The sequence below is a fragment of the Crinia signifera genome, chromosome 6 (genome assembly GCF_055691185.1).
Source record: "Crinia signifera chromosome 6, ASM5569118v1, whole genome shotgun sequence".
Taxonomy (NCBI): Eukaryota; Metazoa; Chordata; class Amphibia; order Anura; family Myobatrachidae; genus Crinia; species Crinia signifera.
Window position 1 is genome coordinate 189,934,493 of NC_139222.1, and position 125,993 is coordinate 190,060,485.

At 43.0% G+C, this 125,993-nt stretch overlaps 3 protein-coding genes across 8 annotated transcripts; 2 read left to right on the plus strand and 1 right to left on the minus strand.

Annotated features, from left to right (window-relative positions):
* Window positions 1–7,256: 7,256 nt before the first annotated feature.
* NUDT13 (nudix hydrolase 13) lies at window positions 7,257–52,038 on the plus strand. Its single transcript, XM_083148454.1, has 9 exons — window positions 7,257–7,339; window positions 22,052–22,176; window positions 31,527–31,666; window positions 33,149–33,256; window positions 38,085–38,191; window positions 43,825–43,950; window positions 45,314–45,425; window positions 48,619–48,767; window positions 50,594–52,038. The coding sequence occupies exons 2-9, from the start codon at window positions 22,103–22,105 to the stop codon at window positions 50,804–50,806; spliced, it is 1,029 nt and encodes a 342-aa protein (XP_083004580.1). The 5' UTR covers window positions 7,257–7,339; window positions 22,052–22,102; the 3' UTR covers window positions 50,807–52,038.
* Window positions 52,039–59,298: 7,260 nt separating this feature from the next.
* On the minus strand, window positions 59,299–75,130 carry ECD (ecdysoneless cell cycle regulator). Of its 3 annotated transcripts, none has more exons than XM_083148457.1 (14): window positions 74,961–75,130; window positions 74,069–74,282; window positions 72,344–72,461; window positions 70,852–70,939; window positions 68,140–68,315; window positions 67,437–67,629; window positions 67,196–67,324; window positions 66,752–66,877; window positions 64,586–64,671; window positions 64,227–64,333; window positions 62,717–62,903; window positions 61,256–61,323; window positions 60,098–60,300; window positions 59,299–60,002 (listed from the first exon to the last, which is right to left on the minus strand). In XM_083148457.1, the coding sequence occupies exons 1-14, from the start codon at window positions 74,964–74,966 to the stop codon at window positions 59,751–59,753; spliced, it is 1,953 nt and encodes a 650-aa protein (XP_083004583.1). In that variant the 5' UTR covers window positions 74,967–75,130; the 3' UTR covers window positions 59,299–59,750. The 3 variants fall into 3 exon arrangements, with proteins under 3 accessions (XP_083004583.1, XP_083004582.1, XP_083004581.1); XM_083148456.1 differs by having other exon boundaries at window positions 59,299–59,999; window positions 74,910–74,977; XM_083148455.1 differs by having other exon boundaries at window positions 74,910–74,977.
* Window positions 74,994–118,459, plus strand: FAM149B1 (family with sequence similarity 149 member B1). Of its 4 annotated transcripts, none has more exons than XR_014444567.1 (15): window positions 74,994–75,114; window positions 78,914–78,998; window positions 79,528–79,635; window positions 81,995–82,118; window positions 89,494–89,636; window positions 91,466–91,585; window positions 92,944–93,108; window positions 94,086–94,273; window positions 96,979–97,112; window positions 110,325–110,425; window positions 111,027–111,242; window positions 112,395–112,515; window positions 113,712–113,820; window positions 113,988–114,056; window positions 115,100–115,169. XR_014444567.1 is itself a non-coding variant. In XM_083148458.1 (15 exons), the coding sequence occupies exons 2-15, from the start codon at window positions 78,952–78,954 to the stop codon at window positions 117,574–117,576; spliced, it is 1,734 nt and encodes a 577-aa protein (XP_083004584.1). In that variant the 5' UTR covers window positions 74,994–75,114; window positions 78,914–78,951; the 3' UTR covers window positions 117,577–118,459. The 4 variants fall into 4 exon arrangements, 2 of the variants coding, with proteins under 2 accessions (XP_083004584.1, XP_083004586.1); XR_014444566.1 differs by having other exon boundaries at window positions 113,984–114,056; window positions 115,100–115,164; XM_083148458.1 differs by lacking the exon at window positions 113,712–113,820 and adding an exon at window positions 117,503–118,459 and having other exon boundaries at window positions 113,984–114,056; window positions 115,100–115,219.
* The last annotated feature ends 7,534 nt before the right edge of the window (window positions 118,460–125,993 follow it).

Here is a 125,993-nt window from a genome sequence, read left to right on the forward strand (position 1 = left end):
AATTTTTTTAATTTATACAGAAAATCTACCTAAAAGTTACGTTAAGAATGGGGTAATTTCCAATCCTTCGTTAAGCCCTTGTGGCACAAGGGTACCCATATTGACAATCCAAAATGACTCCCGTTTTGATAACAGATTATCTCTGTTTCCTCTCCGAACATCCAGCTTAACATGTTCTAGACCAAAAAACGTCATGTTCTTTGGATCACTGTTTTGGCATGTTTTAAAGTGGCGGGGGACGCTGTGGTTTTCTACGCAGTTTTTGATATTTCTATAATGTTCGAGTATCCTCACCTTAAGGCAGCGTTTTGTCTTTCCTATATAGGATTTACCACAGCTACATCGTAGGCAGTACACTACATAGGTGGTATTACAGTTGATAAAACTTTTTATTGTTTTATCATTTCCATTGGCATCCGTGTAAGATTTTAATGCATTTATTCCATGTGGACACATTTTACATCTTCCACATGAAAAGAAGCCTACAGGTTTAGGTAAAAAATGTTCTCCTCCTTCTTTTACGGTTGCTATGGGTAACAGACTTGGAGACAGTCTCATTTTCAGTGTATTAGATCTTCTAAAAACCAGCTCTGGGTGGGTGGGGATATGTTCTTTAAGTATTGGGTCTAAAGTGACTATGTGCCAATATTTATCTAAAGCCTGTTTGATTTTTTTATTCTGTGTGTTGTACTGTGTTATAAACGGACAAAATGGTGTTCCAGTTGTTTTCTTCTGACTTTCTGTTTTGTATTGAATTAGCTCTTTTCTTTCTAAATTCCTAGCTTTCTTAACAGCGTCATTTATCACATGTGTCGGGTATCCTTTCTCTCTAAACCGTTGTATATAAATGAGAGATTGTTCATCAAACTTGTGAATGCTACTGCAATTACGCCTTAATCTGTACAATTGTGAATATGGCAAATTCAGTTTCCAGCGATCGAAGTGACAGCTTCTAAAATCTAAATAATTGTTGCTGTCAACAGGTTTAAAAAAGGTGCTGGTCTCAATTTGAGTATTGGATGGCTCAGATTTTGCCATGAGGGTCAGGTCCAAAAACTCGATCTGAGTAGGATGGTAATTGGACGTAAAACTCAAATTAAATTCAACATTGTATATAGATGCAACAAATTGTTTGGTCTGGAAGGGTACAGAAGACCTGTTCAAAATCTGAGCCATCCAATACTCAAATTGAGACCAGCACCTTTTTTAAACCTGTTGACAGCAACAATTATTTAGATTTTTCTTTGCAGTGTGAACGAGGTATTAGGAACTGACTAACTGGTGCATTATGACCTTCCACTTTATCACTTCATCAGGCTCAATACATCTACCCTTATGTTAGTAAAAATTATTTTGATAAATATGTCTGCTAGATGATGTCCCCAGCACTGCCTGGGTTTTTTTCTGATTCTCTCTTATCCTTCCTCTCTCTCTCTTTACCACTCCCTGCTTTTTCTACTCTCTCTTTTATTCCATATTTTTCTTCGACTCTCTATTTCTCCTTTTGCGTCCTAGTCTTTGTTTATCTCCCACTACACTACACTACACTTTTATCCCCAATATCTTCACCCCTCTTCTGTTTTGTTCTTTTTTCCCCTGTCTTGTTAGCCCATTCATCAATACGTTTTAGCTATTTAATACTAGTTGCATATGATAAATGGTGTTCCCCCCAAAAAAATCATGAGTTTTAAAAATGACAGTTGGGAGCTAATTGTCTGGAGCATTGTTTGTCATATTTGATGAGTTTTAATAGCTAAAATGTGTTTCTAAATGGGCTCCACTGTCTCCTACCCCTTTGTACCTGAATCTGATTATCTCCTGATTCCCTGTTTATTACAGTATCTATTCTTTTTTTTGTTATTTTATATACAGTATAACCTACAGCACCTCCTCCTCCACAGGTTCCTTTTGAGTTCTTCTGGTTGTTGTCAGACAATGGCTTTGGCATGCCCGTGTCCTCTGCAGACTAAATGTACATGAGTTCCAGGGCCATGTGTTTAAACTTTATAGAGGGCTAGTGTGATTATTTTGTATTTGTTTAAGGGGGGGAAGGCGTTGCAAGGTATTCAGTTTTCTTTTTTTAGACTGAGCGGTAGGCACTTAGGTCCAATATGTACAGTATGTGCACAGCAATCTAATGATAGTTTATCAGCAATTTATTTTACACAGATATGCAAAATATTGCCTTTTTTACAAAATATCTCGGTACTTGTGTGGTTTCACGGCGCCAGCATGGTGCCGTGCGTCTGAGTCCCCTTGCGGGGCTCGCTTCGCTCGCCCACGCTGCGGGCTCACCACGCTTTTTAAAATCAACTCCATGCCAACATGGATAGTGGGGGTATGAACTATCCATGTTGGCATGGAGTTAAGTTACTTTTTTGGACATATTTCGTGGCAAGCGTACACCCGGAAGTAGCACGGCGTCATGCTGGCCCGGTGAAACTACACAAGTACCAATATCTCTTTTTATGAGCATCACATCTTGTATCCCTATGTAGAGAAAAAAACAGATTTAATAACTGCGCTTCATTGAGGAAGAAATTGGTTCACAACACAATAATTTTACACTTTTTAATATATAAATCAAATATAATAATTACCATAAACACAATTCATGTGTACACAAATTTCAAAAAATGGTGCTAAAATACCATTAATTGGCAAGCAATTGTTAATAATGGAATCTTCCACTTTGATTGTGGGCACGGTTTGTTTGAATAATGCACCCCACTTTTCTTGTTAATTGTGGATCCTATCGGTACTTGACTCCACGGACAGTGTTATTGGGGGGAGAGAGAGAAGGGGCAGTCAATGTCACTCACATATGTGGGATTGTATCCAGTTGATCCAAGCTGTACTTGGGGTGGTCCCCGTGAGAGAATGTGCTGTCTGTTGTTCTCCTTTAAATGTCCTCAGTTGGTATCCTGGTCCGATTCTGAGTCCCCAGTGGATGGGTTGCAACCCAATATTGTACTCACATTGTACTCACACAGTCCACAATGAAGTATAAAGTGGGGGTGCTGCGGGCTGACGCGTTTTGCTGGTTGGCATGTACAGATAACTTTCAGGCATGTACTCATTCTCGCAATGTGTGTGGCTCCAGATTAAGCCAAATAATAAGTGTTTTTATTACCATAAGGTAAATCGCACCAGCTGGACAATTGAATGTTCTAATTGTGACATTGGGGGGCAGTGACATGATAATGCGATAAACTTGCTCCCAGACTGCCCACTACACTGCCTTCTCCAGGACACCTAAGTCCCCACATTTCTTCAAAGTGTGTGAAAGGTATTGTAATGTAACATCCTTCCAGTGACTTTTAAGATAAAAACAGAGTCTGATCGGTAGATGTATGAAGCAGTGATAAGGGAGGAAAAGTGATAAAAGACTAGCTGTACTAAGCCTTGAAAAGTGATAAAATAGGGAATGATAATCCACCAACCAATCAGCTCCTACCTGTCTTAAGGGCCCTACATACGCAGAGATTTGTGCCAGAGATTCATAACGGGAGATTCAGCACGAGAGATTTCCCTTAATCTGAATTTTTCAGATAATGAGCCACACACACACAGATGTGTGCCAGAGATTCATAGGGGGGAATTTACTAAAGGAAATTTGTAAAAAAATAGGTGTATTTGTATCCAGAAATACAATTATTTTTGACATTTACTATCCCGAAAATACGGCAATTCGTAGTCGTATTGATGTGCTATCGATACGAATACGAATTGCCATATTTTCGGGATAGTAAATGTCAAAAATAAGTGTATTTCTGGATACAAATACACCTATTTTTTACAAATTTCCTTTAGTAAATTTCCCCCATAATGGCAGATTCAGCATGAGAGATTTCAAATCTCTCACAGAAACTTCAGGGGAATAAAAAAAAGTATTCAAATGTAAATAAGGGGTTGGAATAAAGCCTGGGGGAGTGTCACCTGTCAAACTCTCTGACCTGCAGACCCATTCAAGTCTACATCAGGAAATCTCAGATCATAGTATTCCAGCTTTTACTGCAAGCAGACCTGTTTCCCAACAGCCACTGGCCATCAATGATTTTAATATTCCCCATCTGGGGAGGGGGGCATACCACTGTGCCACCAATTAATTTAGTATTCCCCATCTGGGGAGGGGGGCCATATCCACTGGCCAGCAATGTTTATTTATAAGCTGTGCCACCAGGTTTTTTTTCTATATATGGGAGGGGGGGGGGGGTTGTTTTTACATATGAACATTAGGGAGGGCAGGGGGGGATGTGCATTGTGCCACCGTGCCATTATGCAATAAGGCCTGCATCCCCCATTCACATGCAAATAAAAACATTGATGGCACAGTGTAATCGCATCCCCCTGCCCCCCTAATGTTCATATGTAATAACCCCCCCCCCCCTACCATATATAGATAAAAAAAAGCTGGCGGCACAGCTTATAAATAAACATTGCTGGCCAGTGGATATAGCCCCCCTCCCCAGATGGGGAATATTTATCTCATTGGTGGCACAGTGTAATCCCATCCCCCTGCCCCCATAATGTTCATATGTAATAACCCCCCCCCTACCATATATAGTTAAAAAAAAGCTGGTGTGGGGAATATTAAATTCATTGGTGGTCAGTGGCTATGCACCCCCCCCCCTAGCTGGGTATACATTGGTGGCGCAGTGTGGAAAAAAAATACTTACCAACTCCGGAGTCCAGCGTCGCTTCCTCTCTGTCCCGCAGCGTCCACAGTCGGCCGGCTAATCCCGAGGTGTCCGGCGCTCTGCGTCATCAGGGGATGCGGCGGTGTCCGGCGTCATGGGGGGGCGCCGGTCTCCTGCTGCTCCAGCGGCGGCCGTTGCGTCATCAGGGGATGCGGCGGTGTCCGGCGTCATGGGGGGGCGCCGGTCTCCTGCTGTTCCAGCGGCGGCCGTTGCGTCATCAGGGGCGGCGACCGGCATGTCACTGTCATGTCAAGGGGGGGCGGCGTTGTGGGACATCAGGGCGGCGTTCAGCGTCGCTCAGAAGGCCCTGCTCACATCCGAGGCCACATATGAGCAGGAGCTTCTGAGCGACTGCTCTAGATTGACAGGCAGGTCCGTTCTGAATCCTGGCCAGATTCAGAACGGCGGGGGCGCGCCTGTAAATCGCTGTGTGGGCTATACACACAGCGATTTACATGCATTTTCAGGGATTTTCTGAGTGATTTGTTAAAATCGCTCAGAAAATGCCTGAAGATTGTGCTGTGTGTGGGGCCCATTATTTCAAACACAGTCTTTGACATGGCAGGTAGGAGCTGATTGGCTGGTGGTTTATCACTCTCCATTTTATCAGTTTTCAAGATCACTGTCCAATCAGCTCCTAATTGTCCCTTTTTAAACCCAACCTGTATCTTTACAGTCAGGAGCTGATTGGCTGGTGACAAAGTACCACACACTTTGGGGCAGATGTATTAAGCCTTAACAAGAAATAAATGCAAGGGTGATAAGGAGAGATAAATGTCCAGCCAATCAGCTCCTTACTGACTTTTTTCAAACACAGGCTGTAACATGGCAGCTAGCAGGTGATTGGCTGGACGGTTATCTCTCCTTATCACCCATGGATTTATCTCTTGTTAAAGCTTAATACATCTGCCCCTTTATCACTTCTCCTCCCCTATCACTGCTTCATGAATCTACCCCTAAAAGTCATGTTGTTTTTAGTGTCAAATAAATGTGTTGTAAAAAACCCATGAAAATCGATAAATCCCACAATGTGGCAATGTGGATTGAAACAATGGGGGAAATTTACTAATGGGATTTCTATTTAGGTGGAGGAGGGTTAGGTTTAGGCAACAGCAGGGGACTTAGGGTTAGGTTGTGGGGTAGGGAGTTTAGGGAGAGGCTGCAGGGAGGGAGGGTTAGGCTGTGGGTTGGGGAGTTTAGGGAGAGTCTGCAGGAGGGAGGGTAAGGCTGTGGGATAAGGGGTTAGGTTTAAGGGGTTAGGTTTAAGTGGAGTGTTATGAGGGTTAAGGTTAGGCTGTGTGAAGAGAAGGTTAAGGAGGGCAGGGGGAAGGTAAGTGTATTTACCTGACCGCTGTCAGCAGTGGTGTAACTAGAATTTTGTGTCCCCTTCCAAAAAAAAGTGTCTACCCTCCCTCATTCATTAACAATAAAAAATTGTTGTACATGCTCATTGCCAGGGATTTCTTGCGCATTGCCAGGGGTTCTATGCTCTTTTACAGGGGGTTACATACAGTACTTGGTTCAGGGTGTCACATAATTGGTCTGTGGTCTGATGGTGGATGTTGGGTGATCACGAAGAAACTGAAAAAGATCAAAATAACACTTGAAACATATATAAGGGTACTAGTTGGTATATGTGTGTCCAACAAATTCTTTAAATTAACCTGGATTGCAGCTTCAGGGGACTAACCTACAAACCAATTACTGGAACAAGCTTTTTATCTATAATTGTATAGCTTTACTAATAAATTTATTTAAAATGCCTAAGTGGTCTCTGTACAGCGCCTCCACAATATACACTTAAACACTTGTTTTACAGGTCACAATTGTTTTTTTTTCCATTTTCAAGCATTTGGGAGTAAATGGATGATTGTCTTTTTTGTTCCCACCAGACAGATTGGACCATACTTGCTACTCTACCGGAATGGTCCAGGAGGCTCCCGAAAATTGGGTCCCCCTCCTGGCCCCCCGGGGAAGGTGGGCAAGTCTCGTACATCACCCCCACACCCTCTCTTGTCCACGGCAAGGGGGTGGGGCTAAAATGACATGAATAGCATGATTTCACATCATTTAAACCCCTCCTCCAATCCACAGACCTGCAATTTGCAGTGTTTGAATGGCATCAATTGGACAGATAAATCTGTAGGTGCCGTGCCTCCCAGGTTAAGTTTGAGAACCCCCACTGCCATACAATATTAAATCTATCAATTCAAGTTGATAAACTAAATATTTAAAACGATATTTAAAAAGATTGATACGGTAAAATAATAGGAGCAGCATTGTTTAGTAGTATTGTTTATGTAGTTATTGCCGAGTTCAGCACCGGCTGTTTAACAGTGTAGCTTAACAAATGTATCAACTATAATGGAAATACAGACCACTACTGCCTGTGCCAAGTGGCTGGCATATTGATCTAACATGCTTTATAGTTAGTGAATTACCATTTGAAGAACACACATGCATCACATGCACATTGTATAACACACAGCATACAAATGGCCGATAGAACCGAACAGCCCTGTGGGAAATGTAGTGTTTCCACGCACCCATCGCCTGCACAGAGAACGCAGCAGGACTTCATCCCCCATACTCCCTCCGCAATATGTGTGCCGGCTGAAGGTTGTTACTGGGAGACGGAAGTAAGTTAAATAAAGTAACATTCACATTAATGCGAATAGAAAGTTTGCTGTAAAGTGTATACATATTTGTGGATGGTTTAATGCACTCGTAGTATATTTTTACCACTGCACATTATGCTGTCACATATTAATACACGTATTTGCTGACAATTTATTTTGCATAGTTTGCCGTGCCATGTTACTACTAAGGGGCAGATTTATTAAGCTCACACCTCGCAACATGACCCTCTCCAGGAGGGACACATTGCTCTGTTTCTGGACTTCCCTCATAATGTATGATTGCCATCACCTGTTTCACACAGGTTAATTGATAACACAGGTAATGGCAATCATTAAGGGAGACGTCCAGAAACAGAGCAATGTGTCCCTCCTGGAGAGGCAGAGGCAGAACTCTTGGAGGCAATGGAGTCATCTGCCGCCGGGCTCCTGCTCTCAAGGGGGCACCTCTCAACCACAGCCAGTTGAAATCCATTAATTGAAAGCCATCAAATACACTTCTGTGGCTGAGTTCTCAAATATCTCTGTATATATATATATATATATATATATATATATATATATATATATATATATATATACACAGTATATAAAATATATTTCATAACAGACTATATATATTTTGAATAATGTTTTTGGGGGGGGGCACCAATATATTCATCTTGCCTCCGGGCAGCTGGGACGAACTTCCGCCACTGTGGAGAGGGTCATGTTGGGAGTAGGGATGACCATCGACTATCGATGATCCCAAAACATCGATGGTCGGGACCCAGTGCTCGATGTTTTGGGCATCGTTAGGCGAGGGTCGAATAGTTTGATGCCACCGATGGATGGCATCCGATGGTGATTTTAAATCCCCCCCCCCCTGCTGGCCAGCTGCCCGGCTATACTACCCTCTCCGAGTCCTAGACTGTGACTAACTCTTTCTGAATTGATGAATGATGTCATCAATGCATCATGTTATGTGGTGCAGCGGCACTGGGAGTCGGGACTGTCTTGAATTTGTTTGTGTGCGTGCGCCCACTGGTGGTGGCCGGCCTGGTCTCTTAGTGCAGCCCAATTGAAGTGAGCAGCCATTGCACCACTCCCCCGGAAACAAGACAAGTTGAGAGTGAGACGGACTCCGGAGCAGGAGCCGGCTGGTCGATGGTTCCCACCATCGTCTACTTGCGCATGCGCAGAGGAAGAACGGGCCCGGGGTGGCCACCACCGGGAGGTGCGCGCATGCGCGATAGAATTATACCCGATGCGCTGGATAATAAGGTTTCGCATGCGCGCGCCACGCAGAAGAAACCTTATTATCCAGCGTGTCATGTATGGTTCTATCGTGCATGCGTGCACCTCCCGGAGGCAGCAGCCGCCCTGTTCTTCCTCTGCCCATGCGCAAGTAGACGATGGGGGCCAGGCGTCGATGGCCATCCCTTGAATGGTTTATAGCCATCGATGGTTCCGGGTGTCCGTGGCAATCCCAAGTTGGGAGGTATGAGCTAGGTGAAGTGATAAAGTGTCTAGTTTTTATCACCGGCCAATCAGCTCCTAACTGTGAAGTTACAGGCTTGGTTTGAAAAATGACAGGTAGGAGCTGATTGGTCGGTGATAAAATCCAGACACTTTGGGGGAAATTTACTAAAGGAAATGTGTAAAAAATAGGTGTAAAAATAGGTGTATTTGTATCCAGAAATACACTTATTTTTGACATTTTCTATCCTGAAAATACGGCAATTCGTATTGATGTGCTATCAATACGAATTGCCGTATTTTCGGGATAGAAAATGTCAAAAATAAGTGTATTTCTGGATACAAATACACCTATTTTTACACCTATTTTTTACACATTTCCTTTAGTAAATTTCCCCCTTTATCACTTTACCGAGCTTAACAAATCTACCCCTGAGATGGTTCATTTGTAATAATTTAGACAAACTAGTGTGTGAGCAGTGCGAGCACATATGAGTACATAGGGTAATGGTCATTGTGATCTTTTCCTGTACCTTTTTGTAATGAATGATAAATATAGTGGACTAGGTGATTCATCGCGCCCTACGGGCGCTCTTCACACCGTCGTAGGGGGCTGTGCCCCATTAAAATGACACTGACGGAATCTGCTGCGCTATATAAGACACTGTCACGGAATCTGCTGCGCTATATAAGTCACTGTAACGTAATCTGCTGCGCTATATAAGACACTGTAACGGAATCTGCTGCGCTATATAAGACACTGTAACGGAATCTGCTGCGCTATATAAGACACTGACGGAATCTGCTGCGCTATATAAGACACTGTGACGGAATCTGCTGCGCTATATAAGACACTGTAACGGAATCTGCTGCGCTATATAAGACACTGACGGAATCTGCTGCGCTATAAAAGACACTGTCACGGAATCTGCTGCACTATATAAGACACTGTAACGTAATCTGATGCGCTATATAAGACACTGTAACGGAATCTGCTGCGCTATATAAGACACTGTAACGGAATCTGCTGCGCTTTATAAGACACTGACGGAATCTGCTGCGCTATATAAGACACTGTCACGGAATCTGCTGCGCTATATAAGACACTGTCACGGAATCTGCTGCGCTATATAAGACACTGTAACGGAATCTGCTGTGCTATATAAGACACTGTAACAGAATCTGCTGAGCTATATAACACTCTGTAACAGAATCTGCTGCGCTATATAAGACACTGTAACGGAATCTGCTGCGCTATATAAGACACTGTAACGGAATCTGCTGCGCTACATAAGACACTGTAACGGAATCTGCTGAGCTATATAACACTCTGTAACATAATCTGCTGCGCTATATAAGACACTGTAACGGAATCTGCTGCGCTATATAAGACGCTGTAACGGAATCTGCTGCGCTATATAAGACGCTGTAACGGAATCTGCTGCGCTATATAAGACGCTGTAACTGAATCTGCTGCACTATATAAGACACTAACGGAATCTGCTGCGCTATATAAAACAGTGTAACGGAATCTGCTGCGCTATATAAGACAGTGTAACGGAATCTGCTGCGCTATATAAGACACTAACGGAATCTGCTACGCTATATAAGACGCTGTAACGGAATCTGCTGCGCTATATAAGACACTGACGGAATCTGCTGCGCTATATAAGACACTGTAACAGAATCTGCTGCGCTATATAAGACACTGTAACGGAATCTGCTGCGCTATATAAGACACTGTAACGGAATCTGCTGCGCTATATAAGACACTAACGGAATCTGCTGCGCTATATAAGACGCTGTAACGGAATCTGCTGCGCTATATAAGACGCTGTAACGGAATCTGCTACGCTATATAAGACACTGTAACGGAATCTGCTGCGCTGTATAAGACACTGTAACGGAATCTGCTGCGCTATATAAGACATTGTAACGTAACGGAATCTGCTGCGCTGTATAAGACACTGTAACGGAATCTGCTGCGCTATATAAGACGCTGTAACGGAATCTGCTGCGCTATATAAGACGCTGTAACGGAATCTGCTGCGCTATATAAGACGCTGTAACTGAATCTGCTGCGCTATATAAGACACTAACGGAATCTGCTGCGCTATATAAAACAGTGTAACGGAATCTGCTGCGCTATATAAGACAGTGTAACGGAATCTGCTGCGCTATATAAGACACTAACGGAATCTGCTACGCTATATAAGACGCTGTAACGGAATCTGCTGCGCTATATAAGACACTGACGGAATCTGCTGCACTATATAAGACACTGTAACGGAATCTGCTGCGCTATATAAGACACTGTAACGGAATCTGCTGCGCTATATAAGACACTGTAACGGAATCTGCTGCGCTATATAAGACACTAACGGAATCTGCTGCGCTATATAAGACGCTGTAACGGAATCTGCTGCGCTATATAAGACGCTGTAACGGAATCTGCTACGCTATATAAGACACTGTAACGGAATCTGCTGCGCTGTATAAGACACTGTAACGGAATCTGCTGCGCTATATAAGACATTGTAACGGAATCTGCTGCGCTGTATAAGACACTGTAACGGAATCTGCTGCGCTATATAAGACACTAACGGAATCTGCTGAGCTATATAAGACGCTGTAACGGAATCTGCTGCGCTATATAAGATGCTGTAAATAAATACAGCATCCCCGCCCCTCCCCCGGCCCCACCAATCCCCCAAACCCCAAGTTTATAACATCATTAATTAGCTATATAAAAATAAATCCACCTTCACCTTGTAGATAAGGATCAATGATTGCAGCAGGTCCAGGGCAGCACGAGCAGCAGCAGAACACCTTCTCCTCCAGGCTACAGCCAGCGCTTGGGATGGCCGATAACGCTGTTGTAGCCAGGGAGGAGGGTAGCATGGGCAGGTGGGTGACTGTAAGAGGAGTTATGCTGCGCTGCGCTGCCCGGAAGCCGGCCCGAGCAGCAGCAGCAGCAACAGAGAGCAGTGAATTAGCCGCCCGGCCTCATCGTCCGGTCCGTGACGTTTGGACCTGGTGAGCAGGGCAAGAGGCAGGCGGCGGGCAGGGCAGCCGCCGGTGCACGCTGCCTGTTAAGTTGTATTCTTAAGATCTAGTGCACCCTGCATCAAATGCTTTAAATGCCTCCAGGCTCCGGCTGTCAGCAAGGGGGATTCAAGCAGCTCCACGCTATTCCATCCCCCTACCGAGTGAGACAATCCTGAGGGTGAGAGGAGTCACATCCTCGGGGTTGTCTCACTCGGCAGGGGGATGGCATAGCGCAAAGCTCCGGTCCACTGCTGCTTGAAACCCCCTTGCTGACAGCCGGAGCCTGGAGGTAATTAACGCATTTACCACTACACTGCGGTGGGGGGGGGGGTGTTGTTATCGGGGCAGGTGGCTTTGGCGGCGGCAGGACGCTTGTTAGGCTGAGCTGAGTGTCCTGACTCCTGAGGCTGCGTAGGCCAGACATTAAGGTGCCCGTGCGCAAGACATAAAAGCTGGCTGCAGTGCTTAATGCAGCCTAAGCCAGCCTGCCTGCTTTTGGGGAACTGCAATTGTGGCCAGACATGATGGGTGGAAGGAGGCGGAACTGAGTTCCAGCTTCAATAAGAACTTCCGCCCCGTTCCGGCCCACTTTAACCCCTGGTTCTCTTCTTCTGTTATATATTTGGCTACGATCTTGCAGGCTGGGTGGTGTGTGACCCCGCCCAGCATTACAGCCGCAGATGATTGACAGATGTAGCCAAATATATAAGAGATTATATCCATATCATAGTTGTGCTGGCAGCAGCTGTCTCCTTACCTCCCCTCCCCAGTTGAATTCTGCATTCAGAAATAATGATCTTTGAAGGAATCAATCATACAGATAAAGCTGTTATCATAAGTAAATCAGGGGCAGATTTATTAAGCTCGGTGAAGTGATAATGTTGTTGGTACTTTATCACCGGTCAATCAGCTCCTAACTGTGAAATTACAGGCTTGGGGGCAGATGTATTAAGAGAGATAAACGTCCAGCCAATCACTTGCCAACTGCCATGTTACAGGCTGTGTTTGAAAAAAGTCAGTAAGGAGCTGATTGGCTGGACATTTATCTCTCCTTATTACACTTGCATTTATCTCTTGTTAAGGCTTAATACATCTGCCCCACAGTTTGAAAAATGACAGGTAGGAGCTGATTGGCCGATGATAAAGACCAGACACTTTATCACTTTACCAAGCTTAATAAATCTACCCCCAAGTTTATAAAAAGCAATGGAGACCCAAGGTTTCAATAAGACCTCTTGGCGCCAGTGTATTAAGGCTAGTGGTGCATGTTACCCTATGCCGAATGTTGTAGTTTGCCACTGTAAGGATGGCAGACAGTATCACCAATAATGAGGGATCTACAGGTAACGCTGTTTAAACATGTAAAGTTACCAGGGTGCGTACCTAGAAATTGTTCACTGCCTGCAGTTTGTAGTTTAGACACCTCAGTTTTGACAACAATGTTGCGTATACTCCTGCCACGAGTATAGCACATAGCGGGTTATTCTAGTCCATTCTTTCTGACAAAATCCTTCTTAGATGGACAAAACCATGTGCACTGCGGGTGGGGCAGATGTAACTTGTGCAGAGAGAATTAGATTTGGGTGGGGTTTTTCTCCAAATTGAGATCTATATTGAAGTGTAAAATCATGCAGTCAGTATTTTCCCTGCACAGAAACAAAATAACTCACCCAAATCTAATTCTCTCTGCACATGTTGCATCTGCCCCCCTGCAGTGCACATGGTTTTCTCCATCTAAGAAGGATTTTGTCAGAAAGAATTAACTAGAATAAACCCCATAATGATGTCAGCATCAGTCAATTTAAGGAAAACATCAGGCCACTGCTTTTTCACAGTTCCCACTGACTTTTTATTTTCGAAGCTAGGAGAAATCATTCAATGGTCGGCAACTGCGGAATGATTTCTCCTGCAGCAGAGAAATGCGAGGGGATGTGTCTTCGTTACACACATTTTAACGTGGGGATTATTCGGCGGAGCAGCACCTCTGGTGCTCAGTAGCCTGCGAGCTTCACAGCTTACCGAGCAAACCAGAACCACCCCCTATGTGTCCGTATGTCCGCATGTGTGTCAGTGTCATCATCTATTATTAAAGTTAAAATTGTAAAAGATGGTGCTTTTTGTGTGTGTGTGTGGGGGGGGGGGGGGGGGGGGGAGGGGGGTATATTTTTACTCCTGGGCCCACAATTTGCTAGTTCTGCCTCTGGACAGGGACATAGCGAAACATCACTCATCTAAGTCAGTAGCCCATTTATTTTAATGATTTGTCCACATGCGGTGAACCCCATTGAATGAATGGGAAATAGCATGTTCTACATACATCTGTAGTTTGAGATTAAAATGAGTAGAAATTGGTATGTATTCAATGCTGTTTGCGAGTGGTAACAGCGAGCAGGGCTTCCTGCTCGCTGTCACCACTCACCCTGACAGTATTCAACACTGCCTCCGCATCCGCCAATTCCCCCTCGCTCCGTTTTTTGAGCGAGGGGGAATTGGCGGATGCGGCTCCAGAAGCAGCGAGACCCGCGGCTAAAAACTGCGAGTTTTCTGCAGCAGCCGTGGGTCTCGCTGCTTTGGGGAATTCTCGCCGTCCTGTGACTGCGAGGATTTCCCCACAACGTTGAATAGTGCGAGCGGCCGGCGCGGGGGTTAAACAGTGAGGATCGCTGCTTTTCAGCAATCCTCGCTGTTTAACCCCCTCGCCGGCCGCTCGCTGCGGCATTGAATACATGCCATTGAGTTATGTGGAAACCAAAATACCACTTTCCTGTCACTTTTCCTATGGTAAGTTGATGTACATATAAATGAGGTCCCTGAGTTCACAGACCTGCTTGGAATACTTATGTTAACGAAGTTTTAGCTTTGCATTGGTATGTGATTGCAGATGTAAAGTACAGAACTGCTTGTTTGTGCAGGTGGGCAGAGGCTGTAATAGCAGAAATGTTGTTTGCACATTCCCGCCAAGGAGACTACTGTGCTATGTTGTACTTGTAAAGTAGCATGTATTGGTGTCGACATATATACATATTGGACCTGATTCTGGTTGTTCATTTGCAATAGCAAACTCCTTCTTTACTGCACAAAACCATGTGCAGTGCAGGTGGGGCTGATGTAACTGGTTCCGGTTGATAGGTCTACAGTGTCTAGATAGACAGTCAGTAGGTTTACCCGCAAAGGTCGACATGCAATAGGTCGACAGGGTCAAAATGTCGACATAAAAAAGCTAGACACATGAAAAGGTAGACATTACTTTTTATCGTGATTTTTTTTCTTTTTTTTAAATCGGCTTGTTTTTATTTCAACATCCATGTCGACAAAGAGGTAGAATATAATAGTGTCAAAATCGCTGGCGACCATATTGCCAGTGATGGGAGTGTGCCCCGCCGGGTGCGCACTCCTGTTTTCAGCCCCGTTCTAATTACTGGTCGCAGGAGCTTGCTATATTGCAGTGTAAAAATAAAGCAGTCAGTATTTTCCCTGCACAGAAACAAAATAACTCACCCAAAGCTAAATCTCTCTGCATATGTTACATCTGCCCCCCTGCAGTGCACATGGTTTTGTCCAGCTAAGAAGGAATTTGCCTCTAAGAGTGAACTAGAATAAGGCCCTTTGTTCCCAACACTCCACAGAGACAGCACTGACTAAAGTAGTACATTTATTTGGTCACTGCTAAGTCCAAACGTCATTACTCATTTCTTATTCTTCTAGCTCTCTCTGCTGCTTTTGACACTTTTGAACATTCTCTAGTCATACAAACACTACAATCACTAGTTCTTCAAAACACTGACCTCCCTTGGGCCCTTATTCTGATTGAGTCAGACGGCTGCGTGTTCGGTCGGACGCCGATGTATTTTGTTTGTGCATGTGCAGAGGCCTTTCTGCGCATGTGCGAATGCGTTGCACGTCCGAACATGGCATGAATTCCTTGCAGAAATTGGTCGGACCCATCCGAGCAGGGGGTGGAGAGGGGCGTGAAGGGCTGTTTGGGCTCATTACAATATGCGTACGCCCCGTGTTTCATGGGCATTCCCTTGAAAACATTGGGCGTACATATGGTAATGCGGCCGTGACGCACGTGTGGGGGGCGGACAGCTGACATAGCCGGATGTCAGCTGCCCGCCCATATCCCTGCTTTCACATGGAAAAATGTCCGAGTGGTCTAGACGGGATGCAGTTACAATCCCGGCGGTCGGGATCCCGGCGTTCAGAATCCCGACCGCCGAAATGCCGACACATTCTCCCTCCGTGGGTGTCCACGACACCCCTGGAGGGAGAATAAATTAGTGTGCCGAGCGTAGCGAGGCACCGGGCCCGCTGCGTGGCGAGCGCAGCGAGCCCGCAAGGGGGGGCGATCCACGTCCCCCCCTTGTCGGCATTTCGGCTGTCGGGATTCCAGCGTCGGGATTCTGAACGCCGGGATCCCGACCGCCGGGATTCAATACTGAATCCGTCTAGACCATTGGAGAATGGGGGAGGTGTTCACATGAAACGTCAACTCGCAGTCCATTTGGACGGTGTGATCAATCCGTACGGTAGGCTGGGCTAAGAACACTCGGTGGCCGTCCGAAATACGCATCCATTCGAGTCAGCTAGAATAAGGGCCTTGGTTCCTATCTTATCGCTCCTTCAGTTTTCACTTCTCTGAACCTACCTCCTCTTCGCTGCTTCTTTCAGTTGGAATACTGCAGAGCTTGGTCTTGGGTCCTCTGCTTTTCTCAATCTATACTCTTTGTAGACGAATTAATTAGCTCTTTTGGATTTCAGTATCATCTGTATGCAGATAGATGATTCTCAAATCTACCTGTCCTTTCCAGATTTGTCACCTTCTGTATTGGTCCGTGTCACTGAATGCCTTTCTGCCATCTCATCTAGGATGTCAACTCGCCACTTTAAACTTAAATTAGTCAATGAGTTAGTTATATTTCCACCAGTCAACAGAAGTTACCAAAATGATATCTCTATCACTGTTGAGAACTCAGCAATCAATCCTACCCCACAAACTCGCTGCCTAGGTGTTATACTCGACTTAGAACTGTGCTTTGCTCCCTACATTCAATCTGTCTTAAATTATGTTACATGCATCTAAAAAACATTCAAGATACTTCCAAAAAACTTTAATTCATGATCTCTTTATCTCCCGCATTGATTATTGCAATCGTCTTCTTACTGGTCTTACCAAGAAGAGACTCTCACCACTACAATCCATTCTGAATGCAATTACGAGGCAAATCTTTCTTGCTAGACGTTCACCGGCTGCAGATCCACTCTGTCAGTCCTTCCATTGGTTACCTGTATTCTACAGTATTCAATATAAAATACTTTTACTTGCACATAAGGTCCTTAACTAAACTACCCTAATGCACATCTCTTCACTTAATTCAACATATCTCCCAACCTGACCTCCCCGCTCTTCTCAAGATCTACGTCTCTCATCCACACTAATTACTCACTCCCATGAATGATTACAGGACTTTCTGTTAGCTGCACCCACTCTGTGGAATGCCCTACCACGCGCAATAAGACTCTCCTCTAACTTTTTTTTTTGAAGAAAGTAAGAAAATCTGGGGAACGGCACTCAAAAACAGCAGCCTTTTGTGAACACTACGGTATCAATCCCTAGGATCCCTAAAGAAAATATTGATAGAGGTGGGTGCAGAAAAGTGATGCTATAAAATAATCCTATGAGAAAATTCAGGGATGTTCTTTCATTTCACTCCATCTGCATGCTTACGGGTCGCAGTTCGCATGTGTGAGACCATCCTGCGGCAATTAAAGCCTACTACTTATTTTTTTAATGGCTGGCCGTTCGCAAGTTGATTGACAGGAAGCTGCCATTTCTGGGCAGCAACCTATTGTTTTCTGGGAGTGTCAAGGAAAATGCAGGCGTGCCCAAGCGTTTTCAAGGGGGAGGGTGTGCCTGATTCATTTGCAGCCTATTTTGGGAAGGGGAGAAAAATTTCTAGCTATGCAACTGCATTAACAGGATTACACTCAGGTGGCGTAACAATTACTATTCGCGCATTGATCGCAGGGCACTGCTAATTTGCTGCTGTGTGATCAGGTCTGAATCAGGTCCCTTCCCTTTACCTCCTGCTGGAACATTCAATCTTACAGATGTGTACACGTACCACTATGTGCTGTTTAACACGTAAGAAAGCTATATGTATGTGGCACAATTCTACATCACCTGTAATTGAATAAACCTCTATGTAGCTAGATTTGGCTGTAAGCAATTCAGTGGAGATCGCAGCTGTTCTGTTTTCAAAATAGCATGTGAGAAGTTTGTCTCGTTACACTGATCTGCATGAAAATAAATCGTGCTGCAAACAATGTTTATTTTGTTATAAGGAGAGGGTTTATGTTTTTCTACATGGAAAAAGTAAAATTGTTTCTGGCTTGGTAAAAAGAATGATTATTCAGATATTGGCTTAAATGGATAGTCACTTCCAGATGGGAACAGCTGCTTCCATTTGCGTAATGAATAATCTTCTAAATCAATTATTACATGGCTGGGAAGGAAAATGAAAGATTCACAATTGACTAGTGAGGTTTATATCTTGGCTATACACTGACTTAAATCATGCTGATAAATCTAATCTACTAGGCCACATGCAGGGTGATCTGCATATACAGGTTGAGTATCCCTTATCTGGATATCCCAAAACCGAAATCTTCCAAAAACCATAGGTTTTGTTTTTTCTTGTCCCCTGGTGTCCATGGTGGTGATGAAGTTTTTGTCCATTTCCAGATTTTAAGAGCAAATTACAGAATTACAAATGACAATTGCTCCCAACCAGTACCAGATTTTTAATATATAGTTGGATGGTTGGATTTAAGACATGCTGGCCACACATCAGACCAACTTTCCTCCAACCATCCAACTAGTTGATCGGATGGAATAAAAACCTGGTACTAGATAGGAGCAAATGTAATTTGTAATTAAGTCATTTGTTTCCCAAATCTGAAAATGGACAACAACTGTCACTCAGACAATGGACTGTAGTTGGACCTATTTGATTTAAACAATTGTACTGAATGTTTTTGTCCATTCTCCTGTGTTTGTGAGCAAATTGCTTATTGGCATTTGCCCCCACACCAGATTTTCAGTCCAACAAACCAACTATTTGGATGGTTGGAGGAAAGTTGGTCTGATGTGTGGCCAGCATTAGTCTAGTGTCAATCCAGTCCACTGGAGATCTGACTCCCTAAATTGTAACCGAATGGTTTTCCAGACTAGAGTTCTATATGCCCATGGATGATCTTAAATTGTCTGAATCTACTAAATAAAGAAATGCTAAATATAGAGAACTCAATACTTTTTGGCGACCTTGGCTCCTATTTAAAGAATATCCCTCCTATTCAGGGAACACTACATTTATGCTGCTTTCACATTGCCTAAACGGTATTTAAAATGGATCTGAGCCACTAAACCCCTTTCACATTGCAGGTGAAAACCGTTTTAAATAGCATGTAATACCATTCACACACTCAACCCGTTTAACCCCCAGGGAACACGTATCAAGCCATAGAAATAACGGCTCTGAAATGGGTAGGACACTGCTTTTTAACCTTTTAACAAATACCGGTATTTGTTAAACGGTTAAAGCACCCTGGAGCTTTCACACTGCAGATCTACCCGTTTTAAAAGGCTAAAAAAAAGTAAATTTACCATTTAAGAGCTGCAGTGTGACACCCACAGTATTATTGAGCTTAGACGCCGAGAAGGCCTTCGACTAAATCCTATGGGAATATCTCTTCAGAATCTTAGAATATAGAGGTTTTCGACTTTCATTTATACACGTAATCAAATATTTATATCACAACCCTTCTACGAAGTTGTTAGTTAACGGTCTTCTCTGCAAATCCGTAATAATGCAGCGGGGAACAAGACAGGGCTGCCCATTATCACCTTTGTTATTCAAACTAGCGTTGGACCCTTTACTACGCCACCTACAACAATGGACGTTCCGACAGGGAGCCAAAATTGGATCTCGAGAGCTGAAATTGCAAGCTTTTGCGGATGACTTGTTGATATTTGTCGCTAATCCAGAAACTAGCCTAAAACCTCTGTTCGACATTCTTCACCAATATGGTTTGCTTTCGGGATTTAGGAATAATCTCTCAAAGTCAAAAGCTTTAGTGTTAGGTAGCCACCCCTATAAACCAGATGCCTCTCTTGGAGGACTAAAATGGGCCTCTTCCCAAATACAGTACTTAGGAATTACACTGACCAAAAATATTCATAATCTTTACTACACAAACATAACTTCACTTATTACAAAAATTGGGGTGGAGCTGGAGGGTTGGCAACATTTACAACTATCATACTTTCCAAAACTCCTTTATCTTGTCCAAGTTCTCCCACTTACTTTCACCCTATCTGATGAGAAAAAAATTACAGATCTTTTCAGAAATTTCATATGGTCAAAAAAAAGACCAAGGATCAGCTTTAAAATATTACAGAGAACCAGAACAGAGGGAGGGATCAACTTTCCTAACATTAAACTATCTTATTATGCAGCTATATGCAGATACATTAAAGATTGGATCCATCACAAAGACCAATATGCCAATGAACCCAACTCTCAACTTAACATGTCTTTTACATCTACCCAAGTGTGAGCTGCCTACACAGGTATTGGAAAATCCTCTCCTTATGTCAACATGGTCCACATGGCACACAATACGCAACAAAGCTAAACTACATACCCTATATTCTTTACACCTCCCTTTTTTGGACAATGACCGTTTTCAACATGGCGAGGCAGCACAACCATTTCAGGCATGGAGCTCCCAGAGATTACACTCCATTAGACAACTCGCAAACCAAGAAACAAAAAAAAAACACTTACTTATGTAGATGCAAAATCCCACTATAACTTCTTACCACCATGTAATCCTAGCTTTTCTCCAAGCCCAACGCTACACCAATAAGGTGACAACATATCTAAGTGCAGCTGATTGGGATAACCAACTTGATAAAGCTCTTTGGAATGTAGGTTACTCCAGAAGAGCTAGAAGTTACTTTTAGCAAGTATTAAGAGAGCCTTATTATACTGGTCAATTCCAAACGGGTATCACAAAGGGGAGGTCACGCTTCCCCAGCCTAGACGAAAAAACTATTTTAAAAACCCTATTGTATTCCACCAAAACAATATCAGCCACGTCCTATAAAGACATGTTTTTTTTTTTTACATTTTACAGGGGATATTTATCTCCCCATCACTGCAGTTTAATGGGTCTCAGTAATTCCTCGACGTGCGTGCCCTAAATGTAACCATTCTGATGCAGACTTATACCACTGCCTATGGGATTGTACAGCTATTCAACGATTCTGGATGACAGAAAATTTGCAGTGGATCATTTGGTAAATTACTTACTATTAATACCAGAGTGGGCTATTTTGGGGAATATGCCAGCTACTCCAAAAATCTCAGTTGGCTGTAAGAGGTTGTTGTTGTACCTTTCTTCGGTAGCGAGGAAGTGCATATTACAGCAGTGGATATCTGCCACACACCCTTCATTTCTTATGTTTAAAGAAAAATTATATCAAATATTTAAACTCGAATGGACTGAAACAAGTCTCCCCCCCCCCAGCCTCATGGACTCCCAGCTTTGTTGACTCTCTCCCTCCCCCCCCCCCCCCCAGACGCTGCCTGTGCTGTCCGCACTGCCCGCACTGGCTCTCCCTACAGGAGAATGGCCTGGTGAGGCCTTCAAGATGGCGTCGCAAATAGCTGCCTAGGAACTGTGCACTTAGCAATATGTATCCGTGTATCCCGTGTGATAACTGTACTATCCCTACTATAATCTGTGCTGTCTTTGCTCATGCTGTCACCTGCCCGCTGCTGCAATGACCAGTGGCGCCGTGGATGGCTCCTAGGCTCTGTGCAGCTTGGCGGGTATGTGTTCCCTGTGTGATAAGTGTACTGTCTCTGCATGTATTATTACCTATCCGGCTGCTGCAATGACCTGTGGTGCGGCTGCCTAGGCGATGTGCAGTTCGTCAAACATCACACCTGTAGTCTATGTTTTAAAAAAATACTAAGAAAATATTTGACTTCAATAAAAATAATGGAAGTGTCTAACTCCATTTATTAAAGTGTGACAAGTCAAAGTATGTACCGTAATCAGGAAAAAAATTGGGCAGATCCTATACAAGTAATTATTGGTTAAATATTATTTTCATGGTATATTTTTTATTCTTTTTAGGCATATTTCATGTTGTAATAGTAGGAGGAGGAGGAGGAGGAGGAGGAGAAGATGTTTAGTGCTGCTATAAGGCATCCTGCCAGACTTTATATCAGGCTGTGCTCATCCTATGTTACACAAACACGGTAAGAGCCTGTGTATAGATTTATATGCACTGGTTTCTCTCATTTCTTTTTAGCATGTTCTTACAAATACATTCTGAGAACCTAATTCAAAAATATTAACCTTTTTCTTTTCTCCTTTAACCTTTATTTTTGGATGTGTGTGCCACACACACTTTGGTACTTGTGTATTATCACTGCGCCCACTTAACATACGTATGGCACCGTAGTGAAATCGCATTGCATCGCATCTTATGTTCACTTATAAAGGCATGCGATGCGATTTCAGTACTTAATAGGGTTTCTGTAGTGTTTTATGTGTAACTCTGGTTTCAGAATTAACGTAGTCAGTCAGAGATACGTTATTTGTGTAGTCAGTTTTCCCACTCCTGCTCCCTGTCAGAATCACTTTGAGGTAAATCTGTGAGAGGATAGCAGCATCACTCAGAGCTCCAGGAGAAAATTATTAAATGATGGCTGAATCATCTGTGCCTAATATGTTCACCCTCCCTAACACAGAGGAGGAGGCTGTCCGCAGGGCCGGAGCTACCCACTCAGCAGCTCCTGCAAAGCAGGGAGGCGCCATGCTGAAAAGGCGCCGTCTCCCTCCCTGCTCTGCTAAAGCTGCCTCAGCCCTCACTGTCACTGCCTACTGCACGCCGCCCGCATCGCCTGCCTGACACCGAGGGTGGGGGGCAGCAGTATAAAGAGCTGCTCCCTGCACCGCGAGTGCACACAGCCTGCATGCCGCCCGCAGTGCCTGTCTGACAGAGGGCGGCAGTATGGATAGGCTGAGCAGCTCCCTGCACCGCGCACACACTGTCCTCCTCCTGCAACCTGACCCTTCTTCCTCACGGACACTTGCGCTGAGGCATGTAGCGCTGTTTGTCAATGCCTGGATGACATGTCATGTCCGGATCCGCCCCCTACCCATTGCTCCCTGCACCTGTCAGCTGTCAATCAAATGACGAACAGGCAGCAGTGCCGCCTCCCCTTCCTTCTCTCTTCTCAGTGTGATGTGCCAGTGCCACTGCCAGTCCTCAATACTCAGCCCTTATCTCCTCCTTCTCTCCCCTCCTTTCCCCCTCAGTCATGAGAGGGGTGTAATGGTGTCCTCAGCGTCCTGCCTACGCAGATAGAAGAGGAGGGACTGCACAAGAGTTAAACAGCAAAAGAACAGTGAGTCTTTTCTTAAACATGTTTATAACACATTTTTTAATAATTGAAGTTTTTTTATATTAATTTAGACACTTTTTGCAATAGCAGCGTGCGATGCGCGTTCCTACATACTTTTTGTGCTGCTTTTGGATCGCATTGCACACACATTGCATGTATTCCGTACGATGTGATCTATCCCATAATGTATGCGATTCTCGCAGAGTGTATGGGTAACTTTACTTCCTGCAACATTTTACGGACACAGCACTGAGATGGTGTATGCACCATTTCAGTGGTACATGCACCCGAGATCCTCCATAAGATCGCATGTTGCATACGCTCCCACAATCGGGCTGCAGCTTGTTGCAATGGCAATGTGAAAGGGCGCAAAATTTATGGTTTGCAGGAGGGCGACAGACACCCTAGCACCGGCCCTGGCTGTCCGGTTCATCAGGAGCATCATCTTCTGCCGCAGACGCGGAATTGCAAAAACAGGCACCCCATGCATTTGGCACTGAAAGAATGTATGTGGCAGTGCCATATTAAAGCGTGCAGAAATAAGGTGAGCCTAAGAGAGGGGACCTATTTTCTGGCTGCCGTCTCCCATTTCTCACTGTGTTGAGATTCATCTATTCTTGGGCACAAGAGCTCACATATATACATTTTTGTGAACGTGAGCTGCACATGTCAAATAAGACAGTTGTGCAGTACAATGGATGGATGCCTGTACCGCAGACCTCATGGCCCAGCCGCAGCGCCGCATTGGTGGACCTGGACAAATCGTCGAGATCCTTTACGTGAAAAGGAAATAGGTACTTATATGTTGGGCGCCTACTAAGCTATTTGCTTAGTTTTACGCGTCCCCTCGCGGGGATTGCTACGCTCTCGAACCTTCGGGCTCGGTGGCTCGCTGCGCTCGTCACACTATATGAAGTCAACTGCATGCCGACATGGATAGTGGGGGTATGAGCGTACTTACTATAGTGGGCGCCCAACTAACATATAAGTACCAGGAAATATAATGTTGGGCATGTTTTGCCCCAGCAATGGGTTTTTGGAGGGATCTCCAGAGAAACTGGCCTCTGTTTCCTTGTCCAAGTGCCAACATGTGATGCCAGTACGCTGATGTCTGTCATTAACGACAATATAGAGCCGGGCACAACAATATACTCAGATCTTGTTGGCGAAGATACAGCTCTCAACAATTGGAGCAGGCAGGGTATACGCACGCCCGCGTAAATCATAGATACCACTTCATAGACCCCGATACAGGTGTCCACACTCAGACAATCGAACGACTTTGGGGCGCCTGCAAATGGCGGAACAAGCGACAAAGGGGGACTGCACGCCACCATTTGCAGTCTTACTTCGAGGAGTTCCTGTGGCGGAAGTGTTTGGCAGGAGAGAAGCCATTTGAACGTATCCTGCATGCACTGACTGCTGTAATTGGAAGATTGACAGTTTTTTTCCATTAATGTCTTCAATTTACAAGTTTATAATTGTTATTGTTCTTATTCTTAATTAATTTTTAATCATTGTAATTTGTTTTGGGTATTGTCATGATTTCTTTCATTATGCTCATTCTTCAATTTTTAATCACTAAATTTTACCAGTTAATCGTTAAAACTTGTTGTCATTACTGTGTCAGATTAATGATATTGAAGGTATGAATGTGTCCCAAAAACACCCCCAGTATCCACACCACCCCGAAGCGTGGTGATCTGCGACAAAGCGCGTCCTCCGACCTTTTCATACCCCCACTATCCACGTCAGCGTGGAGTTGATCTTATATAGTGTGGCGAGCCACCGAGCCCGAAGCGTGGTGAGCGGACGCGCATTACTTTACATGTATTCTGCGTCCCCTCGCGGGGCTCCCCACGATTCGGGCTCGGTGACTCGCTACGCTCACCACACTATATGAAAATCAACTCCACGCCGACGTGGATAGTGGGGGTATGAAAAGGTCGGAGGACACGTTCCGCCGCCCCTCGTGGGGCTCACCATGCTTCGGGGTGGCGTGGATAGTGGGGATGATGCAATGGCACAGTAAGCACCCATCGCATCTCATCGCATTTGGTGCCATATCGCCTATGCGATATTTTATTGTATAAGCACTCCTGTGCAGTTAACATGGATATTGCATCGCACACATCAAACAGCACTATAAACAGTACGCGATGCAATGCGATTTTTCTACGCAGAATAGCCCACTAAGCAATTTGCTTAGTGGGCGCCGTGATAATACACAAGTACCCACACTTTTTAGTTCTATGTTATTGTTAAAAAGGCATGTATTGTCTGGTCATTGTGAGTAGCAAAAATATATGTAATATATACAGTATTACCCGTTTTAGGAAAGGGGATGATATCCCTCAAAAACTCAAGCGGTGTACACACAGTTTGATTCAGTGTCATTTTCACTTCGATTTAGACTATGTAGCCCAGTAGCCAGTGTTAAGTACATTAGATCCCGATGCGTGGCATCACGGCATTGGCATCGAACGCAGAAATAGGCTTGGCAGGAAAGCAGCATGCCATCCTCTTGATGCCAACCCTCCCTTTTTGCCTCCTAGCTGATGCCAGGAGGGATCGAATCTGTATCAACAGCAGCCGGGCCAGGCCATGTATACACGGCATTAGACAGTCTGTTAGCTTTAACTCCTATATGTTGTAAGAAGGGATATACAGACCGGTTTCAGAACAGATTTTGGTAAACGTATAAAAAACATAGACTTAATTGATTTGTGGATTCACATTACACAAGTAAAATAGCAGTATCAATATAAACAGACATAAATAAACAATCCAGCTTGCCTGTAACAGACAGCATGGATGTGGGATACAAGGTCAACATTCCTCCTGTCAATATCCATAATGTCGGTAAGGTCAAAATATGGACATGCTTAGCAACACTCATCATGTGGACACTACTAAAATGGCGACATGATAGCATGCCAACAAAACCACGTTATCTAGCAGAGAGTTCTGGCCCTCGCAACGGTGTTGTCTTCAGCGGCAGTGTCCTGGTATGGAGCAGATACGATCAGCATTCTGGTGCGTATTCTCTCCTTATGTCTATTCTCTGTCTACCCCTAATCTCCCCCTAGTGCCTTATCATCTCATCCCGTAGCCTAACTGTAATGTCTACATTCATTCTGAGGATGTCAGGATTTCACATGTTGACATTCTGCCTGTGACATTTCAACAATGTCAACATTGTGATTGCTGACATCGTAAATGACTGCATCCTGATGGGATAATTAAAACTCCACTCTATGTTTTAAGCTCACCCTGAAGATAAACCAGAGTGGTTGATTAGGAACGAGCAGGGTGAATTCCCAATGCCACCCTGTGCTTGGGAATTGCAGTACACAGAACACTGTATGGCCATGCTGGAAATGACTCAAAGCTAATTGTATAGCCCTCAGACTTGGCCCAGTTTGTTAATGTTATCTTCTAGATCAGAGGTGGGCAATATTTCAGCTGGGGGGCCACTTAACACTTCCAGTAAATATTTGAGGGCCGCATTCTGGAAAAGAGGGTGTGGCCACTCAAAAGGCTGTGCGTCCTTGAGTGTAGTGTACCACACCATATATCCCCTATACACATTATGCAACATAATAGTAGACACTTGCCTCTTACATATTATGCCATACAGAATGATCCAAAATTCACGCTATGCCCCACAGAATGATCTGAAATTCACGTTATGCCACCCGGATTGAGACAAAAATCACATTATGCCACACGAAATTAGCCAAAAATCACATTAAGCCACACAGTATGCTGTGGGAGGGGGGGTCTCTTTACAAGTGCAAAGGCCCCCATCCACTAGTGCGATTTGGACAGTTTTGATCTGATTATGAGGCAATGAGAGAGGAATCTAATTAAAACAGCCCAAATCAAATGCATTTAACTCCTGCTCTGATGCGTGGTCCTGTGCACATTGGAGCCGGAGATTGTCAGTGTTGCACCAAGGATCCATCAGATCCTGCAGTCAGGAAAAGGGTCGCATACAATATATCATATGCTATCCTGCTGCCCGGGAGCTGTTGGGTCATGTCGACCTTTTGGTTGTCGCCATTCCCAATGTCGACCTAATGCATGTGTCGACCTTATGACCCTGCTGACCTTTTGTCTGTGTCGACCTAAGGCCTGTCGACCTTCATTTGGTTGACCCAATGACCCACACCCTGATGCATACCCAGCCTTCGGGAATTGTAACAGATTGGTTATTTAACATATCTGGTACAGAAGAAAAACAAATGCTTAGCAGTTGAACATGGATCATAAAACATTTTTTGGTACTTGTTTCCTAGCACGGCCACACCGATTTACATCGGGGTGGTCGTGTCGGAAAAATCGGGTCGATCGCATCGCATGCGATTTGGTCGCATGCGATGCGATCGACGCGACCGACCCGATTTTCGACTCGATTTTTTGATTGAATGAAATGTAAATCGGGTCCCTGGGACCCGATTTTACATTGGATTTAATGTAAAATATTCCCTACACCCCCAAATTTAACGACGTAAACCCCACCCCACGATAGACGCCAACCCGAAGCGTGGCGAGCGCAGCGAGCCCGCGAGGGGCGGCGGTGCGCGTCCTCCGACCTTTTCATTCCCCTACTATCCACGTCGGCGTGGAGTTGAGAATAGAATAGTGTGGCGAGCGCAGCGAGCCACCGAGCCCGAAGCGTGGCGAGCGGACGCGTATACCTGTGAAGTTATACGCGTCCCCTCGCGGGGCACGCTGCGCTCGCCACGCTTCGGGGTCGGTGGCTCGCTGCGCTCGCCACACTATTCTATTCTCAACTCCACGCCGACGTGGATAGTAGGGGAATGAAAAGGTCGGAGGACGCGCACCGCCGCCCCTCGCGGGCTCGCTGTGCTCGCCACGCTTCGGGTTGGCGTCTATCGTGGGGTGACGACGGGGACATCTATAATGTGAAATGGGTCATATTGGCCCATTTCACATTTTTCACATTTTTTTAAAGGTGAGATGGACTTAATCAAATCCATCTCATCTTGTGCCATTATAATGGCACAAGACCAACGCGATCCTCACGATTTCAATGTTAAAAAATATTTTAACATTGAAGCCTATGGGGAAATCGGGGGCATCGCGTCGGTCGCGTCGGGACCAATGTTAATGGTCCCGACCGACGCGATGCCCCCGATATTGTACCTTTGCCGGCAAAATGGACCTGATTTCAAAGGAAATCGGGTCCATCGTGTGGATCGTGTACCTTAACTTAAAGGTACACGATCCACAAGATTGTGGCCGTGCTAGGAAACAAGTACCCATTTTTTAATTATCATTTTGTTGTGGTTTATGCATCTTTCAATAGTTTTGACCATAGTTTGCATTTGAATTCCAGTGTTTTATTTGATTCCATGAGGGAACACCCATTCACCATTTGATACTCTCAGGAATTCACAGTGCAATTTGCTCTGGGCAAGATCATATGCTGATGTTTCCAGCAGTAATGTGGCTTAGAAATCTGGTGACATGCAGCTATTTAGCTATTTCTGACCATTCACTGCATACCTCTTTGTACTGTAAAGCATAATTGCAGTGTGTATGGGCGTGGCATAACATCACAATATGCAAATGACCACTGTATTTCCTGTTCTCCGGTATACTGATCTATGTCATTATTTCAACATTTATAGCACTTTTTTTTTTCTAGAACATCTGCATAACATACAGAGACCAAAACTAGTGTTTAAGTGGTTTTATTATAAAAAAAAAAGATGGATATACTGGTGTTTCCTCCTTTCAGTCCAAAATATATTTATAGCAGTCTACAGTAATGTGGTTATACAAAATATAAAAATAAGGTATTGTAAGCTAGAATTCCACTCAACAAGATTGGCGCATACGTACATGTGCGATGTATTACGGCTTGTATGTCGGATGAGAGTATGAAAGTCTCTGTCTCTGGTTTACAGTTCATGTAAGTGAAAGCACATAATGTTGAGAAGTATTAGAAATTATTTATGTGTTGTTATTTATACTTATGCGCAGTGAATTCCCTTATGTTAATTGTTTCAATTTGTTATTACATTTATTAATTTTATTGCGCTCTCTGAGATTTGTATCTCTATTTTGTTGCTGTATCTTTTAAATCATTTTCCAGATTACACTTGGGAGCTGCATATTATACTGTATTACATTTATTGATATATTGATATCTTTTTAAGTGGTCTCATTTAATATGTAATGTGCCCAATTTATTTAAATTAAGTATTCTAAAATATGATCTAGAAACACAAGTTTATTATTTCTTAGCAAACGACTGGCAAAGTAGAAGTATTTGAGCAACGTGTAAGATGTAGGGCTTGTAGTGCCAGACCAGTGCCTCGCCAGCTGCTCTCCGTTAGTTTTGCAGCCTTCCATTGGAAAGGACAGAGGAAAGAAAATTCAGAAGCTAAGAGCAGTGTTTTCTGGAAGGTATTACACAGAGGTTATTGTAGGTAATTTCAGCTAGCTGTATAGTTTGCTTTAGGGGTGTAACATGTTGGTACTGTATAAATAGAGTGTAAATAATGGAACAATAGTACTGATCATTAGATGGAATGTCACAGGGGTAAAGGGGTCTAATATCAGTCATTTTGTTAACCTACCTTGTTACACTGACATCCACTGCTGAACCTTTATTATTTTATCAATTCAATTCAATAAGAAGTGTCACTGATATAATGATGGGCGGACAGTCTTCTTAATGTAGTACCTCTTTATTAATTTTGTACAGTTTTCCATTTGTATTGTACAACTTCTTTTTTTGTGAAAAATTCTTTAATAAAGTCTTTAAAAAAAAAAAGAAGTTTCACTGATGGAAATACTGGCTTTAGCTATGTTAATAACTACACATATGACAAACCACGTGTTGTGAGCTAAGATATAGGTTGGGAAAGAACATATTAAAAATAAAACATATTTATACAGACCATTCTAATGCTGATATCACATGTTCTAGGTTAAGGCTTAGTAAACATAATCCACCATCAATTGTATTGTTTCTATTCCTAAACCATTCGTCAAACCATGTGACAGATGTACACAACTCCAAGGCAAAGCATCATGATGATATTAAAGACCTTCGTCCAATTGTCTCTCTATTTAAGTAATGTTTGTAAAAGCATTATAAGAAACAAATAATCCCGTACCTAAGTCATAACCGAGAAGAACATGTTGTACCTGCTTGTGAACTGAGGCTGACCTTGCTGTTAGTGTACTTACATGAGATATATCTAGCATGCAGGCGATAGGGATGCTGGCATCTGAAATCCCGGCAAGCACTTTGGGGGTTGGTTTAGGCATCAGAAGTATACTTACCCAGCCTCTATTCATTTCATGTTATATCAGGTGAGGGCATGCTAACTAAGTTATATTTTAATAATCATTTTAGTAATAGTTTAATTAATGATACAAATGTAATTATTAAAAAAAGCCACGATATAGCTGCAATCATCATCAAGTTGATGATGAATTTAAGATATATGTTGCTGAAAAGGAAAATACATGTGCTTGTAATTAATCATAGCCACTAAAGCAATTAAGAAATCCTGACTACACTGACCATAGAAAGCACAAGTTAAGGCCCCCATACATTAGCCGGCCGGCTAATCAGCGGCCGGCTAATCAGCGGCCGCTGATTGGCTGAGAGTGCGCTATCTCAGCCACTCAGAAGGCGGATAGTCATTTGACATGTTATTTTAAAGATGTAATAGCCGCCGCTGCCTGCCCGCTGAGTGACAGCATGAGGATTATCACCGCTGCCCGCCCCACTGTCACCGGCATCCCACGCTGCACCCAGAGACACTGCTGCAAGCAAGCTGCACAGCGAGAGCACGGTGATTATCACCGCCGCCCGCCCCACTGTCACCGGCATCCCCCGCTGGGCACTCATTCCCCCCCCCCCCAGCCCACTGCAGGAGGTCGGACGTGATCGTACCTGCTGAACGTCCGACCTCCTGATCCGGTCCGATGCGCACGGGACCGCGCATCGGATCACATGTCAAACACATGCGATTTTGGGACGATTTCACGCGATAAATCGGCCCAAGTGCCGAAATCGCATGGAATCGGCCCAAAATCGCAAAGTGTATGGGGGCCTTTACTGTAGGAAAGCATGTGTGAATAACCCCTTCTTTATAGCAATGAAATAAAATGAATGGTTAACATCTAATGGCAATATATATTCTCAGATTTCTGTTTGAGCTGAAGGAAAATGATGATGTTTGTCGCCAGGCTCTGAGTTCAGGATCTTTTTATCTATTCTACAATCTTTCACCGCTTGTTCGGAAATCTGGCAACCGCTACTACGCACCCACAGCTAGCTGCACAGGTAACTAATGTCTTGTACTTCTTTGTAATGTGTGAAAAAAAACTTTCATCCAAAGGCTAAATAAATTAAATTATGGGATAAATAAGCCAATATGCCACTAATTAAGTCTACGTGGACAGCATAACATTTTAAGAAATCTCAAAGGTACTAAATCACTTAGGGCCTGATTCAGACCTATTCACAAGCCTGCGTACACTCGCAGCTTAGCGAACACCATCACCAGTGTCGCCTGTAAGAGTACACATCCCCTCGCATGCAGTCAAAAGAGAGAGAATGAATGATTTCGCTCCCCTTCAGTAATAAGTCAGTCAGAACTGTTTTTTATTACCGAAAAGGGGGCGGGAGCGCTCAGCCGACTGCCCTGAGCAGGCATCGGCCCACCTACGTTTTCAGGGGAACGCCCAGCGTTTTTTTCTGTAGATGCCCATAAAATGCTAGGCGTTCCCCCTGATGCCGCCCCCCTCCCTCCCCTGCCTGTGCGAGCGCCTCGGCAAGTGTGATACTCCCCACCATTGGACCGAGCCCCTTTCTGAACAAGCCTAAATCAGGTTGATAATGCAAAATTACATTTACAGACTTTCCTGGCGGCCATTGCCAGGGCACACGTGTACTGAAGGCAGGTGGTTGGCATGACCAGGAACAGAGGCACAGAGTCTAACACACTGGGGGTGCTACAAGCAGATGAACGACTTTCCCGGCGATAGTGCTCGAGTACGCATCTCCGTTCACCAATGGGCCGTACACACTGGGCGGCTTTGAGCTGAAACCCGCTCAAAAAAACAAATTTGAGCAGCTTTCAGCTCAAACTTGCCCAGTGGGTATAGGCCTTTACCATGACTTGACAGCTAATAGCATTCCTCCCAACATGACCATCTCCATGAGGGACACAATGCTCTGCTCTTTGACTTGCCTCCTAACCACTTCGGTGGTATGCCCAGAATCTTCCAGGCTGAGCTGTGCTTCAGGAGCGGGTTCTTCCATAAAAATTCTGGGCATGCCACTATTGAGCAGGTGTGCGCCAGTGGTGTCTCTAGCAATGCTGCACTGGTGCCAACATTCGGCAGCTCCTGCGCTCCCACCACTATGCATTGCGGGCATAGTTCGGGCCATTTTAGAGTGTGCCTGAACACATGAATGCCCGAACACCCGAGCCACCCCCTAGTGGCCCCAAACTATCCGGAGAGGGCCGCACACAGCCAATGCCAGAAGCAGCAGTTCCAGAAAAATCATTTAATGGTGAGCGGTTGGGAATGGATTTGCAGCTATTCACAGGGCTGCAATATTTTCGCAAGCTTTTCGCAGGCTCCTGCAGGGCAGGATTTCACTCTGGTACGGCGCCAATTGTCTGATTACAGGGTTCTACAAATTAGCAGCCCTGTGTTCAGGTTTTCATAACACCCTTTATATAAATAAATTGTTTTTCTATCTTTGAATAAATCATTTAAAAAGTATTTAAAAATGCAATCATTTTATGAATTATAGATTTATTGAAAGTCCTCAGTCAATATGGAAATGACAAGTTTAATCTGGAAGACTCTGTACTTGTTGGCTGCTCAAATTCATGCACTGCAGAGTTTGCACTGGATCTTGGTGAGTGTATTTTATATTTTGTATCTATAAATCAAGAGGACTGGCACAGTCATTTAACATAATTGCAGGTCGGGGGGCCCTCACAGAAAGGGAAATGCAGAACATCGGATGGTGCGGCACTCCACGAATAGACCAGACAGAACAAAAGCTTGTTTAGCCATATTCTCTCTCTCTCTCTATCTCTCTCTCTCTCTTTCTTGTGTATGTGTGTCACCGAAGCACTGCCATCTGTTGGCTGCAAGTGAAACTACATCTAGATTTTGCTTTGAGCAGGCTTACACTGCCAACTGTTGGCAGCACGTTAAACTATATCTAGCGTTCGAAGCATTGCTTCAAGCAGGCTTACTAGTCAACATATATTGATGATAAAAATAAAATTTTCCCCGTTTGTCTGGCACACCTGTTATGGTGTAGTTATCATTCCATCCTAGATATGCAGTTATTAGAAACTGCATTTTTAGGCAGAGTGACTGCCAGAAGCGAGTCCAGAATAGAACCAAAATAGAACTTGTGCAGAACTTTGCTACTTGGTGTGTGGGGAACCATCTTCAACTTAACACCTGGAAAACTAGGGAGCTGGTAGTTGATTTCAGAAAACGTCAGCATACACCCCCCCCCCCCCCCCCCCCCCCCCCAACTCCTGTGAGCATTCAGGGAATGGATATTGAGATCATACAAACGTACAAGTATCTGGGTTTTCACCTTAACAATAAACTTGACTGGTCTGATAATTCTGCTGCTCTGTATAGGAAGGGGCAGAGTAGACTTTATCTGCTGAGGAGACTGAGGTCATTTGGAGTGCAGGGAGCGCTCCTGAAGACCTTCTTCAACTGTGTAGTGGTATCGGCCATATTCTACGGAGTGGTCTGCTGGGGAAGCAGTGTTTCAACAGCCGACAATAAGAGACTAAACAGACTGGTAAGGAAGGCCAGTTCTGTCCTAGGAATGCCTTTGGATTCTGTAGAGATTGTGGGTGAGAGGAGAATGATCAGCAAGATGACATAATTATTGGACAATGCTTCACACCCGCTCAAAAACATTTTGACGGATCTGTGTAGCACTTTCAGTGATAGGTTGCTTCACCCTCGATGCTCAACGGAGAGATATCGCAGATCATTCCTACCGGCTGCAATTAGAATGTACAACTGTCCTGTTCTGAAGAAGACGGACGCAGCGTTTCAAAAAGAAACAAGAAAAAGGATTGTCCCTGGTGTGGTGCACTTATTACAGAAATAATCAAACAATAAAATTTAACCTTTATTTGTTAATTTAAAACTTGCGAAATATAAAACACACATGAAACAAAGTAAGAGTGATGGACAAAAGATAGAATAGGTGTGTTAAAAGGATGGTGGCTGTTTGGCAACGCACTGTTATCTGTTCTGATTCAGTGTATGTTGTGTTATGTAGCGTCACAGGTTGTGGTATTGGTACCACTTCAAGAGAGGGTTGCGAATGCCTAGCTCTCTATAGAGTGGGTTAAACTGCCTTTACACTGTAAGTCCCGTGTCCCCTGCTTGTAGGGATAGATATTATAATTAATATTTCTGTATCAGTGAGGTATCACGGAGACAGTGTTAGTTATCGCAGCCTCAGGACTACAGCGATTCTGGTCACCAGATGGCCTCGAGTTGCCCGCTTGTCTATATGCTGACTCGCTCCTAAACTCATGTGTATGAGGATGAGCGGGATTTGCTGTATTTGTAAGTGGTAGAATTCCACACCTGGGACAAGAGGGGTGTTGAAAGTACTCGGGTCAGAAAGATATATTAAGCCAGTACAGGTATATTGTAGGCCGAAAGCTGTGGTGCAGCTGAAAATGATTTTAGAGCAAACACCTGATATTCTCAACACTGTGGCTGTATGGTAATGATTTGATGCCCACGTTGTTAGACTGTCTGTACGCCCTAGAGTTATCCATTCATCAGTATAATACCAGATTCATGAGATCATGCATATATGTGCAAAATTTGCTGTGTTTATGAGTGGTTATAATTCCACATTTAGAGACAAGTATTGACAATAAAGCACAATTTGAGGTATTAATACTGATAGTGGTTATAATTCCACACTTGGGAAGAAATAATAAGGATAAGGCACAGTCTAAGGTACTGATATAACAATACCTACAAATGTGTGTTTAGCATAAGATAATTCTAATGATCTCATCTGTTCTTAGAGATTTAAACTTTGGTAACATGACCTGCGGCTTTTAGAGAACGCAGCATGATTTATGTATTTAGAAGTACAATAGATATTTTGTAAAGGGAACTCACATAGCTAGCAGCCATTCAGCCTGTGCTTTGTGTATTGGTGCACAGAGGTTTCTCCAACCGACAGACTCAGACTATTAAACTTAAAAAGCTTTCATTTTCAACATGTTGGCAGCGAAGAATCTGTATACAATAATTACCATGTTCCATTCAGGGCACTACCTCACCGCTTCACCCCTTTTTGTCAAGTGGGCAGCTGGGCTGCTTGCCACTCTAACGGCAGCAGTTGTACTCATGAAAAGACAGTTTTTTATATGTGGGGTTCTGGTTCCCCCCCTCAAACAGTCTCTGTGTTTATAGGGATGTACTGCTTATGGGGATGCACTCCTGTATTTACCTGGTCTCAGACCAACCTGTGTCTTGAAGGACGCACAAGAACCTCATCCTGGCATTTAGTTCTCTGTGACAATACCTCTAGCTCTCTCCAATGATGGGATGTAATGAAGTCCGAGTTCAGCAGCTGTGTGGGATGCTGGGTGAACTCTGATTCTTTTTTTTTTTAATGGGGCAATCATTAACAAGGCATGGTTTGGCCTTGCAAATGGAACATGGTTGGCCTTGCAACAAAAGTCCAAGGTGGATTTTTTTTTTAAAGTTTCCATCATTTGCAAGGCAAAACCATGCCGTATTAATTATCTCTTTAAAAAAAACATAGGAGTTTGCCCGACATCCCGCACAGACTCTAATTTAAATCAGATTTTATTACATCCTGTCCCAACTTTACCTACTATAGGTGCAATGGGTCCATCCTGCACTGGAGGATCCTTAACTCAAAGGCTGGCATAGGCGGCAAACTAGCACTCTTTAGCATGATAGAACCATAATATGAATATCCAATAGCATTATGTTTTGAGGACAAATGGTTCAAGTCAAATTCTATTAGACCATGTTAAAGCTCATACCATTATAGTGTATGACTGTATGTGTTTTTCATTTAATATTTTTAGTGTTGTGTTACAATTGCTGGTTATATGGTGAATGTCTTCTTATGTCTACTTTGTTAATATCCGTGAATCCGTTTTGTTAGCATGCACTGAGGGACTAATGAAGGGTTGTTCACAAAATTATCATACATTACTCTAAAAAAGCTCATGCAAAAATGGGTTTGGCCATGCTCTCTAGCAAGTTAGTAATCCTAACATACACCCATAACTTTAGAATAACTGACAGGTGAACTAAGTAATGTTATCTTGTCATAGTGGTACCAGTAAAGGGCTGTGATATATTAGGCAGCAAGTGAATAGTCCGTTCTTGAAGTTTTTTTTGTTTTCCTGGGTTTGAAGCAGAAAAATATGCAAGTGTAAGGATCCGAGTGACTTAGACAAGGGCTGTGATGGCTAGACAACTGGATCATTGTGTTAAAAAATGGCAGGTCTTGTGTAGTATTCACTGTATGCAGTGTTTAAAATGGGTTCATATTGAAATAACGGCATTTAGGATAGCGACATTCAGAATGCCCTTGGATCCCGGTAAGTATTTTGACCCTCCCCCTAAACCTAACCATCCCCTCCTGCAGCCTTGCCATGGTCTTAATTTTCCAAAACCTGACACTAATTGTACCTGCGGGCAGGATAAATGTAACCTTTTTAAAATGATGAAAAAAAAAAGGTATAGTTTCAGGTGTAAGTACAGTATACAACTGCTTACTAAGTATATGGGGGTATATTCAATTGATGCCGGATCCATTCCAACATTCTTTTGCCGGAATGGATCCGGCATCCATTATTCAATCAGCGGTCAATTCCGGATGTCGGATTTTGGCGCTGATTGATGCTCACCTGGCCGGCATGGGGACTGGGTGAGCACAGCAAAGGAAGGTGGCAGGATCGGCCAGGAGGTAGCAGTAGGATATATGGGCTGGGTGAGCTGCTCTCACCCGGTGGCTGACAGGTGAGTGCGGCGGTACGGGTGGCGACTGGAGGCGGTGGGAGGGTACAGGAGGCGGTGGACAGGAGTACGGTGTCGTGTAAACTGCTGCTGCTCACCCGGCGCCATCCTCCCTGACTTTGGCATGCTTTCATGTAGGATTGAGATTGCCAGAAACATGGCCAAAACCTTTCGGTTTTGTCTGTGTTTCCATCAAAAGCAGGTGGATTAGCGGCTATTTCTTCAATCCATCTGCTTTTCGCCAGGTCGGAACATTTCAATCTGCCGGAAAAAAAACAGCCAGCACTCAATAGGTAGGATCCCCTTCCGACCTACTCATGTCGAAAACAGTGATTGAATATACCCCATTGACATTACTATAACGCATCAGAATGCGTAGGATAAATAACAGCAGCAAAGGTATGACAACTTTTTCCACAAATATTGGCTGCTTTATTTTTACACTGCAATGTAAATTTCAGTTTGTACACACCCCACCCAAATCTAACTCTCTGCACATTTTACTTTTGGCTCATTGGAGAAAGATTTTACTTTTGCAGTCAGGCCAATAGACCATATTGATTACTTGACATATCTGTCATTTTTTTTTTTTTTTTAATATGATGCTTACATGTAATGCACAGCTAATGCTATATATTATGTATTATTAAATTACTGCTCTTTCCTAGGAGCGTTGGAAAAATCTAATTTGGAGAGAGATTTTTCAGGAAAATTCACCGAACTGTCCAAGGCTGCTGTCAAAATTGATGGAAAAGATGGTGCTGTGATATCCCGGGTATAAACACTTACCTGTATGCTATCTATATATATATATATATATATATATATATATATATATATATATATATATATATATATATATATATATATATATATATATATATATATATATATATGAAAACAAACAATTAGCTGTGTTCTTTATGTATAAGTCAGGACTTACAGGGGAAATATACTAAGATGGGGGTTCTATTTCACATGGGATGTTGCTATGGGTAACCAAACATAAACTACTTATTTCTTTAGCTCCTTCTAGAAAATAATAGTATCCGATTGGTTGCCCATAGCAACATCCCATGTGAAATAGATCTCCCAACTTAGTAAATGTCCCCCTTATGCTCTCAACATGATATAATCACATAAAGTGGCTAATGCAGAGCACAATGCAAACTGTCGTACTTGCTCCAGCGTCGCCCATATAAATAGTTCCCTGGTGCACGCTCAACTCTGTAGCTGGCAGTTATACTCATGTACAACCCCCCCCCCCCCCCCCCCCCCCCGAAAAAAACCCTATCTTGGGGCTGATTCAGACATGGTAGCTACTGAGCGAATCGGGTGGGTGACATCCGCTCCAGGTCAGATAGTGCATATGCTTGTATTCATCACAGCTGCCGAGTTAGTCCCTGGCTACTCCTAGCTTGCAATGACTGGTGTCCAGTGGAAAAATCATTCGATGTGAGCGGCTTGCGGTGGGATTTTGATATTTTCACTCATCTGCAAATTCTTCACTAGCCGTGCACATCAATTTGTAAGGCAGAATTTCACTATAGCGGGGCAGCGTCTATCTGTTCGCTGGGTGCTGCACATTCATTTAGCAGCAATCAGGTCTGAATCAGCCTCCATTGTCCTTAATTTCAAGAATAAAAATTACCAAAAAATGACCTTGATGCCCCGCACATCACACAACATAATCCATGTCCCACATGTTCTCAGACTCCCACGCATGGTCCACAGTGCACATGCATGTGCCCTCCTTGCGATCACAGCCAGCATCAGCCTGTGATTGCTGGCCGTCTGCTGGCTGATTGACAGCCAGTGGCCATTTGTGGGCGGCATGCTGCACAGGGATATGCAGGGACACTGACCTCATCAGCGGTCCCAATCTCCCCACAGCCATTGTAGTGTAGTGCAGCATAGGAGATGCTGCAATCGCAATCGAAGCACTGCACAGGGGCTGGATTTCACTTGGGCAGGGAGACGGCTATCTGCTGAGTAAGGCTCAGCATACGAGATGCTGCAATCGCAATCGAAGCACTGCACAGGGGCTGGATTTCACTTGGGCAGGGAGACGGCTATCTAAATTGCTGACATTTTCACCCAGTTTTAGTCATTTTAACCTAAGCCTTTTCGCCCCCAAAGAAGCTGAAATGGCGTGGTTGAAAAATAACTACAAAATGGGCATAAACTCTCACAATTATGCAAGAAAATGGCCGAAAACATGTGGATTAGCTATTCAAAGTCTTTTTCGCATGTGCCAAACTTTTTGCGTAGTTGAACAATCTGCACTTTAATTGAATACAGGTTGAGTATCCCGTATCCGAATATCCGTTATCCGAATTATTCCGAAAACCATACATTCCAGAAAGTGAACAAAAATTTTTTTTTTTTGCTAAAAACTCACTGGGGACATATGTAACAGCACTACTGAGGACATGATATGTAACTGCCACTATATATGTACAAGAAAATGGTTGCTTGGCTTTCAAATTCAATATCTGAGATAGTACACAAATTTTGTTTCATGTTTTGGAACCTTGTTTTTTTAACAAATAAAATATATTTGTGTGCATTTTATGTGTTTGATGTGTTTATACAGCATAAATGCAAGATACTTCAAAATACATCATTGAAATATTAAAATATTCCGAAATACGGAATAATCCGTTATCCAAAATTCTCCTGGTCCCGAGCATTTTGGATACGGGATACTCAACCTGTATAGTGAATTAAAATTCACCATAAAAAAATTATGAAAATTGGGCACCAATTAACCCCTTCCCGACATTTGACGTACATTTACGTCATGGTCGGGATGTACTTCCCGACACATGACGTAAATGTACGTCATGACTTTAAAGTGTCACCGCGTCTAGAGACGCGGTGACAGAGGGACGATGTCTGCTGTCCCTGACAGCAGACATCTTCCCTCATTGCCCAGGGGGGGCAGCGATGCCCCCCCCGATCGGCGATCGTTGCAGTTGGCTGTTCAAATGTGAACAGCCAATTGCAGCGTTTACTGTGTTATGTATATAATTTTGACTCTGCTGCCCCCTAGTGTCCAAAAAAAATAAAAGAAAGTTGAAATAATGAATGAAACATAAAGTTTACATATGGTCTATGTTAGTTACGAACTATTTTGAGTGGTATGATTATTTGTCTCACAAGCAGAAAATTTAACATTTTGCAAATTGCAAAATGTTCAATTTTTTTACGACATTTTGGTATTTTTCACAAAAAAAAAACTGTATCGACCAAAATTTACCACTAACTTAAAGTACAATGTGTCACGAGAAAACAATCTAAAAATCACTGGGATAAGTAAAAGCAAAAAAAAGTTATCCCCACTTAAGTGATACATGTCAGATTTGAAAAAAAGGCCTCTGTCAGGAAGGCAAAAACAGGCTGCGTCGGTAAGGGGTTAAGGAGAGTGATACTGTAGACTATTATTAGTACTTATGGGAGATGGGTTTTGTCATTCACTCTTTTATGCAGATATCTCGGACAGCTTAAAAACACCAATTTATTCTTATGAAGGGTTAGCAAGTGGTTTTTTTTTCATCTGGAATGTTTGCTTTCTCTATGGCTTCTTACTGCACCAACATTCCCCGGCATTTGTCTATAATTTCAGTCCACCTCATTAAGAATAATTTAGGGAATTTCTGATTTGTGTGTTACACAAATGAATGGAATAATTTGGTTCTTTACTATCAGACACACCCTTTAGGTTAACATATCTTTGTGATGTCTTTGCAAGTCCTAACGAAGGGGGCAGTTGAGTGCCTCTAGGAGAGTTATACCAGTGTCTTAAATGTGTCATTCTTGCCTGAGGTGTAGCAGAGGCTTGCTGTAACAGAAACACAGGACTGCCGTCAGCAGGCTTTTTTTTTTTAAATTGCTTATAGAAGGGAGTAGCTACCTAGCTTTCTCTTGTCCAGGCTTGTTTTAGTGTATCTGCTGCCTTCTTGACTATAATGGCCATGACAGTGATCATCTATAATGGAAAATATATTACCAGGGGCTGTAAAAAAATTCTTATTCCGTTTAAAAAAAAAATGCGTTTTCATCATGCACATCTGGGATCAGCAGAGCAGAGAATGCCTTAAATGTAACATCCAGAATCTTAAATGTTCTTAGACCACAACTGCGAACAAAGGAGCATATTCAGTTGGGGCAGAATATAGAAAAACCCTGTGGTGTTATTTTATTCCTACTCAGTTCAAGAAAAAAAAAGAGAAAATGAGGTGCAGTGATTACTTTTTTCTCTCCATCCCAGAGCAAGTATGTGGGTGAGGAAAATCCCTCATGCTCTCTGTGGCCTAATAAAAACAATACAGTATATAACTATTCATTTTTAATTAGAATACAACTTTGCTTGCAACAGTAAATAATAAAGTGTAAATCCACGTAAGATGAAAAAAATAGCCTGTTTTACATTTTACATACAAAATGTTGACCAACATTAAGGCTTATTTTTTGCTCATAATATGTTTGAGAACACTATGGTACTAAAAATAAATACGGAAACGCTGTCCAAACACCAGATTTGTATTTTTATATTTGTAAAAGAAAAATATTTACTATACATACTCCACAATAGCATATCCGTAATAAGAATCAATATTAAAACTAGACAAATAAAATCATTAACTATGTTGATTACAAAACTATTTTTTTAGGGGGCACACTTGAATGATTGAATATTTTCTGTACACTTCCTTACCAGTGACCTAACAGTATCTCCCCCTGTGCAAAATATTCCCCTGCCAGTGCCCCTTACACATTATGCCACACAGAATAAGCCAAATTTCACATTACAGTGTGCTACACTGAATGAGGTCAAATTCACATTATGCCACAAAGTATGAGCCAAAATTCACATTATGCCACACAGTATTAGCCAAAATTCACATTATGCCACACAGTATTAGCCAAAATTCACAGAATGAGGTGAAATTCACATTATGCCTTATAGTATGAGCCAAAATTCACATTATGGCACATGGAATGCACTGAAATTCATATTCTGCAAGATGGAATGTGCCAACATAAGAGTGCTGGAATGTATCCATCCTTTCAAAGTTCTTATCCAGAAAGAAGATCTGCATTCACAGTTCTCTATATCCATTACTCTAGTTAATCATATCTTGCAAATATATATTACATCTTGCTAACTTGTAATCACTTTGTAATATGCAAGTACTGAATAAAAGTAACAACTCACAGATGCTGATATTAGTCAGTTCATTTAGTATCATTATCTGTGCTTCTTTGCAAATCATGCATTCAAAATTAGTGACATAAATACCAGACATCTGCATAAAGTGAAAGATAAATGATCAAGCTTGATGATTTACTGTTTAGTTTCTAGAGACCTCAAAGAATGATATGCTTCTGCATTACAATGTAATGTGTTCCATTCTCCATGGATATGAAACAGTAGTGACTCAGTTTGAGGGCCAGATTCTCTAAGCTTCAAAAGTGATAAAATGGAGAATGATAAACAGCCAGCCAATCAGCTCCTACCTGCCATGTCACAGACTGTGTTTGAAAAATGTCAGACAGGAGCTGATTGGCTGGCTGTTTATCACTCTCTATTTTATCACTTTTGAAGCTTATAGAATCTGGCCCTGAATGTTAAATGTTATTCTTGTGCAGTTTCTCCTCCTTTTGTTCATTAAGTATTTATAGCAAATTCCCCAAAAACACCCATTTTGGTGGGAAAGAAGGAAATATTTTCCATCACTCAAATGTATTAAGGAAGGACCACAGCAGAGATCTGCATCTTCCATAGGGTTCTATGGGGGATGCAGTGCTGTCAGATTTACCATTCCAGATTTAGTTCCCCCCTTCCCCCCTCCCCCTTAAAAACCACCCTAGTTTGGCCGGAATCCCACACCTCCAGCAAACTCGGACAGTAATACATCCCACCGCAAATCTCTTTATTAAAGAATAACCTTAAATATTGCTCATAAAACAGAAAAGGGTATGCAACTTTTTTTTATGGACAGATATTCCTGAGGGTCCCAGGTGGCCAAAAGTGTTGTACAATAAACAAAAGAAAAGAAGAAAAGTACTTCTTACATTCATTGACTAAGTAATACATTAGAATGACTGTAATATAGATATTTTGGGCGAGATTTAATGCCGCCCGAGTTCAGCAGCAGTGCGAGCTGTCCGCCGAACTCGGACGTTTTTTTTTTAACCGGAACTAACTGACAAGGCAAAACCATGCCTTGTTAGTTAATTCCCCTTTAAAAAGTTTGCTGTGCCGCTTAACTCGGGCGACATTAAATATCGCCCATTTTTCCTTTTTTCAGGCAGTGATATGTTGCTGCTGTGTATTCCGTATATTTCTAATTGTAAAAATAAATAAATGATTAGAATTAATCTACTGCTTACCCCTTCTAGGCACATGCCCTTCTGCACTGGCATGAGACTAACCAATATTGCAGCAAATCGGGACAGCTCACCCAGAAAAACCTGTCTGGGAGTAAGCGAGTGTGCGGTGCTAATGGAATGATCTACTACCCACAGGTGGGTTTTACCTCAAATAAGGGCTTTGACAAATTGTGCCTAGAACAGATACATGGAAATGCTAGCTTTATGCATCTCCTATGGGCCTCATACAGCATATGTACTATGCTAGTTAGCAAGCGTATCTCCTGTGTGCAATTGCTCTATACAATAAACAGTAGTGACATGTTCATGCAATTGCAAACACAGTGGTCAAATCGCAGATAAGAATTGTCAGAACCTATGATTATCTGTTTGCAGTGCATTGCTGATGCTGATTGCTGCTTTCTTCACTACTTCTACATTTATTATGTGCATTTTTAAGCAAATATTTAGTTGTCTTTTTTTAAACTCACATGATAAGCAGACGTATTTCTGATGTACTAAAGTAGTGTTTGAAGTTTTATTGATGCCTAATAAAATGGGTGTAAATTTATGTGTGTGCAAGGCATAAAACGGGGACCAAAATTACTACAGAATGCTCATTACTCTTACTGTATGTTCAGTCCTTTCCTGACTGACCATTCCCCAATGATGTCATAGGGAGGTATTCAATCCCGGGTCACAACTGTCGGGATGTCCCTACAGTTGTGTCCCTCACCTGTTCTCGGCTCGTGCGCCTGCCGATCGTCGAAAAGCCCCATAAACGCCCATGGATTGTCGAGATACAGCCATGATCTCAACAATTCACGGCAGTTCCCGGCAAAATGGGCCCAACCGCTTTTAAATTCGGGTCTGTTCTGCCGAGATGCCTCTCCAATGCTGTCGGGAAAGACGGCATTGAATAGGCAACCGCCGATATTTCCCCCGTGGAAAATAGCGGCGGGGATTGAATACCCCCCATACTCTAAGACAATGTTGTTGTACACATTTCTTACCACTAGTCCCCCAGGCTATTTTATTGTGCAAGAGTTCTAAAGATGGGTACACACTATACAATTAACGTTAACGATCTCCAAAATAACTATATCGTTAACAAGATCATTCATATAGTTCAAAATGTACTATATGATCAATGATGCACACTCCTGTGGATCGTTAATGATGAGAATATCATCAGTGATTGCATGTTCGGTGGGGTCCCGGTGACTTCACTGAACTATAACATTAATGATCTCCTTCAGTGTTGTTCAACCCGTGGATCGTTCTTTTCTCAGAACCGCCAATATCTTTAAAAATATTCTTTAAAAAGCCTAAAGAAAGGAAGGGGAATAAAGAAAAACAAATTGAAGAGGGTAAAATTGTTAAGTCAAATATCAAAGACCAAATAGCCTTAAACATATCCAGACAAATTGGTGGCTTTTTATATACTATATCTATTAGACTGAGTGTATATTGTAAATAACTTTTCCTTATCCTGACCATCTGTTTTGGAATGCACTAGATGTCCTCAGTGATCATCACACTTGTGTCTAGCAGAGACCGTTGCTTGCTTGCCCACCAGGAGAGCTTCCCTGCTGGGATGTACACAGCACTTGCAGGTTACTGTGAAGTTGGTATGTGGATGTTACATATGGGACTAAATGCTTGGGTGAATTTAAGACCTGGAAAATAATTATGCAATAGATCATAAATTCTAATTTTGTAAAAGCTATTTATTCTGTATATTTGTCTCACTGAGCCTACATAGATTAATTGACCTGGGAGAGAATAAAAGGTTCATTCAGTGGTAAGTGTGGTCAAATTCAATGGAATGGGATCATTTGTCAGACTGCATTTAGGTCTACAGTCATTAGGTCGACCCCACTAGGTCGACTGGCAGGAAGGTCGACCTGACTTAAGGTCGACATGGGCCAAGGTCGACATGACTTAAGGTCGAATTTGCATAAAGGTCGACATGAGGAAGGTCGACTGGTCATAAGGTCGACATGGGTTTTTCACTGTTTTTTTATCCGAATGTCGACACAGTCGACATGGACACAGTTGGCAATGAGAATCGGACCCTCGCATCGCTCGCTTCGCTCGCGATGCTTCGGGCACGGTGCCTCGCTGCGCTCGGCACACTATTTTATTCTCCCACCACGCCCTAGTGGATGGTAGGGCATGAAATACCGCCTGTCGGCACATGTCGGCTCAAAATACAGTGAAAAACCCATGTCGACCTTATGACCAGTCGACCTTCCTCATGTCGACCTTTATGCAAATTCGACCTTAAGTCATGTCGACCTTGGCCCATGTCGACCTTAAGTCAGGTCGACCTTCCTGCCAGTCGACCTAGTGGGGTCGACCTAATGACTGTAGACCTAAGTTCATTCTAATAGATGACCGCATCCCAATTCAATACAGACAAAAACTAAACACTAGGGTCACAAAAGAGCTGGAGAATAATTTTTAAACCCTTATGGGTGTTTTTAAAGCTAATTACTACTGTGTGTAATGCAGTCTGTCAGTATCCCTTTTATCTGTTGGATTTTGATATACAAGTTGTGTTATCAAAATTATAATTTAATGAGAACAGAGACCTCTGGCAACATTGGAGTTAGTAGCCATACATATTGTGGTTCACTCTCAGAGGCAAATTCCTTCTCAAAGGACAAAACCATGTGCACTGCAAGTGGGGTAGATGTAACATGTGCAGAGAGAATTAGATTTGGGTGAGTTATTTTGTTTCTGTGCTGCTTTATTTCTACACTGCAATATAGATCTCACTTTGAAGAAAAATCCCACCCAAAACTAATTCTATCTGCACATGTTATATCTGCCCCACATGGTTTTGTCCATTTGAGAAGGCATTTCCCTCTGAGAGTGAACCAGAATAAGGGCCTGTGTTCCTGGCCAAGAGAGCAGCCAGGATTGCTAGGAGCTTTAAGTAATCTTATCACAACATATTCTGGAATACTCTTATTCATCAGTTACCCCAAGTTATTGATGGACAATGTTCTTGAATTGGTTCTTGCTTGTGACTTTGGGGGAGATTCTCTAAGATAAAAATGCGGTAAAAACCCTGGGTTTTTAATGCATTATGGGATGCACTAAACATCCCCCGCCGGGTTACCGCAGCGGGGGGCATCGCCAGAAAAATCTGGCGATGCCCCATAGAAGCCTATGGGCTTCTAACGCGACCCCCCCCCCCTCACCTGTGTCCGGGCAACACAGAGCTGTGCTGCCCGGACCTGTGACCTCCTCCCTGCACTGATCCTCTTCCGGGTGCAGGGAGGAGGAGAGCCAGCCCCCCCGCAGCAGCCAGCAGCCGGGTAAGGGAGGGATGGGGGAGCTGCCTGACTCACCGCAAAGGACAGCTCTCAACGCAAGAGCTGTCCTTTGCCATAATTATCGCATATGTTACAGCATATGCGATAATTATGAATGCGGTAGCCGGCGATAGGGGGCGGTAAGGGGGCGCGGATGTTAGAGCATCCCCCCTTTGTCTGAAAACACTATACGCTATTACATTAAATATTATACCGCAGAATCCATCCATTATACATATAACAAATACAGTCCTAACCTCCTGCAGTCTCTGTACTGAAATGCAAACTTACCCATAGCAAATGTTTATAAGGGCTCCCTATTTAGCATCTGATGGCCCGCCCACCCGCCGACGTCACGAATGTGGCCGGGGGCCCGCCAACGCCACGAATGTGGGCGTGTACACCCGTCGACAGCTTGAATGTGGGTGGGGGTGGGCCCGCCCGGCAATGCCCACCCACCCACCGAAGTGTCTTGCAGAAGCTGGCAGAGGGACAGACAGGCTAGGTTCTTTTAGCAGGGCGCTGCAAAACAGGCAGGGTGCATTTTGCCCTTTAAAAACCGGGCAGGGCACGGCACCCCGTTAAAACAGCCTAGCGTGAACACTATATATTTATAATTGTTAGCGTTGGGACATTGATTTACTAATTAAGATTAAAGAGAAAGTATTTCAAGGTCAATGTTTGATTCAGAATTTTATAACCGACATCTTCACTACTGTATAACAGCAGCTATAGCATGGCCGTATTACTCCAGCATTAAAGTAGTATTAATATAGATAAATTATTTTTAAATCATTATTTTATTTTATAGCTACAGCATGGAAATCAGGTACAGCATACACACTAGTGTATTAAACATGTGCCTAGTTATTGTATGGAAAGCCTGGTTTTTGTAGACTCTTCTGTAATGTGTACATAGCCTCTGTTGTGCACTTTGCCCATAAATACTGGTTAAAGCAGGGCTGGGCAACACCGGCCCTCCAGATGTTGATGAACTACACATCCCAGGATGCTTTGCAATAGTTTTGCTATGTGGCCATGCTGAAACTGATGCAAGGCATGCTGGGATGTGTAGTTCATCAACATCTGGAGGGCCGGTGTTGCCCAGCCCTGGGTTAAAGCATAGATACAAATTTGCATTTCCAATCTTGTTTACCAGGAGCTAAATCTTTCATGCAGCCTTCGTTATGGTAAAATGTAAGCTAATACAACCTCAGTGCATTGCAATGCTTCACAAGTGAATCAGATACTTTTAGAAAGTGTGTATATACAAGTCCATCCAATTCACATGTTAAAGGAAGCTACCAGCACCATAGAATAGTTAATGTGCTTTATGAAGTAGTGTTAAATGCTTAAATATAAGGTCCATGCATAAAATACCTCAGTGGTATACAAAGATGGCATTTTCCCTGACATTGTACCCTTTTTGCTTCTTTGCTCACATAAAACAAATCTTAAATTGATGGCTACATGTAACTCTCATTTCCTTACCCTGAAGGTGAGCCATTGGAGGAGGCCGTACGGAGGGAGGTAGCAGAAGAGGTTGGGTTGGTAGTGGATACTCTCAGATATTCTGGATCCCAACACTGGCCATTCCCTGTCAGCTCACTAATGGTGGCGTATCACGCTACAGTGAAGGATGAAGAGGTGAGCATTACCTGCATCACACAATTGCTTTGGGGTGTGCGGTTACAGGAAATCTGCCTTCTAGAGTCACTGAGTAGTCCATAGTGTAAGAATGTTATTTTCAGTTATACTGTCTTTATACTGTATGCTGGCACTGTGAGTCCTTTATGTCTATGAAATGTTGCACAATATGTGGAGGTATTTGTGCTCTCTATAGCTGCAATTACTTACCTGCAATTATTTATACGAATGTACATAAAACTGAAGAAACACTTTAAATAGTCTGAAATTTATTTTTACTTCCATCTAAAGAGTTTTTTAAGCTATTTGTGCCTTTTCACCACTATGAAATACCAATCAACCCTTAATATGTGAGGAAGAATGATTTTACACCACACAACAACATGTTGTGTAATCCCAGATCCTCTAGGTAAATGTACAAATTTCTTTTTAAAATTAGATAGTGACTTAAAATTGACTAGTGACTTGGACATGGTCTGTAATGCTGTGTACACACGGGGTCGATAGGAGCTATAATCGCTGGGAATATGGTCGCAGACGACCATATTGCCAGTGATGGAAGTGTGCCCTGGCGAAAAATTGCCGGGTGCGCGCTCCCATTTTCAGCCCCATTGTAATTACCTCTGCAGCTCCCCCAGCAGAGGTTCCATCTCTGGTCACTGATGAAAAGGAGACACTGAGCAAGGAGACCCCCCCCTTTATTGCTCACGTTCTCTAGTGGGAGAGGGGCATTGGGTGCGGTCTTAATTACTGAAGTTCGAAACAGCTTTTACAGACCTACTTATTAAAGTATAGGAGGCTGACTAAGCCTTGGCTGGCTATAGAAATCTGGCTTTAGAAATTTTGTCAGAATTCAAAGTAGGAAGATTCTAAGTAGGAATATACAACCGCACACTGTCAGCCTAGACTTAGCCTGGACTTGCACTGGACAGAAACTGAAGGAAACTACATTCAACATAAGTGCAACTCTTGTCTTTACTGCTAAAACTTTGAATATTACTCTCTCTGCTTGCATATGCACTGTCTGTTTTGAAAATGCATGTACCTATAATGACTTCACCTCTCCTGCTCTTCCATTGATAATAGGTGTCCCCCAACATTTTATTCTTGGCCCTCTTCTTCTCTATCTCTACATGTCCTCTCTGGGTGAGCTTATTTGCTCACTTAACTTCCACTACCACCTCTATGCGGATAATACTAAAATCTACCGACCCTTTCCTGATCTCTCTCCCTCTATCCTCACTCATATCTCCAACTGTCTCTCTGCTGTATACTCTTGGATGACCCAGCGCTTTTTTAGACTTAAAATATTAAAGACTAAGCTGACCTCTTCCCACCCTCCTGCATAAAACCTGACAATCTCTCAACCTAACCTGTTTAAGCTCACTTCTTCACCTTCTGTGTCACCCCAGTCTGTCTAACCCTCCCCTTTTAGAATGTAAGCTCTCACGAGCAGGGCCCTCTCCCCTCATGTGCCTTTCTTAGAATATATAAACCACTGCCACCCTGATAATTGCTTCAGTGTCCTGTCCCCTGGTGCAACTATCCATATTAACCATGTACTTGTCCTAAACTGTCTTGTACTGTAATTTGTTATGCGTTTTTGATTATAACTATGCTATGTAAAGCGCTGCGGAATCTGTGTGCGCTATATAAGAAACTGTTAATAAATAAATAAATGTGTATGGGCTCAGAAGGCCGATCAAGACATTGTGAAATCACCTACCCTAAATAGCTTAGCAAAAAAATACATGTGTATGCCCCTTTACTTTCACTGAAGATTTGTGAATCTTACACAGTGCTAACCATTGTCTTCTCCTATGCAGCTCTTTATCAACAGAGCAGAGATAGAAGATGCCAGGTGGTTCAGTTTGGAAGAGGTGATTGACGCTCTAAAAGTGAAAATGATGCCAGAGAGACTACCAGATGGTACTTTGCCGGTTTGGGTACCTCCAAAACTTGCGATAGCACACCAGCTTATACAGGAATGGGTCCAAGAGCAGAAAGCATCCTTGAAGAGCAGAAAAGGAATAGAATAATCCTGCACTCTCCTGTCTATATTTAGACAATCAACGTGCCAACTGTCACAAATGTAAATGGACCAGTAATCTTGTTAGAACATCCTGCAAACAGACCTGTCCTCATACACTGCAGTACATGTCTTCTCCATGTGCCAAGGCCCGGGCAGTGCAGCCGCGCTGAGCATCTTTCTTGCTCACAAGGTGCACCTTATAGAGCCACTCCTTAGTTGCCCGGGCGGTGTGTTTGGGGTACATTGCATGACTTTATGCTGGCACCACATTTGTACTAATGTAATAAAAACATACTGTAGTACTATGTTGTAGATGTTGGCTACCGTGTAATTCCTACCTGCAGAAAGGTTGCAAAAACAAATTCCAGCGTATATACAGGAATACTTTCTATCTGATTATTTTCATCAGTTATGAATGAGATATTTACTAGAACTGGCCCATAATCCCTGGGCAAAGCAATGGGGCTGCTACCGAGCCAGTCACAACAATAAATAATAAAAAAAAAAACATATCTTATGGTGTGCACACACGAGAGATGTGCCTTGCGATGCGATCCCCGATGTGATCACATCGCACAGCATGCATGCGATGGCATACAATTTTGACTATATAGTGCAGATCTGCACTATATAGTCAAGGAAGCCAAGAGTTTCTGCCGTGCGATACGGGAGCGCGCATCGGGAATTGTAAAAATCGGCATGCGATTCTGAATATGAAGTCAGAATCGCAGGGTGATTATACCCATGTGTACACACCATTACACTTCCTACTATTCTGCCCCATTACTCCATATGCTTCCAGCTGTCAGTGCTTGGTGGGAGCTATTCACCAATTAGCATGGTTCCAACCATTCACTGTCTGGCTGCAGGCTGGGAGGCAAGCCAATAATTGTGTATTTTGATTGGTGGACAGCTCCAGCCATCCACCAACTAGCATGCTTACAGATAGCCACTATCTTGCAGCTGACTGGGAGGCAGGTAGATCATGCTGCCTGGTCACTCTACTTTTGTGTAATTCACAGAGTTCCCAGGCAGTATTTTTTACCTGCCTCCCAAGAAGCTCTGGAGGCACATTCCCCCAACCCAGCCTGCCCCTCTTCACAGTCCTCAAAGATGGCACTGGCATAGGCCACTTTGCATTGTCCAAGTTGCAGTATATATTTTTTTAATTCGTTATTTATATTTCAGAGTTACTTTGCACATGTTTTAAATCAGAAATAAAATCACAATTCCTTGGTGCTTTTTACTTGTTATCTCTGAATAATTGTGTGTGTTTCCCCCCTGACTGAGGACTCACATACAGACCTAGATGTGCATCCTTAATGCTGCTTTCACACCGCAAAACCTCTAGCCCGAGGATCCGGGCAGCGGGGTCCGTTCCGCAAATGGGCAGTGTGCGGCTGGGTACATGCGGTGGATGGGAACTAATAGTGCTAGTTCCCATCCGCCGCAGGGACCCCGCCGCTGAGTTCCCATCTGCTGCACACTGCCCATTCGTCGGAGGGACCCCGCTGCCTCCCCAGCAATGCATGGACCCCGCAGCCCGGACAGCACTCAAAGAGGTACCGCGTGCCAGAATCTAGTCTCCTACCTACAGGAATTTATCTGGCAAAAGACTGTGGGCGCTGAAAATGCTTTTGAGTGTATTATTTATGCTCTTTTTCTTCTGCCAAAGGCTCTTGATTAATTGTTATTATTGTAATTTGTTCATTTGATTATTTCTTCTTAATTATTAAGTCAAATCCAGTTAACACATGTCGTCATTACTGTCTCAGATGTATGATATGGCTGGTGTGAATGTGATCCTAAAACACCCCCACTATCCACGCCAGCCCAAAGCGTGGCGAGCAGACGCGTTACGCTTCCTCTTGACCTTTTCATACCCCCACTATCCACGTCGGCGTGAAGTTGATCTTATAAAGTGTAGCGAGCGGATGCGGATTACTTTACATGTATTCTGTGTCCGCTCGCCACACTTCAGCCTAGGTGGCTCGCTACACTTTATAAAATCAACTCCACGCAGACAAAGTCTTGGGTATCTCTGTCCCTGAGGACCCCCTGGCGGCTTTGCTGCACCAGTTTCCATTTCCAGTGCCCAGTTGTGATAGATATATACTAGGCCACATTTTAATAGCAACCAAAGCAGCTATTGGTCGACTATGGAAATCCCCATCTGTGCCTGCGATACAAAATATCACTAACGCTGTACATAAACGCTATGTTTTTGAAACTGCAGGATGTAAATACTCCTCTTCCCCTTCTTCTAGGGGAAGAGCGGCCTGCCCTAGGTCTTAGTGACCACGTGGATTTGTCCAACCTACACTCGCCATAGATAATTTAGATAATTTAAAATAGGTCAACCCTCTTTGGGGATAGGGGGATTGAAACTCAGATCTATCCTATGCTTTATATTTCCCCATGTTTTGTACACTTTCCTCATGTGTCTGTCTTGTCCTGTTCTCATTTTTTTGCCATGTTTTTCTATTATTATTGCTTAGTTACTAGGACATGGTTAAGTAATAGAGCAGGATTGATCTCCCAGCCTCACGGTCCTTGAGGCAGATGCTATTGCAGAACCACATCCTGGAGAATGGAAATGTTCTAGTTCTTGCCTTATAACTATTGTTCATCAGCCTGCTCTTTATTGTCAAGCTGTTTTATGTACCACTGTATGTCCTATTTTTCTTCATTAATAAAAACCAATGTTTAAAAAAATAAAATAAAAAATCAACTCCACGCCGACGTGGATAGTGGGGGTATGAAAAGTTCAGGAGGACGCATAACGCGTCCCCTCGCCAGGCTTCGGGGTCCCATTGCATCACGTAGACATGTACACTAGGAGTGTTCTGCTAAATCGAATCGCACCCAAAATCGCATGGGATTTTGCGTGTGATGCGATGGGCGGTCAGGGTGCAGTGAATAAATTAACTAGTGAGATCGCAACTGTCAAGACGACCACCATTTTTACAATTGCGTTCAAATAAAAGGCTTGTCTACAATCCACGGCCAAAGATTCCATAGATATACTCCCCCAGACTAGCACATATTCTGTGGCTAGTCCTGTTATTTGCCATGCCACTAAGGCATTATGGCTGATCGTGAAAACAGATCATGATCTGCCTACATTTAAATAATTGAAACCATTATCATTCTTCAAGCGGGGCCAGAATTTGAATGACAGACTGATGAAAACTGACATCACAGTATTACAGATATATCCTCATACACTATTGCCAGAATCCCACCCTTTTCTGCCCTGCCCGATTTAGCTTGTGCTTTTCTTCAGCTGAATAAGTTTCTTAAACACAATGCAAAACAACTTCAGGAGATTGCAATGATTAATTTAATATGCGACACTGGAATATTTGTGTGCAATTAAGTCTGAATTTGTATATGTATGCATCGTACCCGCAACTTCTCCATCTTCTCACAAGCACTGGCCATCTGCACAATCATGGAGTAGTAGTGGTGGTAATTAATGTATACCCCTCTCCTGTGCTTAGGTTGTTCCTCCGTACTATATGTCCAGTTTACTAAATCTGACTGTTCACCCTTTGGTTAATGTAGCCTTGTGAACTTTAGTAGATCATCAGTGATGCAAAAAAAAAAAAAAAAAACATTCGGCTGATGCACTGAATCTGAGTTCTAAGCATCGTTGGCAATTTACTGTAATAGAACGTGTCAGGAGCTGAACAATGATCTGTCAGAGGGTATTTATTGTTGGCAGGAATCCAGCCAACTCATCCACATCTATCTAACCCTACAGCGTCTGGTTCTGTATTGTAGGCATGTTAGGTTTAAGAAATATTATGACACACCATAAAAATAGACATTAGTTTTATTTGTGCTATTCGTGGCACTTCGTTTAGTTTACAGTGAGTATAGCCACATATTGTGGTAATAGGCAAAAGCAGGAATTCTAAATGGGAGTTTTCAAATACTTGAAAATGTAATACATATAACACTTCAGACATATACAGGAAAGTGATCAGTGTAAGAAATTAGATGCCATTTGAGCTGTATATTTTATTATTCTGGATGTGAATATCCTAGCACAACAGTAGTGGAACTTGTGGGTCCAGGTGCAAAAATATAATTTTGTCCCCCCTCTTTCAACCCAACCAAGTACAGAATATGCAAAATTACAGTGGGTGACAGAGAGCGGTAGAATGTGACAGAGAAAAATAGTGGGTGACAGGGGCAGCAGTGGGCTCCTTAGGCCTCAGGGACCCCAGTGAATTGCACCTGCTGCGTCAGCTCTGCAGAGCATTGCAGTGCTGGAGGAGAGCAGGAGAATCTAGAATGAGGATATATATGCATAAACGTTTCCAAAAGTTTTGCAAATGACACTGGTATTGGTTATCACTAAGCTTGCTGCTTCAGTGTTTTTAGACGTAATTGTCAGATGTTCCTTTGGTATACTGGAATAGACTTACAAGCATTTCATAAGTGTCAAATCTGTTATTGACAATTACATTAAGTTTATGCAGAGTCAGTATTTTCAGTGTTTTTTTTCTTTTTTTTAAGCCCTATCCAGACATGCTATCCATCAACTTCTGGGCCACAAACTTGACTGATGGTCTCCCATTCTTGCCTAATCAATGCTTGGAGTTTGTCAAAATTTGGGGTTTTGTTTGTTCACCCACCTCTTTAGGATTGACCAAAAGTTCTTAATGGAACAGCCCCCAGCAGTTAGTGCAAACTCATTGAGTGCCAACGTTGCTGTGAGGCCCTCAAAATATATATATTTTTTTTTTGGGTGCAATATTTAACTAAATTTCAATTAATGGACAGTTGCTGTGAGTGACGCTGGCATTTTTAGCGGATATTTTAATGATTTTTCACAGCAACGTTGGCACTCCAGGGATAAGGTCTAGGGAGTTTCCTGGCCCTCCATCCAAAATGTCATGGTTTTGTTCCCTGAGTTATCACTATTGCTTTATCGTGCTGGAAAAGGCATGGTTGTCACCAAACTGTTTTTGGATGTTTGGATGTTTGTCTTGGAGGAGGTTTTGATACCAAATGACTGCTGCTTACGAGCTTTGCTGAAACAGGCCTTTAGAGCAACTTGCAGTCCCAGAAAGGCATAGCATATGTTTTGGGGAGTAAAAAAAAAAAAAAGACATTTCCTGGTAAGTACTAGCCAGGATAAGTTTAAAATGGGACTTTAAAGTGTAAGATTTCAGTAGTCGTGTGAGGCAGTAACTGAAACGTCTATTTGTGGACACCTGGAAGCTCCACTTCTGGGCCTACTTCTGTTCTAATCTCATCAAAGATGTAAGACGATGAGAGTATGTAGAATAATTCAGTGATGGAAACAGGATTGTAACACTAAAGCAACATCAATATAGGAATTTGTGCTCCTAAGTCAGTCAATTGCAAAGTGGGCGTAACAAGCTTGGCTGACGAACGAACCACAAGTGGTGCCAATAATGGCCCTTATTCTGAATCGTGCGGTACGGCCCGCGTGCGGCCGTACCGCCGATGTTTTCAGTCTGCACATGCGCAGAGGTCAATCTGCGCATGTGCAGCCCAATTCGCCGCAGACGTAGTTCGTCCGCCGCAAAGGGGGCGTATAGGGGCGTGAGGGGCTTCATACCCTCATTTCCCTATGCATACGCCCCGCGTTTCATGGGCGTTCCCATGCAAACGCGGGGCGTATGCATGCTAATGAGGGTATGACGCCAGTGATGGGGGCGGGAAGCTGACGTCGCCGGATGTCAGCTCTCAGCCCCCATACAAGCTATCACACGGACGATTGTCCGTGTGGTCTCAGCTTGCGGGACCTGGTGGGGCGTGCGGCCCTGCCTTCGATGGTCGCCGACCATCGAATGCAGGGGGCAGCTCCCACCATGGTGGAGGCGTACGCCCCACCATTTTCTTGCGGATCGCCAGCCGTCCGTGTACGGACGGCCGTGGCGATCCGTATCGTGGGCGGGGATTGGTTTGTGCGGCCGGAGCACCGTGTGCGGCTCCGGCCGCACAGATCTGAATAAGGGCGAATGTAATAAATTATGCGGAGCTTATTTGCGCACTGTTAGGATTCCCAGGGAAACCAAGTTTTAAAAAGTCTGGTCTATAATATAGGCTGAAGTCTAAAAAAAAACATCAAAATTTCGGCATAAAAAATATCATGAAAATAGCGTGACCAGGAATAGGTTAAAAATCCCATAATAAATTGACTTAATCTAACCAGTAATACACATGAATGAGATTCATAAGCACACATTCTTCTTCTTTATATTTATTTACAGTTTCTTGTATATCTCTGGAATGTGCATTTTCATTCATTTCCTGCATGCCCTAAATCAGCGCATATTTTCCATACTCTGATGTAACACCAGTATGTACTACACTAAAGAAAGTGACACCCTCTAGTGCAGGGGTTCTCAAACTCTGGCCTCAGACCCCACACAGTTCACGTTATCCATGTCACCCGGGAAGGTGCATTTATTACTCATTGACACTTTTTAAAAGATCCACAGGTGGAGCAAATTATTTCACTTGTGATTCTGTGAGGAGACCTGGAAAACATGCACTGTGTGGCTTCCAGCTCTTTTGCCACAGGTCCCCAGGACCCCACATGGTTCATGTTTTCTAAGTTTGTGTGTGATCCACAGTGCTCCTGCTGGTTAACCTGGAAACAGTGACCTGCGTGTGGGGTCCTGACGACAGACTATGAGAACCGCTGGTAAAAATGCATCAAACTGACCTTTCATAAAAAAAATTAAATAAAAATAAATGTTTAGTTTGGTTCTGTGCCCAAGAATTGCTATAGAATGTATACAAAATGAAGACTGTATGGTGTGATGTCACTAAGGCATTCCCCTAGCTTTAGCAGGCTAGGTAAAAGGTCTTAATACCTTTGCACTTGTCCATTATACATAAATAGCAGGCTTGGCTGGTTTCAGAATCCCAGCTGCGGTAAGTACAGTAGTGGCATTCCTTAGGCATTATTAAATCTTTAGATAGAAAATATAGTAATGCGAAAATGCAAAAGCTAAAGTTCCTTCTTTTAATGGATTCAGTATTGATTCCCGGCGGTCGGGATCCCGGCGTTCAGAATCCCGACGCCGGAATCCCGACAGCCGAAATGCCGACAAGGGGGGGACGTGGATGGCCCCCCCCTTACGGGCTCGCTGCGCTCGCCACGCAGCATGCCCGGTGCCTCGCTACGCTCGGCACACTAATTTATTCTCCCTCCAGGGGTGTCGTGGACACCGACGGAGGGAGAATGTGTTGGCATTTCGGCGTCGGGATTCTGAACGCCGGGATCCCGACCGCCGGGATGGTAACTGCATCCCCTTTTAATAATCTTGGAACCAACCAAGTGTGTAACCTGTCTTACAATAACTTTTTATGCAGTGAAAGCCTATGGACATATTTACATTCTTGATGTGTCTTGACTTTTCTTCATTGAGGTATGCTTTTTGGTGAAAAAGCTCAGTATATTATCTACATTTAAATAATGCAAATAGAAAAAGTGGACTCAATGGTGGTGCATAAAGCTATTAAAATCAACCATATAAAGAATGGTTTAAAAAGAAAAAAAAAATGTATTATACAATCATTAGTTCATATACACACACAATTCTTCCATACAAAACCATTTAGAAAGCTACTTTGTGTAAAAATAACCACCACCAATGTCACTAATAAGGATAGTAAATTCACTATAAATTCTAAATACTTATGGTGCCTGATATACTGTAGAAGAGTTCTATCTCAACTGTAATAGTCACTGTGGCACAGAAAACTTAGTCACAAAGATAAATAGCAAAAAAATCCTTTTTAGTTCTTACCCAAGATTTAACACACACAATAACGCATAGAATACCTAGTAGCCAGGAATTGATTATCCAGACATGTGACACTTGTGGCCAAATGTAATAGCCTTCAAGTTCGGCGGCTGTGCGGGATATTGACCAAACTGATTTTTAAAGGGGCATTTATTTACAAGGCAAACCATGCTGGCTGAATTCAGTGTTCAGCCTGTATCTCGCATGGCTGCCAAACTTGAAGGCTATTACATTTGGCCACTTACCTGAGCTGTTAGCCAAGTACTGTCGATGCAAGATCGGTGCAGGGTCTAGTAAGCAACCCAGAAGATCCTGAAAACTATTCCACAGTGGTCTGTTGCTATGTATAGACCAGGGATGGGGAACCTTCGGGCTGCCATCTGTTAAACGACACATCCCAGCATGCCCTGCAACAGTTTTAGCTTTGGTCAAATAGCAAAAATGTAGCAGGGCATGCTGGAATGTGTAGTTCAACAACAGTTGGAGGGCCAAAGGTTCCCCATCCCTGGTATAGACCATGCGCTAGCCCAGACACGGCCACTCCAGTAGGGACAAAAGGCTAAAACTCATCAGTAACCTGCATGCACAATGCTCCTAACAACCTGCGGCCACGCTATTCCTTTACCCATTACTCCATTATTACCATTTGACAGCTTCAGCTATAGAATATCTATTATATGAGACAATATGGACAAAGAGATACTTTGAAGTTGGAGATTTTATTATGTTTTGTTATAAAAAAAATATTTCAAAATTGAGAATGTACATTTTGATAAATAGAAAAATATTCAAATGGAGTGAACTAAATAATGATTTCCCATCATTTAATTAGGGCTCAGGAGATACCTTCAAACAAAGCCATTGACCATCTTTTGTATAATCAGGCATTTTACTATAGAAGAAAATCCAAATAAAACTATGACCTGAGGGACAGTAATAGCACTAGAAAATGAACATCCTCTAGAACCGCTCATGTAATGAATAGTGATTGTGCTATAGGCTAGGGCAGACACAGATATTGGAAATAAACTAGACAATGTGTGAGTCCTGCAGAGAGTGGCAGACAAGCACGTCTAGTGACTCACTCCTAGCTCTAAAACAGAGGGTATTTGGGGAAGAATCCCTCACGTGGCGAGCTAAAGACCCCAGGGACTAATCTCCGTGCAGTGAAGTATTATCCAATGTCTCGTGGTCAGTGTTGTCAGGAAGGTGAACCCCCATACTCTGTAATAAATTGGAAGCTGGTCCAGCAAGTCCAGATTGAGAACTGTATGATTCAAGGATATTGGTCACTAGATTTAAATCCACATCCACAGGGGCCAGGCCTGGCTCTTCCACATTAATCTCTTCTTCAGAGCTACAGTCGTCATCTTCTGGGGGCACACGAGAAGCTGAACCACCCTGCTTGGGAAGAAAGGAACATTTGATCCAATTTGTGCCGATGACCACCACCCTCCTCCCCCTATTAGTACTGTAATAGCTGTGTATTATGTTCTTACCACATTTTTCGTCTTGGTGAAACTTTTCCCAATGTTTGTTTGAGCCAGTTCTCGGTCCATCACATCCATGTAAGAGCGCAGACTGCCCAGTGCATCTGCATTCAGTGGTGGTACCGGATTGTCATCTAGTTCTTCATCACTGTCTAACTCAAAGTCGTCCTCAGAGTCTAGATCATCAGAATCCAATTCTACAAGACTTGGACCTGTACAATAGAATCCACATATCAATGGGGGAAGGAAGAGTTAAAGTATAACATAACTTCCCAAATGATCCGCAAACAGTGAAAGTATTAATAGGAATTACCAGGGCTCTCCCTGCTTTTCTAATGCAAACACAGTCTTTTGGGAAATAATACATATACACACACATACATACATACATACATACATACATACTTCAAGCAAAAAGCTCAGCTTCTTATAGCCAGGCATTGTTAAGAGGAGAGAAACCTGTCCTCTATGCTGATCAAGTCATCGTACACATAATAACACAGAACTCAGAGCTATGGGTATCACTTAACTAGTGCACCACTGGCAGCGGATTTGATTGTACCAAAACGTAAAAAAATACAATATTCCATAAAAATCACTTAACAGGAGTTGGGGTCTCTAGAAGGTAATAACAGTATGCCAATAAATATAAAAAAAAGTGGGGGTGAAATCTATAATTGTAATGCCAAGGGACAGAAGGGGTTAAAAAAATTCTCCAAAAAATAGTTGGGTGTATAGTTTTCATGACACTGATTGTACAGCTACCTTGACTGTAATAGTCCGATCAACATTATTGGCACCATGCGGTAAACAATGTCTTTATTTAAACATGAAGAAAAACAGCTGTTGGTGCAGTGGGTTTTTCCAAAAATGCAGAATGTGGAGTGTTCGGATCTCCATGGTTTTGTCACAGAAGGGATTGAAGCACTGCACTACAACAGACATACAGTATGACATCGACATTTTGCAAATATGGATGTTCTAGGTTTTTTTCCCCTACAGTGATGTGCAATCAAAAATTCAATTGCACCTGCCCATGATTGCAGTTCAAGTGTCTATGGCAACATCAAAGTTAAAATGTACAGATCCTTATTACAATAATATTCATCATTGGAATTCAATGAAGGGTCATAAATACAATACAATAGAAGAAAAACAAAAACTCACCAAGAATTTTTTCCAAAGCATTTGTGAAAGATTCAACATCAAATGTGATTGGTGCTTCAGGGGGTTGCCTGAATGAAAAATACAAAGGAGTGGCCTGTAAGCAGAGGCGGATTTAGACCTCATTGAGCCCTAGGCCAGATACCAGTTTGGGGTCCTCCACCCTCCAACAATCCATAGCACTATATTTTTGCTGCAGATTGCACGTGGCATCGATAAAGTAACTAGACACGTGCATCTAACAATAAATGCTTAGCTGGTAGAACATTGGCACTGCATGAAAATCTGAATCGGGATCTAGGTCTTTTGGAAGTAATCTAAAGGTGTCCATACACAGTGAGATGATTGCACCCGTTACGGGCTGGATTAGTGTTCACTCTAGGAGTGACACCGGGCAGGGCGATGGGGGGCGTCATGAAGGGGGCGTGCCCGGGCCGCCGCCGTAATGAAAGAGGCGTGCTTGGGCCGCCATTAAAGGGGGCGGGCCCGGCCACCACAGTCATCAAAGGGGGCGGGCCCGGCCCCTCCGAATACACTGTGCTGCCGGGGAAGCGCCAGGCATCGCCGTCAACGGCAACGCTGGGCTTCCCCGTGAGGCTTTTTTAGCGGGGCGCTGCGAGACGGGCAGGGCGCATTTTGCCCTTTAAAAAAAAAAAAAAAAATCGAGCAGGGCGCAGCGCCCCGCTAAAACAGCCTAGCGGGAACACTACTGGATCACATTGCATGCAATTTGCGTGTGATGCGATCCGCAGGCAGTACTAAAAGTATGTGCAGCACATACTTTTTTGTATTGTGTGATGAGATAGCCGCGGGAGCGCGCATCGCACCGTGTATGGGCACCTTTAATACTGGTGTCACACAAACGGACTGCCCACATATAGTGGATGAAACCATTTTGTGTTCAAAGAATTTTTTTTATCCTATCAAAGAACATCAAAAGGGAGGCAGGAGCCGAGGTTGTCTTGTGGAAAATCCGCATCTGCCTGTAAGTGTGCCTATACTAGGGGCCCCGATTCAGAACTGCTCACTGGGCTGTGTGTGTTCGAGCCCAGCGAGCAGGTAAGTTTTAATAAAGGAATTACTGGTTGGTTTTAATAAAGGAATTACTTATCTAAATGGAACATACGTCTCATTTAAAAAAAATGGACATTGATGGACTAACTGTATTGATTGGCTAGGTGGTATAAACTATAGAGCACTCCGCTCTCACTAACAGGAGAGTTTTATTGGAGGGGCAGCTGATCTCTAGTTAGGAATAGCGCATAACAGAGGCTACCGTATTTGAGAGCTGAAACCTGCAATTTAGTGAACACGAACGCTATTACATTCGCCTACTTTGATAAATTTCAAAATCAGACAAAAATCATCTCTCATTACATCCCGTCCATGCTATCCGCAATGTGAGAAACAATACCCTAAATAAGAATGACCATGTATCTTATATGTAAGTGATGACGCGCCTACCAGGGCACCTCTGCTCCTTCATGTGAGGACACCTTTGACATAAAAGCCTTCATGCTGTCGGTGACTTCAGACAAGTTGTATTTTTCCTCGCTGTGAGAAGACAGTGGGGCAGCAGCTTCCTGTGCACCGGCAGCATCCTGTAACAGCTGCTCCAATTTGTCTGCTGATATGTCCAACCAACTGTCATCTGCCACCAAACAAGTGTGTTAGAGCGGGGGAGGGAATCACGAGAAATATGCCAATCACTTTAATGAATACTAATACTGTGCGCTATTGTTGGGCTGATGACAGATTACCCTTAAAAAAAAAAAAAAAAAAAAAAAAAACACACACACACACAGGCTGCCATTGGTTACTAAACTTCTGCATCTCTTATCAAAATTAATCAGATACACATAGATCAATCAGAATATAGTAGGCATGGTTTCTCTAACAGGATTCAAATGTCACATATACCAGAAGGCGCCAATCGGTTACTCAAAGTCAAGGATAAAAAGGATTATAAAATATGACATAAATTGCGTAGTGAAGCATAGATAGCCAACCTACACTAATACTAAACAAAATAGGTACATATCGAGTGACATTCCGATAACATAACAAAATAGCGAAGTCTATCCTTCAACCTTTCAAACATCTGCAGTGACTGGTTTAGAGTGTTTTTCTTCTCCTCTTGGTCAAAGAGCATGATATTTCATGATTTTAAATACACATTTTTATGTATTTTTTTGGATTGTGATATGTTTTAGTCTGAATGTGGACATGCAGTGTGTAAAATAAAAAGCTTTGTCCAAACAGGTCTGTGACTTGTTATATATTTGGAGTACCCTGGGATTGTATAAAGATAAATCTTCAAGAAACATAACCATATTCAATCCCTAATTAGACAAAGACAGCCCTTTATATGCTTTCCTCTACACTCCGAAACAGTGAGTGTGGTAAGTCATCTTTGTTGAATCTCTAATAGTCATTGTCACTAAAGAAACCTTTATATGTTTTACCATGCTATTCACTATGTGAGTTTTGGTACATTATTCTACTCCACAGGAGATAAAAGAAACCTTCTGTCACCATTTACGAACGTGAGGGTGGTACGAGCCTCTGCACTTTATGGAATAAAGACCACTTTCAAGTTTCATTTTTTAGTTATAGCATTTTAATTACGCAACAGATTATGGATCAATAGCCACATTGGAAAAATCATCAAGAGAGTCAACCCAAGTTTTCTAAATAGACTATTGAACCACCACATTAAGTTCATTGTGACTTTATTTACACTTAAAAGAGAGTGAAACTTTTTTTTATGTTTTATATACTTTTAGCAACTTTGATTTAATTTTTTTTTTCTAATTCAAAATTTTTTTTGTAAGGCATTGTAATTCAAGTCATTTGAATATAATTGCAGTAAAAGTGCGTAAACATTACTGGTTACATTAGTACTGCCGCTCTCTGACACATACCGCACTTCTTCACTGTGGAGGAGATAGGAAGTATTTCAGAATCCATTTACCTTCATCTGCAGGAAGATGAGCCTCCCCCTTCTTTAGCTCCTCCATGTTAACAGGCACAGTGCTAAGCAATCTCAAGACTTCTTCACCAGGACTCAGCGTTACTGAACTAAGATAAGAAGTAATCCTGGGTGAAATACACTTAGAGCATCTCTTGTTATTTACATATAATATGTTGGTTTGTGGGGGATTCACAGTGCTCTCATGGAATATCAAGGGGTCCACTGCAGAGACTAGAAACATCACTGAAGGCTATAGGGGAGACTAGAAGGATAGGTCGTCTCTGATCGGGACTAATCCTTTGCACTTCTCAGGCGTATATAAATGTACTAGAAGCTTGTAGTTATCTCGCAAGGCTTACCTGTCTGGCTTAAACACGGACTGTTGGAAATAAATCTCTGCTCTCTTCAGGAGTTCAGAATATCGTGCAGACCCCTCCATTTCACCCTAAAATTAAATATCCATCACCGTCAATGTTCTTAGGCAGAACTTGCTCTATGGTAAGGTTTAAATAGCTAAGACACATTATATAAACTCAACGGCAAACCACAAAATTGTCTTCCAGGATGGCCCTATTCCACGCTTTATAATCTAACTGCTGAAACAGAGTCATAAAATAGTCTTCCAGGACGGCCATATTCCACACTTCTAACTCTGACTAACAGAGTTTATTCAGCGATTTCCAACTTGCGTACCGATGACGCTATGATACAGTATATCCTTCCTTCCCTGCCAAAAATGACTGGGAAGAAGCCCAGGAAATCCCAAAATGTCATCCATCAATTACATTAGGAGATTAGCGCAGCTGTACTGCATAAAGCCTATTAAAGCACAAGGACGTACAAACTCTTCTAATGCTTCTAATTTCACTCCAAACTCGGCCGGGATGGGCCGAACCCAGCCAGACCCCTGTAGCCCACGGTGTGACACAGTACGTCAGATCCAAATCATGCTAAAAGCATACAGAGAGTCGTATAATGGCATTTATACAAGGAGTGGTGGTAACCTGCGCTCAGGACTAGTAGTGGCTGGTGTATAGTAATTCTGATGTGCACGTTGCTATAAATAGCGGTATTGGTACAAATATAATGTTGAACCTTGCAGCCATTACATTGAGAAGACAACATTACAGTGAGCGCAGCCCTCCTTCCTCTCTACTGTATAATGTCATTTGAAGACTCAGCAATAACCCGGGTCCAGTCTGTAGTGTGAACGGGGCCTCATGCTGCTACGATGTTGTTTCAAACTGAAAATATGTTCAATAATCCATGTTTGACCTGGGTGATTTGGTGGGAAAGGGATATTCTTATGTGGTAACATTGTGTTCTTTATATACATTCCAGCAAATGGGATGAGGACAACACTGGATTCTGTGTCACAAATTATCAGCTATTGCAATTGGCAGGCATTTTCAACATCGGTCCTCAAGGCACACTAACAGTGCAGGTTTTAGTTAATACAGACTTGAGCACAGGTGACTTAATTAGTACTAGAGTGATTCTGATTAAACCATCTGTGCTGCAGCCTGGAGATCACTAATACCTGCACTGCTGGTGTGCCTTGGGGACGGTGGTTGGGTATTCCTGAGCTATTGGGTCTGCTCCTTCCTAATGTTTCAACATCAGACTCTCTTGATACAGATGAGAGAGCGATGGAGCTGCTCTCATCTGAATGAGGTGCCCACAAGCCCCATTCCTGCCAATGGGCGTGCGAGCGTGTGAGACGTTCGTGCGTCCCTGCCTCACGAGTGACGTGCAAAGATGGGTTGTTCCAGCGTGCTGGCACTACAGAGGAGTGCAGCTCCATTTGTAATACTTGAGTGTGAATCTTTGACTTTTGAACTTTGTTATGTTAACAAATCAGTTTGTTCTGTGTATTTGCCTATTTAAATATAGAGGGATAAAGACATAAAGCGGTATTCAATGTCGGGTGCTATTTCCGACATGGGAAATAGCGGCCGCCATCTATTCAATGCTGCTGTTTCCGACAGCATTGAAGGTGGACTTCGACAAAACAGATCCGACTTTAACAAGTCGGGTCTGTTTTGTTGGAAATGGCCGTGGATTGTTGAATTCACATCTGTTTCTCAAAAATACACGTCCGGTTTCCCTGACACGCCTACTTTTCAACACTTGACAGGCGGAATATTGAATTCTGCATGTTGAGTCTCTGTTGAGCAGAGTGAAAACGGGCCAGGATTCCGACTGTCAGAATGTTCCCACAGTCGGAATCCAAGATTGAATTGAATACCCCCCATAATTTACTAGATCTCCATTTACAATGATATAGTTGCACATAAATGGGCTAAATGCAATAGTTCCAAAACTTTAGATTTTGTTTTGGGATTTACCTTTAATAAAATTCAAGCTTTACATCTCACTGCAAAAAAAAAAATCACACAACATGTGTAACTTTTGCAAAATGAGACCTATTACATTTTGTTCTCTACATGTGTATATAGAACAACAAAAACATAAATAAAAAAAGAAAAGCTTAGCTAAACCTGCAATCAATTAAAATAGTATACCTGAAAGAAATCATTTTTTGTCAAGGCTTTTATAAATCCAGACCACAGTGGGCTCTGTAAGGGTCTCTTTGTGACATCTGTGGCAGATCCACTACATTTGGAGCACAGTATCTCAAAGCCATGTGCCTGAGGGAGAATAGGGTAGATTATTTATAGGTTATAAATCAGACGCCACTGATTAAACTGCCTTTGAATTATTAGGTACAGGCCCATGACATCTTATACAGGAAGCGTAAGAAACGTATAGATCTGCCAAGCTACAGCAGCAAAGGGAAATAGAGAAACCCACATCCTACATCTTATCTGGTCTCTTCATAAGTGCCCCCGCCATCTGTACACAAGGTCACTGCTGACTAGCAACCATCTTGGCCACGTCAGTATTTCTAGATACAGGCTATTGTTTCAACATTTGTGTCAATTACTCGATGGGCAGATACAACTTACCAGCTTCATTCCCAGCTCATGTGCTTTGTACTTGGCATGTGACTGAGGAGGTAGGACATAGCCACTGCGCTTGTCAGGAAGAAACCTCTGCTGGCTGAGTTGAGCATATAAACATTTTGTAAAGGTCACCTGAGAAAGACATGTATTGATAAATACACATTAATGCAGAGTCTGCAATGTGTAGGCGAATAAGGGAATATAAACACAACTATGAAATTATTATAATATGAAGGGTTCTTACAGAGGTGAAAACACGGGTTTCAGGTAGGAAGTGATGAAAAGTGCGGCAAGCTTTTAGGTCAATAGGATCTCGGAGATAAAATGCTTCCACTGCTGCGGATAATAGCTGTGGTCGCTCCTGTAATACAGCCGCAATTCCAGCAGGAACAAAGCAATGGGCACGGTGGAGAGAATCCTTCATTTTTTCAGGGAACCTTTAAAAAAAAAAAAAAAAAAAAAAAAAAAAAAACATTTAAAAAAAAGTATCAATTACTGAAAATGGCAACATTCACTTTTATCATTATCTTTTGCTGACATTTTATCATACAGCTGAAAATAAAAAGGTCTCCAATAAAACCATCACATCACAAAGCTTTATTTTTTTTAATATTGCAAATTCAAAACATTACTGGATAAATTCATATAACAGCATCCTGTCACACTTCGGCCAACACAAAGACTCATTAAGAGTTAGGAAGAAACCCAGATTAGGATGCAAGGGTAGTGTAAGGTGCAGGCAGTGTCAGACAGGCATGATGGGCCCCAATGGATGAATGCAGTGGTAGGGGCCCATCATGCGTACATGATTTGGGCACCTTTATAAATATATACAGACCATTAATAATAGCAATGCAAAGTAAAAGTAACATGGAGGGAGACACATTAAAAGCATGGATAGACTATTTGATATCAGCGACTGGAGGAAAGAATTAGAACAAACTTACCCATCAAGACGCCTCTCAATAGCTTTGGAGACTGACCCTGTTGCTACACATTTCTCTGGATATGTGGAGAGCAGCCGCAGTGCTTGGGATATAGTTATACTGGAAGACTGGTCATGCAGGTCTCCCTCCTCCTGCTGCAGTGGGATGACACACAACTTCCCATGGTGAAAGAAAACCTATGGAGTAAGACCCAAACCCTGGTCACTATTTATTGGACCGTTATACATTATTTTTATTTATTTTTTACAATTTTTGTTCTCAAAATACAGCTGCACATTGCTTTTATGAAGCAGCATCAGGGCACAATAACCTATAGCTTGTGTGATACCTCTCCACCCAAACATGGATTAAACATCTGGCATGCAATGCACTCACTCACAAAGGAAACATTCCGTGACCACCGCCAGGGAGATTATGGATAGTCCATGTAATCTGCACTAAAACTGCCATTTCCTAGACAATAGACTAGGGGTTATTCAGACCTGATTACTGCTGTGGGAAATTGCAGCATCCTGCGATCATATATCTGCCGCCATGCTAGAGTGAAATCCCGTCATGTGGAAGGCTGCGAAAGTGTCGCAGCTCGATGCACAGCTGCAAATCAAAACGCAACTCATTCACCATCAAATTATTTTTCCACTGTTCCCTGTATATGCATAACCCAGGACCTACTAAGCCAGTGTGATAGATATCACACACCCTCCCTGAAAATGTCTGGGAATGCCTGCGGTTTCGCCGACACTTCCAGAAAACGGCCAGGAGACATCCACTAATGCCGCCTTCCTGTCAGTCAATTTGCAAACGGCTTCCAATCAGAAAAGACGCTGGATTGTGTAGCTGAATGGCCTTCCATGCTATGATATGTACGTATGCGCAGCTTATCGATAATCGGACGCCTTGCAAAATCCCAGGGCTACGATCAGGTCTGAATAACCCTCTAGGATCATGGATATCCTGGATTGTTGGTACCGGCACAGACGCTTTATATACGAGACCTGTTGTTTTCAGCTCACAGCTATTCTGTATTTTAGGTGTGTGAAAGGTCCCTCCAGTACTAATGTTACTTAGATGGCTAAGTAGTAAGTAGATGTGGCCCGCACCATATCTACCATGTGAGTGGAATTGCTGAGGAAAGTGGTTGCCTGCACTAAGGAAAAATGACATCCAATCAGAGCCCACATTAGTTTTATTACCAGATAACCCCAGAAGAGAGGGAGTAGGTCATCTCACTGCCACGAAGTATCAGGACTGATTCAGACAATATGTAGTATTGGTAGACACTAACAAGCCTGGAGAACATACAGTCTTTCTGCATAAACGTGGTTTGTACGTCCACTTTCCACCTGGTTTGTGCTGCAAATCTGTCAAGTTGTTTGGGAGTCAATATAAATCTATACTAAAATATTATACCCCCTCTGATTTTGGTATTGGAGGTTAGGTCAGGATTGATTCGCGTCATAAGTCAGTATCTGAAATTTAGTTTGAACTTGGGTAATGGGCAGCAGGTTTAGGTCTTGAAACGGGTAATGTAGGCTGCTGAGACCAAGGCCCTTATTCTGGTTGGTTCGGTAATGTCCGCTTGCGTTCGTGCCGCCGATGTTTTGTGTCTGCGCATGTGCGAACGGAACGCACGTCCAAATTCCGCATGAAATGTGTACACTACGAACAGGGGCGTGAAGGGCTGAACAGGAGTTGGGGTCTCTACAAGGTAATAACAGGGGCCCTTATTCTGGTTGGTGCAGTAATATCCGCGTGCGTTCGTGCCGCCGATGTTTTGTGTCTGCGCATGTGCAGAGGCGTCTCTGCGCATGTGCGAGCAGGGCGTACGGCCAAATCCCGCATGAAATGTGAACACTCCGAACAGGGGGTGGAGAGGGGCCTGAAGGGCTATTTGGGCTCATTACCATATGCATACGCCCCGAGTTTCATAGGCGTTCCCATGCAAACGCTGGGCGTACATATGGTAATGCGGCCATGACGCACGTGTAGGGGGCGGACATATGACATTGCCGGATGTCAGCTGCCCGCCCAGATCCCTGCTTTTGCACGGAGAAATGCCCGTGTGGTCTGAGGTTGCGGGAGCTGGCGGACCACTCGGTCCTGCATTCGATGGTCTGCGACCATCGAATGATGGGGGAGGTTCCAAGAGATGGAGGAGGTGTATCCGTGAGAAATCCACTCGTGCTCCATGCGGTGATCGGCTTACCGCATTCGGACGGAGTGAGCGATCCGAAAGGCGGGGTTTAGGACGCACGGTCCTGCCCGCAATTCGGCTCCGTCCACACCGACCAGAATAAGGCCCCCAGTTTCAACTTAGAGAGGGAGGAAGGAAGGAAGGAAGGAAGGAAGGAAGGAAGAGAAGAACCAATTCCTCCGTGAGACATCACATCATCCTATGCACAGAATAGCCTTCAGAAGGGTCATTATTTGTCCTCTCTTTTTTTAGTATGGTAGAATTTTGAGCGAAAAGCCTCATAACAGTACTAGGCCATATATGTGAAATATACAAAATATATTATATTTGGTGACACAGGTCAATACCAAAATCTCAAATTAATTCATCTGAACTAGCCCTGTAGTCACCTATGGGAGTGATGGAAAAAAAATCTTTCCTGGTCTTACAAAAGAAGTGAAACTAGGAAGGCACTGCACTGACTTTCCCAACATGCTGCAATATAGTCTACATCCAGCAGACATCAGAAACGTCCTTACTCGATTGGAGCTATTTTCCGGCTTCAGCCACTTGGGCAGAAAATTAGCTGCTTCTATCAACAAAAATTCTCCATCGTTGTCCTCAACCCTGCATAAAATAAGGAAAGCACAAATGAGATTCAGTGGCAGTTACTAAATAGGCAAGCTTTCTCTTGATCTTCATTTTATTTCCCAAACTATCAGTCAGTATGGATTTACAGGTTGAGTCTCACATATGTTATGTAAAGCCCTGTACACACGATGCGATTTAAGCCATTATCGCCTGGGATATGGTCGCTGAACGACCATGTCCCCGTGTGTATGGGGTGACTGTCGTTGGGAGCACGCTCCCATGAACAGCCCTGGGGTGGGCGCTGGAGCATGATTCTGTGACCAGCGGCTTCCCTCGGCAATCAGCTCTTTCCCCCTGTGGCTTGCCCCAGCAGTATCTCCTTTCATCAGCAACAGTGTCTGGTCACTGATGAAAACGGGACACTGAGCAATATATTGCTCCGTGTGTACGGAGCTTTACTTCCTCCTTCACTATCAGCCGCATTGTATCCCAAAGTACATTAAATAATAAAACTGCAGGATTTTGTGACAAAACTAGAACACACAATTTTAATACAATTATTATAGGACATAGCTGACTCTGTGGCCAGCTAGGCAGCTGATCATCACCATGCTGACATAATGATGAGCCTTTTTTATATAGCGGCCTGGATCTGTAGCTCCATTCACTTCATTGTTAGTCTGGCCTTGGAGGAAGCTTAACCCAAGATAACAGAGAAGGTGAGAGGAAGGAACCCTCATTTCCTGTATCTCTGTTGTTGTTTTTTTTTTTTTACAAGAAAGGGAGAAAAGAAACAGAGGGGTAGATGTAAGAAGCTGGCATTATGGGGAAGAAATTATACCGGTTCATACCGCCTCTCGCACGTTAGTAAAAAAAAAAGTGTGGGAAATGACAGGGATGCCATGCGCCTATTTCTAGATCGGAGCCCTCTTGTATGGTGTTGCGACCGCTGTGAGTTGTTTTAATGATCTATAAATCGCTGTCTTTCTGCAATAGGACTCAAGGCGCTTAACAGATAGAAATGACATAATACAGTACAGAAAAACTTTTCTTAAAATACATGGAGATACTATAGGAAGAATTAAGGAAATTCTGAGTAATCAGGAAAAGTCTTGGCTCTGTTTATGAATGATTCTAGAGTGGGAACCTCCCAAACTGTACGGGAAATTGCATTCCATGGAGTCAGAGCCGCGTGGCTATAAGCCACCCAGATGAATTACGGGAGATTCTAGATACCGGTAAATGTCCTTCATCTATAGATCATGGCCATAGAGCAAGACAGTAACTGCTCAGAAGCTGCTTCATGTATTTTCCTCAGATAACTTGGGACCTGGTCATGTAGTGCTTTGAAAGTCAGTAAACCAATCTGCTCTGTGTGAGTCCATCACTTTGAGAGCAGTGCTGGTGATTAGAAAATGAAACAAATAGATGCTACAGTACCTTGCTGCTAGCTCTGGGAACTCCTTGGTAACCTGCTGAATAAGGTAAACTATAAACCACTCATCCTCTATGTTATCACCAAAGCAGGTTACTCCTCCAATATGAGCAGGAACATCACCTAAACAGAGAAAGGTTTTTACGATACACACATACACACATTATATAAGATAGATAGATATGCTCCTGGACTTTTTTGACAGTTGCAGAGATGGGGAGCCACACCTACTGCCAGTGAGTCTGTGACTGGGGTGTTTGGGGTGGCAGTTGGTGTGGCTCCCCTATTTGAAATTTGGACTGTGCTGCAGGTACAATGTATTCACTATATAAAGAACACACACAATTAAATATATAGGAGTAAAACGAATGTGATGCATTGTAGATCTCAGCTGAAATCCACATATCTGTGTTTCTCAACCACAAATAAAGTAAAAGTAAAGGAAATATACTGCCATTTGAAATGGGCAGGGAAACCATTGTAGACAAAGTCTGCACTATGTAGGATAAAATAATTTGAGCTCTATACAAATATTATTGTGTGCTCATTATACAAGAACTAGGTTGCCATAATGTGTAATTTAATCTATGATAAATTACATGTGACTGAAAGGGTTATATGTATAGATCCCATTCCTGTGAAACTGATGACTTACATGAAACAAGCTAGAACAGTACTGTACATGCACCGGGTACTTTATAAGACAGATTCCCTCTATTTAAAAAAAAAACAAAAACGGGCTAACATACACCTGGCCTATTTCATGTTTGTGTGATGTAGCCTATGTTCACACACGTGAGCGATTATTGGGAGACTGTGCATGTCCTGCGATTGCACATGTGCCAAGATGCTGCTGCAATTTTGTTTGCAATGAGGATTTCCTGGGAAAGGAATTTACAGAAAGTGACCATTTGGAGATGTTAACTGTAAGTGGTTATAAAAGCACAGGCGTGTCATTGCCATTTTCAGGGCACATATCTGCTATCAGCTCTTACGTACTAGAACAGGCCAGGCCAACCTGTGGTTCTCCGGATGTTGTCAAACTACAAATCCCATCATGCCTTGCCACAGTTTTGCTATAAGGGAGTGTTAAAACTGTGGCAAGGCATGCTGGGATTTGTAGTTTCACAACATCCGGAGAGCCACAGGTTGGCCTGTCCTGTACTAGAACATTGCTGCATTACTGCCACGCCATCTGCTTAGAGTCCATGTTCCTCGTTTAAGCGCACATGTTGCAAATGTGTACGCAATTGTGAATTATTGTGTGATGGCTTATCCCCACTGCAAATCTTTATGCATTTAGCAGAGTGAAAGCATGAGGAATTACTTCTTATTTTTATCAAAACACTTAAGCAAATAGAGCAAAGTCACATTAGTCATAGAGATGGCCAATCAATGGCCCAGTGTCATTCGTGGATCAATACAGGATTGGCACCTCTGTATTTAATACAGGGTAGAACCATGAAAACAGTATCGCTCTTCACCAGGGTTGGTATTTTTTGCATCAGCTTTCAGGGGAAGGTTTTGCATGCAGTATAAAAGAAAGGAAATGAGGAAGAGATGCCACTGAGCAGGTATGAAGACCACAATGAGGGTCACAGTGATTTGGGCATAAGGAGTATCTTTCCAAAAGATCCAATTCTTAATACCCACCTCTGCGTCAAGGCTTTCTCATTTTTGCATGTGATCTGTAACTTACTGAAAACGATTCAACACATAGTAGATTATACCTTTTCTTGATTTGAATACGAGGTTAAACTGTTGTTTTTGCCATATATAGTCAGCTAGTAGAGGAGCGAGCTTTGCCAGGATCTGCTCTATGTACTGCTGCAGGATTTCTTTTTTCTCAGCATCAGCTGGATCATCCGGCATCAGGAAAAGATTGTATTCTACAAAATCTTCCACAATCACCATTTTATTCTTCTTGTCCATATTGTACAGCTTCTAAAATATAAAACAAATAACCTTGGCTGCTATTTGTATTGCAAAACGTGCTGTGTTGCTGGACGTCTAAGTGTAATGTACATTCTTAGAGCAGTGAACACACATTATCCGACAACCATTCTCTTGCAAATAACATTTTCAGGGAGCACCTGTGACTGCAGCTCCAGCCCAGATTAGCCTGTTTCTATCGCACAGGCAGAGTAGGTTCTGAGTTATGCACCTACAAAAAATAATTTCAATGGTGAGCGAGTTGTGAACGGATTGCAGCTATTCACCAATCCGCGTGATATTCACAAATCCATTCGCAGCCTTGCACAGGGTGGGTTTTTACTCTGTGATCACAGGGCTCTGCTAAATCACTATTGATCAGTGGTCAATGTGTCAACTTTTTCTCGTTTAGACAATGATTCAGTTGCACAAGTAATATTACCCCATTTTCTGCATATTAGCTACATATCTTACATTGCTCATTACATAAAGAACATCTCACAGATTATATGGCTAACTGACTTCAAGCCTGCATTTCCCTGGGTTTAATCTGGCATAAAACCCGGGTAATGCATGAGAGTCCCGATTTGATTAGATAAGGTATACAGAGTACGCAAGAATGGGCGACGGAGACGATACCGGCGGTGATCCAGTCTCAGTGCTGACAGGCAGCTGTGCTGTGGTACTTACAGCCATCTATAGTGTCACCGTCATCACTGAGCGCCTGTCAGCAGCACGTGACGGGGAGAGCGCGGCCGGCGCATCCTGTGACGTAACCGGGAGCCATGACGACGATGGGGCGTCCGCGCTGCGGCCTGCTGGGAGCGGCGAATAATGGCAGGAGGTAACGGGGCTCAATCCTGACAGTGACAGGAGAGAATAGAAGCAGGGCAATGGCTGCCTGCCAAGGACAGTCTGAGCAACACGTGTCTCTATGCTGCTGTGGAACTACAAGTTTCTGGATGCTCTGACCGCAGGACGTATGGCTCCACAGCAGCTTGAGTCTAAGCACTGGCATGCTGCTAACACCCGAGCAACGGGGATTAATAATTCCATTCCTCTGGTAGGGGAAGCGAGTAACTCAGGCATGTCCAAACAATGGCCCTCCAGCTGTTGTGAAACTACAAGTCCCATAATGCCTTGCCACAGTACTGCTATTAGGGAAAACTAAAACCATGGCAAATCTTGCTGGGACATGTAGTTTCACAACAGCTGGAGGGCCACAGTTTGGACATGCCTGGAGTAACTGCATACCTCCCATCATGACCCTCTCCATGAGGGACACAATACTCTGCTTCTGAACTTCCCTCTTAATGTATGATTACCATCACCTGGGTTGGAGCACCTGTATTATCTATTAACCTGTTCAACACAGGTGATGATAATCATACATCAAGAGGGAAGTCCAGCAACAGAGCATTGTGTCCCTCCTGGAGAGGGTCATATGGGAGGTATGTAACTAGCTGTAGGTGCGAGTAAGCCATGGGTTAAGTGGGAGCAGCAGAGTACAGTATCAGTGATGGATAGCTGGCTGCAGAGGTGTGTGCTGATTTCCTACCTGGTGGTGGGTACCCAGTACTATGCTGTATAACTTATAAGAGTTTACTGCAACCTGAATGAGAGGCGCTAGTACTGTAGATGTCAAAATGCCCTAGTAGTTAACAAATTATCCCTACATTATATCATACCTCCTAACATGACCCATTCAGGAGGGACACAATGTTCTGTTCCTAGGCTTCCTTCTTAATGTATGATTGCCATCGCCTGTGTTGAATGGATTTGTTGAAAAGAAAGGTGTGTCACCACAGGTGAGGGCAATCATAAATGAAGAAGGAAGTGTAGACCTAGAGCAGTGGCTCTCAAACTCAGTCCACAGAACCCCACACAGTTCACACTTTCCAGGTCACCCGACAGGTGCACTCATTGTGGGACTATGTAAAAACCGGACCCGGACTACCAGACCGGACATCAAAATCTGCAGTTCGGAGCTTGTAGTGTCTATTCCGGGTGGTGTCTTGTCCCGGGGGGTCCCTGTGATTGCTATCATCAGAGACATGGGTAAACTGAGATTACAGCCTCCCCGTGTGGTCCAGACCGTTCCGGTTTTTGCTAAATGCCTGAACCATACCGGAAGGCTTTATTCTCCCCCCTCCTCCACTCCCTTGTGACAGGAGTATCAGGCAGCCCCCCCGGACAGGACACCCCCGAACCGGACACTACAAGCTCCGGACTGCAGATTATGATGTCCGGTCCGGGGGTCTTGTTCTGGTCCGGTTTTTACCCATACCCCTCATTGCTGACTGACATTTTAAAAGATCCATAGCTGGAGCTTAATTATTTAACTTGATTCTGTGAGGAGACCTGCAAAACATGTACTGTGTGGGTCCTGAGGACCAACATTGAGAACCTGTGGTCTAAAGCATTCTGTCCCTCTAGGGCTGCATCTACACATTACCTTTTAGCAGGAGGCAGTCGAACAAGATCCTGTTTAGCAGGATGCAGTTTCTTGTGTCTACACATTGTGTTTTAGCAGGATACAGCAGGCTTGTGTATATATCCTCTTGAGAAAGCATCCCAGGGTTGCTGACTTTACGAATCTCCTTTCAGCAGCAGTTCTGGCGCAGGGCTTGATTGTGACATCATTAAGTCCCATCCCCAGGATGCAAAATAGCCGAATTCACTGATCTCTGGAGGGGTCGGGCTAAAATGACGCTATTGTGACATTTTAGCTCCGCCCCCTCCTCTGAGAAACGGCGGGTTGCGGCATTTAAATGCCGACGTCGGTGGAAGATGCCCGCGATCGGGGGGCGCAGTGGGGGTCCCCCTTAATCCGGGAGGATTACTCACCTTTCTGGGGGGCCGGGAGGGGGACCCGATTTTCGGGAGACTCCAGGCCATTCCGGGATGGTAGGCAACCCTGAAGCATCCTGCTAAACAGCTCCAGTTTGCTTCCTGCTAAAATGCAATGTGTAGATGCAGCCATAGATTTAAATTTGCAGGCTTCTCCCTTTAAAAGGGACCTGTCAAAATGCAATGTGTAGATGAAGCCTAGGAGAGGGTCATGTTGGGAGGTATGTTTTATCCATGGACTGATTAAAGGTTCTAGGTGCCCTAGGCTAATACCATACTCGCCTACCGGACCCTCTCCATGCGGGAGAAAATGCTCTGTTCCTGGACTTCCCTGGTAATATATGATTGCCATCATCCGTGGTGAAACACCTTTACCTAGCTCCCCACAGGTGATGGAAATCATACATTACCAGGGAAGTCCAGAAACAGAGTATTTTCTCCCGCATGGAGAGAGTCAGGTAGGCAAGTATGGCTAATACACATGAAGCTCCCCTTGTAATGCTGCTAAACACACGTGTATGGATGCTCAGGGAATCGCCATTCATACTAACAATGTGAATGTAAAGGAGGATCTAGTGCTTGTGGTATGTGAAGGAAACTTTGGCTTTAGGCTGACCAGCTGGCACTGTAGCACAATGTACATAAAGTAATGGTTTCATCATCATCAGTTACATTGACAGAGCTAAATGTCATATTCATGGCTGACATTTTTCACATAAATACTGTTACTGTGTAATTAAAATAGCCTTTCAGGCTTAAAGTTTTTTTTTCATTAATAGTGTAATGTGTCTGCCTTCCCAATACATGCTTCTGGCTAGTATGAGTCTGTGGGGTCGATCCTATTAACCCCGAAGGGTGCGAGTTGCCATTCGGGTGCTGTTTTTACGCTGAAAACAGCACCCAAATTGACCCTAACTTGCGCCCTTCGCAGGGCCGAATTCACTGAAATTTGCGCGCACCCCTATGGTACGAGTATTTTTCAGTGAATTCGGCCCGCCGTAAACTGTGTCCCGGGTGTTGTGATGATTAGCACTCGGCAAATCATCCGCACCCTTCGACCCCTAAGTGTGGAAGTCATGCCTGTTTTCCCTCCACAGAGATGTTGAAAAGAGATAACAAATAGTAGGACGATAGCTGAATGATTATGCGTATATCTTTAGAAGGCACTTAACTTACTATTTAAAAAAATCTATGTGTGATTGCTGTTTTGCATGAGGATATTAGTTAAGAAAGAAACCCGGTTATAAAATATTTTTTTTTATTTTAGGAAGGGAGTAGGGAATGTAATGTGGGATAGAATGGTGCTGATTAGGCTCTACATCTGGGGTAGCCAACTCCAGTCCTCGAGAGCTACCAACAGTTAAGCTGTGTACACACGGGGGCGATAGGGGCTGAAATTGCTGGAAATATGGGTGCAGGCGACCATATTGCCAGTGATGGGAGTGTGCCCCGGTGATAAATTGCCGGGTGCGCGCTCCCGTTTTCTAGCAATATATGGCTGAGCAATATATCTCCCCCGTGTGTATGGGGCTTTAATGTTTTCCAGATCTCCTCACAGAATCACAAGTGAAGTAATTAGCTCCACCTGTGGATCTTTGAAAATGTTTCAGCTAGTAATGAGTGCATCTTTGCAGCAGCTAGGTTGTCTGGAAAATGTGAACTGTTGGTACTGTAGCTCTCAAGGACCGTAGTTGGCTACCAATGCTCTACATTAACATCTGCACAATTCTGTGAAACTAGACCTTCTGCGGTTGTTTTCTCTGTGACACTTAAAACAATTCTGTGAAATGCAGGTATCAAGCAGAATTAAAGGAGTGACTTGTGTACTAGGATGATTTCCAGATACAAAAGGAAACCAGTATCACAGACTCTACAAATGTAAGTATGTTGTTCATTAGTTATGTTTGCTGTAGAAGTAATGTAAGAAGTGGCAGCTCCAGAGGTCGGACTGCAGCACATTTCAAAATTCAAATAGGGGAGAAACACTGCCAGTGAGTCAGTTTGGAGTGGCAGTTGGTCTGGCTCCCCTATTTGAATTATGAACTGTGCTGCAGCTCCACCTCTGGATCCGCCCAATGAATGTAAGCATGCAAAATCTTTCCAAGACCCAGCTATCAGTAGTGGGTTTGGATAGGGAGGCATGAACATGTGAATTATACACAATCATTGTAGCTTCTATTCATTCATAAGCATTGGGCAGTATCAACTGTAAACACCACCCTCTATAAGGTACATACAGATGGCACAATGTTATGTTATTTAAAGTTGTGCTTGCATCTTTTACCTTTTGCTACTCTTGTTTGTTTTGTTCTTTAGATTCAACTATTTCTGTCTAATACTGCACTTTTAATTCATAATAATAAGCTGTAACATTTGCCATCAATTTGATATATTTGTTTATTTCCAGCGCTCAGACTGTTACAAAAGTTGCAGAAAATCACCTTCCAGACAAACTAGACACATTCTCCGCATCTCTTCGCAATGAACAATCTGAAGGGGAGTCTGATTGTGAGAGGTACAGACCATTCCATAAGCTGGACTACATGCAGCGTACAATGAGTTATAATAAATAGGACAATAGTAATAGAAACGCTGGAGAGAAACAGAGTACCCTAGCACAATGTCATATAAATCTAACAACTTTAATAAACGCATTCAAAAACATTAATTGACTATCCCCCCCCGCAATCTCCGGTCACTTTAGATATGAGATTGGGGGTGATAAACAATTGAGTCCCCCCCCCCACCCCCATAACCTCAAACTTATCTGGCTTGCCAATAGCAAGATCAAAAACATCAATGCATCTGTATTTTCACAGTCCTGGGCATTAAGTTGACAAAACCTTCCCATGCTTGAAACAAACACTCTATGTATTCCATACGAAATACAGAAAATAAATTATTTAAAATATTGATAGTGTTGAGAGCTAAAATCAAGCCACTGTTGTCATATACATTTTTTAGCAATTATTTTGCTCTTCTAGGTATTTTTATTTTTCAAATTCCTTTGGCAAATCTAAAATTCTGTTTAAAAAAAAATCCCCCATTCTGCTGTTAGAGGCACATATTCTGCCAGAGTAGATGTTCTTTTTTTGTACTTGTTTGGTCATGAGAGGCTTCCCACTGTCAAAAAGACTTTGGCCCTTATTCTGATCTCGGCGGTACGGCCCGCGTGCGGCCGTACCGCCGATGTTTTCACTCTGCACATGCGCAGAGGTCACTCTGCGCATGTGCAGGCGAAATCGCCGCACAAAAATTTTATACGCCGCAAAGGGGGCGTATAGGGGCGTGAGGGGCTTAATACCCTCATTTCCCTATGCATACGCCCCGCGTTTCATGGGCGTTCCCATGCAAACGCGGGGCGTATGCATGGTAATGAGGCTATGACGCCAGTGATGGGGGCGGAAAGCTGACATCGCCGGATGTCAGCTCTCCGCCCAAATACAAGCTTTCACACGGACGATTGTCCGTGTGGTCTAAGCTTGCGTGAGCTGGTGGAGCGTGCGGCCCTGCCTTCGATGGTCGTCGACCATCGAATGCAGGGGGCAGCTCCCACCATGGTGGAGGCGTACGCCCCACCATTTTCATGCGGATCGCCAGCCGTCCGCGTACGGACGGCCGTGGCGATCCGTCTTGTAGGCGGGGTTTGGTTTGTGCGGCCGGAGCAACGTATGCGGCTCCGGCCGCACAGATCAGAATAAGGGCCTTTATCGGTACAAATACAGTATATTTTTGCTGTTTCTTAGTATATATCTTAGTATAGTATATATCTTAGTTATAGTAAAATAATCCTAATACAATCCTTTATTTTCATTTTATTCATTCAAAATATATATATATTTTTTTAATAATTATTATTATTATCCAAACTTGGAATCATTTCTTTGTTTTGGCACTTATTAAAATACTTTGTGTTTTTTAGTAGGAATAAATAGTATGGTTCCATGTAACAGAACCGGATATAAAAATGCCTAAGGGGGTGAATATCTTTCCTAGCCACGGTAAATCTTTTCATGGGTCAGGATATACTAGAAATACTGTTTTATGACATCTGGGTACGGTTATTTTATTTTGTGAATTCATAATTAAGAATCAATGCCTGAGTAAGATGCCTGATGTGAGTGTGCCGTCACGTTCCGCCCAACTCTGACAACATTGGGTTGGCAGAGTTGCCCCCCAAAAATTTTTGCCCAAAAAAGTGTCGTTACAATGCAATGTAGCTAGGAATTACAAGGAGACTAATTTGATATATTGTGTGTGACTGAGCCTGTATATGGAGGAGAACTGCTGCATCTGCTACATTGTAGCACTTTGTGTACAGAGTTAAGGTGCCCATACACGCACCGATTTTCCCGGTGCGATGTGTGCTATGAGATGCGCGCTCCCGTGGCATCTCATCGCACAGTACAAAAAGTATGTGCTGCACATACTTTTTGTACTGTCTTTTGATTGCATCGCATGCACAATGCATGCAATGCGATGCAAAATCGGTGCATGTATGGGGCACCTTAAGAGACCTAGTCTCACACAGATATACTAGTGTCCTGTATCATATTAATCAGTACAGTCTGTTCTTGACTCATTGCATTGCAGCTTGTGCACATTTTTTGCAAAAAATGCTCAATGCTTAACAATTTTCTTATGTGATCTGTCATCCCAAGCTGTTTGGAGCGACTGCAGCAAAACAGTATGGGTACATATCTGTCAATCAGTTGTATAAGTACAGCACTTACGCCAGACAGCAGTACATGGCCATTTGCTGCTGCAATAATAATGAAGAATGCATGTATAGTAAAATACTAGTATAATAGTGCATTTTCTCTTTAAATATGCATGTCTTTGTACAAACCATAAACATTTCTCTCTGTTTTCAGTAAATCCGATGTCTCTGAAAAATCAGGGTTCCTAAAAAGTGATGCCGAAGTTTCATCTTTAGAGTTTCAGAGCTGTGCCGGTCTATCTTCTGACAACAGTTCTGTCATATCTTGGGGCTTTGATGTAAGACATCTTAAATAGTTTTTTTTATTAATTTCAATTAGTTTACAGGTGATATGCTTAATAATGTATAGACCGTACTTTCCGGAATAGTAGTACTGTAGGAAGACCCATGCCCCAGACTCCCAACAGTCAGGGTTACTCACTGTAACAAATAGCTTCTCCATGGCTGATAGTATAGAAAGTAAATAAAGGTCACGGAATCCTGAATACACCTAATTAGACAGGACAGGGCAGCCCATCAGTCAGCTTCATTACGAAGCCCCATAAACGCATTGTTTACAGTGGCAAGCCACTTCCAAAGTGCAGGCTATACCTTTTAATTTTTGTTGAGAGAGTGAATGCATTTGTTCCAATGAAAAGACGGATTCATTCTAGTTTTGGTGGCCATTGCTTTGAGAGTACAGATCAAAATAGAAACAAAAATTCCAATATGAAGTCACTAGAGAGTATGGTCATATAATGCTCCATTTGTACGGCTACCAGCTGAGAGGCAGGCATGGAAAGACGCTTCACATCGCTCCAGGTAACATTCTGTACCAGCCTTGCCAAGGACGAGATTTGCTAAGCCTTGAGAAGTGATAAAGTGGAGAGTGATAAACCACCAGCCAATCAGTTCCTAACTGCCGAGTTATAGGCAGTGTTTGAAAAATAACAGTTAGGTGCTGATTGGTTGTTATCACTCTCCATTTCATCACTTTTCTAAACTTAGTACATCTGGCCCAAGAAGCTCCGGAGGTTCTAGCCTAGGCTCAGTCTGCCTCTGGGTAAAGGTGGATCGGAGTGTCAGCCCTTGGTAGCTGCACAGTGTGCACATGTGGTAAAACAGTACGGCCAACAATCGCCCCTCACTGAAAGTCTCCTCTTTCAGCAATGCCTGACATAATTATCAGCAACTAGGGACCTAATTCAGCATGGATCACTAATGTGAGCATTCGCAGTGGGCTGCAAGGTGAAAGTCGCCACCCAGAAAGAGAAAACCTCTCTTGCTAAATTGCAAATGGATTTCTAATTGCTATTGTTTGCAAATCCATATGCAATTCACTATCAGAGTTTTTCCGGTCTGTGCAATTGTGAGACAGGATCTCTGACGTCACAGACCGCCTGGGCACAGACACACCCAGAAAATTGCAAGTTTCTATGGTACGCATGTGCAGTCCTTCGATTATCGCTCATTTTGCACATTCTTTGGTTAGGAATCCATGCTGAATTAGGCCACATGGCTGTAAAGAATATTGCAACATGTTTAATGTTTGTCACAAATGTAAAGTCATTGGGTGTTCTGACTTTCTCTCTTACCCACACACTTTTCATTTTTATTTTTAATGCTCAGCAAATAGAATAAATGCATGTCCCTGTAACCATACAGGACATAATATAAAACTAGCTGATGTGCTCATGGGTAAAGGTTTGCTGGGCAGATGATTTGGGTGAGTTATTTTGTTTCTGTGCAGAGTAAATACTGGCTGCTCTATTTTTTTTACACTGCAATTTAGATTTCAGTTTGAAACCCCCCCCCCACACACTCAAATGTAGCTCTCTCACATGTTACATCTGCCCCACCTGCAGTGCACAAGGTTTTGATCATTAGAGAGAGATTTTGAAAATCAACCTGAATTAGGTCCTTTGCATTTTGGCTGGATCCTGCAGGATCTGGCCAGTGCCACAACCGGATTTCAAGTAAAACACATTAATGCAAATGTATATGTTTTTCTTGAAATCCAGTTGGCCCTGCTGCATATGTGGGACCAGCAACATAGGAGACTGTGTACAGTCTCCTTCCTGCCAAGTGAGTCCCGCTGAATGGGACCCGATAAAACTCTAAATGTGGCCCCAGCCTAAGGAGTCCATACCCCGTAGTATCCCTGCTAAGTGGGCGGCTGCTCGTAACTGTGACAGATTCCAGGCCACCCGGCAGGCCACCCAGCAGGTGGACAGGCAGAGATTTTTCAAAGCGCTCAAAGGTGATGCATTGGGATTGGCTGGCGGACACTTTGTCACATAACTCCTAAACAAAGCAACTGATCACAATGCCAATTATAATTCTGCACATCTATGGACCCAACAGCTTTCATTTGGTATATGATGTGATCTGCTCAATGGAACAACATCATACAAATAAGTCACTCCTAAAAATCAGCCTTACACTTTTAATATATATATATATATATATATATATATATATATATATATATATATGTATGTATGTGTTTCATGTATAGACCGCACTCGCACTGATAATCGAGATGTCACGGGGTGCCAGATAAAGGAGATGCGTGTAAAACGTATGTCCAATTATAATCCGGGGTGTATCCACACCTATGCAGGTGTAGAATATCCAGCACTCTCCTAAGTATATAATATATATATATATATATCTTGCAGAAAAAAATGAGGACACTCACCGGACTTTCAATTTGGATGTCTTTTTAATCCATCTCAATCCATCAAAGTATAAAGTGCAATGTGCATGACAGTGGGCCACGGGCCAACGTTTCGGTTCACCTTTGGACCTTTCTCAAGGCCCCCACTCTCACCTCCTAAAGTGCATAACCACCAATTGACCAGATACTACCTATATACCCACACTGAGCCTGTGGACACTCCCATCAATTAAGCTCCAATTACACAGCATATGCATAGTGCAGCCAGTGTCTCAAAAGCCACAGACAACTATAATTGCACATCCACATGAACAAATGAATATCTATCTGTCTCACAAAACGTATATTTATTTTCTCACCTGCCATGCTGGGTAATAGTGTCAATGCTGCCCTGTATTCCGGCGTGCGGGTCACAGGGCGGAAGTGCGTCATACACTACATGTCACTGCCGCTCAGTGGAACGCAAAACCCGGAAGTGTGCGTTCCACAGCGCGCATAGAGCCAGGCAACTTAGATTACAGCGTGCTGGGCTGTAAGAAATATCTATATTTCAAGTGGGGCATATATGATGGACAACTGGCGCTTCACTATGCAACTTTATAAATAACAATTCGGACAAGCATCATTTATATTACTTTTGAAAAATCTATATCATCTATATTAATATTATGTGGCCACAAGCTCACTGGGTATATTGGGTATAGCCAGCACTACCGCCACCTAGTGTACGTAAAGTGTCAAGTACAAAAAATTACTTTAAAAAAAAAACACAAAATTTTTTACAAAAACACATATATATATAAATAATTTATATACATAGGAACTGCTACTATTGGTTGCTCAGAACATCATCATACTTATTTTAAATTCAAAGATAAACTGACAAGGAGTTATTTTCATTAAGACCCTTCGGGGCCACTGTATCCAACTTGTGGATCCACCTAGCCTCCTTCCTCAACAAGACTAGGCCACGATCACCACCCCTCAACATCGGCGGCACCCAGTCTATAATCATGCACCTCAGGGTGGAAATTTGGTGCTTTAATTTTAAAAAATGTGCGGCAACAGGTTTGTCAGTTTTCTGATGGGCATACGCGAGTCTGATGGACGACCTATGCTGGTTCATTCTCTCACGAAAGGTGCGTATCGTCTTGCCCACATATAATAGGCCGCAAGGGCACTGCAGAAAGTACACAACATGATCTAATGTGCAAGTTAGATGATGCTCAATCTTGATGTTCCGACCTGTATGGGGATGATGGAACGAGGGACCACATATGAGACCTTGACAGGTGGTACAACTCGGGCATTTAAAACACCCTGATTTCGCCAACAACCATCTCTTGTCCGTGGTCGGACTTGGTGTAACGTCTGGTCTTAGTAGAATGTCCTTCAAGTTCTGTCCCCGTCGGGCTGCAATCAGTGGTGGCGCTTTTGTGATCGTGTTGAAGATTGGGTCTGTACCCAGGATGCGCCAATTCCTTTTGATGGACTTCTCCACTCTCTTAAATTTTGCATCACATTTCATAACCACTGTCATGCGTTGCTCATTGCACTTAGGTCTTGGTTCTGATGAATTATGAATTTGTCTAGCCCTCGCCAGACTCTGTTGTATATCTCTCTCGCTGTACCCTCGGGCTCGAAATCTCCGACAACAGTCCAGTACTTGTTGCTCCGCTACATCTGGTACAGAGTTGTTTCGGAATACCCTTAGTATTTGGGAAATTGGTAGCCTAGATTTCAACCTGTCAGGGTGGTGGCTAGATGCCCACAACAATGTATTTCTATTGGTTGTTTTCCGAAACAGTGTATAGTCCAACCGTTTACCACTCCTTAGTACCGTCACGTCCAGAAAATTGATGCTCTGTTGATCTGCCATAGCAGTAAATCGGATGGGGCTGTCCAGTTCATTCAATTTCTGAACCATCAGATAAAAGGACTCCATTGAGCCTCTCCATACGATAAACAAATCGTCAATGAAACGTTTGTAATGAATGATGTTCGCATTGTATCTGTCAAGGATGTTAGTCGCCTCATAAGCCGCCATATATAGATTGGCGAACCCTGGTGCCAAATTCGAACCCATGGCGGTCCCTGATACCTGCATGTAGTAACCGCCATGATACAAAAAATGTTTTTTAGTCAACACCAAGAAAGTGGAGAAGTCCATCAAAAGGAATTGGCGCATCCTGGGTACAGACCCAATCTTCAACACGATCACAAAAGCGCCACCACTGATTGCAGCCCGACGGGGACAGAACTTGAAGGACATTCTACTAAGACCAGACGTTACACCAAGTCCGACCACGGACAAGAGATGGTTGTTGGCGAAATCAGGGTGTTTTAAATGCCCGAGTTGTACCAGCTGTCAAGGTCTCATATGTGGTCCCTCGTTCCATCATCCCCATACAGGTCGGAACATCAAGATTGAGCATCATCTAACTTGCACATTAGATCATGTTGTGTACTTTCTGCAGTGCCCTTGTGGCCTATTATATGTGGGCAAGACGATACGCACCTTTCGTGAGAGAATGAACCAGCATAGGTCGTCCATCAGACTCGCGTATGCCCATCAGAAAACTGACAAACCTGTTGCCGCACTTTTTTTAAAATTAAAGCACCAAATTTCCACCCTGAGGTGCATGATTATAGACTGGGTGCCGCCGATGTTGAGGGGTGGTGATCGTGGCCTAGTCTTGTTGAGGAAGGAGGCTAGGTGGATCCACAAGTTGGATACAGTGGCCCCGAAGGGTCTTAATGAAAATAACTCCTTTCCAGTTTATCTTTGAATTTAAAATAAGTATGATGATGTTCTGAGCAACCAATAGTAGCAGTTCCTATGTATATAAATTATTTATATATGTTTTTTTGTGGGTTTTTTTAAGTAATTTTTTGTACTTGACACTTTACGTACACTAGGTGGCGGTAGTGCTGGCTATACCCAATATACCCAATGAGCTTGTGGCCACATAATATTAATATAGATGATATAGATTTTTCAAAAGTAATATAAATGATGCTTGTCCGAATTGTTATTTATAAAGTTGCATAGTGAAGCGCCAGTTGTCCATCATATATGCCCCACTTGAAATATAGATATTTCTTACAGCCCAGCACGCTGTAATCTAAGTTGCCTGGCTCTATGCGCGCTGTGGAACGCACACTTCCGGGTTTTGCGTTCCACTGAGCGGCAGTGACATGTAGTGTATGACGCACTTCCGCCCTGTGACCCGCACGCCGGAAAACAGGGCAGCATTGACACTATTACCCAGCGTGGCAGGTGAGAAAATAAATATACGTTTTGTGAGACAGATATTCATTTGTTCATGTGGATGTGCAATTGTAGTTGTCTGTGGCTTTTGAGACACTGGCTGCACTATGCATATATAGATGTATAGAGCTCTGGAGGATTCTGTAGTTAGGAGTCAGTCGTACTGTGGGGGTTATTCTAGTTCACTTGCAAAGGCACAATCACTCTCTTTTGGACAAAACCATGTGCACTGCAGGTGGGGTTGATGTAATATGTGCAGAGAGAGTTAGATTTGGGTGAGGTTTGTACTTAAAACTGATATCTATAGTGCAGTGTAAAAATAAAGCAGACCGTATTTAATCTGCACAGAAACATTAACTCACCCAACATTAACTCACCCAAATCTTACTCTCTCTGCACATGTTACATCAGCCCCACCTGCAGTGCACATGGTTTTGTGTATAAGAGAGTGATTGTGCCTTTGCGAGTGAACTAGAATAACCCCCAGTGTGCAAAGGGTGCAATGTGATGTTGCCAGTATCGGCACCAAAACTCGTATCCTTCATGGACTGAAATCAGTCCGACTTGGTACAAAAGTGCTGGGAGCCCTATGTGCCGAAAAGTGTAGCCATTGTGACAAGTTGCCTCTGCAAGGTCATTGTGGACACTAGGGTTGACCCCTAACAGAAGTATTAGACATGTTCCCAGACGATTAAGCAATTTCAATTATTTAATTAAAGATGAACTTTTTCATTTTCCATATGGATTGGTTGGAGACATCTCTTCACAAACTAAGTTTTTTTCAACTTGGGAAAGTTTCATAGGTTCTGCCACTTTCTACAGCAGAACTGTACCCCCCCCCCCCCCATTTACATTAGGATTTCCCCATGCAATGTGTTTGTCAGTACAGTGATTTTACTACTGTATTCTGGCTTTTTGTCATTTCATATTGTATCGCAGTACAAATTTGTTCTCAAAATGGGAAAAACACTTGCACTGCTGGTGGGGCAGATGTAACATGTGCAGAGAGTTACATTTTGAGTGGGGTGTGTTGAAACTGAAATCTAAATTGTAGTGTAAAAATAATGCAGCCAGTATTTACCCTGCACAGAAACAAAATAACTCATACAAATCTAACTCTCTGTTTGCATGGTACATCTGCCCCACCTGCAGTGCACATGGTTTTGCCCATTTTGAGAACAAATTTGTACTGCGATCAGATCTGAATAAGGGCTTATGTGCTTATATTTTACTACTGTATGTTGAAAGTTAAATGATCTTCTTGTCACATATGAAAGCTTCAATAAACAAATGGAATAAAGAGACTTTTTGGGGAGAAATTTAATAGTGAGAGATTTGGTAAGAATTCTCCAGGTTTTTTTTTTAAGCGACAATCGTTTACATGGCATAATCAAACTGGTTTTGCAGTGTAAATGATTGCCGCTTTAAGAAAACTGGAGATTTCTTACCAAATCTCTCACTTTCTGAATCTCTCATCCTATTAAATGGACTTGGAAAATGTGAACTGTGTGGGGTCCTGAGGACCGAGTTTGGGAACCACTGCTCTGAGAGATCTCATTATGTTTTACAAATATTCCAATCTATGGAAACATTCGATATCCAAAATATGTCTGGTCCCAAATGTTTTGGATATGGTAAACTCAATCTGTAATATTTAATGATGTTACTAACACTTCTACTTGGAGTAATTCATGTGACCTGTACTCTCGCTTGTTACTCCCAGGAGTTTGACCAGGCCGCAACACGACAGGTACAAAAGATTTTCAAGCAGGTTGATGAGCTGTTATATGAGCAGAAAGCCAATACACTGGTAGAGGGACTAAAGGAAGAGTGCCATCAGTGGACGTCGTCCTTCCCACATCTGCGGTATTACACTTTCATTGCATATTTAAGGTGGTTGCTTTTCCAGTCTGTAATCCGTTACTTTAGTAGATGGCCAGGGACCAACATAAATAGTACTCTTTATTTCAAGTTGTAATCAGTCCTAGGAGGCAGAACAAAACTTTGCAGATTTGTTTGTACATATTCTGGAACCTGACAGACCTCCGTATACAGTATGAGACTGATTATTTTCTATGGGAAGGCATGCCACTCCGATATAGTCCAATAGCAGGATCCACACAGATACATACATCCCCCTTCCATAATGCAGCCTGAAGTCATTAATTATCTTAGCAAACCTTTTTGTCAAGAGTAGGGATCGAAAAGGGTCACAAGGACTAAAAATGTCTGTATTTGGGTAAGGAGCATTAGTTATTTTCATGTTTATTTTCCTACACACATACAGAAAACCATTGCTGCTGATGATGACATTAAAGAGATGCCAGAAATCCTGAGACTATTCTTTAACCCTTTGAGGGCCAAGTGAATTTGTGTGAAAATTGCCAGGCAAACATTTGTATTCATCATAATGACCAGTAATGTTTACCTTATATATAGGAAATATAATCTTATAAACATTTTTTATTTAAATTGATATAACAAATAGGAGCGATGCTCACATTTTTAGTGGATATTTGCTGCATCTCACAGAGATGTTGGCACTCAAAGGGTTAAAAAGCCACATACCGTACAAGGTGTACTGTAACAAACACAATGTCCCAATCAGACCTAATTGTTCCTACCTCAATGTCGGTTTGTATCTACCCAGTTTGTTTAATCACTGTTGTTTCCAATTGTAAAGTGCAACGGAATATGCTGCGTTATATAAGAAACTGTAAATAAATAAATCTATGATGATAGCTGTTTATATTGGGATGTCCCAGCTTTATCGAGTAGACAAGGTTTCTATTCCACCTGACCATATCTGTAGTTTAGAGATTATGTGGAGAAAAAAGTCAAGTGCTTTAGGCAAAAGGAAACATTGAAATTGTAAGTAACTGTATTATTATTTATTGCCAGTTATTTATATTGCTTTACAGCTAATATTTGGCCTTTCATATCAGTCCCTGTCCCAGGGGAGCTTACAATCAATATTCCCTGCTACACATACATACACACACATACATACACACACACACACACACACACACACACACAATTTTGTTGGGTGCCAATCCACCTACCACATACCTCCCAACTTTGGCAGCTCAGCAGGCGGGACGCTGCTGCGCGCCGAAATTTCCGGGGGCGTGGCCTAATTTGGTGGCGTGGACTATACTCGCGGCTCTCCGCGAGGCCACGCCCCCATTTTGCCGCTATGTGGGCATGACCCAGAGGCTCTGTGAGCCTCTAGCCATGCCCCCAGCCCCCTGGCTGCGGGAATAGACGCTGTGCGCATGCGCACAGCGTTTATTCCCCGCTGCTTAGCAGCTGACAGGGGGGGACTCCCAACAGCCCCCCCACACCGCGGGACACTGCCGCCCGCGGGTGGGACAGCGGGGCAGGCCCTGATAATCGGGACTGTCCCGCTAAAATAGGGACTGTTGGGAGGTATGCTACCCAGTATATTTTTAGAATGTGGGAGGAAACCGGAGTACCTGGAAGAAAAGCAATCAGGCACAGGGAGAATATACAAACTGTATGCAGTTACGGCCATGGTGGGACTTTAACCCTAAGTGCTGTGTTGCAGTAATGCTAACCATTACACTGTGCATGCTGCTTTGGTAGTATGTTGAGGAATTATTGCACATGGTGTGGGCATTACTAGTTAATTGTCATCATTGTTAACTTGTATTCATTTGTTGACTTTACAGACTACAAGGCAAACAGATTGTTCCTCCTGTAGATGATGGGTACAAGTGGTATTGCAGCCAGACCTCTGAAGCTGCTGCTTCTGTGCCGCTCAATGCTACCCACGCCAAGGATCCCAGTGAGTGAGTATTTGGCTGGAAAAAAACATTATTATTATTATTATTATTATTATTATTATTATTATTATTATTATTATATATTTTTTAGAATACTATATAATGGATAAATATAATTAGGGTACAGAATAGTCTTTTGCTGGAGTATTTGTTCAGAGCAACTTCCAAAGGAGCCATGTGAACTGAGCAGGAATTCTAGGCATGGCAAAGGAACATTACTTGAATGGGGACTGTCACCTGCAGTGTGTGGTTATTAGCATTTTTTCTTTATTGGGCATCATAAAGTTCTGCAATGCCAAGCATAGCTATGATAGACATAGTAACAACATTACTGGGCATCAGCAAACCAGTTCATAACTATAAGCAAAATCACAATTGCATGCATATAGATGTGGATGAGGGAGAGCACAAAGACAAAGAGGTTGCAGTAGCCGAGAGATGCAAACGGACGGTGATTTAAAAAACGGTGTTAAATCTTGGCCATATTAAGGGGGGGGTATTCAATCCCCCGCCGCTATTCCCGACAGGGGGAAATAGTGGTGCCCTATTCAGTGTGGTCTTCCCTTACAGTATTGAACAGGGATCTTGGCAGAATGGGCCCGACTTTACAAGCATTCGAACCCGTTCTGCAAATATTTGTCTTCTAAGACTTGAAATAGAAAACCTTTAGAATGTTATTAATTCTGGCATTAATATGTTCTAGTGGGACAAATGTATTGTCCCACTATAAACCAAACCCACATATATTGAAATGCTCCTGGCAGAATGGGAGCAGTTGCAGAGCTGCCCTGTCCCAGACACAACAAATGTAATATTGCAGATGATGTTCTAACTGCAGACAGTAAAAGACTGGTTTCTCTAGTACAATCCTGCTACACAAGAAACCATAGCTCAGGACTCCAAATCATGTTAAAAGTGTATATAGCTAATTAGCTATGAATTATTATACATTTAGATTGTGGGATTATGACTGTATATACATCTACATAGTATTTATAATTAATACTGTGAATGAGGTCACCTATAAGTATGGTATTGTCTTCTTGATATTGTGACCACGGTATGGTGAGCCTTTAAACCAGTAACAAGATATTTGTTGGCTTAATGCACAGGTTCTCAAACAACTCCGTCCTCAGGACACCACACGGTGCATGTTTTCCAGGTCTCCTCACAGAATCGCAAGTGAAATAATTAGCTCCACCTGTGAATCTTTTAAAATGTGTCAATGACTAATGAATGCACCTGCCAGGTGATCTGGAAACCGTGACCTGTGTGGGGTACTGAGGACTGAGTTTGAAAACCACTGGCTGAGTGGACGAATCTCTGGGTTTATATAATGTCAATAGCTGTTATGTATTTCACAGGATGGGCATTTTTGGTACAAGATTTCCACTCTCTGCAACGAGTGATGCCAGCGCTGCAGTCTCCTTTTCCCTCTATGGTGACGAGGATGAAGAGGAGGATGGTGTTAGTGTAATCTTCTCAGATGGTGTCATAGAGGAGTACTTGGCATTTGACAACCGGGATAAGTAAGTACTTATACTTGAGAATAAAGATATTTTGCAACTAATTGATGGAAAACTATGTAGCTGTAGAAATCAGATTAACTTCTTCCTTTGTAAATAACCTTCCATAGCAGGGAGCGCAGAATGGAGGTAATCGCAAGTATGGTGTCCTAGCTTAGGTGAGCCTAGAAAAGCAAAAGAAATAGGAATAAATTCTAAATAGGCAAAGTGTAAAAATGGACTTAAAAAGAATAAAATAAGAAAGTAATCTACATTTTACAGTTAATCGAAAAAAAAGCTTGGATACACCAGGGTGATTGGCGAAGGTGGTAATAGTGCAGAGACAGTTTATGGATAATCATCGAATTACGGAGCTCTGTAATGCAAAAATGGAGTAATATCATAATATAATGGTAGCTTACCTGCTTCCTGATCAGTGCATCATGCCACAATGTACTGACTAGGCGGATAGTCTTTCCAAAAATGCCATTGGACAGTATACACTGACCAGTATTATTATTATTGTTAACTCGTGTCACTGTCATTGTATGGTTACGACCACAGACCGAGTTAAACAATACAGGTCACAGACATCTGAGAAGAGCAATCTATGATCGTCCTTCTATCTAGTACTTGTAGAGGTGTCGTTAATAAGAAAGGATTTGTGTTCCAATTACCATTTATATAATATAATCTACACTGGATATTACCACTATTGATATTTAGCTTATGTGGTATGTCCTGGAAAAATGTGTGTAAAAGTACACATTATGCTTAAAAATATGTAGGAACAATGTTGCCCTTTCGCGCTAATTGAAGACTTGGGAATCAGGGTACAGATATCAATATCCAAAGGTGTCTGGGAATACTGAGAATTGCGTTTTATTTATTTTGTACCCCTGCTCACCAAAGTCAATGAGGGAAATCTCTACCTAATGAACAGACAATTTAATAGCGATTTCGCTTTTGCGTTCATTACAATTGCACCTTTGTCGTCTTAGAGATGATGAATTCTTTGAGTGGACCAGGGCTATGTCCTTGGACAGCCTGAAGATGGGCTACCCCCCCATTTCTCCACAGTATTGCAAGAAGGAGGCTGTGGTGGCTTGTGTATTTGATGATGTGTGGAGAGAAGTGGTCGGCTGTTTGGAGGAACTCATTTGCCGACACTGGGAAGAATCACTCACAGGTAAGAGCAGTAAAAGCTATACATTTTATTGAAATAATAATACAACATTACAGGCCATAATGGTGAATAAAAATGTTTGCTTGGCAATTTTCATACCGTGAGTGCCAAGTGACTTTGTCAAAACACGTAAGGAAGACAATACATGCACTTTCTAGCCAGAAGTGATATACATTATAGGAATTCTCTATATTATTCCACAAATTAGAACACTTCCGTTCCATTCCATGAAATGAGTTATATATGTTGCCTTTTATCATTATTTATATGTCCAGTATCTTCCATATTATTCAAATAGCCCGAGCCACACAATTTTTATACTTCTATTAAGTAAGCGATTAACTAAAAACAAAGAACAAATGTAATAATCTAGTAATTGCATGCATTGTATAAATCCATACTGGGTGTATGTGTCATAGTGCCTTTAAATTCTATCATTACATAATTAGGTAAATGGTGGGTACTAAATGATTAGAAGTGTAACATGGAAATGTGCCATATTAACCTGTCCAAGCACTGCAAGAATGCTTGTAGTGCTTGAGTGATGAACACATCCCCTGGTTTTAAGGTGATTTTATCCTTCCACTTATATAGATTGTCTAATAGTTGAAATACTTGGACAGGTTAATATTACGGCCCATCCAAAAACAGTTTCTTTCCGGTGGAGGCCTGGAGATGGGCCTATTACCTCTTTGAATGAGAAAAAGACCTGTGGATCATAGATTTGAGAACAATATAACTTTTGAGGGGGTCAAAGGTTTTCCAGCAGTTGATATGTATTTTTTCACGCATCTCTTACAGTGCTATTCAGTAGAAGGGGCACAGCACGGAATGTAAGCGACTAGCAGTGCCTCTATGTAATACTGGTATATCCCGACCATACATTTAAAGTTTCCCAATACGTTTTATCCAGCTGAAAAACTTTTAATAACGAGAAAAAAACATCTATACGGTCTTTTTAGTTAATTATTATTGACATTTACAATATTGTCTAATAGACTTCCTCACACTTAGGGGAGTATTCAATCCTGGTCGTTATTTTCGACGGGGGGAATAGCGGCAGCAGTGAGCGAAATCGACAGAACGGGCCTGACTTTAAAAGCAGTCGGGCCCGTTTTGTCGATTATGGCCGTGAATTATCACAATCGCGGCCGAATATCAACAATCCACGTCCGTTTACGTGGACATGCCCCGTTTCTGCCGATCGCCAGCCGGGACATTGAATCCAGCCTGGCGATCTGTGGTCGGGCAAAACAAAAATGGGGAAGGGACCAGGCTGTTTGGAAGTATCGCTAGACATGACCCGGGATTGCATACCCCCTTAAGGCACCACTCCCCTACTGTATATCAAAATTCTGTATCCCTCCACTTGCCAACAGGGGATCTTGGAGAAGGCTGCCTTGTATTTTATATAACAATTATAAAATCTGTATAGATTGAGCGTGAATAAGGGGTCTAGTTATTTATATTTTTATATATATATATATATATATTATACACAGTATTGTTTCCAATGCACTCACGGTAATAAATCATCATAGGTGGTGCTCCCATCAGGAACATATTTTCAACATGGTCCAAATCCACAGAATTTGAAATCAGGGCACTCACCAAGCAGCAATACTCCAAGTGCTTTTTTTATTCCATCAAAACAGAATTGTAGTAAGCCAACGTTTCGGACCTGTTAAAGGCCCTTAATCATGGCGTCCTGTGTCCCACAAAGAATGCAACTGATTCACAAGCCACAAGCCTCACACTCACTCATGTTTTGATGGAATAAAAAAAGCACTTGGAGTATTGCTGCTTGGTGAGTGCCCTGATTTCAAATTCGGTATAAATATATATATATATCTATATCTATATCTCAAATATATATATATATCAAATATAGAAAAGTGGGGTCCCGTGAAGGGGGCTGCAGGCTTAAATGCATTGATCAATTCATGAACCAAATCACTATTTATCAATTAATTTAGTGTGTGCAGAGCCCCTACAATGTCTGTTTAAATGTTAAAATGTGGTCACAAGCCATAGGGCACCCCAAAACTAGGAAAGGTGAGTGCCGATGTGTAGTGTATATATTTTATATATATATATATATATATATATATATCCACAGAAAGTCCGCACCTAATGACACTTCAGTCGTCGCTGTGGTGCTCACTCCAATGGACAAAATCCAATAAATAACAGAAGCAAAGCAGAGGGCACTCACCGTTTAGATGAAAAAAACTTTGGAGTTTATTGGAAGTAAGGCATGTTTGTTAACGTTTCGATCCTAGCACGGATCTTTGTCAAAACATCAGCAGGAGATACAAAAGTGATCCTTTGTGGCTGTAGTGAAAGGATCACTTTTGTATCTCCTGCTGATGTTTTGACAAAGATCCGTGCTAGGATCGAAACGTTAACAAACATGCCTTACTTCCAATAAACTCCAAAGTTTTTTTCATCTAAACGGTGAGTGCCCTCTGCTTTGCTTCTGTTATATATATATATATATATATATATATATATATATATATATATATATATATATATATATATATATATATATATATATATATATATATATATATATATATATATATAGCAATGGTCTTGCGGGCGGCACTCACGGATACGAAAAAACGAGGACACAGCAGTGTAGCTTAACGTTTCAATTCAATTATATATTAATATTATAAAAAATATATATATTTTTTTTCTAGATGATGAAATGCATGGTATAGCCATTAAAACCACCAGACTGGAGTCTCTTAATCCATATGCACCACTCCAGCGCCTTCCATTGGGTCTACCTCCTGTTCTTCATTCCAAAATCCCTGTCCTCTCCCTAAATCTGGTAAGCATAATGACATTTTGGTTTGCCTACAAGTAAATAAATTGTCCTGTGCATTCATCTTAATTGTAATCCTCATTCAGGACCAATTTCTTTTATATTATTTATTGTGTTACTTATAAATTCTTGGTGATTCTGATTGTTGTTTCATGTTAAAATGGTAGTATTCCAGTTACCCCTTAACCTTATTGCTCAATTGCAATGTTCTATGCCAATGTCCTAACTAACAGATATATGAATTCTGTATTTCCCTCCCTGGTCCACTACGGCCACATAGGTTTCATACCAGATAAACAGGCATGGGACAATAAACAGGGAACCATTCTGTGTAACAAGTCCTTCCATTATTTTACCTCTAGATGTAGAGGAGGGATTTGACTAGCTATTTATATCTTAGAGTGTAATACATTTTGGTCTTGTCTGATTTATCTTCACAGGTTGAAGCTCTGTCCTACCACTCCTTGTTAAGGGTCAGTGGTTCTCCTTATGATTCCCTCACTATTGGCAATTGCATGTGCAAGGCTGTCCTCTAGTTGTAGCCCTTGGGATAGAGCCCCCTTTGCTACCTTGCAACCTTTTTAATGTTTCAACCACTATAGATGCATTTTCCGCTATCAAATTAATATCAGACACCAAGTTCTTATACTGGTAGTTTTATTTTCTACTTACCATAAAAATTGAGAGCAGTAAACTTAGTTTGTAAAGAATCTTAATGCCCATTAAAACTTAAGTGCCTTCTATAAGAAGTAACTAATAGCATGTACAGCCATAAATGTAAGGATCCTAATACAATAAGGAATGCTAAGTATAAGGTTAAAGAATGCATTTACTGAATATAAATGACTTGCGTTATTTTTGCAGTTTTAAAAATATTTATATAAAAGGCCTGATTTTGACTTAGAATAAAGTAGAAAAGAGCAAGTAACTTAAGGCATACAAGACGCGAGGGTGCCGTGTGATGTGATGCGCGCCCAGGCAGGAATCCCATCACACAGCATATAAGTCTATGCAGCCCATGCTTTTTGTACTAGCTTCGGATCGCACCTTTAGCGCCTTGGTAAATCCATGTTGCACTGTAAGTGGGGCAGATCTGAAAAGAGATTGAGATTTGAGGGGTGTCCCCAAAAGTCTAAATTGCTGAATGGGGGCGTGCCCGGGCCGGCGCGTCACAAATGGGGGCGTGCCCGGACTGCCGCGTCACCGAAGGAGGCGTGCCCGGGCCGCCGCTTCACCATAGGGGGCGTGCCCGGGCGTGACTACGTCCCCGAGCTGCCGGGAAAGTGCCGTGCACCGCAATCTATGGCGGCGCTGGGCTTCACCAGTGCACTGCGGCAGGACAGGCAGCAGGCTGTTTTAGCTGGGCACTGCTAGAGGGGCAGGGCACATTTTGCCCTTTAAAAATCGGGCCGGGCGCAGCGCCCCGCTAAAACAGCCTAGCGGGAACACTAGACAGCCATATCCTCCAGGGCTGAGGTGAATGCTATATTATACGTTGATGATCCATCTAAAAATGTCCGCTTGTGGACCGAAACGTCGGGGCACGATGGAATTTACCATATTGGAATAAAAAGACAACAAATGTGATATTACACGAAACCATTGACCTTTTGATCATTTTGTTTAAGGAGAGTGTTCAAATCGCCCCCCCCCCCCCCCCCCAGCATGTGGTCACACACGTCAACCTCTTTTGAACACCCCTGAAAGAACTATGTTCTAAGTGTGAGTGCGGTCTTTTCTGGATATATATATATATGTGTGTGTGTGTGTGTATCACGTTCGCTCATCATGCTGCCGTCGTCTCACTATTCTATTTATTCTATTCCCAATCCTTGCCCACTTGGATAGTAAAGTATGAAAAATCACAGTTTAAAAAAAATTAATCGTGGGCGTGGCCAGGACCGGCATGGAGTGAGACGCATCTCACTTGAGCTCTCCCTCCGTCATCCTAAAACACCATCCTGAAGGGACCCTGCCCGGGGCATAAGCACCCTACCGTGCAGCGGAACATCCCCCGGTCCTGTGGCGCCTACTCCCGCACTCCAAATCGACCTGACGCCCGAGCACCCCGCATTTCATCTCCTGGCCGCGTGAGCTAAGACCGGACGGCGCCGCCATCTTGGGACTGGCGGCCGGGTTACACGCCAGTGCCGCCCTGCCCGCCCGCGATCCTGGGAAGTCAGCTGCAGCCGGAGACCGGGACAGAGGTAAGGTCTCTCCAAAACCGCGCTCAGACCCCACCGCTACCCGCCGCCACCAACACACGGCGAGCTGAGGGAAAGCTATCTGCCGCGGGGAGGAAGCATCCGCCATCTTCCCCCTCCCTGCTACATCCTCTGTGCCTGGTCTCCCGCGTGAACACATCTGCGGCCTCATACACAGCAGCTGCGGAGGCATATAGAAACGCCACCCGGCGACCCCTGTCTGCAGCACCAGGTGCTTTGAGGACCCCCCTGGCATTGACCCACGATAAGGGAGTAGTGGGGGACAATCCATACTTGAGATAACAAATGGGTCATACACTCTTGGAAGTTCTTGTGGCTCCAGAAATACTGTACTAAACCAGCATACCAGACTGAGCCAGCTACTGGGTTATCACACTCCTCAGAACCCTGTAGAAATTACTCAGTCGTCCCCCTAGGCTCCTGCAGATCCCATACCCGGACGCCTTACTCCTTTCTATTTTTTCTCTATTCTTAACACGTATACCCCTCCACTGACTGAGACTACCTTAACAGCAGGGCAGTGACTGTTCCAGCAAGTATCTACTCAATACTAGCTCACCCTCTAGAGACCACTGCTGGTATCACAATGGTGAAAGGTAATCAAAACTCAGCAGCTGCCAGGCTGGAAAAATTCTCCAGGCAACCCCCTCAGCCTAAACAATCTGAAGATGCGCAACCTGCGCCCTCACCTACTGCCTCAGTCCCTACTGACGAAACCCCTGACGACCCCTTTCAAAGGGTTCTTGATGCAGTTACGGCCACTGAAACAAGGCTGGCAGATAAGATAGGCCAACTGCAATCCGACCTGTCCCTTATTCACCATGACCTTCAACGGGTCCGGGAAAGAGTAGACGAGGTGGAGGCGCGTACGTCCACGTTGGAGGACACGGTAGCCCCCCTAGACAGACGTACAGCTACCCTTGAATCCCAAATGCAGGCAGTTCATAAGAAAATGACAGATATGGAGGGCCGCCTTAGGCGTAACAATATCCGATTTGTGGGCCTGCCGGAGAGGGAAGAGGGAAACTCCCCAGAACAATTCCTGGAAAAATGGCTCACGGGCTTTTTTGGAGCAAAGGAATTCACTGACCAGTTTGCGGTTGAACGTGCGCACAGGGTCCCAACGCGCCCACTTCCACCTGGAGCACCGCCACGCACGTTCCTGGCAAAAATCCTACACTACCGAGATCGGGACACTATCCTTCGTTTGGCCCGCACGGCGGGACCACTCAAGTGGAATGGAACGCCCATTTCAGTATTTCCCGACTTTGCGGTGGATGTCCAGAAGGAGCGGGCACAATTCGTGCCGATAAAGCGGAGGCTTAAGGAACTTAACATACAATACAGCATGCTTTTCCCGTCGCGACTGAGAGTTATCGCCGACGGGGAAACAAAATTCTTTGCAACTCCACGAGAGGCGGCAGCCTGGCTTGACAGGCACAGACCACAGAGGCGTGCGCTTAACAATGACTGACATCAGGCGTCCATCACCCCTCCGAATACATTGTGATATGTAACTACTTCGTTAAAGCTGTTTTTCTTTTTTATTATGCCTGCTCTGTGTTGCCAAGGGCCGTGGGGTATACATATCTTGATGCGAAACTATATGTTAGTATATACTCCTTAGGATGCTCTTCTTTTACTATAATGTTATGCAGGTGCCCCGGGCAGACGCACCCAGATACTCGATAAGGTTAGGGTGGGAGATCTATGATCGGCAGTCATTATATTCTTTGCCCTCACACCAGCTATAACAATTAGGGTTTAGTTGGGTACTGTAACTACCTTTTATGGTTTTTTTTTTGGTTTTTTTTTACTATTTTGAGGTGAAAATTTCACCTATTTTTTAGTGTAGTACTGTTTTGTTTCTGGGATCCAAGTATGCCACAGTTGGGTATTGGTATGCGGGGAGGGGGTAGGGTTTATGTCTCCCTAGGGGAGAATAGGAATGTGTATGTTAATGTTTTTATGTTTTTGTTTTGTCAGCAAGATTGGTGCATAATGTTTCCATTTAATATTACAGTGGTGAAGAAATCCCTTGTATATCAGCACAGGTACGGTTGGTTAATCTCTCCCCTCGCTCCCCTACACACTAACACAATGACATGGCCACATTAAATTTCCTCTCCTGGAATGTGAGGGGTCTCAATGACAAGGTTAAGAGATCCCTGGTAATTAGGCAATTAAAGAATTATAACTCGGATGTAGTATGTCTCTTAGAAACGCACTTAGTAGGGAGTAAAGTGATGTCCCTTAAAAAGCCTTGGGTCGGATGGGCATACCACTCTACCCATACCCCCTCCTCCAGGGGTGTATCTATACTCATTAAGAAAACTACTCCCTTCTCTCCGATAGACGTCCAAATCGACCCCTGGGGTAGATATGTTTTCATAAATTGTTTACTAAACTCTCTTCCCATATTATTGATGGCGGTATATATTCCCCCCCCGTATTCTCCCTCTGTCCTTAAAAAGGTGGCCGAATTCATGGCATCGTATCCCAACACAGCCACTATATGTATGGGTGACTTCAATAACTTACTGGACCCCACAATGGATAAGGTCTCTATGAGACCACTCCCCACTCAAACCAGACCGTCACACTTCCCGGGAGTAGTAGCAGAGATGGGCCTCATTGATGCTTGGAGGGTGAAACATCCTACCTCTAAACAATACTCGTGCTTCTCCCATTCCCACTCCTCCTTCTCTAGGATTGATCTAGCATTGATTACACAGGATCTGATTCCTAGAATACGTCACGCTACGTATGAGAGTAGAGGCATTTCAGACCACTCCCCTGTTGCGCTCCACCTAGACCTTAATGGCCAAAGGGGTCAGTCACTGTGGAAACTTAACCCCTTCTGGCTGACCCGTATGGGTACAGGATTGGACCTCGAGGCGGCATGGAAGGAGTTTTTTGAAAAAAACTCTGGAACTGTAGCTACGGAAGTCCTGTGGGATGCCTTCAAGGCCTTCCTCAGGGGGACCCTGATCCAGAGGGTTTCTAACCTAAAAACGTTTTACAGGAAACAAGAGTCAGAATTAGAAGAACTGTGTGTTGCGGCTGAATTAAAATACCTCACAGATAAATTAGAATCCTCCAAAATAGAATGGTTGAGCGCCCCAAAAAAATGGAAATCATATCTCATAGACAAAACCCGATACAAATTACTGTTCACCTCGCACTCGACCTATGCCTTTGGTGACAGGCCGGGCAGTTTCATGGCACGGCTTATGCGAGGGGAAAGGGGCCCTTGTACAGTCGTAGAACTCCATACAACTAGCGGACAAACAGTCGCGCAGACCCCCGACATCGCTAACGAATTTGTCTCTTACTATAAAAATCTTTACACTTTCAAATCTTTAGCTGAAGTAGATGGTCTCAGGGCATATCTACGCAACATCACGCTCCCCTCTCTATCCACTGAAGACCGCAATCTGTTAGACTCACCCTTCACACTAGAAGAAATAAAATCTGCTATACAGGCCTCCCCCGGTGGTAAGGCACCAGGCTCTGATGGAATCCCATCTGAATTATACAAGAAACACATAGACTTCTTTGCAGCTCACCTACTGGACATCTCCCAACAAATATTCGATGAGGGTAGTCTCCCGACATCAATGTCGGAGGCTATAATTATCGTCCTCCCCAAACCCGGCAAAGATCCCTCTTATCCAGACTCCTACCGTCCTATTTCCCTTCTCCCAACAGATATTAAGATACTCGCCAAAGTATTGGCTGCCAGACTCAATCGAATTATAATGCACATAATCCACCCAGACCAGACGGGCTTTATGCCCAATAAAACCACCTCCATCAACCTCCGCCGACTGTTCACACACCTGCAGTCTCCCGGAGAGGACCAATCCACTTCGGCCATTGCCTCCCTAGATGCAGCAAAGGCATTCGACTCGGTTGAGTGGAGTTACCTTTGGGAGGTAATGGACTGTTTTGGCTTTGGACCAAAATTTATTGGTTTCATTCAAACACTATATGCCTCACCGTCGGCTAGGATATCGGTAAATGGATACTTATCCCAATCATTCCCCCTGTTCAGAGGCACTAGGCAGGGCTGCCCCCTGTCCCCCGCTTTATTCGCCATTGCCATTGAACCCTTGGCCTGTGTGATCAGGGCAAACAATAATATTGCTGGCTTAAGAGTGGGGTTCAGGGAAGACAAAATAGCCTTATATGCCGACGACATCCTCCTATTTATTCAGGACTACTCCAACTCTCTGCCTCTAATATTCAGTACCATTACAGAGTTCGGTCAATACTCCGGACTATTAATCAATTGGTCCAAGTCCTCTATTACACCACTTAGAGGCACGGTTCCAAACCCTCTCCCCATGCAACTCCCACTCCCATGGTCAGACACCTTTAAATACCTAGGAATTTGGGTATCAAATAAATCCAGCTCTTATGTTGTACTGAATCTTCTCCCACAAATAACCTATCTCCGCACAAAAACGCCACTTTGGAGCAAATTACCACTAACGGTCACTGGAAGAATCAATCTGGTGAAAATGGTCTTCCAACCGAAACTTCTTTACATTCTCCAGCAAGCTCCAATATATATCCCCCAGAAACACTTTAAAAAAATAGAAAGCTTACTCTCCTCCTTAATATGGGCAGGTAAGCGCCCTAGGGTTAGCCTACAAACCCTCACTAGACCCAAAAATCTAGGCGGCCTGGCCCTACCTGACTTCAGGCACTATTACTACGCAGCCCAGCTGTGCTTCATATGGGAATGGTTAAACGTAAAGGACACTCCTACCCTCCACATACAATTATTTGCCCAACACTACCCGGGAAGTTCTCCACTACAAATCCTTTTAGGTGGTACCACTAGGAATATTAGAATCCCCTTGGTCAGACAAGCAATTATTGTGTGGAAACTGATCCACGGAGTTATGGGGGGCCAAGGGTGGGACCCAGAGATATCTCTACTTAATACCAATGCCCTCCCCGAACTGGCTTCTCTGGAAGTGGACAGCACATGGAATAGGTGGAGTGTATCCAATCTGGGAGAATTGTACCAAAACAACACTATTAAAACTTTCCAGGAACTGCAGGTGGATTTCCCCATTCCCACCTCGCAATTCTATAGATACCTCCAAATACGACATGCCCTTAACAAACAAGTGGGATTCTCACCTTGCCCATCTATTAATCACTCCCCCGTTAAGACACTGATTCAGGGAACCCCGGGAGGACACCTGGTATCCACATTATACTCGGCTATACAGCAGAAATCGCACTCAGAATCCCTCCCCCATATTAGGTCAAAGTGGGAAGCGGACCTGGGGACCATGACAGATGAAATTTGGTCTACTGCACTGGAGGCCCACAGGTTGTCCACAACTAGTATCAGATTCCAACAGATACAGTATTATATTCTGCACAGGGTGTACATGACACCGTCACTGTTGCATCGAATAGGAGGATCCTCATCCTCGGTATGCCCCAGGTGCAATGCAGCAGAGGGTACCTTTTTCCACTTGCTGTGGTCATGTTCTAACATAACTGCATACTGGAAAGCTGTAACTGATTTTCTGAGGGGTGCGGGCATCCCCGGGAATGCGATCACCCCTGGTGCTTGTTTGCTATCAGCCTTTGAAGAGGAGGCCCTCACTGTTATGGATAGACGCTTTGTGATCAATATATGTGCCCTAGCTAAAGTGCTCATAGCTAGACTGTGGATGAGGGGTGAAGCCCCGAGTATATCAGCTTGGATCTCCCTGGTCAATGAAACAGTGAGTCATGAAAAATTCGTATACTTGTCCAGAAATAGTGAGAAAAAATTCCACTCCATATGGTGTAAATGGTTGGAGTCTTCCTATTCAACAAGAGTTACTCCTTAAAATCAGCGCTTGGGGATCAGTGCCCTACTATACGGCAGGTTAACTAAAGTGTGAAGGGTCCAATAATAATACTTTCTCGTTAGCTTCTATATGTATACAATCCGTTACCCGAACACCGATGCCCTGTACCCTTTTAAATGCAACCACTGCCTACAATATTGTGACCCGCCACATGAAGAACCCAACACACCTCTTATATCTATGTCTTGAAATTCCCTCTACAAACTGCTTACGCGAAAAGCACCTATGTCACACCTGTAACGAATCTAAACTTTAAAGATGCTTGTTATTCGATTGTAACATAAACCGTGATCTGTTGAGACACTAATGTATGTACTGTACCACTATATATGTATCGACATATAGCTATCACCTCTTTATATCTACATGATGTAACCCTCTGTCGGATGAGAGATTCTGCACTTATGTACTAAATCTTGCTTGTATGTATCTTGTTTTTGTTTGTTATTGTTCTTAATGCATATAAAAAACAATAAAAATTTATTGAATTAACAAAAAAAAAAAAAAATTAATCATGAAAAACCTCATGTCAGCCTTTGACGGTCGACCTTGCCTATATTGACCATAAGCTGATGTTGAGTTAAGGTATGTCGACCATTAGTGGTAAATCTAGTGACTGTCGACCTAAACAGTGTCTATCCACTGACTGTATAACCCCCATCGTACCCTTTAGAGATGCTAAGAAAAAATCCTTCTTGATCCGGTTTGAACCTTTATACTGTTAAACTTCTAGGACTGTTAATAGTTTATTTTCCAATAGGACAAACGGTTGGTGGTCTGTCTTTATCCGAAACAGGTGTTTGAATACATCATTTTATGTACAGATTGTGCATGCTTTATTTAAGTGGTTAATGGTTGAATGACTGTCATTAGTATAGCCTCAGGTTTTTTATATTCAGTCTTTGTGGTTATAAGGATTTTTTGGGTTGCAATCTGGTACTGTTTCTTCCATAAATCTACCTGTCCTTTATAATTTCTTTAACTCTTCTCTCTTCTTATTTACTGTCTTTTCTTTGGGCTCTTAAATCTGCTAGTGCTTAAAATGTAACCACCTCCTCCAGAATAAAAAAAGAGAAAAACGTATTCACGTATGTATAAATGTAACAATTATGTGATATTGTTAATTAGACTGTTATATATTATAGACCAGGAGAAGCAAACTTAAGTCCTTCATGCTGCCCATACACGCCCCGATACGGGCGTGCGTTCCGTGCTTAACAAGCACGGATCACATTGCATTGCATTGCCTGTGCATGCAATGCGATGCAATGTGATGAAAACAAAGTACAAAAAGTACTGTGCGATGAGGTGCCGCGGGAGCGCGCACCTCAAAGCACAGAACGCACAGCCCGCATCGCAGCGTTTATGGGCTACCAACAATTCAAGTTTTCCAGACAACCTAGTTGGTGCACAGGTGTACTCACTGACACAGTAAAAGATCCACAGGTGGAGCGAATTGCTTCACTTGTGATTCTGTGAGGAGACCTGGAAAACATTAACTGTTGGTAGGTTTTGAGGATTTGATTTGGCTACGCATGTTCTAGACCAGGGGTCTTCAACCCGCGGCCCGCTAAACTGGTCTCAGTGGCACTCCGTTGGATGTTTCAAATGATTGTATTTATCAAAACATTATGATACAGGTGCGGATAATTTCTGACGTTCAACACTGGGCATTTTTATCAAGGTGTCCCTTACCTGAGTATAACAGATAATTCAACTATATAGTGGCTTACACTATAAAAAGACATTACATTTTCCAAGTCAGGAATCAAACCAGCATCATGGTCAGGATCTATTTAGAAAAAAATGTTCCAATTAAATCTATCATTTAATCCGTTTGGGTGGATGGTTTTTAGGTGATGAATCCATATGGCCTCGAGTCTCGGGAAGCGTTTATCTCGGTTGCCCCCTCTGATTGGTGGAGGGACATGGTCTATTAGAGTTCACTGCAAGTCACTCAATTTGTGGTCGGCTTTCAAAAAATGGCGTGTAATACAGTTGGCAAGGGCACACAATCAAATATATAACAGGCACAACAGGACAAATTTAATTAAAATGTCTGTATTGTCATGGGGATGCTTAAAGGATTTGCATACTACCATATTTTTACAAGTGGTTCATTTTAGACACCGATAGCAGCCCGGTTGTTTTTGTAGAAAACTGGTGTGGCAAACCCCATAACGTCTGTATGTACCACTATGTCTCGGATACTCCTCCCTCGGGTGTAGCAGGCCATCGGTTTGATCTTTTTCAAGCTTGATAGAGATTTGTCACTGGCAATTATATGCCAGAGAGCTTGCATTGCCGCTGTACTACAGTACTAGTGGTGTTGAACTGTTGTTTCCAAAGTAGAATTGCGGAACCTTTCTTCAATTTGGGTTGTAAGAGATCATTACATGGCATTTTCAACACCTCCTCCTTCAGCTCTCTCAGCATGTGTAAGGTATAACCTTGTTTATACTGGCAATGGTTGTTTCCCTGGTACTGGAGATCCTCGCGGCCTTCATCATCTGGGACTTAGGCAATCCCTTTAAGGGGTTTAGGGTGGTAACTTGAGGCCAGCAACAAGGTATTGTGATCGGTCTCTTTAGAGTAGACACTTGCCATTTTGGATAGATAATTGTATGTCCAAATAGTGGATGGTTTCTGTCTGAATGTTCCATGTATATTTGATGGGAGATGGTCCTGCGTTCATTTGATGCATAAAAGTGGACGGTATTGAAGTCGTTCACTGCACTGTTGCATAAATTTTACAAGTACTGTACTAAAATATTGTATGTACAGCAGTGTACTGGACAATTGTTACAGTACTGTATTTAACACAGCAGGAACCAGTGTAGCGCAATGAGGCACACAGACAGCAGTGCCCTTGCACATGTGGAACCTATACCGTTGCTAGCTCCATAGTTTTCGGCTCCCATGAAGCCCTGGCTAACACACAGTAGCCATTTTGTTAACCCCCTTGGTGCGCTAGTCTATAACCTACAGTATCCCAGCACACCATGTGCTGGGAACGGGACGCACGAACACCTTACCCATACGTGCACCACATTCTGACCGAACGTACTGTAGGGTATATTTACTCACTTGTCCTCATAGCCCATTATAATTACTGTAGTGTAATGAGATGCACGGACAGTAGTGCCCTTCAGGGACGTGCAGTCAGGGTAGGCAGGGGAGGCAGTGGTTTTTTGTTTTAAAATAATACAAAGAATATACCTATGACACATATTCTGTGTCATAAGTATTTTCTTTATATTATTTTACTGGTTTTAGTTATTTTACCTAGTTTGCGAGGCACCGATAAGCGTGCCTCCCACACAGAACTGCAAGGGTATGGAGCGGGGCTTGGGGCAGGGCTAAGCAGTGGGCTAAAAAAGACCATTAAAAATAACACTAAAAGCGGCACTTCTAGAAGTGCCTAATTGACAGGGGCTGCTGTGATTGGACAGCAGATCCAGCTGCTGTCCAATCACAGCAGCCCCTGTTATGTAAGCTTCTGACAGTGCCGCGTTTGCTCCCTTCTCCCCTGCTCCCCCCATGCTGTGACCTGTGCCGGCTCCCTAGTCCCGGGTTCCCTGCCTGTGTGATTGCTGCTCCCCTCTTCCCTGCCCAGTGAGTACAATTTTTTTTCTTTTGGGGGGGGTCAAACGGGCGGGGATGGAAGTGGCAGCAGAAGACGGTTGCTGGCAGCTGTGTGCGCTGTTGTTGGCTGCCAGGTGTTTGGGGGTGGGGGCGGCAGCGGGCGGGGACGGAGTTTTGCGGCAGGGGACGGATGCTGGCTGCTGCTGGAGGATGCAGCGGGTGTCGGCGGTGTCAGCCGGGGGGGGGGGGGGGTGTTGCGGTGTGGTGGTGGCTGTGACAGTGCCTCTCCGTTCACAGCCACCACTGCACGTCACTGGTGCCCTTACACATGTGGAACCTATACTGTTGCTACCTCCATAGTTGTGGGCTCCCATGAAGATCTGGCTGACACAAGGTAGCCATTTTGTTAACTCCCTCTGTGCCAGAGTCTGGCCTGCTCGTACTGTATGACATTCCTGCTGTAGCATGAATTTGTGTTCTACCAGTGTAGCATAATGAGATGAACGGACAGCAGTGCCCTTACACATGTGGAACCTTACCATTGCTGGCTCCATATGGCTGATACCCAGTAGCCATTTTGTTATACCCTTGGTGCTCCAGTCTGTAACCTAAAGTATGAATCAGAAGTTAGCCATTAATCGACCCATTTTGGCGCATCGTTTACTGGGTATGGGATGCATACCCAGCGAAAGCACTGTACTGAATACTCACTTATCCCTGTAGCACACTATACTGTAAATAGCTTAATGAGACGCACACCTATCTATTTACATTTCCATAGAAAACTTTCTGCTAAAGTGCATTTCAATAGACACTTTAGGAAAGAGCAATGTGGATTCTTTTGCTATACAGTAGCAACTGTGCATGAGACCACATGCGCAGTGGTGACATCTGGTGGATGATCATTGGTATTGCTCTCATCCAGTAATGCCATACGCCAAAAGCCAAGCTGAGCAACTTATATCGCTGTGGTGTGAGTCACACCACAGCGATATAAGTTGCTCAGCTTGGCTTTTGGCGAGGATACTATACCGTGTGACTAGGTGCGCTGTGACGCCTTGGCGAGCCAAACGCCATGGGCAGGCTAGATAGACCCCGTCCGGCACCCGATCATGGTTGTTCTGGTGTGTACCCAGCCTTAGTAAAGGAGAAGTGACCTTGGGTTTCCTACAAGAGTTGTTTCGAGACGCAGGGGCAGATGTATTAAGCCTGGCAAAGTGAAAGTGGTGATAAAGTAAAAGGTGATATCGCACCAACTAATCAGCTGTGTTTGAAAAAATGACAGTTAGGAGTTGATTGGCTGGTGTGTTAACTCCTTCCACTTTATCACTGCTTTATCACTATTTAATCACTTTACTAGTACATCTGCCCCGATCGCTTTTACTTGGTCACAAAATTCTGTAACTTCTGGTACACTGACAGTTTGTAATGATCACCCTACAGTTTGTGTCCACCTGCTCAATGAGAAAACTTATTGCTTTCTTGGAAGAGTTATATTTTTGATTCTATCAATGGTTTTGCAGGCAAATCCTTCCCAAGGGACTCGGCGAAATCTCAATGACTTAATGATGATTCACGGAATACCGTTACAGCAGAGGAATTTGCATCTGATGGAGAAAGTGCTGTGAGTGAGAATTGAAATGTTTGACTTTCTTCTACACCAGAATATTTTCACCTTTTTTTAGGCCAAGATTGCAGATTTTTCACTGGAAGACTAGGAATGGTGTGAGGCATGACTCCCAAAGGGATACGGTCATTTGGTCTACAGCATGATGGTCGACACAAGCATTAGGTCGACATGGTCTCAGATGACAGTCAAAAGGTCAACATGTTTTTTATTTACTGTTTTCTAAGCCGACATGTGCCGACAGGCGGTATTTCATGCCCTGCTATCCACTAGGGCGTGGTGTGAGAATAAAATAGTGTGCCTGAAGCATAGCAAGCGGCTGCAGTGCACTTCAAACTGTGTCCATGTCGACTGTGTCAACATTCGGGTAAAAAAAAACAGTGAAAAACCCCATGTCGCCCTTTTGACTATCGACCTAGACCATGTCGACCTAATGACCTGTCGACCTTGAAGCTGCTATTGCTGAGTCATTTCTGATGCGAGGTGCACTAGTACATGTGAACATTTGTATTGAGAACATGACTTAAAAGAAGTGTAGAGATATATTTTCTTTGACCTTGCTGGGTATAAAAACATTTTATTGTTTACTGTCCTGCAGAGATTCTGGTGACAAGTCCCCCATGAGACCCACTTCTGCTTTACTCTCTGGGAAACCATGGCCAGGCCGATCACTGGAGCAGAGTTCCTCTTCATTGTCTCATAATGTTCCTTCTGCGAGAAGACGTAATCCCCCACGTACTCTGCACCCCATCAATAACAACCCCTCTCGCTCTGGGACACCAAAGATGGAAGAAGTCATCAGGGGAACACGACTGTATGTATGAACCTCACTAGTTATATTCTGATACTGTGATTTGTTTTATTAGGAATTACCAGTGTTTGATTTGGCACTTTGAAATTCAGTTAAGCTTTATGGGGGCAGATATATTAAGCATGGTGAAGAGCTAAAGTGGAGATAACATAGAAGGTGATAACGCACCAGCCAATCAGCTATGTTGAAAAATTACAGTTGGAAGGTGATAACACACCAGCCAATCAACTGATACTTTATCTCCACTTTTATCTCTTCACCAGACTTAATACATTTGCCCCTTTGGTGCTTATATGTTAGTTGGGCGCCCACTATAGTTAGTACGCTCATACCCCTACAATCCATGTCGGCATGGAGTTGACTTTATATAGTGTGGCGAGCGCAGCGAGCCACCGAGCCGGAAGCGTGGTGAGCATACGCGCAAAACTAAGCAAATAGCTTAGTGGGCGCCCAACTAACATATAAGTACCGCCCCTTTATTAAGTATGATAGCATAGGCTTCTAGCTAGGGATAGCCATCGGTGCTATCGCCATTGATGGCAATAGTGCAGACAGTCATCGTTGGTTGCATACTATATTTTGTATGACCATCCATGGTTTTACCTATCGATGGACACCAATTTTCTTTGACTGACTGCCCTGTGGGCCAAGCAAAACCTGGGACATGTCTTCACAGTAATGGGGGTGAAGCTATACACCGTGCCCCGACACCTTGAGGAAAATACCAACAACTATTCGGTTATGCTGAGCCGTCGATGGAGGGAAACCAACCGGTTCTCCACATCCATAGCAAAACTTTTCTACATTGGTCATGAACCATTGAATCCTCAATGGTCCATAGCCATCCCTACTTCTAGCCCACTCTCTCCTATACAACAGAAGTAGTTGTGGATGCATTTATCTAATGATAGCTCTGTTTATGTTGTTGTATATATATGAGACCTAGGGCCCTTGCAGCGACCACTTTAGTAAATTTACCAAAATAGTAGCTTCGAAATACAATCTTGCCTAATTCATTTTAGAGGTAGGAGGTTTTGTTTTTCCAGCAGTATTAACGAACAGCTAGCATTTATCATTTCATTGGGTGAATGCATCAATTTCTTGTCACTGTTATTAAGACAAGCTATTTTCTTTTTTTTGGGTGGGGACGGACAGACCGACTGCAAATGACCAGCTATCCTGCTCTCCTGTTCCAATCAACCGCAATAATCTCCTCCCACCTATTGGTACCTCAGACACAGAATACCACAACTTGCCTGGATCACAGAGACAAACGGTAAAGTCATGAAGATTTCATACTGTTTGGCTAAAGCTGTTGGAAATTTGATCTCTAATAATGCCATTTATGCAGTTGACAAGATATCGATGTTTAACACCAGGGGCCTAATGTAATAGGGTGTGAGAATTAGAAAGTGAGAGATTTTGGGAGAGTTTCCCCATTTTTGGTTAAGCGGTAATCAATTACATGGCAAAACCAACCTGGTTTTTCAGGGTAAATGATTGCTCCTTAAAAAAAAAAAACTTTCTTATTCTCACCCCCTATTACATTTGGCCCCCAATTCTAATACTTACATTCCCCCATTACTAGGGATATGGAAGAGAGGTAAAAACATTAACGGTGGTGATGAGCGAATCCACAATATTTGTGTGTGTGTGTGTATATAATAGGGTTTCCTCAGCATCCTTGTTTACCTCCAAACACTCCCGGGAAGCATGGTAATTGTTGTTTATGGGTAAGCATCTGTAAGCCACCAGTGCTGTGGAAGGTGTTGGTGGGGTCTTGGTCCTGGCCCCAGAACCTACTGCGATCTTGTACTCCCTTATCCTAGTGTGTGCCCAGCATTATAGGAACAAGGAGGAGAAATGCGCACCGTGGAAAAACCATGTTGTGCTGAAAGTGGGGCAGATTTAACCTATACAGAGAGATTTATAATTGGGAATATATGTGACCTACCAGAATTCTAAATTTCAGTGTAAATCCGGCCCATTGTAAGTATGTCATTTTGAAGGTGAGCGTTTCCATATAAGCACTGTTAGGAGGACCAGGTAAATCCCCATTGGAGTTCAGTTGTTAGTTCTAGTTTTGGGAACTACTATTTAAAATGACCAAACATACATTTTTATATTTCCCTTCTAAAGTCATTGAGGAGCGCTGATAATTTTGTGTGTAAATATAATTTAGGCATACCACAACTGGTCACTAATATCTGTCATTGTAATTTGTGCCAGTCGCACAGTAAAGAACACTTCTGCAGAGAATCACACGGTCGCTTTGTCTAATGACTATTTCAGGAGTCATTAACGGAGGGAACAGTTATTGGGTATATGTTCTGGGTATACCTGCTTGAACACAATTGACTGTTAATGGGATAGGTTTATTTTTAGCTGACTTATATTCATGGAATTTCATGAACTTTTGCAGATACTTCTTAATTTGCGACTAATTAACCTTTGACTCACGTGTGCACACAGGGATATCCATAGGCAGATTTATTGAACCTTTCACAGGCTGGGAGGAAGATTCCTCCCCAGGCACAGCTGCTGGCCACAACTTTTTGCGTTTCGGAGTCTCGGTACAAAGGTGTGTGCATGTGTGTCTTTCCATTCCCACTTTCTCATTTGGAATGTGTTCTTTACGTGTGCATGTAGGTGCTCTGATGTACATGTCCTGTCACTGCTGTGATTTCAAGCACTTAAACCATTATAGGGTACATAAATTGTAACACACTATATATATCTTTCAGCCAGATAACCACCTTGGAAGATCCTTTGTCATTTCCGAACAGCTTCGATATAGAAGAGGGTCTGATGGAATAGGTAAAGTACAATGCACAGCACAGGACTATCACTCCTTACTCCAGGGACAGTAATCAGTGGATTACCGCAGGGATCTGTGCTTGGGCCAGTGCTCTTTAATATGTTGGTTAGTGACATTGCAAATCATTTTGAAGGGAAAGTGCCTATTTGCAGAAGACCCAAAGATCTGCAATAGGGTAAAACAAATGATTGAGGATCTGGATAGATCTGTGGAATGGTCCAAACGTGACAACTTCAGTTTAATTCCAGAAAATGCAAAATCATGACCTTGGGTCCCGAAAACCCAAAGGCTAAATATAGTATAATGGGTATTGGTATAAAAAGTATCCCCTTTCAAATGACTTAAAGGCTTGGAAGCAGCGCAATAAAGAAATTAGAAAGGAATATCAGATGCTTGGTTGCATAGGGAGATGAATCCCTATCAGGAAAGCAGTAATAATACCACTGTATAGATCACTAGTACAGCCTCATCTGGAATACTGTGTCCAGTCCTGGAGACCATTGGCCTAATGTAATGGCCTCCGAGTTTGGCCCATTTAGTCTGCTTTTAAGGATTTTTTATTCACTAAATGCCAACACTATCTAGGCCCAGGGCAGTGTTTCTCACACCTGGGTAACCCTAACAGCACATGTGTTTTAGCTAGCTAGAGTGTGTTACTAGGCTAACACAATAGATCTACAGATGGCACTAATTATATCTGAGGATACCTTGAAAGCATTACATGGTTAAGGTTCCATAAGGACCAATTTTAAGAAACACTGGCCTAGACATAGTTATTATCCTAGTTCTATTTGGGAGCACATGCCTTAGTCCAGGTTATGGGACTGTACCGATTTCTACAATATAAGGGGGTGTTGTGTGCATAACTATTCATTTCATTTTTGCATAATTCCATTGCCACTCATGATGGCTGAAAATAATAATTTCCACAAATAGAGATTTCATAACTGTAAACGGTTAAAAGTAAGCAGCATGCTAATTGGACAATAGCATTTAATACTGGATTATAATAGTGTTGTTTTGAATTTTCATCTGCATGCAGAATCCATTAGTATTGGGGTGACTGGCATTGGTTTAAGTATTGCCAGCCCATCAGCCAGCTCAATTCAACTGGACCATTCACTGAGTGAAAAGAAAGAAGACATGGAAGATCAGTACTCTGGTAAGTAATAACATCCCATAGCTCTGTGCAAGTATACCAAGAACAGCGACTGAAAAAGGACTGGCCGGCACCTCTACAGTGCAACCATGGGGTTAGATTATCCTGCAGCCTGTATAAATAACCTCCCAATAGAGTCCCAAGTAATACTACTAGGTGAGATATTTGTTCTCCAGTGCTGTAAAAATACCCTTGTTCTAGGTGAACTTTAAGATAAACCCCTAGGTTGCTGAACCCCCAACAACCCTGCACTGTGCCCCAATACACCCTACTAGGGGCAGAGAGCATGCAGATTGAATAAGTATAGCACAGGATAGAGGAACCATGGCTCCTGTACAACAGTGTAGTTCAGAAAGATGGTGTCAATATGAAGAGAAGAAAAATAAATCCAGAGTTATGGTAAGTAGTGTGAGAAGCCGGTGTAGAGGGACATATACTGTGCAGAGATAGACCATGGTTTATTCAATTTGCTGAATAGTTCTATACTCCTCATTTTATGTAGGTGCCTAAATATTTGAGATTTACCGAGATAAAATATATAATAAATATAAAAGTTTATTTAAATAGTACTGCAATATCTGGATCTTTAATCCTTCACTCAAAAACAATTGGTATAATGCTTTGTCTGCTGAGTGTTCAGTGTTCAAGGGGTAAAATCAGGGTAAAAAACTTGTTCCAATGCTGTATTGGCAAATTCCTTCAAACCTCTCTGTAAAGCGCTGCGGAATCTGTGTGCGCTATATAAGAAACTGTTAATAAATAAATAAATAAAACCTGAAGGTGCCCACACACGGTGCGATTTTGATCATTTTAGTTCAAATCGCATCTATTTCAAATCGCACAGTGTTGTATTGCAGCAGGTCATGGCCATCCAATCCCAAGGACCGTATGCAATACATTGCGTATGGTCCTTCCACATGTGATGTATCACATGCGACCCCTGTTCCCAGCTGCTGGGAGGAGCATCCAAGTCAGAGGTCGGACCTGCACAGGACAGCGCAGCGGAACCAATGTGACATCAAAGGCATACGATTCTCGTCCCAATCCATCAGGAATGGGTGAAATCGACCCAAATTGCTGTAGTGTACACAGATTGAATGTAGGGAACAAAGGACCATTCAGATTCAAGGATAACACATAGGCAGTGAGCTTGTGGGGTAGAAAAAAGAGGGAATAGTGTCTTGCGTTCATATACCAAGGTCCATATACTGTAAGTCTAAATTCTAAACCAAACATAAAATACAGTAATATCTTAATTAAAGTATTTTACTTAAAACTTAAGGATATGCATTTGCTGTAAAACTGACAGGCGGCCATCTGTCCAGGTAGGAACTGAAATATGTAATACAAATACACAGACAATACAGCTAAAAATGTCAACTTTCAATATTAGATTGTAACCATGTAATGGGCTGTGCAGGTAAGATGGAATAGCATGTCATTGAAAGCCACTTTTGTAAAAGCTTAGAAAGATTAATGAATCAGGAGAGAAATGTCCCTTATCCGGATATACTGAACAGTAGTGAAATTAGCACAATCTCCAGGTGTATTATATTGTGGTGATCACCTTATTTATTTCCAATATTCCAGCTGATATGAGTGTCCGACCTTTATGCTGTAAGGGGAACCGCAGATATGTGTGCTGTTAAGGGAGTCGTAGCTGCATCTCTCACCTGCAGTGTGTCTCTCACACACAACTTACTAGGTCCAGTAGGTTGTGTGTGTAGGCAAGTCTTCCAAATAGCTTGGAGGGGCATGGGAGCTAAGATGGGATGGGTAGTTTGAGAGAGCATTTGGGTCAGTATTTTGACTAGATGAGCCCCTGGTTCTCATCTGCTGTTAATACTCTATGTTACTGTGTTACAAGCACAGCAAAGATGGACAAAATAAGGCTGTGTGTATCTTAAAATGATTACTTGCAATTCGCTAGGTGTGATTTTTTTTGCATCTACCAGTATTGTCATGCTCTTTGGGAATATAGCCATATATTTTGTGGTGGAGTGGTAAATGGAATCTTAAAAGTTAGCCACTTTTAGATACAAGGAATTCAATTTGCACTCTCCCAAACCTACTTTCTACAACCATAGTTACTAAGCATGATACAGATGTCACACCGCCATTATTCTGTAGTCTGCTATGTGTACAAACCTGATGTTTCCACTTTTAATAACTTTTTTTTAATATATATATATTGTCTCTCGGAAGCAGTTTGCCATTATATAACTTTTGTTTCACAATATTATACAGTGATTACATAACTTATGTTTGTATGCCTTTTGTGTTTAGGTATCCTACTATATTCAACACCAAAATCTCATAGTCGAGGTGGATCCTTCACAAGAAGCAGACAAGGACTTTAAAATGTTTCCGTATGTCACGGTGTGAAAGTCCTTAACAGGATAATGTGTACAGGTTGTGAAACAAAAGATGTCCAATTTCTGGAACTGTGTCACCCATCTGTGGCCAGCATTGTCTGTCATTGGCTGACATTTTAAACCAGGATTCTAGAAAGCCTGTCTGATCACAAACCACTGGCTTCATTAACAAGTGTATGTGCTCAGGTATACCTGGATGTTCAGGGAGGTAAAGTTAAGGTATATTTTTTTAAAACATTAGCAAAATACGGCCCATGTAGAATTAATTTATTATATTTAAGTCAATTTTGTGTTCAGATGTACATTAACCTTAACGTTTTTCAAATAACAAAGTGAAACCCAATTACTCGTTCAACCAAGTAAATTAATTGAAATTATTTTCTTGGTGAGGTAACTACCAAAAGGATATGATACATTAACATTGTATATTGTGTTTCTATATGTAGTAAATGTAAGTAAACAGATTCTACAGAGCTTATTTACACAGAATTAAATATATTGTGGATACCTTTCATTTTCAGCAAAGCTGTAGTCAGTCACAGACTGCTCTGGCATCAATGGCAAATGGGATTTCAGGTTATATAGTAATATTGCCACAAAACATTCCCAGTATCACAAACACACACAAATGTTATGTGATTTTTTTGGGAGCCCTCATCCTGTTAACCTGCGATTTACTACTCCTGTAGTAACACTGCGTGTTCTCGTCAAGTAATATCTGCTACATTACAGACCAAAAGTAATGTCAGACTTGTGTCCCTACTTTAGAATTCTTCATTTTATTTTTTATAATATAAAAACATTGTTTTGTAGCCTCATGTGTGTAAATATGTATTTTTGTACATTAATAAATAAATTGCTTCAATTCAATTTGTACATATTACTGAAACCTATTTACAAAAATGGAGGTATTTAGAGGACTCTATAAACACAAACTATTGGTGCGGCAAAAGCTTAGGATCTGGTGTGCTGAGAGCAAGAGAATCTATTGGGTGGCCAGGACTTGGAGCACCTACAGCGAGAGAGACTATTACTGTAACAGAAAAAGTCTGCTTCTGTGAATGGCTGTCTGTGCATTTTTTGATACAAGCATATACTTTTTGTACCGCGTACAGCTGGGAGCGCTCGTGAGTACTTATAGTAACTACTGAACCAGTATCTGCACAGACAAAGGACTTTACACTGAATGACATCACTAGGTCACTGGTAGTGTGCACGAACACACAGCATCCCAGTGTACACTAAGTGGCAGTGTCTATGTTTGGCATACCCTCTGGTTTGATTCCCTGAACTAAAAGATGGATATATATTTTTAAAAATTAGTTAAATTCATTCGTTATATCTGTTTTATATTATTGCTAATCACAGCCCTACACTCTCACCCAACCGGAGTAGTCTGCTGGGGTGACGTCAAAGAGTAGTGTAATAAAACTGTACTCTAAGTCAGAATAATCCCCAAGGGGGAAGCACAGCACTCGCCAGACTTCAAGTAAAATAGTCAGAAGCCTGACAACGTTTCTGTCCTATCTGAAGGCAGCAATAAATCCAAATGGTACATCCGAAGAAATAGGGGGGGGGGGGGGATGACACACACAAGACTGTCCCTTATTGCTGCTTTGAGGCAGGTCCCATGAGGACTGAAACGTCGGCAGGCTTCTGAACCATTACACTTTGGACCTCTTTTTGACTTGAAGTCTGGTGAGTGTCTTTCTCCCCCCTTGGGGATTATTCTGTCTGTAGTATATTACTGATATTATTTACATTACAAGTCTAATTTCATTGCTGTACATTATTATAATTATTATAATTTTATTTATAAGACGCCACAAGTGCTTTGCAGCGCCGTACAAAGGAACAATACAGGGAGACAAAGCTTGGCATAACATTGAATAAATAACAAGAATACAGTACAAATAAATAGCACCACAGATCAATACACATTACAGCTTAAAATGTAAGTAGTGAGGACTCACTCAACATACAACTAGAGGCTAGATGCCAGTGATGGAGAGGAGTATGCGGACAAAGATGGTCACTGAGTGTTGGAGTTTAGGAGAGCTGTGAGTGAAATGTGAAGAGAAGTGGGCTTTGACAACAGGAGGGAAGAGGGCCCTGCTCGGAGGAGCTTTCAATCTAGTAGGAAGGGGAGACAGACATATTACAAGAGGTGCAAGCAAGTGGGTGGTGGTTAGATAGCAGGATGTAAAAAGGCAAGGGGTCGGAGAACCAGCTAGTTCATGCAGTGGAAGGGTATGCTTTGATGAATAGGTGAGTTTTCAGTGCCCGTTTGAAGCTTTGCAAGGTCGGGGAGAGTCTAATGGAGCGAGGGAGTGCGTTCCACTGAAGGGGTGCAGCATGGGCAAAGTCCTGTACTCTAGCATGGGAAGCAGTGATCAGGGTGGAGGAGAGACGACAGTCGTCAGCCGACCGTAGAGGGCCGGAGGGTGTATGAATGGAGATGAGGTTAGAGATATATGGAGCAATGGAATTAGAGATGGCCCTGTATGTGAGTGTGAGGTGTTTGAAGAGGATTCTGTAGGGGAATGGAAGTCCGTGCAGATTTTGTTGAAGGGAAGTGGCAGAATTAGAGCGGCGGGAGAGGAAGATAAGCCTGGCTGCAGCATTGAGGACAGATTGGAGAGGAGCCAGTTGGGATTGAGCGAGGCCGGTGAGGAGAACATTGCAGTAGTCGAGCCGTGAGATGACCAATGAGTGGATGATCAGCTTAGTTGCACTCTGTGAGAGAAAGGGCCTGATGCGAGCAATGTTGCGTAACTGGAACCGGCAAGAATGGGCCAGGGCTTGGATGTGGGGTGCAAAGGAGAGGGAGGAGTCAAGAGTGACACCCAGGCAGCGGAGTTGGGGAACGGGGGAGATGATGGTGTTGTTAACAGTGATAAAGATATTAGTAGGGGGCATAGCTCTGGGTGGGGGAAAGATAATAAGTTCGGTTTTGTCCATATTCAGCTTCAGAAATCGCTCAGACATCCAGGTGGAGATGGCAGAGAGGCAGTTGGAAACTTGAGAGAAAACAGTGGGGGACAGATCAGGAGAGGAGAGGTAGATTTGGGTGTCATCTGCATAGAGGTGATATTGGAAGCCAAAGGAGTTAATGAGTGCACCCAGAGAGGAGGTACATACTGTGACTTGTGCCTTGCTCATGGTCCTTGTAATTTCAGATGTGATGTGTGGCAGTTCCGCAATGATAGCATGCTTTACGGTCACAGCACATTTTATAATTTTTTGCAAATGGCAACTCCTACTGCGGGGAGTCACACTGCTTATATTGACAAGAACAAAGTCGCAGTGGAGTATATTTTTCTGTGGTTGGAAAAAGACGCAGCCAGCTCAATGCACATCTTTTTCGATTATGACATTAAGTGATTATTATTTTAAGCAGCCCCCCTGGAGGCCACCGTTTATTTGTAAAGCGTACTACATTATCACTGCTGAAATTGTAAAGACTATACTAGCATGACACAAATCGCAGTAACATTCATACAGTGGGCAGCCTTTGAATGCACAGTGAAAGTCGCATTACACAGCCTGCAAAGATGCACGGTCAGTTCTTCATATGAGCAGACAAACCTTTTTCTGTGTAATAAAAGGAGATTTAAAATATATTGGGCAGTATTCATTGAGAAAAATTCTCCATGCATGGCGAGAGATTTTTTCTCTCGTCATGCACTCGCCCTGTTCCGGAGGGCTCGCTGCCACTCCTGCTCCCACTATTCAATGTGGTTAAGACTCGCCGCCACTCGTGGCGAGTCTTAACCCCTGCTGCGGACAAGCGTCCGCGGCAGGGAGCTGGCAGGGAGCCGGTGGCAGCCAGGGAGATTACAGTCTCCCTGGCTGCCCCAGAACATATGTGGAGGGGAGGAGGGCTCCCCGGGACCCAGGCAGCACAAGCTGCCCCCCCCTATAGCCAGCGGGGGACCCAGTATTCACTGCACCCGATCGTGCATATGTAATGATCGGGTGCAGTGAATATATGAATATCTAATGAGCGGCTCGAGAGCTCCGGCCCCCTGCTGGCTGCTCTGTGTAAAAAAAATATATATTCATGTGCTATAAGCACATGAATAAAAATAACATGCCCCTTCACAGAAAAAAAATCCTAATTTTTTTACACCAAATTTAAAAAAAAAAAACCTTTTAGTTTAAAAGTTCACATTCCAGTTTCCATGAAAAGATGGAGAATTGCTACACGGAGAGACACGGCGAAAATCACTTAAAAAGACAGCGAAAATATCACTTTGAATAGGGTGGTTCACTTTTGGAGAGCAAAATGCTCCTTCCAACGTGAAAATAGCACAAATTCGCCATAAAACAGGGCAAATTTTTCTCATTAAATACTGCCCATTGAATTGTAAATAGTTTCCAAAAACTTGAATTAGTTGCCACACTGTCACAGGGCTTGCACACATCCGAGGATTATTTTTTTGTTGGACAAATAATTCAGTCAGCACAATGAAAAAAGTCCTTTATCTATCCATAACTGATGCAATTATTTTTTTATTAACCGTTTTTTTTATATAGCGCACACATTTTGCAGGGCTTTTCAGAGAATATTTGAACATTCACATCAGTCCCTGCCCCAGTGGAGCTTACAATCTATGGGGCAAATGTATCTTAATACAGGGTGATAAAGGGTGATAAAGAGAGATAAACGTCCATCCAATCACATCCTAACTGCCATGTTACAGGCCGTGTTTGAAAAAAGTCAGTAAGGAGCTGATTGGCTGTATGTTTATCTCTCTTTATCACCCTTGCATTTATCTCTTGTTAAGGCTTAATACATCTGCCGCAATATTCCCTACCACATATATACACGCACAGACATTCTAGGGTTAATTTGTTGGGAGCCAATTAACCTACCGGTAAATTTTTGGATTGTGGGAGGAAACCAGAGTACCCGGAGGAAACCCACGCAAGTACGCTGAGAATATACAAACTCCGCACAGCTAGGGTCATGGTGGGAATCAATCCCATGACCTCAGTGCGGTGAGGCAGTAATGCTAACCTTACACCATCTGCACTGCCCCAATCACTGCGTCTCTATGCCAAAACTGCAAGGACCATGTGTGATTTATAATACATAAATAACTTTATTTACACTGTAAAGCTCTACAGTAATGTGAGTGACTGGCTCATTTATCAGTGCTTGCTATTGTATAGAGTAGTACTCTGTAGTTCCATATCTATCTGCTGCTTGTTTTCAGCAATGTAGACTTAATGTGTAGCAATCGCCACCCAGTGGTAAAGTTGTATATTGCATGCTGTGGCTCCTAATGTGCACTATTATGCCTTACTGCGTGAACATGCGCTATGCCACAAAACGCATGTATGGCAAGAATGAGCTGTACAGTATGTTAAAAAGTTAGTGGAAATAGATGCTAGATGGCAGAAAAAAAAGCTGATGTGGTACATGCCTCTTTTCTACTTAGCCCTTCACACAATTCTAATTTAGCCACAGCTTTAATTAATTAAACTATTCAGAGGTGGACTTTGTCACCAAACATATTGGCAAGGATTTACAGGATCTAAATTCTAAGATTGTGTGAATTGCATCTCCACGTATACTTATATTGTAACATATGCAAGGAAGAATCAGGAACATTAAAGCTGGCCATTCAGTTTAAGATGATCTTTCCAACTATCTAGTATGTGAGTCAATAACAAGCAACTAGTTTTTGTCATTTTTTTTTAGAGATTGTGAGGAAATGGTTGATTGTCATTTGCTCCCATACATTTTGAGAGTTTTGTTCCAATCAACTAGTTGGATGTTTGGAAATAGCACAGCATTTATTCACATTAACCAGAGCTTGGGGAAAGCCCAGCACCTCCATCAGATATTGCAACTGGACCTGCCCACATTGATGTTGGCTAAGTCATCGTGCCAGTGGCGTAACTATGTAGGGTGCAGGGAATACAGCTGCTATGGGGTCTGGCGACTTACGGGGTGCTGCATTCCAGGGGAATGGGAGATTACTACCTATAGCCTTGTAAGCAGTCCCAAATGTATGTAGCTGTTTCTCGGTAAGATTTTGCAGATCAAATATAATGTCTTCCACAGTTTAGCACTATTGAGTGCAGACTGCAGAGCAGCTCATCATGTGCCTGGATGATCACAGGGCAGCATGACTTCTTGAAGGCTCAAAGCACCAGCAGTCTCCCAGCAGTTGTGCAGATCTGTATACCTGTCTTTACATGTAACTGCTGGCAGCACTAAAGGAGTTAAACTTGTCTGCTCTAATTAAAATCTCTAGTACAGCACACAGTCTATCCTGTCCTGCCATCACCTTTTGTTCTCTTCATGTCACTACTGTCCTGGGGCTATTACCTCTGTCCTCTACCTCCCATTTCCAACCTCCTCTGTTCTGTCTCTGTCCTTTCCCTGTCACTCCTGACCCCTCTGTTCTGTCCCATGTCCTGCCCTTTTTCCTGTCTTGGACCCTGTCTAGTCCCCACTGTCATAGTCCTGTCACCTCTGTCCTGTTCTTGTCACTCATGTTTTTAGTTTATTCTGGTATGTCTTATTCCTGCTCATGACATGGCTGTTCTAACCATGTCCACACCTTTATCCTGGCCCAGTTACTTATGTATTGTCCCTGTAATGTGTCCTTTCCCAATATCCTGCTCCAGTGCCAGTGGCTAGGGAGCTCCTCCAAGTTCTAGTTATGCCCCTGCAAGCTGTCTTTGTATCCTAGCATCCTGATGTGATCTTAGCGGGTTCACTACGAGTTCCTTTTCTCTCATTGCCAATATTATGTCCATTTTCATATCCATATCCAGTACGGATGGTGTAATGGTTAGCATTAATGCCTCACAGCACTGAGGTAATGCGTTTAATTCCCACCATGGCTCTAACTGTGTGGAGTTTGTATAGTCTCCCCGTTCTTGCATAGGTTTCCTCTGGGTACCTCCCACAAGCCAAAAATCTACTGGTAGGTTAATTTGCTCCAAACAAAATTAACCTTAGAATGCCTGTGCGTGTACATGTGGTAGGGAATCTAGATTGTAAGCTCCACTGGGGCAGGGACTGATGTGAATGGTCAAGTATTCTCTGTAAAGCGCTGCGGAATATGTATGCGCTATAGAAGAAACTTAATAATCCATGTTTGGAAGTGCAATAGGATTATATTTTTTTTTTTTAGTGATGGGTTGGGATACATTTCTTGTAAATAGTTATCTAAATTATTAATATTGTCCAAGCCTAAAACGATCTTTTGGATAGATTTTAACAAAGGTAGACGAATAGATGATTAAGGGCCAGATACACCAAGCTTCAAAAAGTGATAAAGTGTAGAGTGATAAATAAAAAAAACTCCTACCAGTGTTCTCCCCAGGCTTAAAGTTTCAGACAGTCCACCCAGCAAGAGATGCCCTGCAACCCGGCATTTGTGAGCCTGTAGTCCCGACATTTAGCACTCTCACCAATTAGACCTTGTTGCAGGTGGATGCTGAGTCCGGATGGACTGTCCGACGGGAAGACCATGTGACACGGCCGAGCTATGACCAACATCAGTGCCACATGATCTTCCCACCAAGGCTCTGTCCTGAATCAGTGTCCACCTGCAACAAGGTCTACTTGGTTAGATTGCCAGGTGTTTGAGTACAGTGGGAGGCAGGCGCATGGTCTATCAAGGCACACGGTTGTGTCAGGATGGAGGACAGTAATCCCTCCCCCGAGTAAACGCCAGGGCGCACCGTTCAGGCGTGAACAGTTGCCTGACTTTGCAGCAGAGAACACAATAAATCACAGTGTCTCTCTGTATATACTCTGGGAACGGTTTAAAAAAAAAAAAAAAAACTGGCTCATCGCCGGGCGGCTTTGAGCTGAAAGCCGCTCAAACCTCCTGTTTTGAGCGACTTTCAGCTCAAAAGTCGCCCAGTGTGTATGGGCCTTAAGGATGGTGTGTATGGGCTTTAAGGATGGCCAAAATGGATGGTGCTGAAAAGCTCAAGGGGAAAAAAACAACTGATCAAGGGCCATAGCCAAACCCGGTTGCAGTGAAGGCTAGAACCCTGGAGACAGAAACTGCCTGATAGTACACCCCTTTGTGCTTCAAGATTGGACTGTCTTAGCTCAGTTCTGCAGAAAATATTGAGCATCTGACTCTGAGACCCCACATCTTTGTATGAACAAATGTTACAGAATGAGCCCTGGTTTTCCTTAGTGCAAGAAAAATTGGGGTGGGGGAGGCAATGATTACATTAGCTTTCCTTGACAGAATAGCAACACAATTAGGAGGGTTAGACAATGGTGGCTATTATATAAGTATGTAACTATGATCTAGTAAGATTCTATTAAAGTTAATGCATTTAAAGTTACTTTATTTAAAAGCAATGTAAAACCAAAGAACCACGTAGAATGCCGTCCGCATGCCTGTGTTCAGTAT

Excerpts from the sequence above, each read along its gene's own strand:
- ECD (XM_083148455.1), bottom strand. The coding sequence starts at position 74,966 with ATGGCTGTAAGTACCACAGCACAGCTGCCTGTCAGCACTGAGACTGGA. Across the intron at positions 68,316-70,851 it reads CGGAAAATAGCTCCAATCGA|GTTTTCTTTCACCATGGGAA; the intron begins GTAAGGACGTTT and ends CTTACTCCATAG. Across the intron at positions 60,003-60,097 it reads TCACCAAGACGAAAAATGTG|CAGGGTGGTTCAGCTTCTCG; the intron begins GTAAGAACATAA and ends TTTCTTCCCAAG.
- NUDT13 (XM_083148454.1), top strand. The coding sequence starts at position 22,103 with ATGTTTAGTGCTGCTATAAGGCATCCTGCCAGACTTTATATCAGGCTG. Across the intron at positions 22,177-31,526 it reads TCCTATGTTACACAAACACG|ATTTCTGTTTGAGCTGAAGG; the intron begins GTAAGAGCCTGT and ends ATATATTCTCAG. Across the intron at positions 43,951-45,313 it reads GAATGATCTACTACCCACAG|ATGTCCTCAGTGATCATCAC; the intron begins GTGGGTTTTACC and ends GGAATGCACTAG.
- FAM149B1 (XM_083148458.1), top strand. The coding sequence starts at position 78,952 with ATGATTTCCAGATACAAAAGGAAACCAGTATCACAGACTCTACAAAT. Across the intron at positions 97,113-110,324 it reads CTGTCCTCTCCCTAAATCTG|GCAAATCCTTCCCAAGGGAC; the intron begins GTAAGCATAATG and ends ATGGTTTTGCAG. Across the intron at positions 114,057-115,099 it reads AAGAGGGTCTGATGGAATAG|AATCCATTAGTATTGGGGTG; the intron begins GTAAAGTACAAT and ends ATCTGCATGCAG.